The sequence below is a fragment of the Chionomys nivalis genome, chromosome 16 (assembly GCF_950005125.1).
Source record: "Chionomys nivalis chromosome 16, mChiNiv1.1, whole genome shotgun sequence".
NCBI classification, from domain to species: domain Eukaryota; kingdom Metazoa; phylum Chordata; class Mammalia; order Rodentia; family Cricetidae; genus Chionomys; species Chionomys nivalis.
Genome location: NC_080101.1, coordinates 14,290,617 through 14,434,795, shown reverse-complemented (window position 1 = coordinate 14,434,795; position 144,179 = coordinate 14,290,617). Strand labels below are relative to the sequence as shown.

The 144,179-nt window shown below is 41.7% G+C and overlaps 4 protein-coding genes and 1 pseudogene across 4 annotated transcripts in view; 2 read left to right on the top strand and 3 right to left on the bottom strand.

Moving 5' to 3' along the window:
- The window catches only part of Ptgr1 (prostaglandin reductase 1), an 18,445-nt gene extending 10,878 nt beyond the window's left edge, over window positions 1-7,567 (bottom strand). Inside the window, exons 1-4 of the mRNA XM_057790686.1 lie at window positions 7,479-7,567; window positions 5,397-5,512; window positions 3,400-3,445; window positions 2,432-2,488 (exon numbers count right to left, since the gene is read on the bottom strand). Coding sequence (XP_057646669.1) covers window positions 2,432-2,488; window positions 3,400-3,445; window positions 5,397-5,502 — 209 coding nt within the window. The 5' untranslated portion in view covers window positions 5,503-5,512; window positions 7,479-7,567. The remainder of the gene's footprint in view (window positions 1-2,431; window positions 2,489-3,399; window positions 3,446-5,396; window positions 5,513-7,478) is intronic.
- A 2,583-nt stretch (window positions 7,568-10,150) lies between these two features.
- Window positions 10,151-11,039, bottom strand: LOC130888254 (methionine adenosyltransferase 2 subunit beta-like; annotated as a pseudogene).
- A 17,439-nt stretch (window positions 11,040-28,478) lies between these two features.
- Dnajc25 (DnaJ heat shock protein family (Hsp40) member C25) lies at window positions 28,479-50,682 on the top strand. The gene is made up of 4 exons (XM_057790874.1): window positions 28,479-28,903; window positions 43,832-43,984; window positions 46,370-46,840; window positions 48,874-50,682. The coding sequence occupies exons 1-4, from the start codon at window positions 28,574-28,576 to the stop codon at window positions 48,994-48,996; spliced, it is 1,077 nt and encodes a 358-aa protein (XP_057646857.1). The 5' UTR covers window positions 28,479-28,573; the 3' UTR covers window positions 48,997-50,682.
- Window positions 50,683-57,924: 7,242 nt separating this feature from the next.
- Window positions 57,925-64,429, top strand: Gng10 (G protein subunit gamma 10). Its single transcript, XM_057790875.1, has 3 exons — window positions 57,925-58,069; window positions 62,009-62,140; window positions 64,117-64,429. Exons 1-2 carry the CDS (start codon window positions 57,989-57,991, stop codon window positions 62,132-62,134), a joined length of 207 nt encoding a protein of 68 aa, XP_057646858.1. The 5' UTR covers window positions 57,925-57,988; the 3' UTR covers window positions 62,135-62,140; window positions 64,117-64,429.
- Window positions 64,430-67,248: 2,819 nt separating this feature from the next.
- On the bottom strand, window positions 67,249-136,763 carry Shoc1 (shortage in chiasmata 1). The gene is made up of 27 exons (XM_057790995.1): window positions 136,704-136,763; window positions 134,555-134,666; window positions 131,950-132,031; window positions 122,576-122,754; window positions 118,607-118,760; window positions 118,246-118,330; window positions 117,141-117,294; window positions 112,940-113,041; window positions 110,663-110,771; window positions 104,098-104,192; window positions 101,936-102,178; window positions 99,635-100,036; window positions 96,774-96,899; window positions 96,183-96,359; window positions 95,428-95,532; window positions 91,600-91,778; window positions 90,172-90,244; window positions 88,758-88,827; window positions 87,089-87,267; window positions 86,725-86,842; window positions 85,173-85,284; window positions 82,705-82,826; window positions 77,654-77,747; window positions 72,301-72,432; window positions 71,927-72,076; window positions 70,433-71,330; window positions 67,249-67,349 (listed from the first exon to the last, which is right to left on the bottom strand). The coding sequence occupies exons 1-27, from the start codon at window positions 136,746-136,748 to the stop codon at window positions 67,249-67,251; spliced, it is 4,398 nt and encodes a 1,465-aa protein (XP_057646978.1). The 5' UTR covers window positions 136,749-136,763.
- Between the last annotated feature and the right edge of the window lie 7,416 nt (window positions 136,764-144,179).

Below are 144,179 nucleotides of genomic sequence, written 5' to 3'. Positions count from 1 at the left end.
GACCCTTTCTGTCATTGTTAGCATTTCCTTCTCTCTCGTCCTTTTTCTCAGCAGTAAGAAGGCACAACTCAGCCATTTTATAATCTCATCTTTTCCCTCCATCTTCTTTATTTTATAGCCAAATTTCCTCATTCTCCATCCACATGATAAACCGGAACAATATGCTTTCTACCTTCACCAGCCCACTGAGTTCACAACCTTCTGATTGTGAAACATAGTGGCTATTCTTTTTCAACCTTGCTGAACTTATTTGTTATTCATGTGTGGGGAGGAGGGGAAGACAGATACCACGGCATGTGTATCAAGGTCAGAGGTCAACTGTCCAGAGTCCGGTCTCATTCCATCATGGGTTCTAGGGATGGAACTCAGGCCAGCAGGCTTGTCTTCTTCAATACCTGACTCCACCTCTCTACTCCGCCCTTGCGGTTCCCAGGACACTGACCTCTGACCTCTGGTACATGCACACCTGTTGATGGAGGTGGGTCTTGTATTTATCTGTTGCTTTCATTGGTTAATTAATAAAGAAAACTGCTTGCCCCTGATAGGACAGAAAATTAGGTAGGCAGAGTAAACAGAACAGAATGCTGGGAGAAAGAAGCCGAGTCAGTGAGTCTCCATGATTCTCCCACTCCAGACCGATGCAGGTTAAGATCTTTCCTGGTAAGCCAGCTCGTGGTGCTACACAGAATATTAGAAATGGGTTAGATCAATATGTAAGAACTAGCCAATAAGAGGCTGGAACTAATGGGCCAGGCAGTGTTTAAAAGAATACAGTTTCCGTGTAATAATTTCGGGGCATAAGCTAGCCATGCGGGCGGCCGGGTGCCGGGGACTTAGCCCGACGTTCCTATTACAATAACCTGTACTCCACACCACACACTAATAGTAACAAATAAAATAGCTCAAAATCAAAGCATATGCACAAGCTTGTGCAGAATTTACACTCTGGTGACTATAGTGTATTTTTGTTTGTTTGTTTGTTTTGGTTGTTTTGTTTTTTTTGAGACAGGGTTTCTGCTGCCTCTGTCTCCTGAGTGCTGGGATAAAAGGTGTGTGCTATCACACCTGGAGGTGAATATAATGCAAAGTCTTCTTGTCTAAGTGGTCAGATACATGTGTGTGCTCATGTGTGTGCACACACACATGCAAACTTCATAAAGAACTACTGGTAGTAGAAAACTTTGAAAATAGCTGTTATCAGTAGTAGACTGAATTAAATGGAAGAATGTAATGGAATAATCTATAACTTTAAATAAACATAGATGATATATTTATGCACTGACAACAAACAGTGTATGATTTACTGAGAAAAGCCTATTTGCTGGCAAGCATATAATTTTATTCAGAGTAGAAGTTTGTACTTAGCAGGTTTTGAAATAATACAGTAACAACTGACTCAGAAGGGGAACTTTCCATTTCCAAATTTCAACTTATTTGAATTTTTACAATAATCATGAATCAGCCAGGCGGTGGGGGTGCACTCCTTTAATCCCAGCAGTCAGGAGGGAGGCAGAGGCAGGTAGATCTCTGTGAGTTCGAAGCCAGCCTGGTCTACAAGAGCTAGTTCCAGGACAGGCTCCAAAGCTACAGAGAAACCCTGTCTTGAAAAACCAATCATCATCATCATTAATTAAATATATAAAGCTTTATTTACATTGCTAAAATTAAGGATGGCAGAGAGGCTAAGATGATCCCCTACATCCATAAGAGTTAGTGTTGCCAACTTGACTGTTTGAGAACCACCCAGGAGATTAGCCAAGTGCATACCCCTGGCTGGTTATGTCCTATGAAGAAAATAAAAGATCAAAGAAAGCTGGGCTGTGGTGGCTCATATCTTTAATCCCAGCACTCAGGAGGCAGAGGTGGGCAGATCTCTGAGAGTTCTGAGTTCCAGGCCAGCCTGGTCTGCAGGGATACACAGAGAAACTCTGTCTTGAAGAACCAAAAAAAAAAAAAAAAAAAAAAAAGGATCCAAGAGAACCAGTTATCAGCTAGCTAGTGCAGTGCTCTCTCTCTCTCTCTCTCTCTCTCTCTCTCTCTCTCTCTCTCTCTCTCTCTCTCTCTCTCTCCCTCTCTCTCTCTCTCTCTCTCTCCCTATCTGCCAGGAAGCAGGAAGACTCTCTCCCACTCTCCTACAGGCTGCTCCTGCCATGATCCTTCTCACCTCAGGCCCAGGACCAACAGAGGCAAGGGCTACACACTGAATCCTATGAAACAAGCCATTCCTCCCTTTCAGTCATTTCCCTAAGGTATTTGGTCACAGCTACAGCATCCTTCCGACCCTCTCAGTCAAGAAGGAGGCCGGCCTTCCCAAGCTGTTTCCTAGAGAACCACAGAGGCTGGAGAAGGAGCTGTGGGAGCAGTGAACAGACAGACCCGGCAGGAGCTGGAGGACATTTATCTGAACAGCAAGGCAGACATAAATACTTACCTGGCCACTTGCTCACCCATCATCTTATCACCCTCCTTCAGTCTTTTCGATGCAATTCTAAAAAGAAAAAAAAGAATTCATTCTTAGTGTGCAAGACCTATCTGGAGGAAACATCTTGAGTATCAAGCCAGATGGCAAAATACTGGGTCAAAACAACATCCAATATGCCAGGGCAGTGCAATCAGGTGAAAAGCAGGATGAGGTGGCTCTGCCTTGGACCCCAAAATATGCAGTCTATGAAGGAATGTGAGAGTCTTACCACTCTGCTCAGTTGGAGGTGAGTTTCTGTCAATCATACTCAAAATACAGCACGGGCCCTGTTGGTATCTGCTACCCCAACACTAAGCACCCTTGAAAGGATGCTAATTGCCATTTCATTTTATTTTAACAGAGTCTCCCTATGACTGGTCTTAAAGTTGCAGTCTTCCTGCATCAGCTTCTCAAGGTATGAGCCACCATGCCCGGTTGCTCGTTAACATCTTTAAATGGTATCTTTCCACAGAGAGTTGAATCTTTGCCAATCAGCTGTATTACTTATTTAGGTTAAAAGAAATTGCTGAAGTGCCGTGGAAGGGCATTTGTTCCCTCGCTGCCCTCCAGTGCTTTTGAAGTTATAAGTCTGAGTCAACTATGAATCACAAATCACAAAACACTGGGGAAGAGAAGGCAGCAAGGCTTGGTTTTCGCCTTCTGCTCCATTGTTGCCAGAATGGAATGGAAACATAGGGGCCAGCTCCTGCCCCTCTCCCCATCTCTCCTGGAAGCAACTCCACTGAGCAATGGAAGGGAACACTGCAAAGAGCCGACCTTGAGCTACAGAAGATGAGACCCTGGAATCTCACCACTGTTACAGTACAGGGAGAACGAGGAAAGCCTGCTGTTTCGATCATAGGCTAGCCTAAAAGATGAGCTGCAGTTCTTCAAACTATGGGCCAACAAACATGAAAACCTGAGGAGGGGGACAGTACCTCATGTAAGGATCCACAGAGAGGAACAGGGCTTCCAGCAGGACCTCTACAAAAAAAAAAAAACCATTGAGATGCAGTTAGCGACGCAAGCCAGGATGGCTGGTATTCTGGCATTCTGAATAAACAAGCCTAGTCTTTCTGCTTAGGGGCCCCCCGCTCATCCGTGCTATTAGTGATTAATTTTACCATGCTGGGGATTGATTTTAAAACCTTGTGCACGTAAGGAAAACTCTCTTACGGTGAGTTTCACCTCCAGCTCCCCACATGTGCTTCCCACTGGCGAGAAGAAAGGCTTTCACGTTTGACCCAGCCCAACTGATGATGATGAAGATGACGATGATGATGATACTGCTACCTGTACTATTTTAGGGGGATCAATTCACGTGACATTTTCAACTATTGTCCCATCCTACTTAAGGACAAGTTAAGTAACTTAACATGGTCACTTTTGCAGCCACCATGGTACGGTGGTCATGTAACACCTTAGCTTCCTACTGCTGTGATAAAGACCATGACCAAAACTTATGTGGGCAGAACAGGGTTTATTTCAGCCTATCTGCCCCGATCATAGTCTAATACAAAGGGACAGAGGGGCAGGAGCTCCAGGGAGGCACCTGGAGGGAGGAATTGAAGCAGAGGCCATGAAGGAACTTTGCTTCCTGGCTTACTCTCATCTGCTTTTTTTTGTTTTGTTTTGTTTTTTTCGAGACAGGGTTTCTCTGTAGCTTTGGTGCCCGTCCCGGAACTAGCTCTTGTAGACTCTCATCTGCTTTCTTAATACAATCTAGGACCACCAAGGGTGGCAGAGCCCACAGTGGGCTGATCCCGCCTATGTGAATCATTGACCAGGAAAATGTCTATAGACTTGCCTGCCCACAATTCGATAGAGACATTTTCCTCACTTGAGGTTCTTCTTCTCAGATAACTTTAGCTTGTGCCAATTTGACAAAACTAACCAGAATGCATAGCATTTTACTAGCTTCTTTGATCGATACAAAAGAAGACATATTTTGCTAAAGTGACCTCCTCTGTATATTTTCTGGAACTTTGTATCCAAGTTTTGCCCACTGTAACTTAACCTCAGTGAGTGACCCTGTCATGGCAAGGGACTACACCCGGATCTCAGGAGCTAATTCACTGCAGCACCCTAGGGACACCGCTCACGGGCTGGGCTCTGGGTAGAACTGCTGAGACCTGCTCGCCTCTCTGTCATCATCAGGCTCACCAGGACAAAGGAGACAGCCTTCTTTGTCAACGCCATGAAGGGTAAGGCACCTGACATGAGCTTCATCAAAGATACTGGGGAGAGGGACCTGTGATGACATTCAAGCTGCATAGGAAAGAAACCCTAAAAAGGTAGTGGTGGGTTGCAAAACAGACATAAATGCCTCCCAATACTGTGTGCTTCTGATCAAGAAATCTGCTTCGGTGGATTGAGTGTGAAACCCAGTGGTTACCTAAAATCACGAAGAGGAGGAGGAGAAGAGGTGGCAGCAAAAGAAAGAAAGGAAGGAAGGAAGGAAGGAAGGAAGGAAGGAAGGAAGGAAGGAAGGAAGGAAGGAAGGAACCGAAAAAAGAGAAAGAAAGAAATTTGTCAGTCTTTGAATCTGGGCAACTTGTTTTGATCCATGGGACTTTAAGAAAAGCAATACAAGTAGAAACTTGAAAAATTCTTGAACACTGGAGCTCACCAACCCACAAGACCTCTACAAGGAAAGAACCCAATCCGGCTGTTCAGAAAAGGGGGGTGGTGCAGCCTGACCCCAGTAGAAAGCCTTCTATTATTAGGCAGATGAATGAGACTTATCCTAAAGTAACTAACCATTTAGCCCAGGTGAGACCTACAAAGAAGCACCCAGCTTAAACTAGCATAAACTGTGAACACTCAGAACTTTTTGTAAACTAGTGAGAAAAACTGTCTGAAGTCAAACTTGGGGATGGATTCTCCGTTAGACGGCAGAAGCTAACGGTTACAGCCTCTGCCAGCTCCGACTTGCCTCCATTATTTAAGGGTGGGAGCTCAGTTGTCTTCAGCTCGAAGTTACTGTCAGTGGGGAAGCCTTCAAAGTGCTTCTTCAGGGTCCAGCTCTTGGCCAGCACCATCGTGATGTACCTAGAACACAGTAAAAAACGTGGTCAATGATCATCTCATAGCCCTGAGGTCAGCAAGCACAACCCTATTACCATATAATCACAGCCGTTTACAGCTTTCTGGGATTATACTAAGCACTTGCTATGTTTGATCTCATTTTATTCCCATGGCTTTTCTGTAAGAGTCCTTGTTACCAATCACTTCAGGTGTGCAGATGCGGAAACAGGCTAAAACAAGCTCTCAAGACAAAAAGAAAAATGTAAACTGACAAATTCATGTTGGAGTTTCTCTAGGACATTAGACAACTAGGCGGACCTGCAAAGTCCAGCAGTTTCTCGCCTCTCCTGTTGTGACTCTTCAGGAAAAGCCTGAAATACAGGAACCAAAGTCACGTCTTTTTTTTTTCTACAGAAGCATGGACCTCATAGCCACTGGGGGGCGCCGCTGCTCCATCTCATTGTCTCTAATTTCGGCTCCAAAATGGAAACTGGTTTAAACTTGCTTCCAGGTAAAACCAACGGATAGATAATCTAAGCTGCCCTGTGCTTTAAAGGGTTCGGGGCATAGAACTACACATCATCACGTGGGACCTCAGTGGATTCTCCAGATAAGCACTCAGGACTGACCAGTTCACTACGTCCCTCTCACCCTAGGACGGTGAGGGGGGAAATACAAAGCCCAGCTCTTCCCATCTACTTGTCTCTGGGTTCGACAAGGGATTCTCGTAACCCAGTTGGCCTGAGCGAACTTGCAACCCGATCCTGCCGTGAGCCATCAGAAGGTGCTGATGACGAGCCTCTGTGAGAACAAGTGCTCCTAACTGCTGAGTCATCCTCTTTCCAACCACTCCCACCCCTCCCCCAACTGACAGCTCACAGCTTACATCCACAGGACACGGTGTAAGTGATGGAGAGTGTTTAACAAGCCCGTCATCTTCTTTACCTACCATTTTGTGATGAAACACTTGAAATCTGCTTGATTTTGAACTAATTGTTACCAAGAGTCACTCTATCTGACTCAGTGCCCTTTGACCAATACTTCAACCCTTCTCGGTCTCTGACAACTATCGTTCTGCTCCACATTTCCGAGTTCAATTTATTGTTTTTCTGAGACAGGGCTTGGCTGTGTAGCCCAGGCTGGCTTGAACTCCCTAGGTAACAGAGGCTGTTTTGGAACCCTTCATTCTCTTCTTCCACAAGCTGGGACAGCAGGCACGCTCAGTTTGAGTCTGGTTTATTGTTATCGTTATTTTGTGTGTGCATAACCCTGGGGGGGGGGGGCATGCGTGCCACCGAGGGCTTGTAGAGGTCGGAAGACCGCCTTCAGGAGTGGGTTCGAGTCTTCCATCCTTCGGTTCCAGGGACCGAACTCAGGTTGTAGGACTTGCGGGGCAAGCACCTTCACCCGCAGAGCCATCTTACTGGAGGATTTCCATTTTGTTTTGTTTTAAGACTCTTCATATTTCCGTCTCTCTTCAAAGCAGCAGCCCCTGTTCCTCCTGAACTTACCACAAGTCTAGAAGGACCCCTTTGAAAAGGGTCCTGGTACAGTCAGTGCCTTGGAGCGTGACCTGGCCTGCTCGGCTGGCTTCCTACCTCGCATGCGCGAATCCCCACCCCTATCTTTTTCATTTGCTTCAGTTTAGCAATCCTGCAAACTCCTAGCCCAGATCTTCCTGGGTGCAGGCGTTTCCGCCGCATGCACGAATGCATGTACAGTCGTACTGCAGGCCGACTTTGCCGTTTCCCTAACTCAGGTCTCAGTCTCTCCAAGAAGCGGCAGGGACCGCGAGGCGATTCTGGACTCCCCAACTTCCGGAGCGCAGAACCCAGGGTCACTAAGCGCCGGTACGTGGACGTCCGGGTGGGGGAGACCTCCCGCGCTCACTTGCTCAACGAGGATCTAGATGCCCAGCGGGAAGAAAGAATCGGTCGGGCGAGGGAAGAGGAAAAGAAGAGGGATCAAAAATATCAGTGTGTCTACTTACAGAAGCTCGCAGAAACTCCTTTCCTGGGAGGCCGCTCTGAATGCTCAGCTTAGCGCCCAACAGTTGACTTTAGCTGGACGGTCGGAGAGGGCGGGGCTTCTCCAGGGAGGAGCAGCTTCGCCCTAGAGCTAGGGTCACTGCACGACAGGGGAGGGACATACGGAGGGGTTTGTGTGAGTAGGTGTCTCCCTGTGTTCTAAATAATAAAAATATTTTTTCCTGAAGAACTCAATTTACGTTCACAAGATCAGAATCAAAGAAATCAATAAATTACCCAGTTACTTCAGGCAGTATCTTGCCACTTCGGGCCAACTAACTGTTGCTGCTGTCACTATTTCCCGTCTCTGGGAGAGGCAGGTGCTAGGTTCTTTGAAGCCTTAACAGAGAAGGTGAGCAGTCATGGCATCTAAAACTGTTTTGTAAAGAATGAGTTAAGATGGAGTTATGGCAGCGGGGAGATACAGCCGGCACTACTGGCTGCCAGCAGCCGGAGGAGTTCCCAGCTCAGGAACCTCAGTAAGGTAAAGTCACTTCCTTGACTAGAGGGCAGAAGGCTCAGAGGAATCAGTGGAGAAAGTCAGGTAGTTTACCTGCTTTTAGATTTAAGTGGGACATTTAGAAAACTATGCCCTTGGGTGATTTTACAATCCCTAAACCAAGTCGCTCAGAGAACGTAATTCACACCTAAACTTAAAAGATGGGGGAGGGGCGTGAGATTGCAAGCTGGTTTACTTCATCCTAAAGACAGTCCTTTGTAAATGAAATTTTAAGGAGGCTTCCTGAGAAACATTGTTCAGGTCTAGGGCAGAGGAGAGTGCTCAGACCATTCTTTTGTAAAACTCAGTCACAAACATTCTCTATACAATCTTGTTGGAGATGGTTTAGAACACCCATCATCTCCATAGGCAATCCTGATATTTTATGTTGAGGTTTCTGATCCCCAGATGTTGAGTGAGCAGCTTCTTTCCGTTCTCCTGTTCCTCTTAGTTCCCATCTTTGGGTCTCACGTTAGTACAGTGAGGGCTAGCTCTCAGTAAGTCCTTTGACCTCTTTCCTGGCAAGTCACACTGAATCACCAAACCTTAATCTAATCTCCATAAACCGTGTGATAGAGATAAAGGGGAGAGAGATGTTTTAACTTTGTAATCTCCTCTATTGCCCACCTCTTGGATTCACAAATGTTTGTTACTATTTACTTTTCTCTCCTTTTCTGCAATGATTCATAAATACACATAAATGATATTCCTCTCTCTTTCTCTCTCTTTGTTTTTTTGTTTTGTTTTGTTTTTCGAGACAGGGTTTCTCTGTAGCTTTGGAGCCTGTCCTGGAACTAGCTCTTGTAGACCAGGCTGGTCTCGAACTCACAGGGATCCGCCTGCCTCTGCCTCCCGAGTGCTGGGATTAAAGGCATGCGCCACCACTGCCCAGCTTTCTCTCTTTCTCTCTCACTCTCCCTCTCTCTCTCTCTCTTTTTTTGTTTTGTTTTGTTTTGTTTTGTTTTACGAGACAGGATTTCTCTGTGTAACAGCCCTATCTATCCTGGAACTAGCTCTTGCAAACCAGGCTGACCTCAAACTCACAGAGATTCGCCTGCCTCTGCCTCCTCCAGTGCTGGGATAAAAGGCGTGCCACCACTGCTCGGCTGGATTTTCCTCTTTTTAATTAAATTAGACTCACTCTGTTTCTTTGTTTACTTATTTGTTCATTCTGGCTGAACAAATGTTAAACTTGCACTTTGCCTCTGGGCTGTGTCCCCAGCCTCAGGGTCTTTATAAAGGTAATAATTTGTGCCTTTTTTCTGATGTAACGTCACAGTCATCTTCCAAATAGACAGATTCAGATATAGTTTAATAGTTTTTGGCAATAGTCCATAATTACTCAGTGTTGGGCTTGTTTCTCCTGGAGTTCTGCTTCATGCCTATCTACAGTGTTATACCTTACCCTTTTATCTGCAATACAGTAATATACCCTTTTATAAAGAACTACATTATATTCTTTTTTTCATACCAGTAGTGTTTATTGTTATTCATAAGTGATCAAAAGACAAACAAGGCTCATTATTATATCACTTGGTGACAAAGTGAAAGAGACAGATATGTATTTATATTAAAAATACACACACTCTCTCAAGCCACACGGTGCTATGCAGGTGAGATGTCAGGCTATACAGTTCTGATATACACAACACATTAAGAATCAAGCGTAAAAACCATACTTAAAGTTGCAAAAATAAAGTTTCCTTTTCTTCAAGCATTTTGATCTGGGCTCAAGCAAAGCAAACAATGAGCAACGATGATTTTAATAGGATTCTACACACGCTGAAACTATCAATATACAAAGGTCCACAAACAAAAATGGAGCTACAGGAATGGATAATGCTTTTCATCCAGAGTCTAAGAATCTGTTTCATCCCAGCTCTTGGACATTAAGAATCATAATTTACATTACTTGAAGAACAAGGTGAACCAGAACAAAACAACCAACTCAAAGTCATGACTGCAAACAAGGCATGGCTGCCCTCAGTCTCTCCAACGTTCCCCTAGCTCAACAGCATCATTTACCTGAAGGATCATGAGTCACAATTAAGGAGTACTCATACAAAACTATTTCCTTTATTCCTGAAAAGTGCCACATACTAGACTTTTCATTTAAAAAAATACACAGCACATAAACTAATGAAAGACAGTCTGTCTCCATCTCTTGTCGACCAGGAAAAGCCAGGGCAAGTCTTTGATTCCAATTCAAAATGGTGTCTGCTGGCCAATGCCCAAAGTCTCCAATTTGGAGCAGTGGAGCTGAGCATTTTTGGGATGTTGTGCTCATATGATGGGCCGTCAGTAATAGGTCTTAAGTGACTGCTCGGGAGGTTGAAGGCATCTGCAATTGCACATGCCATTTCGTACTTGGTCATCTGCTCATTGCCAGACCAGTGAAAGGTTCCCTTAATGAATGGAACCAGCATCCTCTTCTCTGCCAGCTGCCGGGACACACTGGCTACATCCTTCACGTGTGTGGGAAACCTCTGCTGCCAGTGGTCCAGGTTGGCTGCTTGTTGCTGTACTGTACCTTGTCGAACCTAACAGTCACAGCGCTTTCTTCCAGCTTCTCAACTTCCCCATACAGAACAGGAATTCTCAAAACAGCAGCCCCGAAATTGTTCTCCAGGACTGGCTTTTCTCCATCTAATTTTGTTGTGCCATAGAGATGATTCAAGGAATTTGGTATATCTTCTTCTGTGTAAGGGGGATTTGTGCCATCAAACACATAATCTGAGCTAATGTAGATGAGAAATGCTCCAATAGCAGCTGAAAATCACGAATGAGGTGATGAACTGCTTCAGAATCCAACAGGTTCACCTGTTCAAATTTTGGTCTTGCTCTTCGAGAGCCACAGTACCAGTTGCTGTGTTGAAATTCTTTGTCAACTGCTCTGCCAAGAAGCCCTGTGGCATCTGTAACTAGAACCTGCCCGGTAGGGATGTTTACTTCCTAAGCTCCAGGGAATGAAGTGGATAGAGAGCTCTTTCTCCGCCGCCCACCATGCCAGCTGCCTTTGCACCATCGCGACTGCAGTCACCTCCAGCACAGTACAACCGGGGGCCACAGAGCCCGCGTCCTTGGCTCTCCTCCCCCTTAGGAGCTACATTATATTCTAATGCCTTTATCTCTCCATAGGCTAATTTCAAAATGTGGCATTTATTTATTTCTGTCTCGGGTCAAAGAATCATGGCGTCTGCCTCATTGCCTTCTTCCCAGCATTCTGTTCTGTCTACTCCACCCACCTATGTTCTGACCTATCAGGCCAAGCAGTTTTCTTTATTAATTAACCAATGAAAGCAACAGATAGATAGAAGACACTCCTACACACACACACAGACATTCAGAGACACACAGAGACACAGACACACACACACACATATATATATGTATATGCTTTAACCTACCTGAAAGTATATATAACACATGTGTGCCTGGTACCCACAAGCGGTCAGAGGAGCATGTTGAATCTCCTGGAGCTGGAGTCAGGAATTGTAGTGAGCTACCATGTGGGTGCTGGGAACTAAACCCGGGTTCCCTGGAAGAGCGGCTAGTGGTCCTAACCACCGAACCATTCATCTCTCAAGCACCTTAAGAATAGACTTTTGGGGGCTGGAGAGATGGCTCAGTGGTTAAGAGCATTGCCTGCTCTTCCAAAGGTCCTGAGTTCAATTCCCAGCAACCACATGGTGGCTCACAACCATCTGTAATGGGATCTGGTCCCCTCTTCTGGCCTGCAGGCATACACACAGACAGAATATTGTATGCATAATAAATAAATATTTAAAAAAAAAAGAATAGACTTTTGATATAACGCTTGGGTAGAGTGACAATGTTGTAGTCAACCACTTCGACCTTAAGAAATAACACTTTCCTAAGGTTAACCCTTTGAGGTTGCTGCACTGCCTTCCAAAAAATGTCATGGCAATCTGTATCTCCCTGGCCCGTCTGGGAGTTCCTGTCAAAACTAAAGCACACACCAGGCTCAGTGGTGGTGTTTCACCTTCTGTCAGTCAGCAGGGAAACCAGCTTTCGCCTTGGATCATTCAACCAATCGTTATGTTTCCTCTCCTGCCTGCCAGGCTTTCAGCTACCAAAGCTCAAAGTGGAAGACTCGGAACCCGCAGGAAGGCTGCGTGAACTAGACCTCGGGTCAGCTGTGCAGGTTTATCAGATTCCTAGCAAGAGCACTCTGTTGACCTCCGAACCTTTCAAAAGTGAGAATGTGGGCGTGATGGAAAGAGTGTGTGGCAGTTGGCTAGGGCTGCCACAACAAAACCCATGGGTTAGAGGATTTCAGAAGCAAAAGTTTCATTTCACGAATGCGGGTGGACTGGCAAGATCCTGGGGAAATGGCTTAGTGGGAAAAGTGCTTGCGGTGGAGACTGGGGGACCTGAGTTTGATTTTGAAAATCTATATTAAAAACAATTTTAAAGGCCAGGCATAGTGGTAGTGGTACACACCTTTAATCCCAGCACTCAGGAGGTAGAGGCAGGTGGATCTCACTGCCGACAGTAGAGGAAAATACAAGGTATCTATCTGGATCACTGAGCCTTTGGTCAACTCTGGGATTCCTACTTTGGACTCCTTGTTCAGTGGGAAATGGGTGCATGTTTTTTAAGTCACTGTGGGTTTGGTTTCTGAACTCTAGAATGCAGACTTGACCTGGAAAAGAACCAGGCTAAGCCGTTGTCTTTGTTACTCTTCTATTGCTATGAGGAGACACCATGACCAAGGGAACTTAAAAAAAACAGCATTATATTGGGGATTTGCTCACTGTTTCAGAGAGTCAGTATATGACCACCGTACAAGGAGTGTGGCAGGCAGGCAGGCAGAGCGCTGGAGCCGTAGCTTAGAGCTTACATCCTGATCTTCAGGGAGCAAGCAGAGAGAGACTGGACATGGGCTTTTGAAACTTCAACGCTCACTTCCAGTAACAAAGCTCCTTCAGCAAGGCCATACCTCCTAATCCTTCACAGTGCCAACAACTGGGAACCAAGCATTCAAACTTAGGTGCCACAAAGGCCAGTCTCACCCAAACCATCACACCTGTACACTGTTTCCTGGTGAGCACCCATGCCCACCTTTCCTCCGTATGAGGGGAGGGCTTGACAACTCATCAAGAAGGCACCTTTGCCCTGGGGGCTGAGAGTGACTAAAGCTTCCCTGACACATGTGCAGAGACCACAAGGGAGACACCCACAGACCTGCAGTGCCTGCTCAGCTGTTGAAGATCAAGAACCAAGTGTATCATGGAATGTATAGTACTGGACAGCAGCAAGACCCTCAATTCTGTTTTCTTCTTTCTTCCGTGTGTGTGTGTGTGTGTGTGTGTGTTTGTGTGTGTGTGTGTGATGTTTTAAAAAAGCATACCTTGAAGCTAGTGAGCTAAATCAAATGAAATGTCTCAAGTGGCATTTGTCGCTAACCCTGATAGCCTGAGTTTGACCCCCACAACTTACAGGGTATGAAGAGAAAACTGATGCCTTCAACTTGTCCTCTGTCTATATATTGTGACATGCCTGTACCCACCCCACGCAATAAATAAGTCAATAAATGTAATTATAAAAGTTTTTAAGGGAAGCTATCAAGCTCAATGCATTTGAGTATTTGTCAGGGCTTCCGAAGATTAAGATGAGAAAAACACCGCATGGCTGGTGGTGTAATTTTAAAAAAGTAGCACGCGAGACAAAGACGCCGTGTAACAGAATTCACGTGGAGGGGTTTTTATTAGAGGAAAGGGAACGTAAAAAGAGAGACGGGGGAACCTAGCGAATGCGCACAGAGGGGCACTCTTAATGACTGCAGCTGACTGTCCTGTTAAGACCCCAAGGGTAGGCCAGTACAGATGCCTGAATACTAATAGTTGGGGTATTGAAAGAGCTAATAAAACAGCCCGTATGAAAAATCTTTGCCAAACAAAAATCTCAGGAGCAAAATGCCCATAACACAAGGTGTCTCAGATATTCACTAGACTGGAACTAATGGAACATAGGGATGAGATGTAGCCAGGGATGTACCCTCAGTGGTGGAGTACTGAACTCGGGCGCATGAGAACCTGGGTAATTTCCAAGCATAGAAAGAAAGGCGTGGCCATGGACTGTGCCAGGTCAAATAAGATATCTTTGGTAATAACTTTGACTTAGCAAGTCTGGATAACGGTAATCAGTAAAGTCATGGTGATTTTGCAAAATCGCAGTAAATAATCTAGAGTTAGAATATGGGGCAAAGGAGAAAGTTTCCTTTGCTTTGCTCTATGAAAAAGCCTTTTCACTTCAGTCATACATATGCACGTAGGTTTTTCACTGAGCTCTAATCTAGTGACCCAAGGGAGCAAGACACTTAAAACGATATAGTTATGTAATTAATAATAGAATGTTTCTCACCAAAAAAGACTAATAATACAATGTGTAGAGCCCACATGGTAAGAATTATTATTGATGTGGTAGGAAAATTCCTTGTGAATATTTTTCTGTGGCAACATATTTAGAAACTTGACAAGTGCATCCCCCTTGCTTCCTTACAACCTCCATATTTTGTTAGTCTGGTGAGAAGCTGTGAAACCATTGTGTAACCAATTCACGGGGCTAGAGAGATGACTCAGCAGTTCAGAGCTTGTGCTGCTCTTTCAGAGAACCAAAGTTTGGTTCCCAGTGTCCACCGTCAGATAGCTCACAGCCCACTGTAATCCAGCTCCAGGGGATCCCTGACCCTCTTCTGGCCTCCTTGGGCATGTGTACTCATGTGTGCACACACACACATGCGCGCACAATTGAACCTTTAAAAATCCAGTTTGTGAGATTGTTGTCATAACTGCAGGGAACTAGTGCATGAGGGGAAGCACATCTGGAGAGAGAATGCTCACTGCCCCTCGCTGCACGTAGAGAGTCAGATGGTGTCGCATCAGCTGTGAATCTTGCACAAGAGTAGCCCATGGGGCATAGCATTTCTAGTCCTCTTTACTGTTATCGTCCTCAGAGCCTGGGGGAAACCAAGAGGCAAATTAACATAGACCAGAGACAAGGTAGCTGGTCAGTGGCTCGGTTCCTTCTGGGGCTGACACCACCCCTGTGCATTCTCCTTCTCAACAAAGGGTGAAGCAGACTCCTCTCGTGGGAAGGAGTACCCTGAAGAGGGGGTCACACTTGTGGAATTTCTGGAAGTTACTGCGAGCAGTGTTTTTTCTAGAGCGAGAGTTTGCTGAGTGTTGGAAGGCTGTCTCTCCTGGTTTCCCCTCCTAGCTTCTTTTCCCACCACCCTACCCCCCCCCCCCCAGCACTTCTCTGATTCTGCAACAAAGATTCTTTCTGTCCCACTTGGGCTGAGGCCCAAAAAGGCCAAGGGAACCTGAAACACCTTTATCAATAAGGGAGAGTGTACCAAGTGAAGTGTGTGAAAAAATTGTGGTCCAGAGAAAAGAAAAGGAATGGGGTCCTGTCAGAAGGACCCAGCTACCTCCTAGGAGCTTCCGTTGACTGAATATAAATCAGTGTGAATATCAAGTCAAATAATTAACAGGCACATAACCCAACAATAAGAATGTTCATCCATAAATTACAATTTCATAAATCCAGAGGTAAGGAAACGATCTCCCCAAAACATCGAATGTCAGTCACTAACAGTAGCCAACTGGGTGGAATTGAAATGGCACAATTTTGCAACTCTTATACTAATAGTTGACTCAGGCAAGAGCCGTGCAGGCTGGAACATGTAGGTGAAAGTTTGGTGAGGCGCAGTGCGTTTGTACAGTACATATTGACTTATTGTCACAGAGTATTTATTAAGGGACAAAGGTAGCTTCACAATGCGGAAGTCTTGGCAGAGGAGAGAGGTTCAAGTTCAGCTGGTGATATGAAACAGCCATTACCTTGCATTTATCTGATAGACTATCTTAAGAGGGTACATGGTCCAACCATTCACCGTATCCTGACAGAAATCACAGCCTAGGTTGGAACTTGAGGAGAAAGCAGACAAAGTCATGTTGAGAAACCTAGAAAATAACCAATGTGTGTTTTCGTCTTTCAAAGAGTCATGGGAAACAGACTTAGGAACTCTTCTAAAACAAGAAGGCAAAAGACACCTGACGACAGTGGATCTGAATTACCGTGGGTGGCAGCATGGGACAGCTACAACAGACGTGACCAACCTAGCTGTGGGATCCGAATAAGGGCTGTAGATCAGGACAGCTGCTGAGAAATAGATGGCCTCGGAGCCAAACTAGGTGTTCTCAACAGAAAGAATGAGTGTGTGAGATGAAAGGAAGCAGAAATCCACCTCTGGCCTCTGAGGGTCAACAATTCAACTAACAGGGCTGGAGAGACAGCTTAGCAGTTAAGAGTAGGTGCTGCTCTCCCCAAGGGCCTGAGTGTAGGGTCTCAGCACCTACATGCTGGCTCACAACCACTTGTAACTCCAACTCCAGGGAATCAGATGCCCTCTTCTTGCTCTGCAGGCACCTGCACACATGTGGCACACACATGCAGGCAGGCACACACACATGCACGCGCACATACACACACACACCTAAGAAAAACAAAAACAGAAAATGGAAAGATGGTGCAGCAACTCAAAGTGCTTGCTGCTCTTCCAGAGGACTGAGACTTGGCTCCTAGCACCCAGAGGACCGAGGCTTGGCTCCTAGCACCCAGAGGACCGAGGCTTGGTTCCTGGCACCCCAGAGCCCAAGTCAGGCGCTCACAACTGCCTATAATTCCAGCTCCAGGTGACCCAACACTGTCTTCTGGCCTCCATGGGCACTCCTATACAGCACATTCACATACAAGCACACAAATACAATTAAACAAACAAAAGATGTACTTATTAATGCTTAATTTTCATTTCTCCAAACTTTGTGTGCAAGATCTGTTGACACATACTATAAAGCCATACAAATACAGAATATATGAGTTTACCTATATACATAAATCACTGGCTTTCTAATATGATCATTATGTTTAATTTTTTTGAGACAAGCTCTCTCTATACAGCCCAGGCTGTCCTGGAACATACTATGTAGACTAGGCTGGCCTCAGACTCATAGAGATCAGCCTGCCTCTGCCACCTGCATACTGGGATTAAAGGGATGTACCACCATGCCTGTCATTATATGTAATTTTAAAGTAGAATAATTTGTATGTTACATAATATTTACTTTATGCTTATTTGTACATATAATTTATATAACATGTGGTTTTAAACACTTTAATAAATACATGCAAAATAATGGGTTTCATTGTAATATTTTAAGGTATGCATATAACATAATTTGATCAATATATATGTGCTTTGGCCATTTTTCATCCTCTGTTCTTCCTTAGATGCCCATCAGTGACTGAATAAAGACAATATTATGTAACACTTTATATATTAAAAGAAACTATACTATAGCTGATACATTACACGTAAAATAAATATGTATTAGAACAATTGTAATACTATTCTGTCAAAAAAAAGAATGAAATTGTTCTTTTACAGCAAGTTGGCTTAGAGCTAAAGGCCATCGTGTTAACTGAAATATGATAGATTCAGAAAGACCATGTGCTTTCTCTCACAGATGGGATTTAGCAAACAAAGTATGGAAGAACTTGGGCTATATGTACGTGATAGACATTGTCATTCCCAGGCTCTCGCCATATCTAACTTCCCTTTCAGCTTTCATTGCCACTCCATGCTTGCTGAGGCTGATTCTGTGGTCAAGAACTTAGAACGGTTAACAATGAAGTCTCAGAGAAACGCGACTTCTGGCAATGCCCTGGTAAGCCCTGAAACGGAACGGAAAGAAAAGAGGACCGGTTGGAGAGACGATCCACTTTTCTAGGGGCGGAGAGCAGTACTACATCTGAACCCACATCAGGGGATGCCGCTTGCCCTCCGGCGTCATCTTCTGGGCCGTCACTGATGGCAAACCTCACCATGCGCTAGAGCCTCTGCATCCTCCCACCTGTACTAGCCACAGGACAATCTCATCAGTCCCGTGCCACACACGCCCTTTCGTGTTGGCCCCCACCCAGGTTCTGCTTGTAAAGGGTACAAGTGGGATTTCCTGATAGTGAACTACACACTCCTCTAAAAGCTTTGGCTAGGAAGGTGAATCAGTGTTAGACAACATTCTTGGATCTGTCTGGAAGACTATAAAGAAGAAACGATGTTGAGTGAGTCTCCCTAGCAGAGACTGGGCCTTGCGGCAGGCTTACTCCAGCAAGTCTGAACTGCAAGGTTGGTACATGCTAACTCCCCTCACCTACCAGGCTTTGGAGAAAGCTTCTTGCCAGAAAAGCAGCAGCTGTGGGTGGATCGGCCTCGCTGGCATCATAAAGCTACTTTGTTACAGTTTATGAGGTGTTTTCCTTTCTGTCTATATCAGTATTATAAGAGTGGGTAAAGTGCATAGTTTGCTTTAGTTTAGATGTAATTAGTCCCAGGCGGATGACTTCAGCTTCTATGGTTTCCTTTCCCCTGTCAGTCATCCTCTGACATAGCCCTAAACATGAACGGAGCTGCTTCCACCTTCTCCACAGCTTCCCATGGGCAGCTGAGGACTTTTTGGAGCAAATCGCCCAGCTAGGCTGACGGGTGTTTCTCTCATCGTAACAACACAGCGGCACACCCAGTAACGTGGAGAATTCCTCAGCGTGCTTTTTCACGCCAGGCTGCCCTGACTTTATCCTTTTCCTTGTGCTGTCAGGCCTGTCAGGCCTCCCGACCCGTGGTTGATCTGGTCTTGTGCCTCATGAGTGCACCAGAGCCCTTGGTCTGAGGTCTCATCTTTTAATGACTGGGGTCACAAGCTTCTCTGCATCTGTGGGTTCATCTTTCTGCCAGAGATAAGAGTGGACTCAGCTCTCCGGGAAGGACTGTGTCTTAACCTTCACGTTTCCTCCAACTCACCCGCCTACTCTAGTTATTCCTCCTCTCTCGCTTAAACAAATCCTGTTGGCATTAACCAGAAGTTTTCATCGTTTGGAAAGTAAAACACAAAAACTGCCTATATACAGAAGCTCCCCAAGTTTAAATTGTCCTACACTCTCTTCCAAGCTCCATGAGTTCATGCACTCAAGGGTCTTCCTGACCTTTTTGCCTTGACATCCTCTTAACTGAGTTTCTGATTTCAGCCTCAGGCAGATGCATTCTCTCTTGCTTTCTTGCTGGAAAGAATCCCAGTACAGTCTGCAATTAGCAATGGGCCTGACCAAGCTCCCTTACTGTTCAAAGCTACCTCATCGCAATTCTGCTCAGAGATAGAAGTTATTAGATAGGGATTGTAGGGAAATTTTATTAAAGTGAGCTTTTTTTTTCCTTCTTGGGGCCTACAGAGAGGTACAGCAGCCAGTTGTGATTATGAAGCCCACAGGCTACAAGAAAGCAGAAGAAGAAGGACCCTAGGATGTTGTTTTTTAACGAAATCTCAATTCAATTCTTGGAGGTAGATGCTGGGGTGAAAACCTGCTAGCTCAGGGAGGCAGAGAAAGCACCCAGATGACCTTCCTCCTCTGCTGACATCCCAGAGAAAAAGAGCTTTCTCCTCCATTTCAAACAAAACTTCACTCAAATTCCTTCCCTTCTTCCTATGTGTCTCCCTATCGGTCCTCCTGAACCCCTCTTATTCTCTATGGTTACTTCCTGCCAACCGGTTGCTTGCTCTGCCTCTTGACCTATGGAATGTTGTTTTCATTTAGTCCTGTTTATAATAAGCAAAAAGTTCTTGGATTAAAGGTGAGTGCTAGACCTGAGTCACACAACTAGAAACAGGTTTATCCAGTAAATAATGCTATCTCAGGGGTCACAAACAAACTGCAACACGGGGACACAGGTAGCATCATGAGACCTTGATGTCAGTTCTGAAAGGTTGCATCAGATCGATGTACCTCTTGCTTGTTTGAGCCACTGTGAATATTCGATGTTTTGCTACATACCTTAAATTTATCTCTCTCTTGTCTTTCTGAGTCTTGGAAACTGAGGGCTGATCTTCCTCAAATGCAGTTTGTGATTTTTCCCTCTCAACAACCCTCTTGTAGCCAGCCCATCACCAGTCTCCTCCGACTACTCCTTAAGGCAGTATTTGTATTCCTTGGTGCCACTGTGCGGTCCCAGGCACCATCATTTTCTCAAAGAACTTGCCCTGGTCCTTTTGCATCCACCTCTGCCAATCATCTTTTCTCCATCCCAAAAGGGACTTGTAAAATGAAAACTAAGTCTAGCAACGCCTTTCCTTGATGTACTTAGTGCCACCCACATTCCCTCCCCCATCCTGCTTCTTTGTCTAGCACTTAGGATACATCATCATTGTGAAGGGTTTTCAAGGCACCCAGCTGATTTCAGTTATGACGTCACTCCTCCACTCAGCCTTCACTCATGCTGTGATGGTTTTCTAACCATCATTAGACAATGAAGTCTTCGAAGCCCCAGAGTCTTGAGCACATTCTTTGTCCTGCCTAGAATAGTCTTTCTCTTTGTCTGTTCGGTTCAACTTTATCTTTTGGGTTTTATCTTAAATGTCCATTTGGAGTCCTTCCCACGCTTCCTTACTTGTCTCCAAACCTTTCTACACTTTGCAATTGTTGATCTATTTCCTTACTTGTTAGCTCTCTATGTACCCATCATCTATGAATGCCCGTCTTGTTCACCGCTGTCTACGCAGGGCCTGACACACGGAAGATCTATGTTTAGAGTTCATTGGACATATTTAGCTCTTACAGTTCATGAGCAGACTTGCTGAAGTTTAACTGAATTTAGATCCTCTTGACAAGGACACAGGAAGAATTAGTTTGGATTCTGCATGTAGCTAAGGGGCTCTATACAAGAATTTGTAAGAGTTGTACCTTAAAATGGAGCCCTTCCCACCTCTAAAAGGTTGGGTCACACTTTCTGTAAGAAAAGAAAGAGTCGTTTTGTCAAGGAGAGGCCCCCCTAAGACCTACCATGTGGAGTCAGAGACTGGGTTTCTTTAGGAAATGTGTATTTGCAGATCCAAGGCATCAAAGAAGGAAGTGAACTACTCCAAGAGGAAAAGAGAATCTGGAGTTCCCTGTTTTACATTCAAATGGGGGCACTGAGGTGACTCTGTTTGTAAAGGTGCTAGCTGCCAAGCCTGGCTACCTGAGATGGACTTTTGGGACCCACATGCTGGAGGGAGAGAACTGACTCCTGCAGGTTGTCCTCTGACCACCACACACATAAAATAAATAATTGTAATTTTTTTTGTATCTTTGTTGTTGTTTTGATTTTTTGAGACAAGGATTCTCTGTGTAGAGCCCTGGCTGTCCTGGAACTCATTCTGTAGACCAGGCTGGCCTGGAACTCATTGAGATCTTCCTGCCTCTGCCTCCCAAGTGCTGGAATTAAAGGCATGTGTTGCCACTGTCCAGTCAAGTGTAGTGAGCTTTAAAGAGAGGAGAATATATTCTTATGTTACATAATAGAACCCCTCACATGAGTCCTCAACAATCAGCGAGATCGTTTAAAAACTTTCTAAATGTTGGGATGATTCAGTTGTCTGTGGAAACTGGGGAAGGGGTTAAATAAGTCATCAAAGTTATCTTGGGACAGATCAGAGCCCCACAGATTAAAAACAGCTAGTGGAATATATTGCCTGGTATAGTGTCACACACATTAATCCCAGCACTTGGGAGACAGAGGCAGGGGGATCTCTGAGTTTGAGGCCATCCTGGTTTACAGAGTTCCAGGACAATCAGGACAGCACATAGAAACCCTGTCTTCCAAAGAGAAAGGGGTAGTATTTAAGTCAGGGCCATGAAAAAGACTACAGTCCATTACAAACAAGAAGGTAATTAGTCCTTCCGCCATTCGTGCCTACTCTTAACTGTGGAAGACCAGCCCTTCCTATCACGTTGCTCAGCTCAAAGGACAGCTGGGACCCAGGTGGACTGCACACAGTGTGGCTTTGAGGTGTGTAGACAGACAAGATGACGGGAACTGAAGGTGGGTGTTGAATCTCACTCAGCATCTCCAGGAATGCCCACCATGGTCTCTAAACCCGCAGCAGAATAAATCTAAATGCAGGAAGTAACTCTGGCGAGCCACTCGCCCAAAGTGGAGGGACGTAGCAGAAACAGACAGGGTGTAAGACTCTAGAATAACTCCGAGGCCATTTCTGAGCCCTCTCAGCCTTAGTGCTTTCCCCCCCTTCCCTGGGAACCAGGAACCTGATAATCACCCACGCATGCACTGGGCTTTGAGTACCTTCCCAGGAACTCTCTAACCCCTTTGTAGTTTTTCTTCAATAGACCCAGGAACTGGAGCAAAACAACTTGCAGATGACCAGCAGATGTTTCTCCTTGCTCAACCAACCCAGCAACCACCATGGCAACAGACAATCATAGTTAGCTGATCATTAAACGAGCTAGTCACGATAGTTGACAAACGGCTTCCGTACTCCCCCTTTGATTCTGCGGTCTTTCTCTTTAAAACTAGCCTGTAACAGCCGTTCAGGGTCCTTAGCTTCTGGAATGCTGAGTGACCCTGTCGCGACAGAATTAAAATCCTCTTGCTTTTACATCAACTGCGGTGTCAGAGTGGTCTCTTGGGGAGACTCCTCCTTTGTAATTGGACTTTAGGGTCCAACAAGGGTTGTGGAACTAGAACTGTGGACCAGTGGAAGGCTTGAGTCAGAGATTTCAGGCAGGAGGTAGGGATCTGGGAGGTCCTTCTTCTAGAAACATTGCTGAATATATATGTGTATATATATATATATATATATATATATTTCAAAGCAGGGAAACACAAGGAAGGTATCTCATAACTGAGTTTTTAACTTCATTTTGTTTGATTGTTTTAAGGTTTGTTTCCAGAAAAAGCAGCAGCAGCAGCAGATGAGAGGAAGAGGACACGGGCCTCATACACAGAACAAGACATCTTGGGCTCCAGATCACCAGGTATCAAACTAGCAATCTACAGGAGAGCCTTGGAAAGAATGAACCTGAGCTACAGTACATGCTCCACCTGTTGGTAGCCTGGAATGAGAACAAGGATTGTATGGGCAGGGCCGTGTGGAGTGGAAGCCAGAGCACTGACTCCTGTACCAAGTTTTGGCAGGGTGTTCAAGAACTATAGAAAAGCCTTGATCTGAACTTGGATCCCCCTTCCCCCAGAAATGACTGAACCCCATGAAGTCATCATCTTCTGTCCCCAGCTCCATCGTTGTGATCCCAGAATATTCAGAAAGCTGGAAGACTATACAACCGGAGTCTCAATTACCTCACACTCCTTTTTTGATATTTCCCAGCTTTAGTTTTCTCTTGCAGTTCGGAGAGAACGTGGCATCTGTCTGCTCAGCTTCGAGCCAGATGGCTTCCCTATTTTGAGAACAAAAAGAGACAAAAGAGAAAGCCATAGCTTCTGCGCTAACTGGAGAGCAATAGAGAGCTGAGCATTGGACAGAATTGCTGCCACCAGGCCTCCTCTCTGTTACCCCATCCCTGGAATACTTGGAGTTCACTTTGTAAATGCAACAGTAGATTTTAGAAGTTTCTTTTCATAGCTTTTAAGAAAGACAAATTTAGCTGGGTGTGGTGATACATGCCTTTAATCTCAGCACTGGGGAGGCAGAGGCAGGAGGATTTCTGTGAGTTCAAGGCCAGCCTGGTCTACATAGCAAGTTCCCAACCAATCAGGGCTACATAGCCTTTGTCTCAAAAGAGCAACAAAAACAACAGACTAATCTCTTATGTGGAAAACAAACAAGAATTTTTGTACTATTATCAAAATGTTTAATCCACGAACACAATTTTATCTGTGTACCCTCCAAGTAGGAAGGCCTGTATGCGAGGTGGCCATTACTTGTGGGGTTAGTAACTCAAGGGGAAGTTATGTTACCATGATTTTTTTTCATGCTATTTATGTTTTTGCTTTGGGGCTTGCACTCCAGGAGTCAGATCATTGATTGAATTTATTGTTTTGTAAATTAATTGTTCATCAGTTAAGAACACTGTCTGCTCTTACAGAGGAACTGAATTCAGTGCCCAGCCCCAGGTGGGATGGCTCATAACCACCTGTCACTTCAGCTTCAGGGGGTCTGATACACTCTTTTGGGCCTCCTTGGGCACATGTGCACATACACACATACACACAATGTGATGTCTTTCTTTACTAGACTAGGTGTCCAGGTACCCAACTCTATCCTAACTCTTCCCAGTTACCTGCTTGGCCTTCAACTGCTTCTAACCTGAGTCTTTTTATCCATATTCAGTGTTTTCAAGTATACAAGTCTTTTAAATATCTTCACCTCAGAAGATATGTTTTATTATGTGCTGATATTTCTGGTGGTTTCACTTTCCCCTTTATTTTGCTTTATTTAGTGACAGTATGCACAGGATGGTTCCTGCTCCTTTCCAGCTTGAGCTGCACAGCACCCGGCCTTGACTGCACAGCTTCCCCTCACATTCTCATCCTTGGGACTACCTTTCACTTGTCCCCCGGATGCTTTCATTTCGACAGTGGTGGCAGTTCATTCTCTACTTCTGTGGACCAGGTCATTTACATTCAATTAGACATGGGGTCAGAGCCAAAGACTTTGAGGGCACAGGGTCTTACAGGAAAAGTTTTTCATGTTTCGTGTGTGTGTGTGTGTGTGCGCGCTTAGGTATACATGCATGCACATATGTATTCCACAATATGCCTGTGGAGGGCTTTCTGCCTACCATGTGTGAGTTCCAGGGATTAGAGAGGTTGTTAGGCTAGGCAGCAAGTGTCTTTACACACTGAGCCCTCACACGAGCTCAGTAATATTTTCTTGTTAAGAATAAGCCAGGGAAGCCGGGCGGTGGTGGCGCACGCTTTAATCCCAGCACTTGGGAGGCAGAGGCAGGCGGATCTCTGTGAGTTCGAGACCAGCCTGGTCTACAAGAGCTAGTTCCAGGACAGGCTCCAAAACCACAGAGAAACCCTGTCTCGAAAACCCCAAAAAAAAAAAAAAAAAAAAAGAATAAGCCAGGGACCTGGCAATGATGAAGCAGAAAGAATGGCCAGAGAGCAGAATCATTTGTTCTTTAGGCCTGTGAATTTTAAATTTCATGTAATAATTTAAAAAAATCATTTAATCTGTCATCTGAAAAGCCCTCTTGGTGCTGGGCGGTAGTGGCCCACGCCTTGAATCAGAGACAGGTGGATTCCTGTGAGTTCTAGCCCAGCCTGGTCTACAAAGCAAGTTCCAGGACAGGTGCCAAAGTCACACAGAGAAACTCTGTCTCGAAACCACCCCCCACCCCAAAAATCCCCCTTGGTATCCTTTGCACATCTTTTTAGCTAAGGACTCACGTCTCTTTTCATGTTTTGGGTTTGTTTTGTTTCAGAAGTGTACTGTGGTTCCCAGTCAGGGCAGAGTTTAAGAAGCAGTCACCAAAGATGACTTGAGACTAGGAGATCTTTCTTTGCAAATATCCTTTCTCTTTGTACCTGAAGTCAACTGCCGGAGTTTAAATGGTATAGTTATAATAATCAATCAATCATTACCTCAACCTGATAGAAAATTTTCCAGGAGTGGGCATTGGATTCAGCTTTAAATTTCTCGTTTGATCCATTAAACTCTTTTAGTATTAGAAAAGAACTACAATCATGAATTCTGAGGAAGGGTAGGGCAACTATAAACCATTAAAACTATCGATTTTAGGCAAAAGACAAGTGCAGGATTTGCAGGAGTGTGTAGCGCCCTCTGGTGGACAGTTTCGGGACCAGCATGCTCTCTGGGAGCATTGGCACAAACTGCAGAGACAGAATCCTCTTCCAAAATCCTTGGCCAGCAGTATTTCTCTGCGGCTTTCTGGTGGCAGCGAGCAAGAAGTCACATCCTAGCGGGTACAGGATATAGACGCAATCGTGGTGGGTTGTGTGAACTATTATTTTTCTGCTTAGGAATGACAGAAGAGTGGGGGCATTAGAAAAAATCCCTTTCTTACAGCGGTGACATGTGAGTTAAGCGGCACCAAAAGGCGGGCATGAGGAAAACTGCAGCTAACACTGGGGAAAGTTTCTCCTTAAGCTCAGGAGCAATAAGGGAAAATACATATTAACTGTTTTTTTTTTTTTTTTTTTTTTTTTAAGTCAAGATTGTACCATGTAGTCCAGGCTAGCTCCTGGATCCTGGACTATCTGGATCCTCTATTTCTATATCTTGAATGCTAGGATTACAGGCACGCACACCACACACAATTCTTACAGTTTACCTCTACTAAAAAGTAGGCATATATTGAGAAGGCCAAAGGGAGATTGTGTTCATACAAGTCTGGGGAGTTTACATTCACACAAGTCTGGCTCAGTTAGAAGACGGGGCTAACTATGAAACTGATGTCCCATCCCTCCGGTGGGATTCAGTCACTGCGTTATCACCAGTCTACCTGCAGTGACGTACACATTATAAAATGACCAAAAGGAGGTTCAAGAGCAATGCTCAAGGTAGATTTTTTAAACATAGTTTTTTTAAAAAGTCAGGCATGGTGGCTCATGCCTGAACCCTAACACTAAGGATGCAGAGGCAGTAAGACTGTCAAAAGTTTAAGGTCAGCTTGGTCTACACAGTAACTCTAGGTCACCTAGGGCTACAGAGTGAGAACTGTCTCAAAAACAAACAAACAAAAAAAACCAGAATCCTAAACCAAAACAAGAAGCACACCCAAACAATGAAAATATATGGAAAATATATGTACATCAAAACTTTTTTCTTCACTTTGAGTTTTTTTGTTTTGTTTTGTTTTTTGAGAAAGAGTTTCTCTGTGTAGTCCTGACTGTCCTGGAAATCACAGAGGTCCGCTTGCCTCTGTTTCCTGAGTGTTAGGATTAAAGGTGTGCAACACCACCACCTGGCTGCACTTCGAAATTTTGTTTAATCCTGAGTCTCCCTGCAGTGTGTGTGTGTGTGTGTGTGTGTGTGTGTGTGTGTGTGAATTAGCTGTGTGTCTTTGTTCTGATGCTGTGAAGAGACACCATGACCAAGGCAACTCATTTTTAAAAAGGCATTTAATTGGGGCCTGGCTTACAGTTTCAGAGGCAGCAGGCATGGTGCTGGAGAATTTGAGTGCTACATCCTGATCCACAGGCTGAAAGGAAGAGAAAGGGGGAAATACCAGGCCGAGCATGGGCTTTTGAAAACTTCAAAGTTCACTTCCAGTGACAGACTTCTTCCAACAAGGCCACCTCCTAATCCTTCTAATCTTACCAAAGAATTGCATTCCTCCAGCAACTAAGCGTTCAAAGATATGAACCTATGGGAACCATTCTTATTCCAACCACCACAGTGTGAGGGTACTTTAAATCTGAAAATGCGACCATTAATAGAAACTTCCCACCTTGGGAAAAATACTCGTATTTGGCTCATTTGGAATTGATTTGAAATGAAATAATTGAAGTTTATAGAGAGCTAAAATCCACATTGATACTAAAAATTTTAATTGTGTTCCCTCTGAGTATTTAACACTGTCTATCAAACCTTAACAAAGTACAGACCAATCCCTAATTGCTAGATTCCAAATATAGTTGCTAACAAGTTGCCAATCATAACTGTTGCTATAGAGTCAGTCACATGGGATATACTTGTCACGGTTAATCTTCACCATCAACTTGACTGAATTTAGACTCACCATGGAAACACACCTCTGACTGAGTGCCTGAGGCTGTTTTCCAGAAGAGTTTAACTGAGGTGAGAATATGGACAGCTCCATCGTATGCAGTGGGCCATTGGCTCAAATAAAGAGAAAACAAATTTGGCAACACATTCATTTCTCCATGCTGATTGTGGATACAGAGTGGCTAGCGCTTTTTCACCAAGCCTCCCCAACCGTGCAGGCTGAATGCCCTAGAACTGTAAGCCCAGATAAACCCTTGCTCTCACGTTGCTGCCTGCAGGGATTTGGCCACAGCAACAAAGAAATTAATACATCTAGAAATCGTTATCTGAATTTCAAATTTTAATGAAGCATCTCCCCTCCCTCTGGAGGTATTTGCAAGATCTCATGCTGTTTTTTGATTGCTACAGACAGCTATTGTGGACAGTACAGGGATACTGCTAAATATTTTACATCCTTCAGGCAAATGATAATTTTTTCCAAGATATAAATAAGCTGAGAAACAGGAAACTAAAAGACCATCGACTTTCAGAGTTCCTGGGAGACAAGGCAGCACACGGAATTGTCAAACTTCATCTTCAGTTTGGGGAAGGGAGGGCGGCGTCCAGGCCTGGAGACGGGGTGCCAGAGCCCGGAATTCCTACGGCAGCGAATGAAGTCCCGAGGCCAAGAAGGTGGACTGCGTGTGGGCTGTACCGCACGGGGCGGCAAGGCGCGCCTCTGACAGACTTCTGCTGCCACCTCAAAACAGACCCAGCATCTGGCTGCCAAGGCTCCGCAGCCCACCGGAAGCGGCCCGAAGCGGCTAAGGCGTCCTTCTCACCTAGCAACGCCCGGGGAAAGGAAGTGGCTGCGGCGCCACGCCCCCTGCGCCTGCGCACAAGCACGGCCTGCTGACGTGGACCGGGCCGCTGGGCCGAGCCCAGCGCTGAGGAGAGCAGCGGCCGCTGCGGTGGAAGACCGGCGAGCGAGGCGGGCGGAGGGGGGATGGCGGCGCGGCTCGCTGCGCGCGGGGGACCGGGGACTGCCGGGCGGTGCCCATGGCTGCTGCTGCTGGCGCCGCTGCTGCTGGCGCCGCTGCTGGCGCGGCCCGCCGAGGCCCTGGTGGAGGGGCTGTACTGCGGCACCCGCGACTGCTACGAGGTGCTGGGCGTGAGCCGCTCGGCCAGCAAGGCGGAGATCGCGCGGGCCTACCGCCAGCTGGCCCGGCGCTACCACCCCGACCGCTACCGGCCCGAGCCGGGCGATGGCCCCGGGGGCGCGCCGCCGAGCGCCGAGGCTTTCCTGCTGGTGGCCACCGCCTACGAGACGCTCAAGGTGAGGCTCGCGGGCGCGGATGGGGGACCGGGGATTTGGGTCTCCCACCTGGGTGGCCAGGTCCTCCACGACCCCGGCACGGGGCGGCCGCCTCCTGGATCTCTCGGAGGTCCGCGTTTCCCCCACGTGGCCGCGAGAAAGAGCCACATCGGCCCATGGCCACCTCCTCGAGTCTTGGAGGACAGCCAGTTCTCTTTTTGGACGGTTGTTATGCAAAGCTTTGCACTTACTTTATTTTTGGTGTAGAAGCATTCTGATAGTTCGGTGCATGCTCGGAAAGCGGGGATTGTTAGTGCTAGGGTCTGGGATAGGACAGAGGAAAGAAAGATACGGCATACTGAGCTGATCCGTGCCAATTTGATAGGACAGAAGTTTGGCTTCTAGGATGATGTCAATGATGACATTTAGCTTAGGTCCAAAGAACTAGGAAAAAACCCACAAAAAACAGTGAACTCTCAGTCCAAAGACTGGACGTTTGACTCTTGGCTCTGACATCCCCGAGTGACCTTGGATAACTGTTTCTTTATGTCCGTTTAATAGACTTGGGGCAGAAGATTGAAAACTATTAGTAGGGATTGTTTTTGATGTGTTTAGTGATTTAGCAAGGTTTTATTGTGTTCTGCGGGTGTAGGGAGAGTTAGCCTGACACCTTTTCCTTCAGTTACCGTAATATATGTAAGAAATTACCTGTTCAAAGTCATGCTTCATGGAGGGAGGTATTACTGCTTCAAGAGCCCCGTCAGGAGAATGCAACAGCAATTGTAGCTGTGTTTCTTAGGGTTTTTTTTTGGGGGGGGGCAGTCTTTTCTGTCTGCTTTTAATGACTGCTTTGAGTAGCTGTGCTATCATTTAAGGGTGGATTCGCCCTCCAGATTAGCCTTTCAGAGCAGAAAATACGATCAGGTTCCTTTTCCTTCAGGCCTAGGGCATTTTGAAATTTGGAGCTATGAAGAACGTGTGCCTCACTTCCGAAGTTTTCACTAGCCGGTGAGATTACAGTTTTTATTGGCACCTGGCTGATTATGGTTGAGAAGCTGGCAAAGTGCTGACATACAGGGTTTAGTCCCGTTATGGGAGCAAAGAGTGAGAGCAGACTCCACAGAAACCAGAAAGAACGTGCCCCACGCACAGCAGCCCAGCACCTGAAGACCCACACTGTTTGCTGAGGAAAAGTGGGTATTCGACACTCAGCCTGTGCCTGTGTGGGTGATGTTTCGAAGGCTGCTGGGGCACAAGGGACCCTGCTGAGAGAGTGTCCAGGAGAGAGAAGTAGCTGGCAGCTGTTGCATTCTCCTGGGTTTTGTGGGGCCAGAGGTGGGTGGGTAGGCTTGGTGTGAGAATGGTGAGCATGTTCTTAAGGACTTTAAAAACAGTGCCAGGACTAACGTGTAGAAGTAGTGACAGCAGATAGCATTCTTACTGGGAGGACCCCAGAACTCAAAATTGTGTGTGTTGCCTTTTTCTTGGAGAGACTGTTTCAGAGGTCTTATCTGCTTGTTCCATGTGATTTTTTCTAAACCTTTAGACTCCTAAAGTTTAGAATTGATTTATCAGTAAATAAAAAGCTAGGTAAATAATGTGTCCACTCAATAACAAGGGACTTTTAGGCAGTTAAAAACTAGTGTGTTAAGCTGGGTGTAGTGGCATGAGCCTTTAACCCCAGCACTCAGGAGGCAAAGGCAGAGTTTGAGGCAGCTGGTCGATAAAGCAAGTTCCAGGACAGCTGGAGCTATGTGGGGAAACCCTGTGTCAAAAGCACAAACACGGGGAAACTTTGTCTCAAAAACACAAATAGATAGATAGATAGATAGATAGATAGATAGATAGATAGATAGATAGATAGATAGATAGATAGATAGATGTAGAGAGATAGAGAAATGTAGAGAGATAGATGGATGATAGTAAAATTAAAAGCCAAACAACAACATACTGTGTCTAGAGTAACATTTTACTTGATTCTGACGTATGTTTATAGTAGCTCCAAACACCTCGCAACAGGGACTGGAAATAGAGTGGCACTTGTGGGGAAGGGACCAGGGGAGTTCTGCACCACTCCCAAGCCGCACTGCTGATGAGACCAAGCAGGACTCTGAAATGTCCTATTTGGAATTTAGGGGTGAATATAGGTTTAGCTTCTCAATAGAGCGTGGTAGGATCTGCTCTGCTCATTGTATTGCCTTCACCTGGAAAAGGACTTTTAATCGCTGTGCTATTGAAAACAACTAAGTGGCCTGATTTGTTTTTCTCTCATAACGGAGATCTGAGAAAGTTGCCCGAGAATTACCATTTCTGGGTAATGCAGTGATTTAATGAAGAATGCCATCCAATTTTGGAGGGCCAGCTGGCTTCATATTATCCCACTGAAGCAATGGCAATGTAATCAGTGTTCTGTTTGTATTATAGTCTTAGTCTGGAACAAGGATTTGGGAGGGAGAAGAGATCTATGAATTTTGCAGAGAACTGGTCAGGTAGGGTGACAGGAGAGCATGAGTTGCAGGGCCTCTGGAATAGAAATGACGCAGGAGCCGATCCCTGAATATTGATAATAGGTGCATCTTCAGTATGGGGTCTTCTGGATTTGTATAAGGCATCAGTGGATTGTCATTCTGGGGTTGTTTTGCTCATATAAATGTCCTTTTGAGAGTAAGGTGGGGTGTTTTGGGGGGGTATTTTGTTTATTTTAAGATGGTGGTAGTTAAAAAATAAGTACAGTAACAAGATTTAAATACAGTTAATGAGACAAGAAGGTAAGATACTTGGTCATTACTAATTTAGCAACAAAAGATTATGCCTGTGCATATAGACAGTGAGAAAACCCAAGAAAAGGATGGGTAGTGGAGGACAAAGGCTGTGCCTAGGTGCTTATGCAAAGTTATACTTAGTTCTTGCTAGCAAGTAATTTACGATTTGGGTCACACCATGACTTCAGACTGGTATGATTTCACACGGTGCTATATGGTTAAGCTAATGCAAAGGTGTTTTGATTATTTGACTATTGGGCCTTGAGGGAAATCATAGGCTTTGGAAGGAAGCAGACTCACTGGCTGAGTCTGCCTTGAATCTCCTGAGATGGAACACTCTAGTCTGACCATGTGGCCTTATGTGGCTATAGCACTTATCACACTGCACTGTAAATTTAAGTAGTTCTTCTCTTTGCCACTAAGCCATGCCCCTTCTTTATTATCTGTGTATCCGTAGGACCTAGCACAATGTCTGGCACATCAGATACTGAATATTAATTAAGCTCACGTTTGGAGACGATTGAGGTAGAATGGGAATTGGAAGTGAGTTTCTGGCATTTGCCATGGTTCTGTGCAGCCTGCTCTGCTGTCTTACTCCAGTGGTGATTTTAGAGTGCTGTGTGTGGGTCATGGCAGTGGGATGGCTATGAATGAAACACTCCTGCAGGGGAGAAATTGTCCTGTCTACTTTAGTGTTTTGATGGTTTTCAAATGAGAGCAAAAATAACTTATGAATGTAGGTAAAAATTAGATGAAATACAGAAAGTAGCACAGAATAAGCAGATGCAGACATAGAAAATTATGATTGGTAAGAAATGAAAAGGTAGCTTTTGACATTTCACAAGATCACAAGAACATAGAAAAGGTTATAGGAATATTGCTGGCACAAAGGTTATCTGATAAGTTAAAGAGTGTGTAAGGAGATTAGATCTGTCTTGGAAGCAAAGCTTCCCAGAGAAGAACAATGCTTGTTTTTCTTTTTATCAGTTACTGAGATGGCAGGATCCCTAGTACTTAAAGAGAATTTGGCAAAAGGAGAGTTTGCATTCTCTGGCCTGTGACACAACTTGCTGCTGTTTCTTAGCTGTGTTCTCACCCTTCCTGTGCTCTGACATCAGGTGCTGGGGGTTAGGAGAGGAAGATAATGGAAAGTAAGTACAACTCTCTCTCCCGAGTTTTTGTTTTGTTTGTTTGTTTTGTTTTTAAACCAAAAATTGAATTTTGTATATGCTAGGCAGGCATTGACCTATATCCCCAACCTACCTTCTTCTTCTTTTTTTTTTTTTTTTTTTTTTTTGAGACAGGTCTTACAATGTAGCTCTGACTATCCTGGAATTCACTGCGTAGACCAGACTGGCCTTGAACAGTGTCTCCTGAGCACTGGGATTAAAGGGCTACACCACCGTGCTGGTCTTTTATTTGTTTATTTTGGTGTGGTTGGTTTTGAGTAGGGTCTTAGATAGCCCTGGCTGGCTGGCTTCAAACCCTCTTGGCTGAGGATGATCTTGAACTCTATTCTTTTACTCTGCCTCCAAGAGTTGGGTACAGGCTTGTTCGCCACACATACCCATCTCTGTTTTTCAATTTTAATTTTACTGCAATTCTTATCTAAGTTACTCAGGTTGACCTTGAACTCACTGTATAGCAGCCAGATCTTGAACTTTGTGGTCAATCCTCCTTAGTCTTCCACGTAGCTGGGATTACAGGTTTGAGCTCACAGGGTCAGGTTGACTTTAAGCTTTTATTAAAACCAGAGAGACAGATACTTATTGTTTGGTCATAATTTACTTAAGTTATATACTACAGTTCATATTTCATTGTGAAAATGAAGCAACTATTCTTGGGATTAGTGACAAATAAATGTACCTTTTAGCTAGATCTGGAAGAAAGCCGCATGGTTGACGGTGCAGAGGCATTTCTAATAGAACAGAAGTACTGTCGGTAGTGGTCAGGGTTGTTCTAGCAGTCAGGTACTGTACTCTTTCCAGATACTCTTTGTTTTAAGGAGAAGTTGACTGCACTTCTTAACATTCCAGATCTTTTCAGCCGTGAAGATTTTAATCAGCTGTTCATGGTAACTGTCGGTGCCCATGGGTTCTGCATTCAGGGATTCAGCCAAATTTAGATGGGAAATATCTGAAGGGGAAAATGTCTGGAGTTGTAGCTCAGTTGGTAGAGAGCCTTCTTAGCATGCATGAGGCCCTGGGTTTGATCTCTAGTCCAGCATGTACTTCGTGTGGTAACACGTACCTGTAATCCTAGCACTTGGGATCAGCAGTTCAAGGTCTTCCTTGACTACACAAGAACTTTCAAGCTAGCCTGTGCTACCCAGGACCCTGCCTCAAAAAAAAAAGTGCTTGTATTGCACGTGCTTTTTCTTTGTTTTCTAGATAGTATAGTGTGACGATTACTGCTTAGCATTTCCATTGTATTAGGTATTACTAAAGGAGGATATAGGTAAAATATAAATGTTGTGTTATTTTATATAAGGGGTTGAGCATCCCAGGATTTAAGTATCTACTTTGGTCCTGGAATCATCCCTCCCCCAGTAATACTGAAGGATGACTATCCTGAAAATAGGTAAATGATCTATCACAGTTATGATGGTAATAAACAGCCACATTACATAATCCTAGAGATCAGTGGTCCTAACCCTCCTAACGCTTGATCCTTTAATATTGTTCACATATTGTAGTGGCCACCAACCATAAAATGGTTTCATTGTTATTTCGTAACTGTAATTTTGGTACTGTTTGCAGTGTAAGTATCTGCTAAGTAGGATATCTTACATGCAACCCCAGTGGGGTCTTGACCCCCAGGTTGAAAACTGCTGCTGTAGATCATAGACTGAAGTTGGTTTTAATTTCATGTCTACTCTGATTGAGTATGACTACCTGCAGTACTTGTAAGGGTTCTGAGGCCTTTTCTGTGATTAGCTGTGATGTGTGATGTGGTTGATTTTCCTATGTGTTCAGAGTGGCATGGTAGCACTTCTACCTCATTTACTTTGACTTAAGAGACCACAATAAAACTTTTTTTCCTGATCCCTGAATTTGGGTTGTTATTGCTGATCTAAGGCTGATTTATATAACATATGCTTAATTCTGATGCTGTGATTACCTAGTATATGATATGTCAGCAGCTAATCAGAGCATTTGATCAACCCCAAACTCCTAATGTGATATAATTTAGTAAAAAACCGACTAGTTGACACACTGACCCCCATTGCTTGGGCTTGAATCCAGGATCTCATACACACTAGGTGAGTACTCCACCACTGATCTCCATTTCTAGCCCTGGCAGTTGACACTTTAACTTAGCTCCTGCAGATAAGGATAAGGAAGTTCTGAAAAATGAGAGTGCAGACATCTTTCCTGAGTCACTTTGTAAACTTCTTTTCGTAGATCTGTTTCTAGTTTGGAAGCCTGTAAAATACACAGGAAGGAAACTACTTCAGAAGACTAAGTTTGGGATTAGATGGTTATGAATGACCTGTTCCCCTCTCCCCTTTTGAGATAGTCCTGGGCTACTCTCAAACTCACGTAGCTGGAGAGGATGGCCTTGAACTCATCTGCTCCCACCTCAGAAGTCACTACGCCTGTCTTCTTCAGTGTGATGATGTGTGCACAGAGTTTGTGTGTTGCACCCATTGAGTCACCTCCACAGGCCCTATTCCTAGTTTGTGTGCACTGCTATGGATCAAACCCTGTGTTTTGAGCATTCTAGGCAAGCACTCTACCAATTGAACCATGCCCTCAACTCAACTCTTAAGTTTTTTTTTAAATGTTTGAACTTTATATTTTGAATAGTTAAACAGGTTTTGAGATGGAAAAATAACACAATCTTGTTTGTTTCAGAGAGCAGCTCAAGGAAAAGATGAGTTAGGGAGGGCAGAAGGGTGTGAAGGAATAGGAGCCTGCAGGCATAGGACTTATGTGACCAGGACATTTATTACAGAAGCAGCTCCTCTGATCTGTGACCCACTTATCAGCCTGGAGCCGGCAGCACAGCATACTGTGGGATCAAAGGACTGGGACTAACTGTCCAGCTTCGCTGTTCCTACTGCACAAGGCTCGGATCTTCTGACCCTTGGCTTGTGACTTTTACTGTTAGGGAAAATATCCTCCAGGAATTGGGCATTATTTCGGTGTCTCTGTGTATGTCTTTGAAATTAGAAAGTATATCTACAGCAGAGACTGGCTCGGTCTTACGCCCCTAATTTCTTGTGATGCTCATTTACTCTCTTCTGCCTCATACCCCTTTTAAAGGGAGAGTCTTGCAAAATTTTCTATGGCTGGCTTCAAATCTGTGATTCTCCAGTCTCAGTCTCCAGAGTAGCTGGGATTATGGATGCTGCTGCTGCTTTGCTCTTTCTAGCTAGTATTTTTTTCCTGTTGCTACTTAGTTTTTTTCAATTTGTTTTTATTATTATTATTAATTATTTTGTGGTGCTGGAGACTAAAGGACTCTACCTGGAAACTACAGACCTAACCTTCCTTCCTTGTAAGCTTTGAAGTCTTTTCTTCAAGCTTATGCTGTAAACTACTTTTCCTTAGGCTGCTGTCTTTATGCAGTCTTTTCTATTTTTTTTTTTTTTTTTTTTTTTTTTTGTTTGTTTGTTTTTCGAGACAGGGTTTCTCTGTGGCTTTGGAGCCTGTCCTGGAACTAGCTCTTGTAGACCAGGCTGGTCTCGAACTCACAGAGATCCACCTGCCTCTGCCTCCCAAGTGCTGGGATTAAAGGCGTGCGCCACCAACGCCCGGCTGTCTTTTCTATTTTCTAAGGTCTTTGGTGTGTGTGTGTGTGTGTGTGAGAGAGAGAGAGAGAGAAGCCAAGGATTGATATTGATATTAGATTAGGTGCACCACGGCCTGATACACTCTTTGCCTTAATTTACTGCGTCTGTTTCTTACCTAGCCAGAAGCAAAATTGATTCAGCCAGTTGGTTTAGCAAGCTTGCTTGGAGCTTCCCTTGTCTCCACCTCCTGAGCATCATATTCTAGAGGTTCACCATGCACCCACCTCTTACGTAGATCCTAGAGATCTTGATTTTGGTTTTATTCATAAGCCATCTCCCCAGGCCTCCAAACTCTTTTTGATAAAACTCAGCTACATCTTTGACTTCAGCCTCTGTTTTTAAGCTGATGGCTCCCAAACCTGCCTGTTTTGTAGGCTTGGTTTTTCAACACCCTCTTACACATAGCACAGGTACAGTCTTGCTATCTTTGTTAAAGACTAAACTTTAAAAGAGAATATAATGATGCTTTTCACACAAGAACAAAAAGAATGTATGTCAGAAACTTTGGCCTAACTGACTAATTAAGAAAACCAATGTGATAATGACAGTTCATTCAAAGGAGAAAAGTTGTTGCCTGTTCCAAGTCTGATGGGGATTGCTGAAGTGCTGATAAGGTAGTAATAGTTACATTCCACTGGATGCAGTCTGCCTTACTGTGAGCACAAATCGTTGGCTTTACTACTGGGTTTTCTCAAGTTATAAAGCATCTCGAATAGTAGTGGATAATCCTTGGAGGCTCCAGAGCATGCAAACATAGCCAGTAATTTTTGTCCTTCCATTTCCCTCTGCTCACCAGACTTGCTTCCTCATCCTTCATGCTTACATAAGTCACATATTATATATAATTAGAAACTTCAGTATCATGTTCAGTGTCTTCTTTGATTCTTTTTGTTTGTTTGGTTGGTTTTTTGAGACAGGGTCTCTATTCAAAGCCCTGGCTGTTCTGAAATTCACCATGTAGTCCAGGCTGGCCTCAAACTCACAGAGATCCACCTGCCTCTGTTTCCTGAGTGCTGGGATTACAGATGTATGCCATCACGCCTGAGCGCCTTTGATTGTTGTGTATCCTTTTAATTACCAGGTCCTCCATTGTAATAGTACTTTCTCACCAGGACCGCTAGCCCACAAATAACGACACAGAAACTTATTATTAATTACGAATGCTCAGCCTTAGCTTAGGCTTGTTCCTAACCATGTTTTTTCCTGACCATGACCAGTAACAACTTGCAACCAACCCCCAAAACATAATGACAAATATTTATAACTTACTGAATGACCCAAAACCACCCACCCCAACTCTTGGAAATGTGGACATCATGTTCTATAGATTGCTGCCTGTTGTCTGGGGGCAGTGGCATATTCAGGGGATCCTGAGAAAATTGTGATAATGATCAAGTCCTAGGAGAGCTAGCTGTATTATTTTTGTTTAGTCACTGTGTGATGGGGAAGTGTAGAACTTATCTGAAGTTCTGACTGGAGTAGTCTGTGAGACTGAGCATCTCAGCTAGTAACTTTAAAGTTGTTCTGGATGTAGTTGTTCTGGATAAAGTTGTTGAGGAACCTGTAACAGAGGCACTCTGAGAGGATAGATTGTCCTCATTAGTGTCTGGTCCTTTTTCCTCTGAAGACACCCAAACATTTAAAGGTAATATACTTATCTGTAAATACACAAGTATGGAATGTGCGGTGTGCAGAAATCAGCTAAAGATACTTTTTTTTGTTGTTCTATATGTGAGGAGGTAAGAGGCATCTGTCAACTTTATAAGTCCATTTGTCTGAATATCCAACCTGTAATATAATAAATGATGAGGACTCTGTAATTAACATGATTTATCATGTCTCATCTAGTCTCAGCTGTTTCCATGCAGAGGGATCAGCAGACACTCACTTGCCCTGTAGTCTTTCCTGGCTTCCTTCCCCCGTCTGTAGCCAAGATCCTCAGGGGGTCTCCCCAGGTCAAATCTGATCTCTATTAGTTTTGAAGGAATCCATAGCTTTTCATTCCCTGTGGAAACAAAAGCACAATCTCTCTCCTAACTCAACATATTTCCCAACTTCCGTTCTGAAGCCAAGATATCCCTGAAATATATAGACTGATTTAATTCAGCACTCCCTTCCATAATCCAGTGTCTCTCAACAGCTTTCATTCTCTGTTCATTAGCATTTTAAAAATTCAAAATTAACCAAGCACTATATAAGGTCCAGACTCCCTGTGTTGTAATATTTTCTGTCCTTATGTGGCTTATTATTTTTATTACTTTACTCTTTCTTTAAAAACTGTACTGTTATTTTTAAACTACTTACTTTTTTCTGTGACTGTTTATACCAACTTCCTTTTATTTCTTTAGCCACTAAGCACAGTTTTAAACACATTGTAACCTGTTCAGAGGTTCTTTCTCCCTCCTCCCCCTTTCCTTCCTTTCTGTTTCTTTTGTATTTTTTGCCCATTTGTAGCATTCTCTGACGACATGAGCCAAGCTACCTATCCTACTCTACCCTGGCTCCTCCACAGTTGGCTTCATCCCCCTTGGTTCCATGAAAGCCTAGCTTCATGCTGGCTGGTACCAGCTCTGGAGCTGCAGGTATTTCTACCTAGAGCCTAACCAAGACACCGTGAGCTCTGGGAAGCAGCTTGTTTGGGCTTTTTTTTTTTTCTCCCTCTCTCCCTTCCTCCCTCTTTCTTCTTTCTTTCTTTCTTTCTTTCTTTCTTTCTTTCTTGCTTTCTTGCTTTCTTGCTTTCTTGCTTTCTTGCTTTCTTGCTTTCTTGCTTTCTTGCTTTCTTTCTTTCTTCTTTTGCTTTCTCAGGCCTTATGTGGATACATTTAACCAGACATTAGGCCCCAAAAATATCAGTGCTTTCTCACTGGGACCACCAGCTCACAAATAATGACATGGAGACTTATTAATTATGAATGCTTGGCCTTCACTTAGGCTTGTTCCTAACTAGTTCTTATAACTTAAATTAACCCATATGTTTAAATCTGTGTTTTGGCATGTGGCTCCTTACCCCATCTCCATACTGCCCATCCTGCTTCCTCTGTGTCTGACTGGCGACTCTGCCTTTCTTCCCAGAACAAAGAACTGATAGCAGTTAATTTTCCTTAATGTAATGACCTGGAGAAAAATGTGAAGGGACAGGTTTTATTTTTGAAACATCATCATTTATGTGTGTGTATGTGTGTGTGTGTGTGTTAATAAGATTAATACGTCTTTTTAAGAATGAGCAAAATATGATTACATTTTCACATAGTCTTGATTTCTGGCCTTTACCATCAAAAAATGGTTTCCTTATTCTGCATAATAGAACATTTTGATGTAAAATTGGCTGCAATATCTTATATTGCAATTCATGTTTGTTGAAAGTAAACAATGCATAGCTAATTTTAAGCCAAGAACATAATGTTTTTGTTCGGGGAGGGGGTGGTCATTTTCACAAGAGAAGCAAGGGCTGCTTTGCTTGTGGGTTTCCTTTGTTCACTTTTGATCTAGATATTGGTGGTTGTGTTCCAGTCCTTCTGCATATGCCCAAGAGGATTGGGAATGGATGGACACCAGCAGAAGCACCATTTACTCCTGTAGAAATTAGAAACAAGGAGTATATTGCCCTGCTTGTCAAGGCTCAGGACAGAGAGGAAGAAACAAGTATAAAGGTTTTGATTTTGGAAAGAAGTTGGAATCTCCTGACCCTGGGACCTTAAGATGCACAGTATTGCTGAAAGAAAAAGTACTACCTTATTGAAGGTAAGATATTAAACTATTCAAGCTGGCTTAGCCACATGAGCGTATTTTCATAAGCTGTAAATTCAAGCAGCCATTTCTGTCGCGCTGAGGTTTTTGTGACATAATCACTCATCCAGCCTTGCTGGTGAGCTGCAGACCTGTGTGGCTGGAGAGAGATGCATAAGGAGAAGAAACTCTTAAGACATTTCACATCATTTTGAAGTGACATACTGACTGCCAGGCACTGAGCTAGGCCCTGGGAACATAGAGGTTAATGAAAACCTACTACCCACCGTCTGAGAAATCCTCGTTCAAGTGATGATTACGATGTGATAAGTGCTATAATAAACAGGCACTAAGTGTGATATGAGTGTTCCAAGGTAAGGGATCATAGTTCAGTGGTGGTAGAGTCTCGCTAGCATGCCCAAGGGCCTGGGTTCAGTCCCCATCACCACAGAAAGCTGTTTGAAGCAGTAGGAGCTCGTAAGGTTAGAAGAAGGGAACATGCTTCAGATTAGAGAGGGTTATGTGTTGTCGAGAACATACATGGCATTGTCTGTGAGAGGAATGACGAGTATTGGTAGGCAGGGGGGTCTGGGCCAGTGTGGGGTCTTGTTGCATGCCAAGGAAATGTAAACTCTGGCTGTGGGGAAGCACCCCAGATCAAATGAAAAACCTGTGAGCCTCTGTTCTAAGATGTTTTAGAGGGAAAACACTATTACAGTAATAATACACCTTAGTTCTCTCATATGGCCCCTAAAAGGAAGATAGCCGTTCTTATTCTGTCTTTGGCTACATATTCTTGGTGTCTGTATGTCTTAAACTTTGTAGCTTACTAAAGTATAGGATCTCAGCCGGGCGGTGGTGGCTCACACCTTTAATCCCAGCACTCAGGAGGCACACAGGTGGATCTCTGTGAGTTTAAGGCCAGTCTGGTCTATAAGAGCTAGTTCTAGGACAGGCTCCAAAGCTACAGTGAAACCCTGTCCCAACAAACCAAAATAACAAAAAATAGGATCTTGACCTTAGTCTGTTGAGAGAATTCCTTTTTCACTTTGTACCAACTTTGAATATCTTTTAAATTTCATGAATGCTTCAGCTCAAAGATTGTTTTCATTTTATAGAGGAAAAAAAGGTTTTACAGTAAAAATTCAGTAAATGAATAAATACTATAACAAGGAGGTGGCCAACTTTTTTTGCCCTCTAAATAGGCACATACATTTGTGGTGTCTCTTAGAAAAAGAAACCATCCTAAGAGGAGTCAGATTTGACCCTGTGACCTCTTAGAGTGTTGTGTAGCATTGGGACTTAGAAAGCTCTGAATAGCTCTAGGATTCTCTGAGGAGAGGCAGATAAGAGGGTGGAGCTCTAGCCACCACCCTCTTAGTGCAGTCTATTACTTGACGTCATAGGTCCTGAAACTCTGAGAAGATGGTGACCTTGGGGGAAGGTCTGGACATGATGCTTGAGCAGAAATAGCATCTGTGTTCATAGAATGCGACCTCACTAAGAGAAGGGGAGAAAGAAGACTGAACAGGCACATAAGGTGTCAGTGCCCTCAACTAGGGAGCAGCAGACAAGCTGGACAAAGGGCTCTGTGGGGGGCTGGTGGTAGAGGGTGGTAGGAGTCTGACTTGAGTGTGGCATTTAGTTCAAAATTATATGCAGTCTGGTTGGAGCAAAAAGAATCTGTTTGAATACATTTCAAAAGGTTGGAGGCTTGGGCTAAAGCTAAGTTTCAGGCCTTATGAGAACGTTTCTGTAAAACTAGCCACCAAAGCCAAAATCGTGGTGGAGGAGGGGAATTCTAAAAGGGTGTCTTAAAGTACTGAGTGAGACACCCCTGGAGATGTGGGCTGGAGATGTGGGTGTTAGTGTCCAGAACTGCCTGTGTCTGCTGTAAAGATGACTTCCTAGGCTAGAAGCTCTGGGGTGTGGCGGTGGCTTGATAAGGAGTATCATGAGAAAACCCTTTATGACAAAAGAGAACATAGGAGTGGATTTGAAGACGGCATCAGCCTGAACCCACGCCTGCTTATATAACAGTCAGTTCTTCAGCCCTCCACACAGTCTGTCATACAGTGTTTAAAGAGACTTACAGCTAACTAAACGCTAACTTTCATATGCTAGTGAGAACTTTCACTGAGCATTCTTTCTAAAGTTCAGTTTTTAATGGAAAATACATGATGATTTTAATAAACATAGGAAAGATTTTATCATTAGCCAACTTTTTATTTTAACTGTAAGAAAGTACATGTTGAAGGACTCAAAAGGCAGCAAGCTCTAAACAGACCTTGTAGCATCCACCCACAGTGACAGGCACTGGGTTGGATTTTGAAATGTCTGGTGCAGCTTGATAAATGTTGATTGGTTTAAACTAGAAGGACATCCTCTTAGGTTGTTATTATTTCTGCAGTGCTTTCTATTGCACATCATATAAAGATTAAAGAATTTGTCTTGGTCTTAGTGTACCATTTTCATAAGATGGAACAAGTTGAAAAATAGATTTCCTTCATCTTTTGAGATAAAAACTGTATCATATATACTTCAGTAGTTCCTAGGTAGCCCAATAAAATGTTGGCATTTATCTGTTAGAAGCTGATTACATAAAAAAATGAAAGAGACTTTGGAGAAATGCTGATTATGATGGAGAAATGCTGGGGGAGGGGAGAAAAGTGCTTGCTGGTGTCAGCATGGTGACCTGAGTTAAGATCCCGAGCCCTCGTGCAGATGGGTGTGGTGCAGTCCCTCCCTGGAAGCTTGTAAGTCACCGAGCTGGATGTACACAGCAGTGCACAAGGAGAGTCCCCGACAGTGAGGGCTGACATCTGATGTTGTCCTCTGCCCTCTACACTTGTACTGTGGCACTCACATGCCCGTACTCACACACACACAGATGTGTGTGCATGCACACCCACACATCTAAACAACTGAAATATAAAACATGCCCTAAAACTTTCAGAAGTCTTTGGACAGAATTTATATTAATAAGAAAGGTAGGTTTAATCATTCATGAAGTGGGCTCTGTCAGTGTGTACAGCAGTAAAGTACTGCTCTTCTGTAGCCTGTGACCGCACAGTGTATGTCTTTTGATATTCAGAGCAACCATGGAAAAGACTAGGACAGGTAGTATTTTTTTTACAAAGAAAGAGAATGAAGCTCAGAGGAGCTTAGTATTTTGCACAGGTCACAAAGCTAGACTTTGATATTTGTCTTGTGCTTAGTGATGTCTCAGTGTCCTTCGGCATGATTAGGCTTAGACTGGCTTCATTTGCCTTTTGCTGTCTTAATCATTGCTTTCAACAGAACCTTCCTAGACAAAGCTGGGACCTGATTGTGACTACAAAGGAGATAAACCCCATTTCCTCTCAGTGATCTTGAATAGGTATCAGAATGAACAGGAACTTCATCAGGAGCAGCATTAGCTAAAGGTTAGCTATTTTCCAAGTACTGGGTTTTCCAAGAATACTGGAAATACTAAGGAGTTTAGGGAGTGTTTTTACTCTGCCTTTATACCTGATGTAAAAGTCCATGCCTTTAAGGTCTTGGGAAGTTTTTTGATTTGATATTTTATTTGCATCTTTCATAATTGTGAAATTCTCAGTTAACAGATCATAAACTGAAGCTCTTAATGAAATGTGTATGAAGTAGAGTACCCTCACTTTACAGGATGAAGAAACACGGAGAGATTATGACTACATGCTGGACCACCCAGAAGAGTACTATAGCCATTACTACCACTACTACAGCAGACGCCTAGCCCCGAAAGTGGATGTTAGGGTGGTGATTTTGGTCACTGTGTGTGCCATTTCAGTGTTTCAGGTGTGTATTGATGAATATATAAATGTATATGTATTTCTGCGTACTTATGTTGCTGAGTGCTAGCCATTAAATCCGTATTATAAATATATTTTATAAATTTTTCTTCCAGTTGTATAATATATCTACAAATACATATTATAGGTAGAGCATACATACCCTCCTCCCCAGACTCCTAGCGTTGGAATCTTTGTCGTCAAGGTGTCTAATAAGAAACTAGTGCTTTTCTACCAGTTACCTTTCTACTGCTCTGATAAAGTACCATGACAGAAACAACTCAGAGGAGGAAGAATTAAGCCGGGCGGTGGTGGCACACATCTTTAATCTCACCACTGTGGAGGCACAGGCAGGTGGATCTCTGTGAGTTTGAGGCCAGCCCGATCTAAGAGTGAGTTCCAGGACATCCAGGGCTACGCAGAGAAACTGTATCCCCCCCCCCCCCCCAAAAAAAAATTACAGTTCCAGAGAGAGTCCATAATGGCGAGGAAGGGCACAGTGGCAGGTAGCCTGAGGAGGGAGCTGATCACATTTCGTCATGCTGCTGTCGGCAATTCTGCAGCCAGTGGGTGGGAGGTTACCTGCCCACTGGGGCGTGGCCTCTTATATTATTTATGCTGCTGTAGAGCATGCGTTCGGCCTCTTTTCTGGCTGAGGGATTTGGTTTCTGTTCTTTGTTCCAGCAGAGGATTCTGATTTGTGAGTCTACCCCTAAATAAATAACCGTCTATTTCTCAATTCTGAGCTAGCGTGGGATTTCCTTTAATTGTCCATCTTCATCGTGCAGAAAGTAGAGGGAGCAAAGTGGAAGTAGAGCCAGGCTGTAAACTCTCAGCCCACCCCAGGGCTGCATTTCCTCTAGCAAGGCTCCACCACATCCCAGACACCTGAGTTACAGGGGACAGTTCTCATTTAAACCACAAAAATGTCATTGCATAGCTACAAACCCTTTCAACCCTATTTCTTCTCATCTCCCTCTGAACAGTACTTGTTTCCACTCAGCCGGATGATATGTACTTTCATAGGACTTTTCAGTGATTTCCCATAAACTTGGAAAAATTAAGAACACCCTTCCTGTGACCTAATAAGGCTGGCATTCCATTGGCTGATGCCAGCAGTGCTTGCCTTCTTTAGCAATCCCAAATACCCTCACAGAGTTCTGCATGCCCAGAAGGGGCTGCTGCTCAGCTGGAAAACCAATGGTTCAGATTCAAAGTGATGCACAAACTCCATGTGTGGTTTTAAAACACCACAGGGGTCTAAGTTCAGCCTGGAGTGACATCTTCCCTGTTATTCTTAAACTGTGCTTCTCATGTGTTCATTTAGTAATGATTAGGAAGAAACCGGCAAGACTGTGAATGACTTCTCTCTTCTTAAAGTGTTTTATTTTGTGTATATTGATGTTTGCCTGCATGTATGTATGTATAACCACCATGTGCCTCGTGTCTGGAGGCCAGAAGAGAATGTCAGATTTCCTGAAGCTGAGTTCAAGATGGTTCTGCATGCTTTGAACCAACCCCAGGTGCTCTCCAAGATCAACATGTGTCCCTAACCCTTGAGCCATCTCTCAAGTCCTGAAAATTGCTTCTCTAGCAACAATATTCAGTTTAAATAACAAAACATTCTTATTAAATGCTGAGATAGTATATTTCAGCTTCTTAGCATTTGTAGAAGTATTGCCCTCCTCCTTTCTACTAGTATAGTACCTGAAGCATGGATATGCTGTATGAGCAGCAAAGCCTTTTCTGAGAGTCAAACCCTCTGAGGTTGAGTGTATTTATGAACTATGGGAATTTTCTATTACCAAATGAGTAGAATTAAAATATACTTGAGTCTTTATGTTCCGAATATGGTAAGCATTCCTGTCGGACATGTGGATATTCAGGAAAGAGATCAAAAGTTATCAGGCCTGAGGTTACAGCCTGTGAGGGTTGAACACGAATTGTCTTTTTTTTTTTTTTCCGAGACAGGGTTTCTCCATAGCTTTTGGTTCCTGTCCTGGAACTAGCTCTTGTAGACCAGGCTGGCCTCGAACTCACAGAGATCCACCTGCCTCTGCCTCGAACACGAATGTCTTATTAGCTGTTCCTCTGGTGAACCAAGGGTAGGGGAGATGTGTTGCTAATAAAGGAAGATCTTTGAGCTCACTGTTGTTAACTGGTTTTTTGAGATAGATTCTTTCTACATGGCCCTGGGTGACCCCAATTCAAATCCTTCAGCCTCCCCAGCCAGGTGCTGGGGCTGCGGGCCTGAGTTGCCACAGCTGGCTAAGGCCTTTAGTTTTAGTTAGCTGGGATTTTGTGAGGGATGACATTCACAAGGATTACTGCTGTTGCTTTCTTTTTGGTAGATTTTGCTAGTAAAATGACTTATTTTTATTTTATGTTTTAGTATTTCAGCTGGTGGAATAGCTACAATAAAGCAATCAGCTACCTAGCCACAGTACCCAAATACCGCATCCAGGCAACAGAGATTGCCAAGGAGCAGGGACTGCTCAAAAAAGCCAAAGAGAAAGGGAAAAACAAGAAGTCCAAAGAAGAAATCCGTGACGAGGAGGAGAGCATCATAAAGAACATTATAAAAAGTAAGATAGACATAAAGGGGGGCTACCAGAAACCCCAAGTACGTGACCTCCTCCTGTTCCAAGTCATCCTCGCTCCTTTCCACCTGTGCTCGTACATAGCTTGGTACTGCCGCTGGGTCTATAACTTCAGCATCAGAGGCAGAGAGTATGGGGAGGAGGAGAGGCTCTACCTCATACGCAGGTCTATGAAGATGTCCCAGTCTCAGTTCGACAGCCTGGAGGACCACCAGAAAGAGACGTTTCTTAAGCGGGAGCTGTGGATAAAGGAGAACTACGAGGTGAGTGATGGCTGCTGCCAGTGGGGAGTGGTGTCTCCCATGCTGCAGGTCCACGGCAGTGAGTCCAGTTAGGAATGGAGGCCTACTTTACTAGAAAGTATGACTGTGTTACAGTGGGATGATGGGCTTTTCCTTTAGAGTATCTAATCTAATCAGCGAATCTTAGCAAAAGAGTTGTCTAGCTTGTCAGACTACAGTGGGCTGGTGTACATAGGCTGTCTAGATGGCTTTCTGTTGTTTGCACTAATTAAATTTGTTCCTTTCCAAAACAGCAAGACAGAAAAAATGAAAAAAACTGTTGAAATAATTGTTTATTTTAAGCTTATTGAGCATAGACTCTTCTGAACAGTACTACTAAATTTTGGACTGTTATTTGCTTTTTATTTAAATCAGCTCACTGTATCGCCTTTAAAGCTGGGGCATTTTACCAAACGTTAATTTCCACTGTTGTCGGCTCCAGAAATACTCAGATGTGCTCAGCAGTCTAGTCACAGTGCTGAAGGCTCCAGCAGTCGCACTGTCCCAGGTTCTGATACAATAATTGGCTAATATATATAATGAAAATAATTATACACTGAGCACAGTGAAACATTCTTCAGAGATTTAAGATATGTTTGATGTTGCATTGTTTTGTAGTCAACTCCATTTTGTATGTAATATTCTAAATAGATCTTTATTGAAAGTAAAATTACTAGGAGTTGTCAGATGTTTGACAAGTAATTATATTCCTGTGTGTAAACGTGTGTATCCCCTAAAAATAGGAGATAATATACTATTTTTTAGCTTTTAAAACTTTTTGAGGGAATGGAGAGGCTCCGTGGGTAAAGCCCTGGCCACACAGGCATGACTTCTTTCTAGGGTTCCCAGAAACCACATGAAAAACTGAGCTTGTGGAGACAGGTGGATCCCTCGTGCTCATTGGCCAGCGAGCCAACCAGATCTGTGAGCTCTGGTTCAGGGAGAGACCCTGTTTTAAACATAAAGGCTGGGAATGCTGAAGAAAAGACAGTCTCCTTCAGCCCTGAGCCTCTGCATTTTATATACATGTGCACACCCATATTTACAAACACACACACAGGCATGTGCACACACACACACCAACACTGCCATCCACACACACATGCACAGATTTTTGAAAGGGTTTTGCTTTAAATCCTGTCTTTTTATATTCTTGTATTGGGCTGAATTATATTGCGTGAGGTTTTCTTAGTCATTACTTTTATTATTTGGAAACAATACTTTTTAAAAATTAATGTGGCTGTAAAACTGACTGTAAGAAATTGCTCATTAGCCGGGCAGTGGTGGCGCACGCCTTTAATCCCAGCACTTGGGAGGCAGAGGCAGGCGGATCTCTGTGAGTTTGAGACCAGCCTAGTCTACAAGAGCTAGTTCCAGGACAGGCACAGGCTCCAAAACCACAGAGAAACCCTGTCTCGAAAAACCAAAAAAAAAAAAAAAAAAGAAATTGCTCATTTAGTTTTGGTTGACTAAAGCTTAAAGAAATACTAGAAATTCTTGTTCATAACCTGTGTGATTTATGCAACTTTTTTTGTGACTTTAAATAAAATACTAATTATCTTTGAAAAGTAGATGTAAATTCAGTTTCAAGGCAAATGTATACATAAAGCCACTTTGTTCCTTGGTTAAGTAAAAAATTTGAAGGGAAAAAAGTACTAATTCAAGCCAGGTCAAGCATGGTGTTGTATACCTCTCTTAATCCTGTACATTAGAAAGACTGAGGCAGGAGGATTGTGAATGCAAAATTAGTCTGAATTACTTAGCACATCACAGGCCACCTGAGCTACATTGCAAGAGTCCAACACAGACACCAGACAGAGAAGCTGTAGTTCTTGTACAGTTGGTTGTTCTGACATTGGATGTTAAAGTACTTTAGTATTTGAGTCAGTCTCCAGAAGGCAAATTGGCACATTCACCTAAAGTTATATTGGGAAATTAGACACTCCATAAATACAGCAACATGGGTTTCTCTCTGACTTTATGAGTAAAGTCATTTGTATTGTTTATGTTCATAGGTCTACAAGCAGGAACAAGATGAAGAATTAAAGAAAAAATTGGCGAACGACCCTCGATGGAAGCGGTACCGGAGATGGATGAAGAACGAAGGGCCTGGACGGCTGACGTTTGTAGATGACTGAGGATTAATGGAATGCTGCTGTCCCAGACCTAACTGCGACACTGTTCTCATGGCAGTTGTTCGAGAGGTGCCTGCTGCCCTCAGCAGTAACTGCGGTTCACGAGGACATGATCAAACAGAATGATGTAGAAATCTCAACTTTCCCATAAAACTTTATACAGAAGACATTTATGATGGTTCAATTTTTATAATCTATTTGTGGATTTTGTTAAAAAATATTTGACATGGGGATTTATTAGTTGCCATTTAAAATTTTTATATGTTTAGTTAAATTTGACATGAAATTTATTAGATACCATTTAAAACTTCTGTGTGAAGTGTTTCTTCTTCAAGGGTATTTCCTTATGTTTTCATAATGCTACATTTTTCTGCTTTCCTGGTCTATACTTTTACAAAACAACAACAAAGAAATGACAACAGCACTTGGTCATATTATTGTGTCTTTGTGGACACACGTTTCTTCAGGAGAGCCATTCAGTGTCATCCTGTCCTTACTGTAGTCCTTACAGGTTGAGTATGCTCACAGTAATCTCTAGGAGAGTCTCTAGAATCTCTGCAGTCCCCACTAACTACTCTTGATAAGATCAGAAACTCTCCAGGAGAGTGACCACCGTCACGTCCTTGTGGGATGTGCTCGATTACAGTCTCATTATAGGACTGTTTTCTCAAACATTTCTGCAGAAGGGACCTTGTGAAAAGGTCTTTTGTACTACCACCTTGCTGCTTGCTTGCTTGCTTAATTATGAATTACTTGTGTGGTGAAAATGTGATGCACATGAGGTCATTTACATGAAACTAGAAAGAAGATAAACATGGCTGTGTGCCATTCTCTCTGCCGTTAGAGTTTAAGTGTTTTTTATACATGTGGAAGTAAAAGTAAATGACAGAATTGACTGAATCAAACCTGATACTATATCAAAGTATTGCATTTATTTATATGCAGTACTCCTGTTAAAGGTTTACCTTACTGCTTCATATTAATAAAATGGATGTGATATATCATGCTGCCTGGTAGGCTATTTAAAGATTAACATTGCCTTTCTAACATATAATTTTAAAAGATTAATGTAATATAGTAGATGTGCAGGATTTATTTCTAAGTCAGGTAAATTAGGGTAGCTCAGTTGGTAAAGTACAGACAGTGGGGAGTGACTTTAGTGTCCCCCAACACCTGCCGATCTTATGTAAACAGGCACGGTGGCATCCTCAAACAAGAAAACCTGTCTCACCTGAAAATGAAAGTCCAGCTTCTCGTCCACACACTTGTGCATCTGCACACACATGCACGCTGGCACACAAGCTCAGTCCAAATAAATGGCAAATACAGAGTGCCATCCTTGCCAGCAGGGAAAAGACTTGAGGCCACAGTTGCTAATTACAAAAAGAAAATTTGGTCAGGCTGTCAGTAGGGGTCTTTGCAGCTCTGGAATTCTGAAATGATACTGTTATTTAGAGTTCTATGAACTTCAGTTGGAAATGTTTTATGCATCATTCTTCTTTAGGGCTGCGGAGAATCATATAATAGCATACATTGCTGGTTATTATCTGTGGACAAATTTGTATCGTATAAGGACCAGAAAGACATACCAGTACTCGTGTACTTCAACATTGTCCAAGGTCTCTGATCGCCTGTGTTTCTTCAGTTTCATTTCTATTACTGTGACAAGCACCCTAACAAAAAGCAACAGAAGGAGAAAAGGGTTTATTTAGCTTGCAATTCCAGGTCAGTCATTCTGGGGAAAGGCTGATACACAAACAGCTACTTATTTCATACCCACCTTGTCAAGAAAGGATATATCTTTGCCTCTAAATTGTTCAGCATTTCCTGCTAGGGAATGGTGCTGCCTAAGCTGGCTGGGTCTTCTCCATCACTAACCAATCAAGACAATCCTCCAGACATGGAGGCCGAACCTCATTACAACTCTGTTTCCAGTTAACTTTAGGTTGTATTACATTGATAATAAAAACTAACCAGCACACCTATTTATAAGGAAAATGGGAAGAAAGATGTTCAGCAAATGAAAACTGTACCCTTGGATGTTCTTTCGTCTGTTCTTTATTTCTGTCTTTGTAGAATTGTCTACTGAAGGCTGCTCACATGGGAGTCGGGGCATGAATCAAGGTGGACTCGTCAGAAAGATGTTGGGTTTCCCCCTACCCTCAGTTACTGGGCTTTAACGTCTCAGGATGAAGGAAAGCCCATTGCTTGATACAGTAACTATACTTCACTGTACTCTGCCGGTCTTCCACCAAAACCAAATCTCTTCATTTTAGAAACATCTAGAGAAGACTAGAGGTCTTTACAGCTACATTAGTGTAGGGGTATGGGTTGCCTGTTAGAGCATAGCTATTTATTGCTGCCTGTTCATCAGTTCATGTAACTGAAGTCTGCAAAATTGCCCTTTGGGTTTTATTCATATAAATATCTTCATAGCAGATCTGTTAGCCCTTTCTTCATTGGTGTATTTCTTATGAATTCTTCAAGTTTTATAAATTAAGTAGACAAATCCTACCTTCATGGATCTGTAGGATCAGCATAGTAAAAATGGCCGTCCTATCAGCTACAGATTATAAGCAGTCCCCATCGATCCCCATCAAAATTCTAATGTAATTCTTCACAGACCTTGAAAGAATAATACTCAACTTCATATGGAAAAAAAACAAACTCAGGATAGCTAAAACAATCCTGACAATAAAAACTTCAGAGGTATCACCATCCTTGATTTCAAGCTGTACTACAAAACTACAGTCATAGAACCTGAGTAGGATCAGCATAAAAACGGACATGTCAATCAACGGAATGGATTGAACACGCAGATATAACTCCACACATCTATGGATACCCAATCTTTGATAAAGAAACCAAAAAGGCACAATGGAAAAAAAGAAAGCATCTTCAACAAATGGTGCTGGCCTAACATGTCTGCATGGAGAAGATTGCAAATAGACCCATGTCTGTGACCTTGTACAAAACTCAAGTTCAAGTGGACCAAGACCTCAACATAAATCCAGATACATTGAATCTGATAGGAGAGTGGGGAATAGCCTTGAACACATTGGCATAGGACACAATTCTCTGAACACTGATAGATAGTGCAGGCACTAAGATCAATAAACAGGACCACTCAATAGGACAAAATGGCAGCCTGTAGAATGGGAAAAGATTTTCACCAACTCACAATAGAGGGCTAATATCCAAACGGTATAAAGAACTCAAGAAACTAGACATAATCCAATTAAAAAATGGATAGTTGGGTGCCGTGGTACATGTATTTAATCCCAGTACTGTGGTGGCAGAGACAGGCGGATCTCTTAATTTGAGGCCAACCTGGTCTACAGTACAGCAAGTTCCAGGACAGTTGGGCTGTTACACAGAGAAACCCTGTCTTAAAAAAGGGAGGGGGCTACAAAAATTTAAACAGAATTCTCAATAGGAGAATCTCAAATGGCTGAGAAACACTGTATCATAGCAAATCAAAACTACTTAGAGATTCCATCTTATACCTGTCAGAACGGCTAAGATCAAAACCACAGGTGACTGCTCATACTGATGAGATGTGGATGATTCCTCGGAAAACAGACTTGATCTCTATTAAGACCCAGCTCTACCACTCTTGGGCACATAGCCAAAAGATGGTCCATCATGCCACAAGGACCCTCACTCAACTATGTTCATAGCAGCTTTATACATAATAGCAAGAAGCTGGAAACAACCTAGATATCCCTCAACCAACAAACAGATAAAGAAAATGTAGTACGTTCACACAATGAAGTATTACTCATCTGTTAAAAAATATAACATCATGGAATTTATAGGCAAATGGATGGAATCAGAAAAAGTCTTAAGTGAAGTAACCCAACCCAGAAAGACAAGCAGTATGTGCTTCCTTATCAGGTACTCATTAGTGGATGTTAGCTGTTAAGTAACTGATAACCTTACTTGAATCGACAGACATGGAGAGGCTAGGTAGCAAGCAGGACTCTGCAGGGGACACTTGGGTCTCCCAGGGAAGGGGAAATAAAATAGATAATAAAATAGGGTTTGCAGGTGGAATAGGAATAGGAGGGATCCCATTGGAGGCGAGGGAGTGGAGCGAGAGTACAGGAAGAAATGGCTGGAATTGGAGGGCTTTGGGGGTGGGCGGTGTGGAAACTGCAGTGGGAACTCCCAGGATTCTGTTAGGGTGACCCTAGCAGGGGCTCCTAGTAATGTGGTGAACTGGCTACAACTTCCGACGGTGGGAGTAGGATACCAACCCAGTCACAAAGTCTTCAACCTACACCTATCCAGCCTGCAAGACCTAGGGAGTTGGGGAGATAGAGGCGCAGAACTTGTGGGAGTTGTCAGCCAATGACTGGTCCAATCTGATGCTCACTGCCAGAAAGGGAGCCCATGCCTGACACTGCCTGGATGACCAGAAACCCGAGGATGGATAGCCCAGAGACCTAGAATAGAAAAAAAGCCAATAAAATGATTCCTAATGATATTCTGCTGTACTCATAGATTAGTGCCTAACCCATTGTCAGCAGACAGGTGTCCTCCCACAGTTGACAGGAGCAGATGCAGAGACCCACAACCAAACCTTAGGCAGAGCTATGGAAATCCCATGAAAGAGGAGAAAGGATTGTAGGAGCCAAAGGAGTAATAGAATCAACTAAGCGGGGCTCAGAGCAACAGAAGCGACAAACACAGCCTGCATGGGTCTGCACTGGGTCCTCTGCATGTGCGTTATGAAGCTCGGCATTCTTGTGGAACGCCTAACAGCGGGAGCTTAGGGCGTCTCTGAGTCTTCTGTCTGCTCTTGAGTCCCTTTTCCTCCTCGTGGGTTTCTTCATCCAGTCTTGATGTGAGGTTTGTGCGTAGTCTTATTGCATCTTGTTAGGCCATGCTCAGTTGATATCCCTGGGAGGCCTGCTCTCTTCCGAAGGAAAACAGAGGAGCAGTGGATCTGGGGGAAAGGAGGGGTGTGGGATAGGCAGGGCTGGGGGGAGTGGGGGGAGGGAGGGCTGCAGTTGGGATGTAATGTGTGAGAAGAGTAAATAAATTGCAGCCTTTTAACACCCGTCAGATCTCCTGCCTGGATTCTAACACTGAGGTTGGCACACAGGATATTTTAAACATTGCACGACAAAGAGCAAGCTTAGAGAATGAACTAGTTTAGTTTAGTTCTATTGCATTACTGTTTAGAACATCAGTTTGTTTCCTTTGGGTTTATTTGGGGCAGGGGTGAGAAGAACAACACACATTTAACACCTAAACCTTGGAAACTGATGGAATGGAAGCCCCAGGTGCTGTTTGTTACAAGTGCCATTAATCCCAGCATTCGGGAGGCAGAGGCAGGCAGATCTCTTAGGAGTTTGAGCAAGTTCCAGAGACAACCAGAGCTACGTAATAGACCCTGTCTCAAAAACAAGCAAACAGCTGGGTGCTGAAACAGGACAAAGTGGACACATTGAAAGTTCTGTGGAAATTCAAAGTGAAACTCATATCTAGCTACATGGAACATTGACTCTGTATCTGACACACTGAGACAAGCCATGTGTGGATGAGTTACAATTAATGATTGGCAAAATGTGATGACTTCAAGTCTGGGACAAAGTCCCACCTAGATCCTAGTTGTTAGTAACCTAATTATTTAACTTCCCTGATTTCCTCCCCTGTAAGATGACAGGACCTTTTTAAATACTCGGGATTTAAAGTTGTATGACATAAGTCTGCTGTACTCGTCCAGCCCTAATGGGTGAGCATGCATAATTTAAGGGGTCTGAAGCAGAGAGGACTTGCGCACGAGAAGTGCTGTGGCTATTTTTAAAGCATCCATAGTTAATCAACTTCAACCAGCACCTGAGTTTGCAAAGGTTTTGGATATCTTCTCCAGTTGTATGGTCTCCGGTCAGTATAATGTGATGTTTCTGTAGATTCCTCCTTGTTTGGTCAGGGAATGGAGAAATGTTATTTGGCACTTATTTTTTTTTATTGGTAGAACGGTAAAGAACGGCAAAGATGGACGGTCAAAGGACTGAAGGTATTAAGTATTGTTGAATCCCCGGTAGTGGGTTTCTCTGCCAATGAAATAAGTCAGATCAGACTGAGTTAAAAGTCCAGGGTTAATGAGCAAAGCATTCCCCAGTGACCTCGGGAAATGGGGAGAAATTGTTAAGTATTTTTTTAAACGAACCTCTCCACCAAACGCAAATAATCCCAATCAGACCAAATCAGACTGAATTAAAAGATACCCAGGCTTAATGAATGGCAATACTCCTCGGTGGCCCCAGGAAAACATGGAGAGTGGAAGAGGGCAAAGGGGAGACCATGTGTTCATTCTCTGGGGTGCAGTTTAAATAGTCTGTGGGAGTGATCTTGACCTTCCCTGGGGAGGAGTTACCGTTTGGCAGGCTTTTTTGACCCTCCCTGGGAAGAGGTCACTTTTTGGCGGGCTTTCTTGGAAGTGGAGTTTGGACTGACGCAACTCCCAGGGGATGAAGCTTATGCCAGGAGCTGGGGTGAAGTCCCCAGCTAAATAAACAAGAATGCAACTTGTATAATAATTGTGGCATAAAAACAGGCATGCATCTTTCACTGAGAAAATCCTTAGTTCACGTCATAAGATAGACTAAGAAAAGTTTTAAATGTTCACTTTTTTTTTAAATGAAAGATGAATGCTGGGCGTTGTGGTGCATGCTTTTAATCCCAGCACTTGGAAGGCAGAGGCAGGTGCATCTCTGAGTTAAGGGCCAGCCTCATCTACAGAGTGAGTTCCAGGACAGCCAGGGCTACACAGAGAAACTATCTTGGAAAAAAGAAGAAAGATAGTTCTCTAACCTATATTGTTTTTGAACTCAGTTTTTATCATCACAAAAAAAATAAAAGCCCAGGAAGGCCATGACTGCTCCTGGGTATGGTGGGGGAGATGGTTTATGGTACAGATGTGGAAGAGCATAGCCAGAGGCAGGGATGTGCGGGGAGTCCAGAGTGGACATGACCAGACTGAGCAGGGCCATGCGGGAGAGGGGAAGAGGAAAGATGGGACCCAATCCAGCAGCCAGGGGGTACAAAAGGGGTGGGTAACCAAAATGTCTGGATTATATAGGGAAGAGCCTCTGGGGGAAGGGCAGCCCAGCCCCTGCTGGAGAGTCAGGGTAGAGGACAGGGTAGGGTATGCCAGTCATATCCAGTAACAGACTGAGGGGATGTTGGGAGGACCTGGCAGACAGGTCAGCCATTTGCCCCAGGTTTATAACTAACACTCAATCACTCAGGAAGCAGTTACTCCTGCCTCAGCCAATGAAGTCATGGGATCACATGCACGTGCCCCCAGGTTCAGCATAAATATTGATACTCTTTGACCCATCAGTTCTTCTTTTAGCATGCTGTGCAGGGAGTAGGGCAGAAAGCACGAGTTGTATACTTAGCGTGGCATGGAACATCAACTCTCTTTAGGATATTTGATAAATTATGATCCGGTTGTGCAATGCTAAGAACAATTGCCTTAAGGACTTTAAATTAAAAAATGCCTAGACTATCTTTTGTCACTTTTAACAATAACTCAATTTTTCTTCGGAAAAATCACTTTCCACTCTGTGTTATCTGGCTGCGTATCTTAGTTTCGGATGCTTCTGGAAAACAGAGCCTGAGATGGCGGTTTGCATGCTGGAGTTTACTGGAACCAAACCTTCCAATTATTCCTCACTGAATGGAGACTGGCTACTGGGTGAGATTTTTGTGTGACCTTCTCCTAGATGGCTCTTAGGTCCAGTGAGGGAGGACTCAGCAGTCAGGAAATTAGATACTTCAGCAACAAATCCTTTTTAAATAGCAAATGATTTAAGGAAGTGGTTCTCAACCCGTGGGTCGCGACCCCTTGGCAAAAATTTATCTCCAAAAATATTTACATTACGTTCATAACAGCAGCAAAATGGCAGTTATGAAGTAGCAACAAAAACAATTTCATGATTGGTGGAATCACCATATGAAGAACTGTATGAAAGGGTTGCAGCATTAGAAAGGCCGAGAACCAAAAAAAAAAAAAAAAAAAAAAAAAAAAAAAAAAGCCGGGCGATGGTGGCGCATGCCTTTAATCCCAGCACTTGGGAGGCAGAGGCAGGCGGATCTCTGTGAGTTCGAGACCAGCCTGGTCTACAAGAGCTAGTTCCAGGACAGGCTCCAAAGCCACAGAGAAACCCTGTCTCGAAAAACCAAAAAAAGAAGAAAGGCCGAGAACCACCAGTTCAAAGGAAGGCTGATGCTCAATACGAGTCAGGAAGACCCATTTGGGGGAATTCTACCCACCTCCCCCGTTATCCATAAGAAAAGAGGGGTTTTGGTTCTGAGTGTCTAGGCAGGGTTAAAAGACAACATGGACGTTCTTCACTGCACAGCTGAGTCTAGTCACAGTGAAGCTCATGAGCCCAACACGCAGGAATTGAGCCTTGAAGGTATTTTTTAGGTAATTAGACCCACTGCTTAAAAGTCTCTGGGCTTTTAAGGCTAGCAAGACCACGGATAATTGCCCCCCCACCCCCCGCCGTTAGTTTAGTGTGTACTGACAAATACCATGGTGTACAAGAATGGCGGTATAGACAGAAAGTAAGTGTAAAAAGACAAAACGAAACCAAAACCTCAGGTTAACCCCAGTTTTGTAAAACAAATGTGCACACTAAAAAAAGAAACTCAGGACAAGACTGGAAGCAACGTCACCGTTGGGGGTGAGAGGGCTGGTGTAATTTTATTCGGTCTGTTTCAAAGATGCCAGGCTGGATTTTCTGCCCCAACTAGCAGGACTTCCTTGAACTTGCGTTTTCAGGGAAACCCTACCGTGCCCGTCCCTGCGCCACTTGGATTTGCTCTGAGGCTGCGGCGACCGCGGCGACTCAGCTCGCGACCTTAGCGCGAGGACAGCGGGGCGGGCGCGCCGGTTTCCCCGCCCCGGGGCGACACCCAGCTCGGCTGCGGTTCCGCCCAGCCCGGCCCGCCGCGCGCAGCCTTCGCCGCCATGTCCGCCGGGGCCAGCGTGAGCGCCCTGCAGCGCCTGGTGGAGCAGCTCAAGCTGGAGGCCGGCGTGGAGAGGATCAAGGTGAGCGTGGCAGCCGGAGCCCGGTGCCAGCTCCGCCGCCCGGGGAGCCGCTCGCAGGACGCCGCGGCCCGGCCCAAGTGGCGACTGCCGGGCCGGGCGCGCGCCGGGGCCTCGAGGGCTCGCGAGCCGCGCGTGGACGCGGGGTGGCTCCGGGTGCGACCCCCGGGCCAGCGCCGGAGACCCACGGGTGCGCCCCGCCACGCAGCCAGTCCGAGGGCCCCGTGGGCGTGTCCACACCGGGCCGGTGACACGCTGGCGGCTTGGCTCTGCCTGATCCGCGGCAGCCGGAGGATGCTGTTTAGGGATGGGGAGGGAGGTCCCTGGATGGGCGAATGAGAGTGAGAGGGAAGAAAGATGCACAAACTGGGGGGATCGGGAGGGAGAGTTTGCGGAAATGAGTTCCATTTTGGATCTGTGGATTTTTATGGAGATATCCAGGAGAGATTTAGCCGCGTGGACAGAAGCCCACAGCACAAGGCCCAAAGAAGTCATTAAGATTTGAGCATGAAATAGACAAAGAGCAGAATTTGTAGCAGAATTCAAAAGAGATTGCCCAGAGAAGGCGAGGGAAGGAAAAAAAAAAAAAAAAAAGCCAGAGGCCTGGCTGTTGTTCTGGAGGACCCAGGCTCAGTTCCCAGCACGCACACAGCAGCTCATAACCATCTGTAAATACAGTTTCAGGGGGCCTGATGCTCTCTTCCGGCCTCCTCAGGCCAGGCACGTGCGTGATGCACAGATAGACAGACAGACAAGCAGTCAAAACATCTGTAAGACTAGGGGTTGGGGGTAGATGGAGGGGTTGGGAGGAGGGGAGGGAATGGGAACTGGGATTGGTATGTAAAATGAAAAAAAAAATAGGTTAATTTCTTTTTTAAAAAAAGGAATTTAAAAAATCCATAAAATAGAAGTGGAGGCTCCTGAACCAGCAGTGTGTCCTCAGTTGGCCGGGAGTGTGATTGGCAGCTGATGTGATGTGTAGTGTGGATAGAACGGAAGAACCGTCTTGGTAGTCAGTTTCTGCGGTAGTGTAGTAACTCTGCTTGGTGCTACTCCAGGGAATAGGGGATTCGGTGGATATGGTAAACAAACAAACTAGCCAAAACGATTTCAGATAACCAGGTTTACAAGGTAAAGGGACAGGCTTAGCCGACTCTGGACTTTACAAGAGGTCAAGCAAGTTTTAAAAAAAAATCTAGTTTTAAAGAGGAAATATATATATGTGTGTGTGTGTATTATGTATATATATGTATATACATATATATATATTTATATACATTATTTCAAAAATAGAAGGGGCTTAGTTGATAGGAAAGATTTATTTATTTTGTCACTGTTTTGTTTTGTCAAGGGAAGAAACCAAGGGAGGTAAGGTGACTGTAGAGGGTTTGGGGTGGCGTCTCCCAGGACAGGACAGGAGGGAAGGGAAGTTGTGTGTAGAGTGTCTCTGATTATGGGTTACTGCATGCAAGACTGATGGCAGTCTTGTGAAACAGGAAGCTGAGCTTACTTCTAGGCCAGTGGAACGGGAACTGGCCAGCGGTGGTGGAAGTGCTGGCCACAGTGGCTCACTGACCTGAGCAGTCGCAACCTGGAATAGCAGGCCTGTTAATTTGTGGTTCCATTTCCATCACTGGCATCCGACGACCAAGGATTCTGAGAGCAGAAAGCAAATGGAGGTTGATTCAGAAGGTGGGTTTAGTAAGGGGTATGCCGGAAAGTAGGGGTGGGGTCAGAAGCCAAGGAACTTGAGGGTCTGGCTGGAAAAGGCTGAACCCAGACTGCAGAGAGGGCGAGCAGAGTCCGCCTTCTAGTGATGGTGACGACACAAGGAGCAGCGACACCTAGTGGTCATTGTGCAGTCAATGCAAGAAGAAGCAAAGGCACCCGAGATAGTTGAAATGCAAGAAGAAGCAAAGGCACCCGAGATAGTTGAAGTTGTGGTCCCTCCCCTCCCAAAGCCGAGCAGTTACTGGTGTTGGGTGGGGCTGCTATTGGCAGAGAAGGTTGTTTGGAGAGACAACATAAGGGGCTAAAACTAGAGTTGTTCAGAGTGTTCGGTATCATCGGGCCTTGGACCTGGAAGGAAAACTGAACCAAATGCCCACTCTGCTTACGAACATTCTCGGGGGAGAGACTCTGATCTACACTTGAGAAAGGACTGGATGATGACACTCACGGGCATTCAGGGGAACCTGGGCATCCCTGTAAGGGAGTTACATTACAGAATCTAGACAGCGTCGTTGCAGGGCTCAGCCTTGGGTGTTCTTCGCATGTAAACACACCATAAGGCACACAACCCAACCTCCATGGCAGGGGACAGCTTGCAGGGCTTGGGGTCCCCTTGGCCCTACTGAGAGGTGCTCCCCTCTCTTAGCTTGTTTTCTTTGAGCACCCCTTTTATGTGGGGGTCCGGTTAGTTCCTTTCCTCCAGGGGTCCTGGGAGAGTCTCCTACCTACCACATACACAGTTCGGCTGTTTCCCTGAAACACAGTAAGCAGGACATGATTTGTTCTGCATTTCTTTGAAAATCAGTAACTTACACAAAGCCATTAGTTCCAGTTAGAATTAATGTGAAAACATCGGGGCTTCTGTTGATGAAAAAATTAGCTTAAACGTTAGTCTGGTTATATTGTATTTTATTTACTAACAATTAAAATTTTTAGCACTAAGAGCAAATCCCTAAGGCACGTCAGAAGTGACGTAGCAACTGTAAGCCCAGGCAAACAGCTGTAACAGAACTGTATTAGTCTCTTCCTGTGGCCAGACACCAGGTACCACATACAGAGAAACATAACGAAACGCTTTTATTACAGCTTACAGTTCTAGAAGGTCCAAGGTCTACAGGGGTTGCCCCAGCTGGTGGCTTTTAGCTGGTCACTTCCCAAGGCAGCACAGGGTTTTTCATGATGGGAGGCAGGGGACATGCATGCCTATGTCTGTCCCTCGGCCTCCTTCAGATAGAACCTCCAGTTATTAGTCACGGGGGTTCCACCCTGATGACTTTATCTAATCCCAGTCTCCTCCCAAAGGTGAGCCTTGAGGCGAATGCAATACATAATGGTTTAAGTTTCTATCCTCTTGTAGCTGGAGAGATGGCTCAGTGGTTAAGAACACTGGCCGTTCTTCCTGAGGTCCTGAGTTCAATTCCCAGCACCCACAGGATGACTCACAACCATGTGTAACTGTAGTCTCCTGGGATCTGATGTCCTCTCCTGTGTGCAGATGTACTTGTGGACAAAACACCCATGTACATGAAATACATAAACAAGCCTCTACCATTCATAGTGAAAACTACATTTCAACATATACACCTTTGGAGGATATACTCAAACATGGCTAAAATGTAATAGCTGTGCTTTATTTATTTATGTATTTATTTATTATGATTATTATAATTATCATCAGTAGTACTATTGTTAATCTTGTGCATTGTGCTAGGGGCCGACTCCAGAGCCTTGCTTGTGCTAGGCGAGTACTTGTGCTAGGTGAGCCCATCACTGAGATGAGATCCCACCCTCAGCCCCAGAGACCTCATTCTTAACCAGGAGGCTGTATTTTCTGAAAAGCACAGTAGAATAATTCTCTCACTTGCTTGTTACAGACTGGACAGAGCTCCAGCCTTGCTCACACGGCCAGCTCAGATTATCAGCACAGGTTTTAAGTCATAGACCTCTGTACAGGGAGCTTGGGAATGAGCCATTTCCTTACCAGTTCAGACTTGAAACTGAATTCTAACTGGATCAGAGTTGCAGCTTTTCCTTTGTTAAAGCAAAACACATGTACCTAGAACTCTAACGTAGACTGCAGTCTTTCCTGGGAATGAGTGACTGAAACCAGCAGAGCCGTGGATGATGATGACGCTGTCCCGCCGCCGCAGGCTGCTTTGTGCCCGCCGCTGGGCCTGGTGTGAGCAGGGTGTTCCCTGTGCTTTGTCGCAGGTCTCGCAGGCAGCCGCGGAGCTCCAGCAGTACTGCATGCAGAATGCCTGCAAGGATGCCCTGCTGCTCGGCGTGCCAGCCGGGAGCAATCCTTTCCGGGAGCCCAGGTCCTGTGCTTTACTCTGAAGACTGGTGAGTAGCGGTGCCCAGTGCCAAATCGGGGCCATAACGTTGTCAGGGAGCTTCCCAAAGTATTTGGGCAACAGAGGTTCAACCAACCAACCAAGCCGTTAAAATGCTAGCCGTCGTCTGATGGCTGATCTGGTCTGTGGCCTCCCTGCACGTGGAGGAGGTCCAGCTAAGAGAAGCCCTCTTTGACACCACTGTCACATGCTGTCACCTGCAGACACGAGCTCTTTAACTGAGCTGATGTGGTGTTTCTTGACCTTCATTCCCTCTGCCCTTATAGCATCCCAGAGTTGTGATTTGCCATCTGGTGTTTCCGCTGACTTGCATCCCTTGGGACTAAGGATTAAACAGAGGGGCTGACTTTGTCTGCCTTGGCTGTGGTTTCCTCCCTTGATTTTCATAGCTGTGCGTGCGTGCGTGTCATTATGTGTATGGGGCTAAAGGCGTTTTTACAGGTTTATTCATTAGAATGGCATATTATAACTTTGAATGTTTTGCATTGAGGTCTTATATTTCCACATTTTTTTAAAAAAATTATTGATTTGTGGTAAATAAGAACGAAGTTTAAATCCATTAAGGAAAAATGAAAATTATAAGCATTTCTAGAGAAGGAAGTGCAATCTCAAGTGTTAAAAGCTTACCAAGAACCACCTGCATAAGAAATCAACATTTGGAGCTAGAACTGGTGATAATAGTGGGGGAAAGGGGAAAAAGTGAGAGAGGGGCTGAGTCCAGAGACTGAAACAGGAGCAGGAGCTCTCAAAGCATTTTTAGAAACAGGAATTCACAGTAAGAAACAGACACAAACCCGACCAAGAATGAGACCCGGGGTGCAACAGGAAACAACTCAGAATTGGAATTAAAAACCAAAACTATCTACAACCCAAACCTCCAGATTTTAATCCCGATATTGCCCCTGATGCATCCCCAGCGGATTCAGAATAAAATGTGGGTCAGTTTCATAACTGCTCACCCTGGAGGCCAGCGGTGGGGAAATACTACTTTGTTTAGATCCTGTCGACATGGATACGGGGCATGTCAAAGGAAGGCTTATGCAAGGTCCGTTTTCAAATGATTGCAGAATCCCGGGCTTTCTCAGTGAGTGGATCTTGAAATGACCGACCTCACAGCCTCTGGTGCTCCGAGGAAGGGCAGTTCTACCCACGGGGGTCAAGTGCCCTGTTCGGCTCCTGACGACAAGCCCAGTGGTTCCTTCATCACCTCCTGCAGACCATAGTGCTGCTTCAATATAAGAATTGAATTTAAAACCGTTTTAGAGTATAGATCCTGTCCGTTCTCGATGAGAACATGCAGGACAGACGGGGCACTGCTAATGTGCGCATGGTCAGGTAGTGTCCTCCGTACTTCTTCACCTTAGCTGCTTCCTATCAAGAGGAAGCTCTGGCCAAAGCGCGTGCCTCCATATTTCCTGGTATGGCTTGCAGTCTCTGACTTTTACCTGCCTACCAACCTAAAAACCTTTCTAAAGAAATGAAAGCCGGGCAAGTTTAAGGCCAACCTGGCTAACTCAGCAAGACTGTCCCAAAATAAATAAATAGTTGGGAGAGCAGCTTAGCTGCTTGGAGTGCGCAAGGCCCGCCATTTCCCTATATTTCCTTTATTAAGATGACAAGAACATAGATTATTAGTCTTGAGACAAACATATTTTAGATTTTGTATTTACACAACAAATGATCATCTTTTTCACATACTTGTAAAAGGAAATTGTTTATATTGAATCAGGAGCTGATTGTGCTGTCAGGCACAATTTATGTAGTAAAGGGAACGTGCATCGGACTGCTGAGTTAACTCTTGCACCGACACTGTGGGTCTCCTTTCACAAAGCACCACCGTGCATGCTGTTTGTCCAAGGATGTGGTTTGTATGTTTTACTGTATTCATGTATTATTTTCTGCCTGTGAATATTGGGTGTCCTGTAACATGATTAACGTGAAAACTGACCACACTCTCTCCGACAGGGAAGGAGTTCTGGGAAGCACACGGGCAAGGATGACCGCCCACGTCCCAAGAAGACAGTTTCCACAGCCAAATCCCATTCTCTGTTGCCTGGTCCTAGAGCCAAACTCTACAGAAATCCATTTTTGTAACCCTCACCCCAAAATTTACTGAGCTGCATCTCTCACCTCACAGAACCTGCGTTGCTCCGCCGGGGATATGGGCATGTTTTACTTACTTGGGGTTTACATTTTAGGAGGGACGTTTTGTTTTCAAAAACTGAGATTTGTAATTTTCCTAACATTTTTATACTCTAATAAAATTTGTTCATAAGAATTTACTATTACTAAATGAAGACAAAGTATAAAATTGGGAGAATAATTGATATCTTGTTTTCTTTTTAAAAAAAAGGAAAACATTTTCATTTCTCAATGAAATATGGTCTTACTTTGACAGTAAACTTGGGAGATGCTCTTAGCCAACTGAAAGAATTGATGTAGCGTCAGGTTGCCCATCCTGGGTGAGGCTGGTTAGGTCTTTCCTTACTTCCTTTAGTTTACAACTTACAATTGTTTTTGTAGCTCTTAAAAATGTGCTTGTACCTTTAAAAGCATTTAAATGTGGCCTACTGCATTCAGAACACTGCAACTGGTTAAAAACGAAATGTGGAAATATTAGAACCTATAAGAACTAATGTCACAAGCACCTTATTTGGGTGATGTGCCTTTGGTTTAATTGGGGACACTTTAGAAGGAAAGTCTGTGTTTATAATAATCTTTGAAGAACTTGGAAATAAAGTTTTTGCCTAATTCATCGTTTTCCATGAGAACGGTATTCTGTGTTTGCTTTCGTCTTTCGAAATGCCGTGGATTTCTGTCCGCTGCTGAGGGAGTGCTGCATGCAGAGGGTGGAATGTGGCTTTCAAATCCTGTAGAATGTCTCCAGAAGTAGATAACATGGAAGACAAGCCTCAGTTACGAGCCACAGCTGCTCCCTGGACTAGCTCTGCCTGGCACTCACCCATGAGTAAGTAAGTGGAAAAACAAGAACCCTGGTCGGACTGCAGTGGAGAGGACGGAAGCCGTTAGCTGAGCCCCCTTAATTCTCAGCATCATGCAGATAGCAGCGATTGGATTCTGGACAAATCATAACTTGGGTGTCCTTTTTATGCTTCTATTATCTGTTTAGTCTTGTCTGAAATTTTATACTATCTATTTCTTCAATCTCCTCTTTCCTAATAGCATTATATATGTTCCACTCTCCATCTCGATTAATGAGAATTTTAATAAGCACTCCAAATTTCCATTGAAAACAAAATTCTCTTTGGATCCATTTTTTCCTTCATCAACACGCCATGAGACAGTTGAGAGAAACTACAGACATCGTACAGCTACAAATGTCCCGAAGGTAGGCAGATCAGATCCAGCAGTATATTAAGAGAAGATGCCCCGCAGAAGGAGATGGTTCAGCACAAGGGAATCTGCAGTGTGATTCATTACGAGAGTGTAGAGAAGGGACCCTGGGCCAGAGAGTTAAGCCGAGGAAATCCAGTCCTTGTTCTCACTTTCTCTCAGACATGGAGGATGACGACTGTCTTAATAGGTTGGTGAAACTGCCTTGGAAGCTGCTGAATTAAACAATGTGATTTTTAAAAATTGAAAATGAAATATGAAAATGGCATACTGAAACCTATTTGTATGTAAACTAAACAAACGAATGCTGAACTTTGCTAAATATCTTAGGAGGAATTAGATATACTCATATTAATTTTTCCTTAAATATCAGTTATATTAATGAGGAATTATATTAATACACACCCTGTCGTGGAACTATCTTTGCACTCTAGGAACTGAACTCAGATGGATTTTGATTTCATTGGTAATCTTCCATTAGAATTTTGCACGAATAAAAGTACGGTTCTGTAATTTTCTTTTTTGCAGTGTTAATTTTGGTATTTATTATATTTATTACAAAACATAATGTGGACATGTTTTTCTAATGTTATAGAAAAGTTTACGTAGCATTAAATTATTTACTCATTAAAAATAGGCTCTAGAGCCGGGCGGTGGTGGCACACGCACGCCTTGAATCCCAGCACTCAGGCAGGCGGATCTTTGAGTTTGAGGCCAGTCTGCTCTACAGAACGAGTTCAGGACAGCCAGGGCCACACAGAGAAACCCTGTCTTGAAAAACAAACAAAAAGCTACAGAAAAAATGGGTTAGGAGTTTAACACTAAAAAATTTAGTCAGTGACCAAAATATAGGAACCTAGATCTAAGCCCAGTGAAAACGCGTTTTTATATCCTAAGCTGGGTGAGGAAAGTACAGTACTACATAGGGAGAGTACAGTGCCACATAGGGAGAGTACAGTACTACATAGGGAGAGTACAGTACCACATAGGGAGAGTACAGTACCACATAGGGAGAGTACAGTACCACATAGGGAGAGTACAGTACCACATAGGGAGAGTACAGTACCACATAGGGAGAGTACAGTACCACATAGGGAGAGTACAGTACCACATAGGGAGAGTACAGTGCCACATAGGGAGAGTACAGTACCACATAAGGCTTCATCTGGAAAAAAAGACTGACATCTGCTCTGGCCTTTCAGGCCACACAATTTAAATAATAAGAAAAATTAAATCTGCCGGGCGATGGTGGTGCACGCCTTTAATCCCAGCACTCGAGAGGCAGAGGCAGGTGGATCTCTGTGAGTTCGAGACCAGCCTGGTCTACAAGAGCTAGTTCCAGGACAGGCTCCAAAACCACAGAGAAACCCTGTCTCGAAAAACCAAAAAAAAAAAAAGAAAAATTAAATCTTAACAATGACTGTGTTAGGAACTTAGGGTAGCTCTGGCCTCCACATATGTGCATATAAGTGAAAAGCCAAACCTGAAAAGACAAAATGCTTGTAAAGTGCATATACATCTGAATAGTTTTTGGGTCTTATGTTTATTAAGCTAATTGATAAATCAGACAATCACATTTAGATGCAAGTTACAGGACAAATTATATATTATGAAAACTGATATATGATAGAACACTGAGGACATATAAAATGATGGTTTTTTATGCATAATCAAACCTAAATAATTCTGTTACTGGATTACCATAAAGTAGACTCTGGTATGTGGCGCTGTCCTTTCTGTTCTTCATAAAAACTTCAGCCGAGTTTGCCCGTCCATTCTTCCAGGGACTTTTTCATACATTAGACGCCGTTTTTTGGGTTGTGGTACTTGTGAGTACACTAAGCCTGTCAAAAGGAGGAAAAGGGAAACCACTTTATTGGGATAGGTAACTATGAAAAATGGTTGTTCTTTTAATAATAAACCATGAATGCACCTGTCGTTAATGGCTCAGTGTTTAAAATCAGTACACACATAGATCATGTGAGTCATTCATTATCCCCAGATTCCATTATCCTCTTCTGTGAAGCTATACAATCTCTAAAGTCTTTCCTCACTCTGATATTTTTAAATAAAACCATTGGAAATAGCTCAGGAAGCAACTCAGCAGGCTCTCTAATTCCAGAAAGTTTCCAACACATCTTCATAGATTAGAATAAGTTCGAGGCTTACTCGGATCACTTTGAACTCACACAATGCTCTGTTCTTCGGCTCTGTACACCACGGAGACTATTCATATCGCAATATGCTCATATTAGCTGTTCAGCTTTCATTCCAACATCTTTATTTAAAAATTTAATTTCGGCATGTGAACTCTGTGTGTGTGTGTATGCACACATAGAGGTCAGAGGACGACTTACTGGCGTCAGCACCCTATCACCATTTAGGTCCCAGGGCTGAACTGAGACCAGCAGCCGTGGTGGCAAGTGCTTCCATTTGCTGAGCCTTCTCTCCAGCGCCACAGTATTGTTAACACGCCATGTTTAAAACACTCTTGTCAGTTACAAGTCTATTCCTGCTCCTATATTTACACTGTAAAAATTATCCTCAGTCCTAATACATGACAGGAGGTGACCAGGAATGACTCACTCCAGACAGCAGCTTCCACACACATGTGCATGCATCAGTATAGTGCACCCACATGTGAACATTCATACATGCACACATGCTGCATACATACACATGCAAAATAAAATTAGTCATTCAAAACTAAATTAATTAAAATTTACATAGATATCTGAGTATTCCATCAATATGCCTAAAAGTTTAAATGTCAGAATTTAGAAACACTTTTTCTCATGGAGAGAATGGGAAAATTATATAGGAAAGTGCTCCATGTCCAAGAATCTATAGAAGTCACACGTATAATTTGTTCCAGAGTAGGATGGGGTTTGAGCTGGTTCACTTTTAAAGCTGCTGTAACAAAGCGTGCGCACACGCACAAGCACACATACACAACCACCATCAGCTAAATGCATGACTCTTGATATGAAGATCGGAACTAAACAGAGGACCCATACTACCAGTGTCCCTATGCATATACACAACAGGATTTTATTCAGCTTTAAAGAAAAATGAAATCATAACATTTGTAGAATGATGGATAGAACTGTAAAGTGAACAGTCAGGAATTGAAAGACAGCCATGCATATTATTCTCTCCTGTGGCGCTTGGATAGTAATTTGTATATTTATGTTCAGGGTTAGGATAGGTCATCAGACTAGGAAAGGAACCATGAGGGTCAAGAGAGACCGTTACAGGGGTGGGGCTAAAAGGAAGTAATATATGTGATAGGAAGCAGAAGGAAGGCTGCTGGGTGGGGGAGGACAAGGGGCCATCAGGAGGTGAGGGGCAGGGCAGGGGAGTAGGGGAGGATGATCAAGAGTGAGGTTTCGGAGGCTCTCTTTTAATAAAATATAGAATGCGAGGGTTCCCCCCCCCCCCGGGCCTGCTCTGATCTTTTGAAGGAGCCTATGAAAAGAGAAATTTTGAAGTTTCACTTTTTCTTCTTCTCACTCCTGGCTACCTGACGGCAAAGCCACATTCATATGCCTTATGATATCTGAACATTTTATTCTAGAAGTTCAGGTCAATGCCATAAGAAATTATACAGAAATAAAGGCACAATCACTGAGAAAATAAAGTATCCTTTCTAAAAGTGAACGATAAAATGTTCAGACAAGTCGAAAACATCCATCAGAGTGAAGCTGATGGGGTTCCTACCTAGTAAAGTTAAACAATTCATAGAATAGGGATCTAGCACCGTGTGTGTGTGTGCATGTGTTGTACATGTGTGCATGTGAAGGCTAGAGGGCGAACTCGGGTTTTCCTCCTCAGGTACCATCCACCCTTATAATTTTTTTTTTTTTTTGGTTTTTCGAGACAGGGTTTCTCTGTGGTTTTGGAGCCTGTCCTGGAACTAGCTCTTGTAGACCAGGCTGGCCTCAAACTCACAGAGATCTGCCTGCCTCTGCCTTCGGAGTGCTGGGATTAAAGGCGTGCGCCACCACCGCCTGGCTCATCCTTATATTTTTGAGACAGAATCTCTTTCTGGTTTACAGCTTGCCAAATAGGCTGGCTAGCAGCAAGCCCATGGGTCCACCTGTCTCTGCCTCCCACGCCATGGCCACAATGCCAGGTTTTTGTGTGTGGGTCCTGGGTGCTGAACGTAGGTCCTCATGCTTGCATGGTAGGCACCCGAGTGACTGAGCTGTCACCACCCCTAATAGAAGCCAAGTCAATATTTGTACCTGACAGGCTGATTCCTGTTTAATCCTGATCATCTGCTTTACTTAGATTTGCTATTTTTATTTTAAATTTCCTTTTTTCACCTAATTTTGTTTGTTTATTTGTTTTGCAACAGGGTCTCTCTATGTAGCCCTGGTTGTTCCGGAACTCACTATGTAGATCAGGCTGACCTCAAACTCAGAGATCTTCCTGAGTGAGTGCTGTTTTAAACTTAAGTTGAAGGTATGGTTAATTTGATACTACGAGAATTTGAAATATTTTGTTAGACCAACTACCTTTGATTTTCTCTTAAGCCCAAAGTTAATGGAGAACTTTAAGTGTGGTAACTAAAACAAAACATTGGAATTTGATTCTAGCACTATTGTTTTAAATGTTATTTTTAGTTTCTCTCTCTCTCTCTCTCTCTCTCTCTCTCTCTCTCTCTCTCTCTCTCTCTCTCTGTGTGTGTGTGTGTGTGTGTATCTGCATGTGGGCATGTGCATGTGCATGCAGGTGTCCAGGAGGCCAGAGGTGTCAGACCCCTGGGAACTGGGGTTTCATGTGGTATCAACTACCCAAGGTGGGTGCTGGGGCCTGAATGTGGGTCCGCTGCAACAGCTGTAAGCATTCTTAGCCACGGAGCCATCGCTCAGACCCCGGCTTTAGCTTACAAACCAGGAGTTGTATCAACTATTAGTGTTACCTGTTGGTGTTTCATAATCTTCCCAGTTAGATGAGGACACAGGCAGCCTTCTCTGTCCTGAGTAGTTCCCAGATCTGTGGTAGAAATCAAGGCCATGGAATCCTCTTTGGTTTACATTAGAATCAGAAGCATAGAATGAATCCCAGCTGGGAGCAGATGGCCGTTCTTTCCAGAAAGTCTGGTCAGTCCCAGCATTTGAATGTCTGTATGTGAAATCTTCCAATTCAGCTGACAGACACTCTGGCTGATCACTGGTTAAGTCGTCTTCTTGAGGGCACCATTTGTTGTAGGTGGTCTGCTCTGCTCCACAGCTTGACCTGAATGAATACATCTGGTTTTGATCAGTATTTTTCTTAAAGTCCCGGCAAAGGTGGGCTGGAGAGCCCTCTGGTAAAAACATGGGGCTGGACGCTTGCTTACTTCTGCTTCCTTTGGCTCTAGGGTAATTCACAAAATTATGAGTAACTCTCCTCTGAGATTCAGTTGGTAACATTTCGGGTTCACAATTTATGTGTGTTAGGCCCAAAGAAAAGACACCTGATTCCGAATCACCCTGGCTTGGAAAGGAGTGCCAAGATGCTTTCTTTGGGTCCTTACGACTTAGAAAAGGGTTATTCCATGTTGTGTCCCAGGAGCCGGCCTGCCTGTGAGATGCTGCAGATGACGGCCTGCAGATGCTCTCTCTTAGCTCCATAAAAGCAGCGCTTGTGCCTTCCTGCACCATCTCTTCCGGGTCTTCGTAGGAATAATATTCATCGTGTTCTTGAATGATAGGAGTTGAGCTCTGAGAAATAAAGGGACAAGTTTGATTCATATCTTCCTGAAGTGATGAAATTCGAGGTGACTTTGTCATGGAGGAAGAACTAATCTTGAACAAAGAAGTGATGCTACAAAAATGCTGAAAATTAAAAATAATAGTTTAATATAACAGTTTGGAAAATAAAATGATGCCTAGCTAAATTCATAGATATTACACTGACACATATTAACATAAAAATAACTAAACACCATTAAAAGAGATCATTGTAATTTGCATCTATTTTCTAGTAGCTTGCAATGGAATTTTAATGAACTGTTTTGAGAGATGTTTTAGGTTTGCAACAAATACGGTGGATTTTTAGTTATACAAATTATATGCAAATTCCTTGATAAGAATTTTAAAATATCAATAAAGCTAAAACTCCCTTCCCTGCTGTGGTAAAAGACATCAAGAATTTTGGAAGGGATAATGTAAATACATATTAATTGAATATTTATGAATATAATGATTTTTAAAATGCTTTAAAACGTGCTAACCTGTACTGATTTATCTTTGATAGCTTTAAAATGTATAGCTAATGGCAATTCCATATGTAAGTTAGTTCAAGGAAATGATTTCTTTCCTATGTGATGCCCCAAACAAAGCTGGACACCATCCCTGGAAATGCCTGTGGTACAAACTAACTGAGATGGGAAGGGGAATTACAGACTACAGCCTGTGCTCTCCTAACCCACCTTCAGGACTTTGACTGGAACCTGGGGCAGGAGTTCCTGAAGCTCAGCGGGCGATGCTCTCAACAGCCAGTGCAGCGAAGGCGCTTGGTGCAGCATGAGCTGAGCCACCAGGGGGTTGATGCACGGAAAATCAAGCAGGTGCATTTCTTCCTGGAAGACAGTGTGGTGTTTCCTCGGGCAGGGGGCTTGTGAGAGGGACCTACTTTAGTCTACAGATGAAAATTTTGTCATTGAATTTATAACAATTTGGGAGGCATGAGAAATATGCTATCAGGAAGGGAATTCAGGTACTCATGTCTGCCTCGCACACGTCTAATTACATTTAGAAAGAATAACCTTGGACACAGATGTCTAATGCATTTAGAAAGAGTAACCTTAGATGGTGAAACTTCAACCCAGGATTTATCCAACCACTCATGAGGATCTCTCTTCGACGTCATTAAATTGTGGTCTGCGATCTGTCGAATTATTAAGGCAGTCTCTTCTACTCCTGGGGCAATTATAAGCTAAAAAATATTTCATATGTTAGATTGTAGGAAAATACTAGGAAGATGTAGCATTCAGAAACAGTTTGAGATAAAGGAAAAAAATCTGAGTAACGAATTTTTAATCATCATTTTGTATATAATTTATTAGTGTGTGTATTTGAAACCCAAGAGCTTTCATTTGTGGGGATAACCAAATCAATTCTCTCTCTCTCTCCCTTTTTTTTTTTCTGAGACAGGTCTCTTATGTAGCTCTGGCTAGCCTGAAACTTACTATGTAGACCAGGTTGGCTTTAAACCTATGGAGATCTCCCTGTCTCTGCCTCCTGAATTTTAAGATTAAAGGCATGCACCACCACACCTAGCTCCTTTCTTTCAATATTGTGCCCTATTTTCTAATTTTTGGAATAAATTTTTCTTCATTTTAATTTGGCATTTACTTATAAAGTTTTAAATTTTATTTACTGTTATATTTCACTTATAGAAGAGCAACTTGAAAAATCACTGGTAATATTTAATATTTTGCTTTTTCTAGTAGTTGTCAACTGAAAATAAGAAATATAGTGCAATAGTTTTCAAAAACAAACTTAGACTGAAGGATACTTATAAATTAATTTGATATTGTGCTAAAAAATAAGACATAAGCCCTGCTTACAGGAGCATACCTGGCACTGTAAACCTGGACAAGGGTTCATGGCTGGGGAAATCATAGGCTCCAGGGAACCTACTACTGGTATTTTGCTAATGGATGTAGTATCAAACTGCCCTCTGTAATCACGTCTGTCTACCCATAGATTAGTGCAGCTCTCACAGCTCTTCAGACAAGTTTCTTTGTATTAGTAGACAGTGGTTAATGAAGAAACTCACAACTGGTCAGAGTGAAGAAACTCATTGTCTGTGGAGTGGTCCATCACAAACGGGACATCTCTACCATACCCCTGCCCCAAGGCTCGGGTTTCATAGCAGAAGAGAGGGCAAAAGGACCATAAGGCCAGAGGCCAGGAATAGGCACCACAGCATCTCCTGGTCACGACAGGCCTGCTGCACTCCAACACAGCAGCTGATGCTGCCTGAGCAATCCAGTCAGTCCACATTCCAGCCTGGGCAGAGAGGGCTCACAAGCCCACCCTAGCTGAGCTGCTACTGATAATCCATGCTTCATGGGAGGGAGAATTTTTTTTTTTAAAGAACGTAGTCCCCACTAGGTCAACCACACTGCCAGTGGACGGCCACACACGAATATGTGTGCAACACAAATTAGACTTGGTGGGCTGTTAAAAAAAGACATGACATTTGGAGGGATGAGGAAGTGGATGTGGGAGTTAGGGGGAAGAATGGAGATGAGTACAATCGAAATATGCTCTGTGCATACATACAATTCTCAAAAAGGAATCACTAAATGCATTTTAAATGTTTTGATTTTAAGCAGTCACTCTAGTTGGTAATTGTTCATTTAATTTTAGTTTATTTGATTCTAAGATACTCTTGCCAAAATTGTGTGTCTGTGTGTGTGTGCACACGCGCATGTTTACATGTGCGTGTAACTTCTGAGCAGGAGGGAGGGCTAAGTGGTTTAGAACATCTGTTCTTGCAGAGGACAGGTATAGTTCCCAGCACCCACATGACAGCTTATAGCCAACTGTAATTTCATTTCCTGCATTTGTAATCCTGGGAGTAACCTAGCAACAGCGCCAGAGTGTTGTGGGTACTTGTACGCTGTGAAGATGCATTGCTGTGATTGTGTAATAAAAAGCTGAATGGCTAGAAAGAGGTTAGGCAGGATTTCTGGGGACAGAGAGGACTCTGGGAAGAATAAGAGGAAACAGGAGTAAGAAGATGGAGAGAGGTAATACCACATGATAGAACATAAATAAAATAAATAGGTTACTTTAAGTTGTAAGAGCTAGTTAGGAACAAGTCTAAGCTAAGGCTGAACTTTCATAATTAGTAAGTCTCTGAGTCATTATCTGGGAGCTGGATGGAGAAACAGAAAAAGACTCATCACAGTTAGAGCCCACACATAGAAATAAAATAAGAATCTGTATATAATGGGGATTCAAGAGGCAGCACAAGGAGGGGAGGAGGTGGAATTTTTTAATAATAATAATAGACAGCACAATGGCTGGAGATACAGCTTAGGTGAAGAGCCTGTACCTGGGATACCTAATTCCTTAGGGTTGAATCTTATACCCAATAAAAGGATACAAATTTCACAAAATAGCTATGAGCTAGTTTCAGGATAGCAAGTATAAAACGTCAGCACATACTTTTTTTTGGAGTGCATATATTGTAAAAGAGAACTTTTTAAAGTTTACACAAATATATACACAATGTATAGAGATATCCTGTTTAATCACAACTTTATTTCATTGTTAGTTTTAGATGATTTGGGGAAGATAAGACACCTTCATTTAAACAAAAATTTATTCTAAAGACAAAATTTTATGATGACGGTAATGAGTATTGCAGTAATTGATCAGAATGAGAATTCTGGGGTTCATACCCAGACTAAGAATTCAAGAGGATTCAAAAAGCTTTATTTCTTAATTTGTATATGTGTATATATCATCTGCAAGGAGAGTTCATAAAAAACTCATAGAAATCTTTTAAAATTAGAAGGTTAGGGATATAACTAAGTGCTATATGCATGTTTGCCTACTACACACCAGCCTTTGAATTGGATCACCAGTACCACAAGAAAAAAAAGATAAACAAATGAAATATATCTAAAAGTTAGATAGCACTACCAATACCTTCTTTTAAGTGAAGAGAATGGCCTTAGACTTCCAGGTAATTCTATTATGGCTAAGATGGCTGGAAACAAAAGAGAGCTAATAATATACTGATGTTCTCTAAGAGACAAAAGTCATGATAACTAAATAAAGTAGCAATACATTCTAATGCACACATAATACATATGGGTTCAGGAGCCCCTGGCTAGTTCTAGTTTTGAGTCAGGGTCTCATGTAGTCCAAGTTATCCTTGAATTCCTTATGTAGCCAAAGGCAACTCTAAACTTCTGATCATCCTGCCTCAACCTCCCAAGTGCCATGGCGTTGCAGGCATGTGGTACAGGAAACTGAACCCACGGTTTTGTCAATGCTCTGCAGACTCTACCCGCCAAGCTACACCCTTTCCTCAGACCTGGTATAATAATGACATCAAGTCAGATCAGTGGCAAACCTATGCGTATTAACGATGCCAACATTGTAAGAACAACAAAAACCTGGACGACGTTTTAGGATGGACTTGAAAAGCACCTGGAGGGTTTTCATCAGAAGCAGACTTTGTTCAGAGTGGATCGCCTGCACACACTCCTATTTTATCCTCACAGGCCGTCTTCAGGGCACACCGTCTCTGGACCGACCGTGTCCCTGTATCTGAACAGGGCGCTTTACTGATAGCATATTTACATATAATTCTTTACTACATGCTCGGAAAAGGCTAACCAAGCAGGGAATCCTCATTTGAATAAACAAGACACATTTGCACCTGTCATTCGCTTATTTAAAGGTAACTTTTCTAAGAATTTTACTTTTGTGGGTAGTATGTATCATGAGATTTAAATTTTCAAAAGGATCATTTCTTCTTAACAGGTTGTGATTTGACTTAACTCTGTTTAGCAGGTGTTTGATAAATACACTTGCTCGGTGTGAAGCACTGTGCTAGCTACCCCAGGTTTACAGAGGACTTAGTTCTTACCTTTCAGAGTGGAGAGTACATAAATAAACCTGTGTCAGGGGTGGTGCGCACCTTAATCCCAGTACTTGGATCTCTGTGAGTTCAAGGCCAGCCAGGGCAACACTGCACAGTGACACTCTGTCTCCAGAACAAAACCAAACCACCACCAATGAACACCTTTCCCCATAGTAGAGGTAAAAGGTGTAATGGGAGGGCCATGTTCACTCTGAGAGGGCATGCCTGGGCAGGGTCCCTTACAGAAGCAGTGTTTGAAACCTGGATCCAGGAGATGGAGAGCAGCATCCTGGGGGAAGAAAGACTGGATAGTATCCGTTCATTGGTGGGGTATGACTGTAGGGCTTTATGGAGGACATGATTACCCAAGGACTAAATTCTGAATCCACTGGAATTTGACTCTACTTTGAATGAAGCAGGTACATATGGAAGGTCTCTAAGCAAGAAAACCAGACAGTATTTATCAATAACCGTCTATTTGGCATCATGCTGGGTGCCCAGAGTACAGACGTGATCAGACAAGCCCCTCACCTCCAGAAGCACACTTCGTGAGCGGATTTTCACAGCGGCATCCTAGCAATGGCATGGGTGCCAGCAAATGATGGGGGAGGGAACAGGTAGGGAAGAGCTGGTTAGTTAGGAAGGCATCTTAAAAATCTTCAGAAGTGATGCATGCCTGAACTCAGAGAAGCAGAGGTGGGCGCAGAAGACCGAGTCCAGAGATACTGCCGCTGTACAGAGAGGCCCACACCAGTGAACAGAAATGTCCAAATTAAGCTTGGTGGAGGACGGGAAGTTTCATAGGGACACACAGAGTCTGAGGTATCTGCAGGATATTCAGGTGGAGATTGTCAACTGGTTGCTAGAATATAGGTGCAGATCTTACACGTCAGAAGGATTTTAAGAACTACTCAGAAACTACAGCAAGGAAGTGGGAACGTCTGAGTTCTTAAAGAGCATGAAATAATAACAGAAAAATTCAGACAAATGGTTTATTTTTACAGTGGGACCCTAAAAAGGGGCCAAATAAGGAGATTATAGATCATCAGTACACATTACCCTATCAAAATGTCTTGACAGAAAATCTCAGTACATCTTGCATAAAGAAAATGTTTTGATCAAGGGACATTTATTTTTCTTCATATCCTGACATGTTTTTTAAAAGTTCTAAAAAAAACCTTTTAAAAACCAAAACTAAGTTCTAACTATGATTGATTTTAAATTAACTAGAAACATTCATTACTGTTTCCCTAACTGGCTTTGAACTCTTGAGTGCCAAGATAACAGGTGTGTGCACCATACCAGGCTTAAAGTTCTTGCCACGTATTTATTTTATGTGAATTTATATGAGTGTGTATGTTCATGTAAAACACATAAAAGCTTTTAAAACAGAAGTGTAGTGATAAATATATTTAATAATTTGACCTTGCTTTTTATCGGCTCTTAAGGAATTGTGTCTGTTTAATGTTTCTTCTCACTGGGCACTTGAGTTCAAGTCTAATTTTAGTTTATGAACAGTATTTATGAATACATAGGAAAACAATACCTTTACATCCAGTTCTTCAGATTTAAGACCAGAGGAAACCAAGGCTGCATAAATCTGCGCAAGGTGATGGAGTGTCTTTGGTGTGAGATGGTACCTAAGAACGAGATCATTATATGTTTCCGCATCAGACATTTTGCTGCAGGCACGTCCCTCCTCCTTGCACGTCCTTTCCCCTGTCTGGAAAGGGCATTTCCACCTGCTGTCTTGAGCACACTATTAAATCTAGGGATGCTGAGGGTGTGTGCGGAGGGAGGTGATGGCTGAGGAGAGGAGCTGACCCACTCCATTCTTATCTCCGGGGATGACTGTATGACCTAAAGTTAGACAGAGAATGCTCCATCTCAGGGTCAAAGTGGTAGGTTCAGATAAAGCATGGCCAGAGCCAGGTGCCGGCATCTTTCCTGAGCTGCTCCCTTAGAAGAAGCACTCTGCCCCTTTCTATGGTTATTGACAGGTCAGATGTGAACTCTGACCCGGGAGAGGGTGTTTCCACAGTTCCTACTCATTTTACATATTCTCAGCAGCAATGAGGAGAGTACCAGTCTATTACTAAGAACTTCAAGCTAGTAGTCTTCTATCTAGACATTTCTTGGCTCTTTTTGTCCTGTGTGTTAGCGTCTTCCTCCGTGGTGTTTAACACTGTTCCTGGGGGATGTGAATAGGCGTTTGTTCGTCTCGATAGGGAACCAAGGACAGACCAAAGTAAGGAAACTACTGAAGTCCAACATGGTGAACCATGTGTTTTATTGTGATTACTTCCAGGAATATGCGTGAGGAGTTACTTACAGGAGCAGAAATAACTCAAAGACAGCTGTACCACCAAAGCCCACCCAGCATAGGCGACAGCTCACAGAACTTGGAAACCCGGAGCTCCTTGCACAATTGGCAGACAGCTCATATGGCTGGAGCACTTTTTTTCCAGACAGTTTAGCTGGTCTGAGCCTCTCCAAACAGCTCCCCTGGTCTCTGCTCTTTTCAGACAGCTTGGCTGATTTTCCTCCTCGAGGCAGCTTGGGTGGTCTGAGCCTCTTCAGCCTGCCAAGCTGCCTGTAGTTGCAGTGAGTTACAGGCTTGTAGCTTTGGTGACTCGTTACCCATACTGGGGTGGGCTTTGGGTCATGCTCTTTCTCAGAGTCATTTCTCCTAGTTAACCCTTCACCCACACCCCTGAAAGTAACCCCAATAACCTCATTAGCTCACGGGAATGGGCTGCTGTGGTGTCCTCGCCGTGACATAGGCCTGTTTATGATGAGTAGTCTCTGTCTGCATCTCCCCGTGAACGGTGTCACACATGCCCTTGCTGTGACATAGGCCCCTGTTTATGATGAGTAGTCTCTGTCTGCATCTCCCCATGAATGGTGTCACACACGCCCTCGCTGTGACATAGGCCCCTGTTTATGATGAGTAGTCTCTGTCTGCATCTCCCCGTGAATGGTGTCACACATGCCCTTGCTGTGACATAGGCCCCTGTTTATGATGAGTAGTCTTTGTCTGCATCTCCCCGTGAATGGTGTCACACACGCCCAGACAGACTTTCTCCACAGAGTGAAAGGTCGGTAGAGCAACTTACTGTGCCTGAGCTGTTTCTCCAAACACCATGAATTCTGATGAGCACTTCCCTACCTTCTGAGTCCCAGAAGCTCTGACTTGTGCTAACCCTGGTCACTGTGTCTCTAATAAGCTTCCCGGACGGCTGAAGTTTGTAGTGTTGTCATAACTTGTTGTTGAGAAAATCAAGCACCTCTGTGTGTGAACCAGAAGACTCTTGGAAGTTTCCTCAGGGCTTTGTCCCATGAGCGCCTCCTCTTGTTAACTTTGTGCTACAGACTGTTAAGTCATAGCATGAGCGCAACTATACGATGGCTCTTTCTGGCAAGCACCAAATATGGGATAGTCTCAAAGGTTGCTGCTGCTCATCCTTGAAATTATCTGCCTGAAATAACTAAGATAATTCAAACCATTTCTTCTTCATTTTCTATTTCTCTCATTTGGTCATCTTATTGAGATACTACTTAAAGGCTACAATTAGATGGGTGTGGTGGTACACATGTTTAATCCCTGCACTTGGGAGGCAGAGACAGGCGGATCTCTGCGAGTTCAAGGTCAGCCTGGTCTACAAAGAGTTCCAGGGCTATACATAGAAACCCTGTCTCAAAAAACCAAACCAAAAAAAAAAAAAAAAGAGAGACAGAGAGAAAGAAAAAGGTTACAATTATCTAATAAAATAGAACTATGAAACTTGTAATTCTGGAAATAATTATATTTATGATAATATCACAAATAAATTATCACACTGTATATTGTGATAAAAATAAAGCTATCTCAGAATATTACACAATAGGCAAAAATAGGTCGGGATCTTTTGCTGTTCTCCCCCTGCATTTCAACTGAACCACAATACTATAGATGAACAGCAATCTGTAAACAGCCTTAGAAAACTTCCAAGTAAATAATTTATCTAAAAAATTTGGATAAAGCTTAAAATGATTTTTAAACAGGCACCAGACTTGAACTGTTTTATAGGTCTTATTAATCTTCAAAGTGAGGTTTTATTTTATAGCCAGGTGGAAGGGGCTCACTAAGTTAAATGACTGCTGGAGCTGCTTGCTAATAGAAGAGGAATTAAGAGCCAAGGTGCTCAGACTCTTAGACTCCAGTTCATTTCTGTCCTCACAAGATAATAACTACACGGGAAGAGTTCAGTAAACTAGTAAGCAAGAATGGTGTCAAGAAAGTGGACAAAAATCACAGGCAATGCCAAGTGTATCGATTCCTTCTTCAACAACCAATTTAAAGAATATATAGCTGCTGTGAGTTAGGTGGGATGTGGTACTAGAGGAATAAAAATGAGTCACACCGGTTAGCAATTTGGTAGGAAAGGCTGACTCATTCAGTGAACAACTACTGAGCACCTATCACCCGAAAGCAGTGTGCTCCAAAGACTCAAAACACAGAGGAAGAAACAGAGCTAAGCGGTTCTCAGGATGGAAAGTGTAAAGAGGGAGCTCTGAGAAAGACGGAGCAGAAAACAGTACCTGGGACAGGTCCGGAAAATAAGACAAACCTGAGTGCAGTTTCACCAGAGGAAAGAGTTGAAGAAGCAGAAAGGAAGTGGTGACAGCAGAAAGCACCTGGCTGAACTGGAGGGCAGGGAAGAAGCAGCCTGGAAATGCAGGTGTGTCATATCCCGACACCTCACACATATGGGTCATAGTTTGTATTGTGTTGAGTAGGTAGCTAGGGAGTCAGTAAAAACTGTGTGTGTGTGCAAGCACATGTGATGTTTGTGTGTATACACATGCATACAGAGTCAGAAGTTAACTGTGTGTGTGCACGCACATGTAATGTTTGTGTGTATACACATGCATACAGAGTCAGAAGTTAACTGTGTGTGTGTGCACGCACATGTGATGTTTGTGTGTACACACATGCATACAGAGTCAGAAGTTAACTGTGTGTGTGTGCACACACATGTGATGTTTGTGTGTATAGACATGCATACAGAGTCAGAAGTTAACGACCTTTCCTCCTCCTCCTCCTCCTCCTCCTCCTCCTCCTCCTCCTCCTCCTCCTCCTCCTCCTCCTCCTCCTCCTCTGTCTTCATCTTCTGAAGTCAGGGCTTGCTATGGAGCAGGCTGGGATTAAAGGTCTTCAGTACCGTGCCCTGCTTACATCTCAAGCGTCATTTCTCAGGTGCTATCGCACTGCTGTTATAGAACCAGCCAAGCAGGCTAGGCTGAATGGTCAGGGAGCACCAGGGACCCACTTGCTTTTCCTCCCCAGCACTGGGATTAAAATGCACACCGCCATGCCTGTTTGTTATTGTTATTTTCTTTAACATGGGTTCTGGATTCTGAACTCAGATCCTTGGATTCAAACTCAGTTCCCTGTGCCTAGCACTTTACTGACAGAGTTATTTTTCTAGCCTCTCAGTAAAGGCTTTTCATAAGAATGGAATAATCAGAGTTTGGTTTTAGGGTCATCAACCAAGTATCTGACACGCCACTTAAAGGAACAGGGAGAGACAGGTAGAGCTACAAAAACAACAGGTAGTGTAACAATCCGCATGAACAGTGAGAATCTGAGCTAACATAAATGCAAGGCAGACAGAGAGAACGTAAAACTGCTAAAGGGCAGGGAAGAAGAAATACAAGCTTGGAGGGGACAGAGACTATACAGTCAGTTCATATCTGGACATGTTAATTTGAGAGTTGTGGGATAAAAGGGTGAACATGTTTAGTAAAGATTTAGAAATTTGTTCCAGGAATTCCCCAGAAAGGCTGCAGAAAGTGACGTAGTAATTCTATACCGACAGACCCCGACAAAAGTTGTAGATATGACGGACAATGAATAAATATGTTCAGAGACTGACACAAAGAAGCTGTACAGGCAGGGAAAGGACTTAGAAAGGTGGATGATCAAAGGCGCTGGAGTTCTGTCACAGAACTGGGGAGTTTGGAGCAACAGACCACTGCAACAGTCCTAAATGCCTCAGAGCAGCGAAAGATAAACGCACTGCTGACGGTCCTGAGACAGGGACCTCCAGAGACAAAGACTGGTACAGAGAAAAGCCAGCTGGCAGAGAATAAAGAAGAAATGATTATTATGCTTATCAGTAAAGGAAAGGATAAATACAATGATGACTCAAGCCACTGTCTGGCCACGGCATTTTCTAACGTTTTGGTTAAGCCCACCAATGACATAAGTACAGGAAGGAGTTATGTAGTCAGTGTATTAACAGGATTTTAGAAGTGGTTTAAAATGATTTGTCTTTTAGCAAACAAGCTCAGGATTGCAAAGAAATAAAACACTTAAAATAATAATTCTCAGTGAGACAGGGTCTGAGGGGATGATCTGAACAGAATGTCCAGGACTGTATGTGCCATCTGCAGAGTTCTTGGCTCTCCAATACCCTGTCTCCATCCCCAGAACCCCCCCACACACACTTAAAGCACACTAGATGACTAAGTGGACTTGGCATGAACATTTGTGTGCAAAGAGGACTGAAGAAGACTATGAACATGACTTTGGAGAAAGAAGTGTTTACTTACTCTGAATTTAATGTTTCCTTGGGATACAGTATTATCCAACAACAGCTATACTGGAATGACAACGCCATTAATCTCATAATGATATTGTCTGATGCCTTCTCATAATATAATTCTTCTAGGTCCTATAAAAATAAATAAAATGAAAAGATACATTAGGTTGACTACTGTTTAAAACTGCAACAGTCTGTGGTATAGAAATGGAAACTTAAGACACACGGGTATAGTTTAATGTAAAAATTAAAGCTGCAGCAGACATAAAAATGGTAACTAGTGACAGCATCAACCAGGAACTCTTATGAGTCTTCCACAGTCCAAGATAGGAATAAAATGACCAATTCAATGTTCCTGTGCTGAAAAGGTGCTTTGTGGACTGGGATCTGGCTACCCCAGGACAACAGAAAGTACATTCGAAAGCCCATGGAATAACCTGTTGATGGTGCAACTGGTAAAAGCACTTGCCCTGCGAGCACTGCGGCCAGAGCTCGAGTCTGGGAGCCCTGCACAGCAAACCTGAAAGGGCGGCTTGGTAGACGTCCTGGGTCCCTCGACAGTCTGGATCTTCTTTTCATTTAATTATTAAAGTTTAGTAAGATATTTGATAAAATGTGTCATTCAAGACATGTCCTTCTTCTAACAGAAATTCTATAACTGTGGATTAAGAGTTTTTCCAGGTCAACAAATAATTAAAAACTTTAAATATTCAAGAAACACTGTCTCTTTAAAGCTCCAGGACTTGACTTTTCCATTATATCATTCTTATAGTATAATTTTTCTCATTAAATCAGACCTTACCACATTTATCAATAATTTATACTCGAACCTGATTTCCAATCTCCATTTCTTTTTTTTTTAGATTTTATTATGTATACAGTATTCTATGTGCCTACAGGCTGGAAGAGGGCACCAGATCTCATTTTGGATGGTTGTAAGCCACCATGTGGTTGCTGGGAATTGAACTCAAGACCTTTGGAAGAGCAGCCAGTGCTCTTAACCTCTGAGCCATCTCTCCAGCCCCCAATCTCCATTTATTTACAACTGGTATATCAAACAAGCAAACATAGAAGACTCTTCCAAGAATGTATACATCTTAGGTTCCAAATTGTATTTTAACAAAATTGTGACTCTCTGTCATAAAGTTAATGTGTCAGCAGCCAGGGTTTGAGTATCCAGCTGGGTGGCAGCATTGCAGGTGAGGAGACAGGTCTAAATTCCATGTAGTTTTGGGGACACTCTCTCTCTTTGAGAAACAACAATTTGAAGTAATCCCTATTTGCCTTAGAGGAAATTGTACACTTCTAACCATCAATTAATATACTTTTTTGGGGCTAGAAAGATGGCTCAGCAGTTAAGACACTTACTACTCTAACACAGAGTCCAGACATATTCAATTCCCAGTGCCCAGATCAGAGTTTACAATCACCTATAATTCCAATTCCAGGGGATCCAATGCCCTCTGGATCCTTGAGCACCTGAATACACGTGGTGCACATAAACTCACACAGTCACACACAAAATAAAAAAAGAAGTAAAGAATGGACTACCTAACCATGTAAGGTTATACTGTACTTTCTTACATGAAAGAGGTTCCTGGTTTTCGTTATCTTGCTCTGTCTGCACAGCTGGTGCTCACACTCAGGGCTGTGTGCATGCTAGCCAGCACTCTGTTATCCCCAGCCTTTGGAATTTATTGCTTTTGAAACTTCCTACACTATTTTTCTACAAATAACTTTATAATACACAAATATACACTGCTAAAAATGCTTTTATTAAAGATTTATTTATTATGTATACAGTGTTCTGCCAGCACAATAGAAGAGGGCACCAGATCTTGGTATAGGTGGCTGTGAGCCACCATGTGGTGGCTGGGAATTGAACTCAGAACCTCTGGAAGAGCAGCCAGTGCCATTAACCCCTGTGCCATCTCTCCAGCCCCAGATTCTTTACTCATTTTGTTTGTTTTTAGTTAGGGTTTTGCTGTACATAACTCAGGTTGGTCTCAAACTTGCAATCCCGTCTCAATATCCTACATGCCAAGATTGCAGATATTACTATGTTTGTCTTTATCTTCCTTAATTTTGTTAAAATTTATATGACATCAGGAAGACTGGTAGTCATTTTCCGTGGTGGTAATTTATCACTATGCCCATCTGCAAAATTTAGAAGAGATCACAGATTACAAATAAGCTCCATATGGAAAAAATAACATAGATGTATTATTTTAACATGCTTGACTTTATATTTTAATATTTTATTAATAAGTGATAATTTCATACATTTAAGCTCCATATGGAAAAAATAACATAGATGTATTATTTTAACATGCTTGACTTTATATTTTAATATTTTATTAATAAGTGATAATTTCATACATTTGAACGTATTTTGTCCATATCTGTTCCCTACTCCTCATGCTAATTCCCCAGATTTACTTCCCACTGGAGTTTCTACCCTGTGTGACATAGTTTTACCTGCACAACTATAGCAGTGTGCTCGTCAACTGTGACCACCACGTAGCGCTCTGTGCTTCCGAAGAGTTTCAGAGACTCGCAGCAGCTTCTCTCCACTAGTGTGATATTATAGCTGCGGGAGACAACAGTCTTCAGTGGAGATAATGCACGGCTGAGAACACACCTCAGAGGACTGTGCTGTCCTTTGGAATAGTCAGTTGTGGGGATTACTGTTTTTCTCATAAATCAGCTTTTTAAATTTGGGGAATAAAATTGTGATCTACTTACAAAAGAAACCAGACACTTCTCCTCTAATCTGTACCTGCTCAGCTTGGAAGGCCTCTGGTGCGTTTTCTATTGGCTTCACCTTGAATTGTGTTACTCTCTTTTCAAATTTTTATTTATTTATTTAAAGACTTAGTTTTAATTTTTGTGCATGTGTGGGTGGGTACATGTGCATTCTGGTGCCCGTGGAGACAAGAACAGGCATCATATCCTCTGGGTCACCACTAGAGGTACAGGTGGTTAGGAGCTGCCCAGCCTGGGCGCCAGGAACCAAGCTGGTCCTCTGCAGGTACTGTTAATGGTTGAGCCCTCTGTCCAGTCCATGCTAATTTCTTTTTATCTCTCTCTCTTTTTTTTTTTACAATGACAATCTTTTAAAAAAGTATATGCTGTCTCAGTAATCGTGCTGAATATTAGTATATATACTGCCATACAAATGTTTTGTATCTATCCTAGTTCTTTGGCAGGAACTCATAAATTAAACTATCATGTCAAAAGACTGTAAGATTCCCCATTTATCAGAATTTTCTCCTTTTTTTATACTGACTCACTTTTCGGGGTCAAGCTGTTCCTGGGCCTCACGAATACTCAGTGACCTCACAACACATACTAAGTACACGTGACTGAGCTATAACCCAAGTCTCTGCCTACACTTTACTTTCATGAGCTAACAGTTTTTATGAGTACCCTATAGCCTTTCAACACGAAAACAAAAGCATAGAATGTTGATTTGGATTTTATCTGAAGCAATAATTCAATTTTTCTTCATTGATGTGCACTTCAACATTCCTGTGTACTATGACACAGTATTTTTTTTAATTTAAAACATTCAATGATGGCATAACCTTAAAACTACTAACCTGAAAGCCCAACCATTCATTTAGAACTTCATAGTCCTGTTTTCCATGTTCCTTTTTTATTTTTAGAAAAAGTTCTCTTTTTGAATATTGCAAATGACTCAAATGTTTGAATATGTAATTCACAGAAAAAGAACATACAAGATGAATGTATGTGCTGGTAACAAGAGAAATTTAAATAAAATGCAAATTAATGAAAAATTAAATTTCATTTTGTACATAAAATTGTACTTATAATAAAAATATTATTCAATAGTTATAGTTTAGGAATTAGAAATATAAACTGACATGCTCTTTGGAAAGATGATCTTGTAATATTCTAGTCTTGGATCAGGAAGATAAGGTATGGCATGTACAGCTCAATTAACTAATCAGAACACACGTACACATGCTGAAGTTGCTGAGACCAACAACTAAAAAGCATGGCTTACCCAGATTCCAGCAGCCGGAGTATTTCTGGGATATTAAGCAGACCTTCAGATGCAAAAAATACATATGGGACCTGAATTTCCAAGAGAAACCCACCAAATCTATCCAGCAAGGTGACTCCTAAATAAAAGAATTATAAATGTTTACATTTTTTTCTACCTCAGCTTCCTCCTTTTATTAAACAGTAGTAATGCAGGTGTATATTAAGGAAAATATATAAACTATATTATATAGTTTACAAACTATATATAAGCTGCATATTATAAACTATATAAGTACAAAACTTATTTTATAAATAGCAAAGTATTTCTTCAAACAGAGCAACTCTACTCTAACAGAGACCAGGATCCCGGTTTATCTCCTTACTCTTCAGTGCTGTGTCTGGAAGGACGACTTTAAAGGCCAGGAACGGTATATTCAACTGCTGGCAGTGCATGGCCCAGCAAGAGTGGCCCACGTGATTGTACTCCAGCACAAGGGAGAAGCTGCTCCAGGGGAAATCTGCTCCGATATGGTGGTTATGCACCACCACACAGGAACTCGTGCTGAAGACAAAAGCAGGTGAGGACAATGGAATCACACGTGTTATTCTTTAGCTGGAGCTGGACGGACGGGTACAGATGTTTACGGTTTGCTTTTTTTTTTCTGTGTGTGTGTGTGAGCGTAGTCTAATGGCTAAGCCATCCTTCTAGCTCTGTTTATGCTTTTTGAGTCTCTCTATGTAGCCATGACTGTCTGGAACCAGGCTGGCCTCAAATTCATAGAGATCCAACCTCCTCTGCCTCCTGTGCAGGGACTAAAGGAGTGTACCACCATGCCATGCCTGGCTTTCATTTTATTTTTCTCTCAGATAATCATACTTAGAAAAATACCAGAACGTAAATTTTGTATGGTCATATCCCAAATGTAACTCTGATCCTATTACCTGAGTATCATCAATAATGGATATCAACATGAAAACCTGCCTCACCTCACCAATGCCAAGTCTTTATTCTAAGACTCTATGTAGTAGGATGGAGCTGTCTCTTCTCCATGGGCTTCCCAAGTGTTAATGAACACAATAAATGACAGGCACAGCAATGCCAGTGTGATCTTCTCCCGTCCTATGTGCTCCAGCCTACCATAACCAATCCTCTGCTGCTCCTTTCCATCCAGATCAGTCCGGAAGGTTAAAGTGTTCATACCTAGTGCTTATGGGCTTCTATTGTATTTATATTTCTTTTCATTATTTGGATTCCAATATTAGAAATAATTTCTATGGGTGGCTGGAGAGATGGCTCAGAGGAATAGAGCACTGGCTGCTCTTCCAGAGGTCCTGAGTTCAATTCCCAGCAACCACATGGTGGCTCACAACCATCTGTAATAAGATCTGGTGTCCTCTTCTGTACTGCAGGATACATGAAGGAAGAAACCTATATACATAATAAATAAAAATCTAAAAAAAAAAGAAATAATTTCTATGTAAAATGAGACAAAATAAAGGCACTCAAGAACCCAGTGCTTGGTCTATTATAAGCAGGCCTTCCCCAGGAAGAAAGAAAATGGAGAAACTGAAGAAAACAAGGTTGTTTTAAAGGGTATTTCTTTTTTCTTTCTTCCTTTTTTATTTATATTTTTGAGACAGGATTTCTCTGGGTAGCCCTGGCTGTCCTGGAACACACTCTGTAGACCAGGTGGCCTCCAACTCAGAGATCTGCCTGCCACTGCCTTCTGAGTGTTGGGATTAAAGGTGTGTGCCACCAAAGCCTATTTCTAGTCCAACGACAATGATGATGATAATTTTACAATATTAAAATAAGACGTGAACTAAATTCTTGGATGCTAATTTTATTAAATAGACATGACTATGCTGTGAGTTAGTGTTCTATGGCCTTTTCCATGAGGAGAGTAAAGCCGTGGACTTCAGCTTTTCTTACCAGAACTCTGGGAGGATCATCTTCCAAAGGCCACTCCTGGGCCGAGGTCTACAGCACAACCCAAACTAGCTCTCCCTTTCCTGTGGGACTATGTTGTAGATTGAAACACATAATCTTACCCTTTGACAACACCGGTAGTTTCCAGAATTTTTTTTCTCTCATTTGAACGTAAAACAGTCACTGTTAAACCTGTTAGGAAAAAAGGGAATTATCTTTCAAAAATTTTTTTTTTTAGTTTTGTTTAAATACTTTTTCCAGTGTCACAACTTTCACTCCCATAAAAACGAACTGAAATTCTGTAGGCATGAACAGTACTTGAAATACGATTTTGCAGATTACATTTCTAAGTCTAGTTTATTAGAAAGCTTGTAACATAAGCAATATTTCTGATGTGTATACATAAAGATCATGGCAATTTAATTTTTTATGCCAACAGAAACAGTCAAACATTTAATTTTAAAACAGCCATATTAAACACTCATTAGTTGTATATTTAATCTTATTTTGCCCCAAATCATATTATTCTTTCTCTAGCCAAAAATGTAAATACATAACAAAATCAGCAAGGGAATCTATTTCATTGTGAAATATATTCAGCTAGCTCCTGGCTGAGGATAGCTGTCTCTGAAAGATTCAAACATTTCTAGTTGTGTAGTAAGATTTTTGTGTCAGCAGACAACGCTGAAATAAGACGGCAAGTGTCAAAGGCAGCCGGGTCAGCCTGAAGCTGCTCACCTCCACATCACATGCTAATACTGTGTAGCCCTGTCCTGATTTATTTATAGTGTGTGTGTTTGTGTGTGTAGGTCAGGGAAAGTAACATGAAGGTGTTAGTTCTCTCCTTCCATCATGTAGGAAGGAGTTCACATTCGTATACACAAATAAAAAAGTGTTAAAGGAAAACAATCAGCTTCCATAAGAGAGGGCTACAGAGGAGGCAATGGCTTATGGGAGAAAGCCATGTTTCAGCGATAGTGTGACAGAATCTGCATGTAAGCAGTGGGCTCCAAAGCTCAGAGTAGAAAGGACCGACAGAGCGGGTATCAGAGAGCAGAGATGAAGTCCACACTGGAATGAAAAAACTGGGTGGTTACTACCTCCTTAACTATTACCTATAACAGCTAGTATGCTACATAATCTTTATGAACTTTTTCTTTGTTTATAAAACAAGAGCTAGTTCCAGGACAGGCTCCAAAACCACAGAGAAACCCTGTCTCGAAAAAACAAAACAAAACAAACAAAAAAACAAAACCGAGTATCAATGTAGCGACTAGGACGTAATCTACAAAACAGGTCAATTCTTAATAAAATTGTAAGTACACTATAGCTATATTGCAGACTTACTACATTTATTTAAAAATTGTTAGTTCAAGAACTGATGAAAGTTTGAGCAACTGGAGAATTGAACTATTGGTAAAACTCCACTGAGTCCTAGACTTTGAGAACATAAATTTATGGTATTTCATATTCATATATATATATTTATCTGTATAACTTAAAACACTAAATGAAGCATAAGTGAAATGTGCCTACCTTCTATTTTCTTAAGGGTTTTAATAAGCAAATGCTTTTCTCCATTTGAGTCCATTCTTATTATAATCAGTACCTAGACAAAAACAAGAATTCCACGTGTACTGCTGAATTCTTTTTCTTCTTCTTCTTCTTTTGGGAGGGGGGTACTGGAGGTCAAACCTCGGGCCTCACTCGTGCTAGCAAGTGCTCTACTCTGAGGCTTCCCTGCTGTTTTGCTACAGTGATAAACTAGCAAATTTAACTGATCAGATAAAAGTCATGACCTTGAGAGCAGAGTTACCACCTGCGGTGCAGTAGCCTGTGAACCCAGCATTAAGGAGGCCTGGGCAGGAGGGCCTGGAGGTCAAGGCCAGCCAGGCTGAGGCACAGAAAACCCTGTCTTACAAACAAAAAGGGAACATACAGGTTACAAAGAAAACACTCTTATTCTAAATTCTGGTAGCAATGAGGGAAGTGTTTGGGGCAGTGCCTTCACATTCCTGTCTATAATATCGATGTATAATTGTCTCAGCCTGCTGTTTTACTGTTAATTTCAACCCCCACAAGTCTGAAATTATTGGAGAAAAGGAGGAGCTGCTGCACTCTCCTCCTCAGCATGCGGTTTCTCTTCTGGAAGGGAGCAGTGCCTCAGATTCAAATGTAAATTTCTCATTTATTGATTTAACTGAACGACTTATGAAAGTCATTCAAGAGTCTATAAAGTCAAGGGTAAAGGAGCAACTGAGCGGAAAGGGAAACCAAATGAATTTGTATTCAGACTCACTGTGACCACTTGGGATGTTTTTTTGCTAGATTAAGTTTAGAGAGGTATTTTGCCTTAAACCTTCATTAATTCAGTTCTCATATAAATGATTTAGGAGGAGGTGAGAAAATAAATATATAAGTTTTTTTTTGTTTGTTTGTTTTTTAGGTTTGTTAAGACAGGGTTTCTCTGTAGCTTTGGAGTATGTCCTGGAACTAGCTCTTGTAGACCAGACTGGCCTCAAACTCAGAGATCCACCTGCCTCTGCCTCCCGAATGCTGGGATTAAAGGCGTGTGCCACCACTGCCCGGGCATAAGGTATTTTTTTATAATGTCATGTCAGGTGAAATTCTAGATCACTACCCCAAAATAAATTATTGTCATTATGTTATGTTGTGGATTTCCATGATCTTATACAAATACCAGGCAGGGAGAACCAATCCCTTGAGAACCAATCCATGACAACACTTTATATCAGAAATTAAAGCATTTTAAATTGGAAGGCAATGAATAATAACATGAATCCCCCTTTCTCCGCATCTGAGACTACCGTTATCTTACTTAAGGAGGGAACTGTCAAGGGCCAGACATAGCCTATTTATAACTTCAAAGTTATATGCATAAAATCATGTTACATCCCCCTTATTTATACTAATTACTTTATCTGCTTTAGCTCAATACCCAACCTTAATCTGTTGTTGACTTTGCAACCTGCTTATTATCTGACATTGCAATTCTTGGATCTTATAGTTGGTTTTAGGCCTTTTTTCCTTAATAAACTGTAAAATTTTCAGCTGTCTCCAAATGTTATCCAAGCAGGAGTCCAACATGCTTTTGTAGATATCCTTTGCATCTGACAAATATCCTGTTAAAGAAAAATTGGGGGAAAATATTAAGTTCTTTAATGTTTTGAGTATAATTCCATGACAAAAAACACTAAAAGAAAATAAATATTTTTGTTTTTTTAAAGACAAGATCTCTCTATGTAGCCATGGCCGTCCTGGAACTCATCATGTAAAACAAGTTGTCCTGTAACTCACTATGTAGACCAGGCTGTCCTAGAATGCACAACGATCCTCCTGCCTCTGCCTCTGCCTACTGAGTGCTGGGATTAAAGGTGTGCACCACTAATGCCTGGCTAAGCAATATACTTAAGCAAGCAGTTAAGAGATCTGGAGAAAAGTCTCAATGGTTAAGAGCACAGGCTGTTTTTCCAGACAAAGGAGGCTCAGTTCTCAGCACCTGCATGACAGACAACAATTGTCTGTAACTTTAGCTTAGTTTAGAGGATCTGATGTCTCTTCTGGTCTCCACAAGCAATGCAAAACATCCAAACACAGAAAACAAAAACAAAATAAACAAAACGAAAACAAAAATGTGACAGATAATATTTTTCATTTAGTCCTATTCTTATTTTAATAAAATACGTTGGTGTTTTAATTTAAATTTATACTCCATACATAAATTCTATTAAAATTGTACATGCTTATGGAATACTATGTTATATTTTGATATATACACATGCTGGGTAATACTGTTTTCTTTTTCTTTTCTGACATGGATTCCCCTCTGTATGCTGTGAATACCATTGGTTAATAAAGAAACTACTTTGGGCTTATTGCAGTGCAGAATAGAGCAAGGTGGGAATTCCAAGCAGATAGAGGAGGAGAGAGTAGGTCAAGTCAATGAGACACCATGAGGCCACCAGAGGAGAAAGATGCCTGCATGCCAGTTCTGGTAAACCACAAGCCTCATGGTAATATATAAAATAATAGGAATGGGTTGATTTAAGATGTAAGAGCTAGCCAAGAAGAAGCATGAGCTAATAGTCCAAGCAGCATTGTAATAGTACAGTTTTTGTGTGGTTATTTTGGGTCTGGGCAGCTAGGAAACAAACAAGCAGCCTCCACCTACAAATGATGCACCAATGTATGTGTTGAGTTCAGCACAATTTCTTGGTAGCCACACTTTTTCAGATAGGCTCTGTTTGCTGGTGGTGAGCAGGGGTGCTGCATCTCCTTTAAGAGAGATTTTCCTGATTCAGCATTAGCAGAAAAAAAATATTCATGTGGCTTCTTTAAGAAATGGTGGCTTCCTGGTTTGTGCTAGTTGCACGAACAGCTCTGGCTCTTTCAGGAGGCCAAGCACTTAAATGGGGTTTGTGAGTAGAGTGCTACAACTTGCTTAATGGCAACACAGACCTGCTGTGTGCCTGGAAATGGCCCTGGCTTGCAGAGCTGGCACTGAATGGACCTCCGCCATGTTGGATTGGGCGGAGCCAAAAAGCATAGCAGCCTTAGTCCTAGCCATGCTGTTTAGTATTTTAAGAAGCACTCCTGGACAGAAAAGGAGTACAGATACACAATAAAGACAAATTCATATGGAAAAGACCTCTATGTAGGTCACAATGTTGGATAAACGTATGTAGGCTTGAGAGAGAGAAAAAGGAATATAGACAGTTATAAAAATGTAAATGGTTTTTTTTTCAATAAAAAAAATGTAAATGGTTTTAAAAAATAAAACAAAGTCTTTAAAGAGACAGAGTACAGACAGTCATAAATTAAAGGAGCAAAGAAAAATAAGCCATGTAAAGATGGAAAACACACACAGAGTCTGGATTATGTACACTATTGTGTTTTCTTTGAATTTTTTTGACTGTAAATGAGCTAAGTCCAGAGAGACAGTTCATTGTACAGGCTGCTAAGCTAAACCAGCATTTATGTTTTAGAGGTGTCTTGACTTCAGATTTGCTGTTTTGGAAAAGAGGTTCTGCTTTTGTTTCCACAGAGGATGAGAACCTGTGGATTCCTTCCAGACTAATGTAGTTGGATGGACCAAGACCCCCTGAAAGGTCGCTTTGAACACCCCTCAAAAAATTACTTCACCCAATAAACATCAGGAAGCAGTTTGGAGAAAACTATACCCAAATTCCCTAAATTATTGTTTAGAAACATTTGTTTACATTTAAAGGGGAATATGCTATCAAGATGAATTCTTTGCTTTGGTATGGATCTTGGTTTATTGATACAAATTTAAGGTCAATTATGCGATATATATTTTTTTTTCTGCTCTTGATTAAGGTATTGTGTTTATGTGGCTCACTTAAAAATGTAATGTATAATTAATACAGATTAATAGATATACATCTATAATAGTCAAACTTGTAGTCATGTTAGTTAGGTTTTCTAGATGTACAGAGATATATTTCAGATGGATAGTTATTCTTCACACCTTTCAAAGACAAATAGGATGTGGCATTTAAAATGTTTTAAGAACTAAGGGCCGGGCGGTGGTGGCGCACGCCTTTAATCCCAGCACTTGGGAGGCAGAGGCAGGCGGATCTCTGTGAATTCGAGGCCAGCCTGGTCTACAAGAGCTAGTTCCAGGACAGGCTCCAAAACCACAGAGAAACCCTCTCTCGAAAAACCAAAAAAAAAAAAAAAAAAAAAAAAAAAAAGAACTAAGGATTTTTCATGACAATGAGACTCACCTGCTCCTAGCAGCAACAATCTACTTCAAGAGGATGATGGGCACTGAAGAGGCTCCTTATGGAGCTTGCTAGCCGTCTGGGTAAGAAACTGTTCTTGCTTGGACTGCTTGATGTTATGCTGTATGAACTGGATATGCAGGACCCACAGAAAAATTACTGCTGAACTTGCCTAACAGTATGACAGTCCCTTGGGATTACTGCTTCATGAAAGAGTCTGCTAGACATTCTACAGAGCAAGTTTCAGGACAGCCAGGGTTACATAGAGAAACTTTTAGTTATCTGTGTTGTATGTTTGGAGTAAGTGCACACAAGTGCGGGTGCTGTGGAGGGAAGAGGCAAGGAGCCACTGGAGCTGCTCAACACAGCTGCTGGACACTGAACCGGGCTCTACTGCAGAGCGCATGTACTCTCAACCACTGAGCCATCTCCAGGCCCAGAATTATCCTTAAAATAAAATCTAATCCAGTGGAATCTCTTTTCAATGGCTCGGGCTAAATCGTTTGTATAGCAATAGCTAGTTCTTATTTTTTAAGGCAAAATTCCAAACATGCACAAAGGACCTAAAATGTATATGGCAAAATGTCAAATTATTACACTAAAAACCAGTGCATAATAGTGATTATACACTGAGATCTGTGTAAGGCCATCAGATCTCCGCAATTCAGCCCTAGACTAACAGTATAAACAGACTATATATATAGATATACCTATATATCTATATCTGTATCTATATCTATATATTTTTTTCCAGTTTGGGTTGAGAGTCTTGCTAGTGGTAGACTTATTTAGTATTAAAGTATTAAGGGGCCCTGAGTTTGATCCTTAGCACTGAAATGTATAAATATACACCATATATGTGTATATATCCCATTAATAATTATGACAAAATGTTGATCAGTGTGATAGGTAAGAAGGTGAGAAGGTGACATAATTTTTCAAGAAGTATATCTTTTTCAGAAAAGTAAATTATTTCAGATGGATTATCCAACAAGAAGAAAGTAAAAATAAAAAATTCTCTACCAACCTAATGCTGTATCCAAGCTGCATGTTAAAAGGACATCTCTCATTGTCACCAGGAGATGTAAGAGAGCAGCATGCCTGAATGTTATTTCTCTGTCAGCATTTTCACCTATATAAGCAAAATCATAGTTAACACATTAGAGTTTTAGAATATGTATCAATCTGCTTAATAATAACAGCTGTTATCTATCAGCAAGCACTCACTGCTGTGAGGCTGCGCATAAGCAGGTTAGTTCACTGACTCTCTAGTCATCCTATCAGGTTAGTTCACTGACTCTCTAGTCATCCTATCAGGACTACTGTGAGCCTCATTTCGAATGAGGGCACAGATTTAGTGAGGATAAGTGATGCTCAAGATAGCACTGAGCCCAGACAGATAACCACCCAGCTCATCCCCTACTGGCAAACAATTTTCACTATATAAAAATGTATTTATATATTTCATATATAAATCTTGTGTTTCATTATGGGACGCAGTTAAAATCACTGGAAATAATTTTATCCTTTGGATTTTGTTTTTGCAATTTTCTTTGGGCATGGTCTGAGCAGGTCCACGTACTAGTTCCAATGTGAATGTTTACGGTGTTAACTTCCCTTTTTGCAATGGAGATCTATTAAGTAATACATATCAACTAGGAGATTCACTGAGAATCTTGTACTACATGCTAAATTACAGTCATGGTCTCGTTCAGGTCTGAAGTCTGCAGCTACAGTTGTCTATAAATTCATCCAGGTGGTCTGAATCTGATTTGTGCTCACCTTGGTGAACAGCATCATTTACTAGTTTTTCTTGTTCCTTTAAGAAGAATCTTGTTTGGTCAAAAATGACAGTGGCAAATTCCCAATTAGCAGCAGGGTAAGTGCAGAGGCAAACAAGCTTCTTTAAGACAGGAGTCGCTGCTGCTTCTAGGAGGCAGTATGCTTGGCACTGGGTGTCTGAAAAATAACACCACCGAAATTAGTGTCTGTGAAAAGGACACAGTGCTGTTTTTGATAACCACCTACATCCCTGACAATGGGTGAGAAAATAGATCATTAATAACTCATTTCCCGAACATGGAAGAAGAGAGTGAGAACTCCTGCGGTTTGGTCTTCTTACATGAATGCAGGAAGTGGTCCAGTTTCAATGAAGGAAGAAACAACAGTTAGTGGGCTGGAGTACGACGATGGGAGAAAAACGGGCAGTGGACAGGCATCCATGTCTGGAAGTAACTTGGAAGTAGAAACAGAATTAAGTTTCTGAAACAAATAAAGACAATTACATGGAGAATAAGGTATATTCTACAAATCTTGTTTTGGAGGGCTTCCAAAACAAGCGAACTAGAACAATCTTGAAAGCAGGCTGCATACCTGATGCTTCAATCTCAATGACATCATCTGCTCTCTCTTGACTTCTTTCCTCTGCAGTTCTGTTATTAGAAACAATGGGACTTTCTTCTTGAAGAGTTAAAGAACACTTTTCTTTATCTTGAAATTCTAGCAAAAACATTAAATTGTTCAGGATAAATTATGTTGCCTTACTTTTTAACACAGTGTTCAGTATCATAGTTGCTAAATTTCTTCATGGAGTCTAAGTTAAACAAATTACCCAGATAGTGACCCTGCCACCGTGCTGAGTAGTGAGGTGGATGACGGAAATGGGAAAGATCTGGCATCTGGCCAGAGCTCAAACCCAGTCCTGACAGCAGTGTCCTCATATGTAAATACAGGCTAGAATGCCTACCTTTGGTGCAGGGGCCAAACACCGTCCAGGTCCTGACAGACAGGACGGCAGCACTCCAGCTCACTCTGTCTTCCCAGAGTTGTCTCTCTACTTTAGCAGTGTCTGTTTCAAGCCCTCTAACGTCTTTCTCCTCTCTCATGCACACCGGTTTTCCACTGCTGACCTTTCAGCTCTGCAATCGTCCACACCAAGTCTTCCAGAGCTGCCTACCTTACTTCCAGGCCAGAAACCACCTCTCCTTTAATACGCAGCTCAGTACCTGATACAGTGTTTAATAAATGCTCGGCTCTTTTTTTTTTTTTTTTTTTAGGTATTATAGAGGATTCATATATGCACATACAGCTATTTTAACTAAATACTAATGTCACCCACAGATAATATAATTATAGGATATTTTAAAAACTGTATTACCAACCCAATATACTTGAATATGTGAGGTTAAAAGTATGATAATTAAATTGGACATGGTGACTATGCCTATAATTCCTGCACTTGGAATTTGTGGCCAGACATCACAGAAAGATCCTGCCTTAAATAAAAATAAAGAACCCCAAGTGTAATTTGGAGAATATTCAAACTAGATTATGTCATCTTGAAGTAATACTGCCAGTTAATTTTAAGTGATCTAAATAGATACAGTCAAGCAATATTAATTATTGAAACTTTTGAGAAAGCTAATAACATTTCTTGTCCCTGGTCAACTGTAAAATAAAGCAAGAATATTATATTACCTTTATTGCTAACAAAAGCTAAGTTGGAGAACAGGGCTTTATTTGAGAGACAAGTGGGCTTGGTAGGTAAATAACTGAATGAGGCAACTACCCACCCAGTCCTCACCTAAGCTGGGCAGGAGAAACTCATCAGGAGAAAGAGTCATGACATACGATAAGCTGAGAATACTTCCTTCTTTGGGGAAGTTCATTCCCTTCCTGTACACCCAGGAATGAGCTTTAGTGCACCTGTCCTTGGCTGTCACACTTTTGGGAAACTACACATAACTGCCATGACACCGAGAACCAAACCTTGTCCCCACAGACAGAACATAGGACTGCAAGACCCAATCATGCTCTGAGCAACATAAACACTGTTTTAAAATCAATTTCATCAAGGTAAAGCCTATCAAAATTATTCTACAAAGCACAAGGTGTAGTGATGCACACCTTTAATCAAAGCACTTGGGAGGCAGAGGTTGGAGGATCTTCATGTGTTTGAGGTCAGTCTGGCCTACATAGTGAGTTTCGAGATATCCAGAGCTACATAGTAAGACCCTGTCTATAATAAGAAAAATTATTCTAGAGTTCCATTTTTTTTTCAAAACTGGAAGTGAAATGATATGATATACTATACACTTTTGATGTGGTTAGAAGCAGGACATAAGCTGGGCGGTGGTGGCGCACACCTTTAATCCCAGCACACGGGAGGTAGAGGCAGGCGGATCTCTGTGAGTTCGAGGCCAACCTGATCTACAAGAGCTAGTTCCAGGACAGGAACCAAAAGCTACGGAGAAACCCTGTCTCGAAAAATCCAGAAAAAAAAAAAAAAGAAGAAGCAGGGCATAAATGACAATAAACTCAAAATAAACTCAAAGAGAAACTCTGATAATATTAGAAAGATTAATGAGCAATTAAAAGAAAAAACGTGTAAGTACGTATTAAAATGTGTTAAAATACATAGCTAACCCCTAGCTGATAGCTGCTGGGAGAGCGCAGCCCGTGGCAGGTCTAACATGCTCCAGAGGATGGCCACTACTTGACAGTACACAGGGAGCACCAATGGGACTCGATGGGTCTGCAGAGGTGGACCAGAGATTAAGAGCACTTACTGCTCTTGCAGAGCTGACCCAGGTTTAGTTGCCAGCATGCAATGGCAGCTCAAAACTGTTTCTAACTCCAGTTCCAGGGGATCCAACATCCTCTTCTAGCTCCCATGGGCACCACACACACATGCAGTGCAATGCATACTTGCAAGCAAAACACCCACATACATAAAAGAAAAGAAAATAAAGAAACCTTTTCAAAATGAGGACAGAAAGTTGGATGGGTATGAAACAGAGGGTGGATATGGCTAGAAACGGGGATGGAAGAAATGATAATGTTAAAAAGAAAACGTTTGAAATTCTTGAAGAATTAATAAAATTATCTTTAAAAATACTCACAAAGGATTGTAAGTTAATAGAAAAAAAGCATGAGAGCATGATCAAGTTAGGAATACTAAGCTTATATACTCAAGTTATAAAGCAAGTTTTAATTCATAGCTTTGTGGCAAATTAAAACATGCCTTTTAATCTTTGAAAGCATATTTATAGCCATATCTAAGTCTATATTTACGTATCAATCTCTATTTATAAGGAGTGTCAATGGCATTTCCCTTGTCTATGAAAAACTACACAATTTCTCTAAAAGAGTTTTTATTTTCTTGCACTGCATAACAGACAATGCCCAGTCCTAGAGGCTACGTGTCTATGCCAGACTTGTACTGAGTTACCCACCATTGTTTTCGTCATGGTCTGTGACTTCAGCATCTGAACTGAAAGGCTTGTATTTACTTCTCAGAGTAATGAACTCGCTCAAAAGATCCAAGTCGTGCTGCTTTTTATAGTAAGATGCCTTGATCTGTGAAGAGGAAGCTGACTCAACAGAGGGCCCAGAGTCAGCAAGTCCAACACGACTGTTGTCTGTCTTCTGCACTGTTCCAGCCACTAGCTCTTGGTCACTGTTGGGATTTTCTTCCTTTTTGGTTTTTTTAGCAGAGACGCATTCCTCAGACTGTATCTGATGCAGCACTTCATTCTCAGGAGATGGTCTCTTCTGAGGATGTAATCTGCGGACACTAGCAGACTTCTCACTCACAGGCATGACAGGCAAAGGGCAACTCTGCTGTTCCAGCCAGGCTGGAAACGAGAAGATGAAAGACACTAAAATGATTTCTATGCTTAAATAAATAACTTTTAGTTAGAGTTTCCTATTAACATAATTTGACCTTTAGGGATTATTTATTGTTTGGAAAATCCATCTTTGCTTCTAAATAAAAAGCATAAAAAGCTTATCATCTTTTTCTTTCTTTTTTGAGACAGGGTTTCTTTGTGTTGCCCTGTCTGACTGTCCTGGAACTCATTGTATAGAACAGACTGGCCTCAAACTCACAGAGATCCACCTGTCTCTGCCTCCTGAGTCTGGAATAAAAAGCGTGCCCCACCACTGCCTGGCAGCCATCTCTTCATATTAGGAGTTTAATTGTTAGGCAAAGAAGGAACTCCAGTAAAGCTGTTGCTAATAGGTTATAATGAGTCACAGCCTTGGACAAAGGCTGAATCCAAAATACATTTTTTAATTCTTTGAATGAACATTTTAAAAGAAACCTAAATAAAAAGTTGGCAAAAAATTTGAGCATTACACAATCCTACAATATAGATGAATCACGATGTTAAATAAACTATGCCAGCCACAACAGACTTGTGTAGTTGACAGTTTTATTTATACGGACTGTCTCAGGCACCTCTCTACAGACAGAGCTCAGCAGTCATGCCACAGCTGGGTGAAATAGAGAGGAAGTGCGAATGGCTGTGGACTGGGGGAGGGGTTGACGCGTGACCTGAAAACAGTCTGCGGCGGTGACTGTACACATCTGACTTTATGAAGACCCACTTGTACTTTAAACCATATGGTAAATTCTGTTACAGTAAATCTGGTCACTGACCGTGTGAAGATACTCACCACTATTAGGCATCAGGGAAACACAGAATAAAGCCACAATGGCACATTACACATGTCCATTAGAAAAGCTGCTTCCATATAACTGAAATTCACACATTATCGGTAGGCATGTACAGTGGTGAAATCACTTTAAAAAACAATTTAATACTTCTCGTAAAATTAAACAAATACCTCTAACACCTACAGTAACAATAAGCAATTTTTTTTTTTTTTTTTTTTTTTTTGGTTTTTCAAGACAGGGTTTTTCTGTGGCTTTGGAGCCTGTCCTGGAACTAGCTCTTGTAGACCAGGCTGGTCTCGAACTCACAGAGATTCACCTGCCTCTGCCTCCCAAGTGCTGGGATTAAAGGCATGTGCCACCACCGCCCGGCTCACAATAAGCAATTTTATTTCTGTATATTCTCTCAAGAAAAACCACACCATGCTCATAAGAAGTGCTGCACAAAACACTCATAGGCATTTTATTCTCAACACTAAAATATTGGGGAATAAATACTGGTGAAATGATTGCACTCTGGTTAAGTACATATAATAAGAAACTTGCGTATCAATAAAATAAATGAATTATTGCTACACATAGCATCGGCAAATCTCACAGTGCTATGTTGAGTTGAAGAATCTAGGCACAAAGCCAGGAGTGTTGGCACACACCTTTAGTCCTAGCACCCAGGAGGCAGGGGCAGGCGGATCTCTGAGTTCAAGGCCAGCCTGGTCTACAGAGTGAATTCCAGGACAGGCTCCAAAGCCACAGAGAAACCCTGTCTTGAAAAACCAAATAAATAAATAAATAAATAAATAAATAAATAAATAAATAAATAAAATTGCTTATTGTTACTGTAGGTGTTAGAGGTATTTGTCAAAGAGAGAGAGAGAGAGGGAGAAAGAGAGAAATGTCTAGACAGAAGCATTTTAGGCAGAATAGGATTTTGGGATTAGCTAGTTAAACTGCCATATTTTTCTGAGCAGACATCAGGGCCCAGGAAAGCCAAAACTCATCAGCTGGCAGAACTGAAGCATATCGTAACCACTGTCTTATTATGAAATGGTCACAAGTGTATGTGCTATTCTGTGCTTACACTCCAGCTGAAGCACTTTTGTAGGCAGAAAGATCTCCAGCTTAGCCTCCTTAGAAGACAGACCACTGTGACACAAATATGCCTTCAGATGCTCCAAAGTTTCGGCCATTATTGGATTTTGTCTTGCTCGTCTCCAACCCTTTGCTTTTGCAGAGTTAATCACAAGGCTGTCTCCTTTGATAGAAAAGATATTCCTCATATCTGCAAGAGAATATTGACTGCTGGGCTCTTCAAATCTTGGAACTTGAAAACAAACACAGGGAAAAATAAATGAAAAACAATAAACAGATTCATACTGGGCATTCCCAATGAAATACATTTTCACACATTGGGAAACGGTGAAATTTGAGGCTGCATCTGTACTTTGTACAAATGATAATATTTGTATAAGTCCAAGTTAGATTAACAATAGAAATCATACAGTTTCTTCTTCCTCCTCCTCCTTAAACTTACTACTAGACCAGGCTGGCCTTGAACTCAGAGAGATCTGCCTGTCTCGGCTTTAAAGTTGCTGGAATTAAAGGCAAGTGCCACCATGCCTGGCTAGTTTAACTTCTTGCTATTCGCAAAGATTGAATAAAATGTCTTAGGGCTAGGGACGTGCCTCAGTGGTTAGAGTGTTTGCCCCGCACGTGTGAATCCCTGAATTCAGCCCTCCAACATTTTCTGTGCCTTTTCATAAGGTCACCTTTGAAGACCTCTCCACTCCAGCCCACTGCTCTGCTCTGCATTTCCCGGAAGTTTATGTAAATGAACTGATACTGGATGAATTTTTTTGGTCTGGTTTCTTTAATTCAGCATAATTACTTTGAGAATCGTGTATACTGTGTGAACAGTTTATCCTTTTTAAAAGATAAAAATAATTATAGATCCAATGGAACTGTAAGAAATAATGCAGAGATGTTTACTCTCCTATTTCCTACAATTACACACTACACTTGCATACAATTGCACAACTAGGAGAATGGCACTTTAGCAACCCATCAATTTTGTACATATTATTTTAGTTTTTTCTATTACCCCCCCATGTGCGTATGTGTGTGTGTGTCTGCATGCGCATGCGTGTGTCTCTGTGCAACCAGTTCTATGCAGTTTTACCACCTATGTGGATTTGTGCATCTCTCATCACACTCAATACACTTAACAGTTCAACAGCACAGCCTTCATGTACCCACATCCTCCTCTCTCCTGCATTACCCTCCTGTCATTGCTAGTCCCTGGTACTCACTGGTCATTTCTTTTGATTAGCTGGTAATATTTCATTTTATATGTATGCCACAATTTGCCAATCCATTCATTTATTCAATGGACATGTGAAATGTTTCCTGGTGGGGAATTTTTCAGTTCTGAGGATTAAACCTAGAGCCTTGGGTATTACTACCCGTGCATGGATCACTGAGCTATAGCCAGCCCCGTTTCCAAGTTTCTACTTTTACTAAGGCTGCAGTGAACACTTGCATTCATCTTTATATGAAACCATAGTTTTAGAAAACAGACACCACCATCATTGTTATTCTCATTGTATAAAGAGATAGCCTTGGAGGGGGTTATTCAACTCAAAATTATTTTATTACATTACAAACTTTTGTTAAAGGTTTTAAACCATCCTTCTTGGAATGCTTGAAAAATGGAAAACTTTAACATTACTTTTAACATTAGCTATGTAGAATATCTTTTGCAACCAATTTACAGACTCAAAAATACAAATTCTTTACACATACACATAAATATGTGTTAGATTATCTGGTTTCTTTTATTTCATAAATAAGGACCATGAGGCCGGGTGATGGTGGCGCACGCCTTTAATCCCAGCACTCGGGAGGCAGAGACAGGCGGATCTCTGTGAGTTCGAGACCACCCTGGTCTACAGAGCTAGTTACAGGACAGGCTCCAAAACCACTGAGAAACCCTGTCTCGAAAAACCAAATAAATAAATAAATAAATAAATAAATAAATAAATAAATAAATAAATAAATAAATAAGGACCATGAGAAAGCCAGCCAGATTGAGGCCTTGTTTTTCTAGTGAGCATCTAAAAGATACTGTTACGGAAGTCAAACTGTTCGTGTTACGGAAGTCAAAGAAAACTATGTCACACTTGTACTATTTGCATGCCTCTGCCTATGCATCGTAGCTGCCATTCAGTAGCAAGCACTCTGTACCTGTAAGCATGAATGAGACCCAAGAGTTTCTGCAGCTTCCTAAGGGCCACAGCATACAGTATTTATTAGCCAATTCTCCAGCACTAAGCAAATCACTGTAAAAGAAGAGTCAAAGTTTAATTCATTAATAGTATTAGCTGTTTTATATAACAATTTTAAAAGGAGTATTTTTCTAAGTTTTTTTACATGTAAACACAAGTAAAAAGGAACTCTATTTTGTAAATGTATAAAACTTTAGTACAGTCTATAAACCAAATTTCTAATACTTTCTTTCCCTGAAAGATTTGGTATTAGTAAATTCCTTAATTAGCCCTGTTTGCCTAAAAATTGTTGTGATGCTCGGTCTTCATCGGTAATGTGACTGGATTCAGAGGCACCTCAGAGACTGAGGGGTGAGGCACCGCAAGGGTGTATCTGTGAAGGCATTCCGTGAACCGAGGGCTGGCTGGGAGGTACCGTCCCATGGCTGGGAATCCATGACAGGATAAAAGGAGGGAAGGAGAAAGCAAATGAGCACTACATTTCCTGTTTCTGTTCCTCTGTCAGCCACAAGGTGAACAGTTATTACCTGTCATATGCCCCTACCTCTATAACGATGTGTTGTCCAAGAACATGGGGCCAAGCAACTATGGATTAAACCCTCTGAAACCATGAACCAAGGTAAGTCCTTCCTCATTTAAACCGTTTCTGACAGATGTTTGGACGTAACGAGGACAAACATAAGTAATGCAGAAACTGATTACTGATAACTACTAGTTGGGTTAAAAATGCAGAGCGAGAAGATGCAAAAACCATGCAATATGGCTAGAAAAGGGTTGGTATAAATTTCTGGATAATGAAGTTGGGGCTGTTAGAGAGATCAGTGCCACTATAGAGAAGCTAGGCATTTCATAGGAGCTATCAGCACGATCCTCTCAGCATCTCAGGTGTTGGACGAACGTCAGACATCACAGGCTCTAAGGTGTAAAACTCATTTGAGAAGAGAGTGATGAGGCACCATGCTCCAATAGGGCCATCAGGGAAATGGCTCCCTAAGTGTAAGTGCCTCGTTACTCAGGCATTACTATAGCCATGGTCTGAGGAGGCCTGACTACTGCTTTAACTGGCAGCAGACCCTGGCATCAGCTGTATGATGCTGGATTTTCAGGCATTCAGAATAGAAACGCTATGGGGTCATGTAAGCTTCAGGCACATTCTAAAAAGAAGACCTGGAAGCCAGGTAATGTAACAAACGGGTTGGATTTCTTGCAGTCAGCCTCCAAGTAGCTCTAGGAAGCTGCAGTGAAGACCTCAGGGCATATGGAGCATCTGCTGGGGATAACTGGAGGCAATGAGCAGAGTAAGCCCAAGAGGAGTGTCCTGACCAATCTTCTGACAGCCTAACACAAGCTAAGTCCTCAGAGAGGAGTAACCTCAGTTAAGAAAATACCTCATAAGATCAGTGTGAAGACGGGCATTTTCTTAATTTGTGATTGATGGGGGAGAAGCCAACTCACAGTGGGCGGTGCCATCTCTGGACTGGTTATCCAGGGTTCTATAAGAAAGCAGCCTGAGAAAACCATGAGGAGGCCAGTGGGCAGCACCCTCATGACCTCTGCTCCTGCTCCCACGTTCCTGCCATGCCCTGTTTGGGTTCCTGTCCCGACTGCTTTCTATGACAAATGGTAAAGTGAAATGTAAGCCTACCGAGATGCTTTTGGTCATGATGTCTCATATCAGTAATAGAAATCCTAGTTAATAAAGATAGGGTCGTGTGAGCTGCAAACGGCAATGTTACACAGGTCAGGCTGTCCAAGCCCCTTGGAGCACACATCAGAGCACTCCATGCTTCAGAGGCTGGGCATAAAATTACAGGACTTCGTGTTTCCTTCTGGGTTTCATCCTTCCTTTCTATACTCTTCTCCCTCCATTTCAGAGTGGGGATATTCTCTCGGTCCTGCTGTATTCACTCTGCCCAATTGTACAAAGTGGCAATGTCATTTTCTTTTTGGTTTTACAGAAGTTCAAGTAAGAGATTTCTTTGAGATTCTGAATTTGGCCTTTTGGACCACGTAAAACTTTTAAGACTCTGGGACTCAAAGGACAGATTGAATGTATTTGGACAAGAGCCTTTGGGGGACAAGGAATGGAATGTGTGGTTTAAAGTGGTATGTCTAGGTGTGAAGTTGACACTGGGTATTTTCTCTATCACTGTAACCAAATGCTGAATAGAAATAGAGTAAGGGTGAATAATATAACCTGGCTCATGGCTTCAGCCTAAGCTTAGTCCCATGAGCTTGGGTAAACATCATGGTGGCAGGAGCACTGAGCAGAAGACAGCTACTCACTTCATGGCTGACCAGAAAGCAGAGGCACTTTCTGGCACTTTTTTACTCTCTTCTTTCCCCTTCTTGCTATGTCAGGAGCCCAAACCCTTAGTGGCACCATCTATATTCAAAGTGGGCCTTCCTCCCACTCAGTTACTGCCCTCCGGCCACGTCCTCAGTCACCCATGTGTGTGTTTCATCCGTCTCCGAGGTGATTCTACATCTAGTTAGCAGGAAGAGTAACCATTATAAGATCACTTTTATCTCTTTCAGTGTTGATTGTAAGATGACTGTGTTTAATATTCACAGAGCAATTATAGCAAATATGTATGTATATATATTTGGATTTTTGAGGCAGGTTTTCTCTATGTAGCCTGGCTGTCTTCTTACTCACTCTGTAGACCAGTGTGGCCTCAAACTCACAGAGATCTGCTTCCCTCTGCCTCTTGAATGCCGGGACTAAAGATGTGTACAACCACCACCTGGTTAATATTATTTTTATGTAAATTTCTATTCTAGGCTCTCTGTTGCTAAGAATCAGAACTACACAAAAATCCTACTGACCGTACTTTCTCCAGATCTGACAAGGCCCTAAATTTAGATCAAGCTCCTAAATTTTGGTAGGTATTGGGGGAGATGTGTAAAACCTGTGTGACAGTTTTGGAGTGCAGAGGGGAAAGGAGAAAATGTGTATGAGAGTTAATGTCAACTACGACTCATTAGTAGTTATGAAGCCCGGGCCCTGGTAGGGGAGGACTACTGAGCTACAAGCCCTCATGTCCCAAACCTCTCATCTCCAGTGAAATGGAGAATTGATTAGGTTCTGTTTCTCAGTTCATATGGAACATAAATGAGGATGGCAATGGCTAGTATTTCTAGATACTGAATTGACAATATGGGATAACTGAAAGTAATATTTTTAGATCTAAACCACACGATTCACCCACACAAGCCAAAAATATATGTGTTACTTGATACAAAATGAGAATTGGGACAATTCTTGAAATTTACCAAGGCTTTTTTTTTGATAATACATTTCAGATTATAGGTACTTATCCTGAAGTGGAAATAAGAAGAAATGCTTCAGACAGTCATGCCCAAGAAAAGCAAGTATTTTTGCCTTTAATAAAACATTTTGAAGATGTGTTTCCCACGTCAGTTAGTAAGGAAATGCAACCTTCTTTCATCCCGACTTTGCTTTTTATCTCTCTAAAATCTAACGTGGGTCTTACATGTAGTTGGTACTACAAGTAAGCCAAAAGTACAACAGTATTACTCAGTATTTCACTTAAAATTATTTTAGCTGGGTAGTGGTGTCGCACGCCTTTAATCGCAGCACTCGGGAGGCGGGGTAGGCAGATCTCTGTGAGTTTGAGACCAGCCTGGTCTACAAGAGCTAGGTCCAGGACTGGCTCTAAAGCTACAGAGAAACCCTGTCTCAAAAACAAACAAACAAACAAACAAACAAAAAACCAAAAAAAAATGCCAAAAGAAAAAAAAGTAATTTCAACTCTATCCACAGTCAATGCCCACTCAAAGGTTGAGCTGGAAAGATGGCTCAGAGGGCTAAGAACATTGACTGTTCTTCCAGAGGCCCTGAGTTCAATTCCCAGCAACCACATGGTGGCTCACAACAGTCTATAATGAGGTCTGGTGCCCTCTTCTGGATTGCAGGCAAAAAATGCAGACAGAACACTGTATACATAATAAATACATAATAAAAAATAAAGGTTAATAGTGGCAGCCAGCTTTAAACATTTTTAAACTTTTTTTTTAAAGCTTTATAATTGAGGTACTTTTTTAAATACAGACAATCAGCACATAGTCTAGACAGGTCTGAAATCCATGACCTTACTGCTCAGGCCCCTAAACACTGTGATTATAAGCATAATCCCTATAACTGGATTTATGTCATTTTAAATGGAAATTTAAAGGTTTAAGCCAGAAGGAAGTGGCTTTTCTCTTGCTGTGATGAGTAACTGTCAATTGTTTCAAATAACTCTAGAATCATTAACTGTTTTAAAAGCCATTTTTGTTCTAACTTTGCCAAATCATAATTCATCAGGCAAGACTTGTCTCATACATCTCCCTAGGTATTAGAGTTCTAACAATACATAGAAAATAGCCTGTGTAATTAAAGATTTATTATAGCTATTATATAATATTAGAACGCTAACTGAAATTTAAGATTATACTAATATCTACTGGTTTCTGTTTCTGACTGCCAACCTGCCTCAGACAGATTGGAATATACAGAATAAATAAGACAAAGAACTTAATAAAGATTAACTTGTCCTGCATATAAACACCTTTCACCTTGGCAGAGGGACTAAAGTATTAAACAAACACTTTTATATTTGTTTATATATGTGATTGCACGATGACGCCATGCTGTTCACTCAGGCTACAGACAAGCCAAGCTCATGGCAGAGGTCTATACAGCACAGTTGCACCACAAGGGCAAATAATCCCTAGACAGAATGTGAAGACATACATAGGGCACTCAAGGCTCAAGGCTGGCTCCTCCATTTCTCAGTCAGGCACCATACAGACCAGTAAAGAAGCGTACAGAACTCGTGATGAATGCTAGGACCTTTGCTGCAACTGCTTCCAGCCATCCTAGGAATCATTCACAAGGAACTTGCAGGTGTTCCTGTAATTCTCTTGGAGGTGTTGGATTTATGATACGTTAAGTTCCAGTTTACAACGGGAATGAGGATGACTGTCCTGTTTATATTCCTAGTTTTGTGACTTGAATAAGAAGTTGAGTGGCTTTATTCCAAAATATAAATTAATTTACCCTGGAGAACACTAAATTTATGTATGGCACAAAACAAAAGATAGCATCCAAAGCTACCTCAGACTCTGTCCGAGTCATGTTTGCTGGGATACTGAGATATACAATTTGGGGTCCAAGTAGAATATGATGATTTAGCTTTGCAGTATCGATTCTTTAAGACCACAGACCATGATGTGCAATTACAATGGGGTGCTGAACAGGTTTATCGATCAACCCGGGGTTCTACGTATCTGGTATTCTCAATACTGATGTCTTAACAGCAGAGGTAAGCAGGGCAAAGGACAGATGCTGATGGAAATGGAATAGGATTCCCTGGTACTCCTCTGGGAAATCAGTGGACAGACACCATTCTATAACCTTATGTACTCCTGCCACAGATCAGATGTATCATCTTTTAGAAGACTATAACAAGCCTACAGAGAAAGAGACGGAAGCAAAGAGCTATTAAGAGCAAGTGATGAGTCAGGCAATTTAACTATAATACAGAGCTTTAAACCACTTATTCTACAGTTCACTGTGATTCTCCAAAGTCATACGGTGAAACCTTAATCCTCAGAATATCAGACTATGACTGTGTTTGGAGATGAGGTCTTTTAATAAAGAGGTAACTAGGTAAATGAAGACATTACCACATGACCAAAACCAACCCAGAAAATAGTAGCCTCCAGGACTATGAGGGAATAAGACATGTGGTATTTGTTAAGAAATACCTTTCATGCCGGGCGGTGGTGGCGCACGCCTTTAATCCCAGCACTTGGGAGGCAGAGGCAGGCGGATCTCTCTGAGTTCGAGGCCAGCCTGGTCTAGAAGAGCTAGTTCCAGGACAGGAACCAAAAGCCACAGAGAAACCCTGTCTTACCTTTCATGGCAGTGTGTGTCACTGGCAAGTGTTCAGAGGCAATTTCCTAGTTGTTCTACTTCCATGGCAGGATTTAAACTTTCAGGTTATTTACTTTTAATAGTAATACATTAACATTCAAAATTCTAAAAAATATTATAAAAGATTATATTGTGAAAAATCTCCTATCATATTGCCTAGTTTCCTCCTAGGCAAAGTCAGTCTCATGTGTTTCTTAGGTCATCATCTAACAATATTCTGTGGGAAAAAACAGATGTGTGCATATATATTCAGATCGTTGCCCCAGCTGCTTATAATACACATACACTGTCATATCTTTTCATAACAGCATCTTGGAAGTGGCTTTAAATGGAGAGATTTCATTAAAAACTGCTTATCTTGAGCTGGGCAGTGGTGGTCACACCTTTAATTCCAGAACTTGGGAGGCAGAGACAGGCAGATCTCTGTAAGCTGAGACCAGTCTGGTCTACAGATTGAGTTCCAAGACAGCCAGGACTACACAGAGAAACTCTGTCTGGAGAAACAAAAAACAAAATAAAATAAAAAAGCAATTGCTTGTCTTGAACTGCGGCTTGGGCTCTGGATAAAATCTTTACTTACATTTTGCACACAGCAGAAAATGGAAATGTCTGAAATCCTGCACATAGTGAACTAATTGGAGAATGTTGCCTTGGTAAGCTTAGATTGGTTAGTGGCATTTCCAATTCTCCTGAAATATATGAAAATTAAAGTTATATAATACTGTATAAAATAAAATTTAAAACTCTTATAAATAATTATTTGATTTGATCAATTTGTTGTAATGAAATACTTGTATTATTTCTTTGGGAACTGAGAACAGTGTATATTCTACTAGAATATATTACTATATTCATCTCTCTTCCTCAGACCCTCCTAGAGCTACACCTCCAATCCAACTTTGTGTCCTATTACTGTTTTTAACCATCAAATTCAGTTTGTGCTGCTCATACAGTTTTTGCTGCGACAACAAAGTATGTCAGCAAGAGAAATCTGGGGGTAGGGCTAGCGAGATAGCTAAGCTGGTAAAGCGTCAGAGCCTTAGTTCAATCCCAGCACCCATGCCTGCCAACAGCTGGGCATGATGGCATGCACTAGAAATCTCAGCCTATCCCTAAAGTTCCAGTGACAGATCCTATCCCAAAAGACAAAGTGGATGGTTCCTGAGGACTGATGCCCAAGGCTGACCTCTGGCTTACACACACACACACACACGCACGCACGCACGCACGCACGCAATACAAGAAACTTAGATTCCTAGAGATACAAAATAACACACACACACACACACACATATACGCACACACGCACGCATGCACGCAATACAAGAAACTTAGATTCCTAGAGATACAAAATAACAGCCCTAAACTTATTGTCTATATAAAGAACTGCAGATTTATCACCTGGTATCTCAATTATAACTACATGACTTTAGAAAGCCACAATGACAGTTGAGCTTTACTGAGTTTTCCGCGTAAGTTAAATCTAGGAGCTTGTGTATGAGAAGAGATTTCATTCTGACAGCTTATGTTGTCAGCACATAGGCGATAGTATTATTTTATTTCCACAGTAAATTTTGGTGATGTTACAGAAATATAGGAGTAATTCTTCACCTTAATGAGTCAGGACTCTAGGTGTCCATGTCAGAGTTATAAATTAATAGAACCTGCCTTTATTGAAAAGTAGTATAGTATAAAGCAGTAAATGCCCAAACAGATACTCATGTGCTCCAAGTGTAGACGTAACTAACAGTCTCATCAAAATAGCTTCAAAAGAACACAATTTGGCTTTATCTGGAACAAAACATGATGCAGAGTTTCCAAATTTGATAAAATAGTGACAGAGCAGAGAATGATGTAACTGCTCTAAGGGATTAAAAAGTCCACCTTTTACGTGTCACAGGTGAGCAAGATGGCTTAGCCAGTACAGGTGCTTGCCACCAAGCCTGAGGACCAGTTCAAGCCCAGGAATGCAATGGTGGAAGGAGAGAACTGACTCTCACAAACTGCCTGCTGACCACTACACACACCATGCATCACCTCACTCCACTAGATAGTATGTAACTTAAAGGGTTTGTTTTTAAGTATAACAAAAATCAACAAGATTTCTAATACTGAAGCAAAATATAAAGTTTTGGGGCTGAAGTGATGGCTCAGTAGTTAAGAGCATTTGCCACCCTTCCCTAGAGCCCAGGTTTGAGGCTCAGCATCTACACTGGGTGACTTACAATCAATCACCTGTGATTACAGTTTCAGGGCATCTGATGCCCTCTTTTGGCCTCAGATGGCGCCTGCATGCGTACGGCACACATATATACACTTAGGTACATACATAAAATAAAACGCTAAAACAGTAAAGTAATATTTAGTCGAATGTAATTTACAGTTATGTGTGGTGGGAGTACACGTGAATGCACTGTGTGGAGGCCGGAAGTCAGTGCTGGATGTCTCGCTCAGTCACTCTCTGCCATACTGTTTTGGTATGGGGTCTCTCACTGAAGCGGTGGTGTGCCAACTCAGCTAGCCTGGCTGCTGGGGACTCCACTCGGGTACTCACGCTTGTGTGGCAGACTCTTTACTGACTAAGCCACCTTCTAAGCCCCAAGATTTGCATTTTAATTTTAGTCGTATTTCCTCTATTCATTTTCCCCAATATTTGTGACTCTGCTGTGTATGTGACTCACTTTTGCTGGTGACGAGATCCTGAAAGGACAAATAAGGAGCAGGAAAAGGGAAAGAAAACAGGTAGGAGCATAATGACCAAGCTCCTGAACAGGAAAACCAATCCACAGCAGACTACAAGTGCGAATTTAGTGTTCTTCTCCATCACATAGCAAAATGACTTAGGTAAAATCTCTACCTGCTTCGCTGCCCTCTAGTTCAGATGGGCTTTCAGTGGGTAAGATCTCTGTGGAGTTGTATTCCATATCCTCAGCATCAGACTCATGCTTGGTAGAAAGATCTGAAATAGAAGAAACTTATCAACAAAACTACCTACCATTAAAGTCATGTCTTGTAACACTATTCTCTGGCTTCTTCCTTATCCTTATCGCTTTACTGTAGACTTTTTTTCTTTCAGAGAGAACTGGATACTCTGAAGGAAATGCTGACATAACAGATAAATTCCCATTCTTAAATACATGCTCCTTCTCACTCCTCATATATCAACTAAAATCACCAAAGGAATATAAAAACACAAAAATCAGCACAATGATTGGAAGCTAAAATAGGACAGGTAATCCTGTATGTCATGAACATCAAAGAAAACAAACACTTTGAAAAACCTAATCTTCACCCATAAATGGCGACTTTCTAAGCTCTATTCTACTTGTGGTTCTGGAGGTTAAAACCAAGCCTCGGGTATGCTGGGCATTCTGCCACTGAACCACACCTACCGGCACTGGTCTGTGTTACTGACTAGTTTGTCCCAGCTGCCTGGCATACTGTGCTTAGTACTTTGTTATTGTTATTATGTTACGTGTGTGTGTATGCACATGCATGCGCACCTGCACTACGTGCATGTGGAAGCTAGAGGTTGATGTTGGGTATCTTCCTCAGTCACTTTCCACATTTTTTTTTTCAGACACAGTCTCTCACTGAACCCGGAGCTCACTGGTTTGATTTGCTAGACTGGCCAGCAAGTCCCAGGGCTCCTCCTGTTTCAGTCTTCTTGGTGCTGGAGTCACAGGCATGTATGATCATGTTTGGCTTTGAGTGGGTGCTGAGGATCAAACTCAGGTCTTCGTGTTTGTGTGTCAAGCACCTTACTGACGTAGCCCTCTCCCAGCTACGTCATCCTTTCTTTGTAGCACACAACTCTCGTAAACACTATACACATTAATTCCTTGAGTGCAACACAGATTTTCCTGTTTTGTTTATGAAATTATTAGTCATCTTATATTGGTATGTACATTTAGGCTTTTCCCACCTGCATATTTTATGATCTTAGAGTTAGAAAATATATAAAAAAATGACTGTCAGGAGAAGGCCCTAGGAGAACTGGTGGTAAACTGGCCCCAAGGTACTTTTCCAAATTACAGCTTTTTTCTGGGTGCTGACTGGGACAACCAGAACTTGGATAAAAATATGTAGTCTCATTGTCTTGAAAAATATGAAGACAGATCTATCTACACTAGAGTTCCGGGTTAACAAAGAAGCTAGGAAGTGAAGTCAGGAAAAGAAAGAGCAACAGAGAAGTCCCCAACTCGACATAAATATTCTCTGCCTAAATCTTAAGCTGACTCCTGAACTGCAGGCTTGAAGTGGTGTCCAGGAAGATCAGTTAAGGCCCAAAGAATACTTAAAGACTTCAACTTATCATTGCTATAGGGGTAAAAAAGTCTGCAGTTTTTGAGCCAAGCTGACAAGTTAGTGTGAAATAAACAACACTCTCATTAGCAGGACATAGCAGAACTTAAATAAAAATCGCAGAAGGAAAATACAGCTAACTTTATTTTGTTTTACATTTCAAATATCACTTTTCACTACTTTATCATGTATTTTGAAATTTACAAATTTAACCCAAAACAAATTATTTAAATCAAGCCTTAAAGCAAACATCAAAGTTTGACAATATAAGATGATAGGACTTTACCCCTTTGGTTCTCCACTTTACAGTTTATCTGTTTGCTTTATTGTGTCTTTCAATTTTATTAATGCTCATTTTGAAAAATGGCAATGAACAATTCTTCTCTTTATTTTATAATATGAGTTCTGAAGATGCTCTCAGGTCTCTTTTGCAATGCCTCATGAATAAGCAGCCATATGATGTTGCCATGTTCATCTTAACTTATACTGCCAATAAGAATATAGGGATAGAATATAGTTTGACCATAACACATTTTTTCTCTTTTCCCCTACCTCCATCCCTTTAACTTTGAGGCAGGGTTTAATTACTTAGCCCAGGCTGGGCTAAACCTCATAATCCTCCTGCCTCAGCCATATGTAACACCATGCACAGGAATTTTCTTCTCTATCCTGGCTTCTAAAAAGCTTGTATTCTGCCAGAATAGAAATTGTAATTGCATTATCGTGGCATTGCTTCCTCCTAAATCATAGAGGTTTCTTTATAATGTTCCTCCACTCCTCCCAGGCCCATCCCAGACCTTCCCTTTCCCCCAGATACACTCCTCTTCTGGAAAAAAGAAGAAGAAAGGAAGTGCACGTGTATAACCTGTCAGCTGGTGGAAGAGACAGGGACTTAGGGGATGGGCATGGTTAGAAGTAAACCCACGCAACTACAGCCATCTCATTATTTGACAAAAGCATTAAAACACATTAAAAACAACAACGAAAACCCAGCCTCTTTAACAATGGTGCTAGGGAAACTGGATATCCGCAAGCAAAAGAATGAAGCCAGGCCTCTCTCTCACCTATCATAAAAGGCAACTCAAAATGGACCAAACACCTTAATATAAAACTGGAGACAATTTTCTTTCCTCTCCTCCAGCCAAAACAAAGTGCCCTATGGAAAGAAAGTCAAAGATATAGGTGGCCCTGGTCCCCACCGTCGTGAAGAAGCTGAAAATGTGGTGACCCTGTTTTGGACAGGACCTGCAGTGCCAAAGAAAGCTCACCCACTTCATCAAATGACCCCACTACATCAGGCTGCTGCCTCTGTGACTAAGGAAAGCTGTTGAGGTCAGGAATATGTCAGGAGTGTCCCTGAATGAAGAACTAGAGAGGCTACTGCATGAAGTTGTGAAGGTGAAGCCTGGATTGTCTTGGAGACACCAAGATGATGGAGATGCTAGAGCCTTGGGATACCTGCCAAGGAGAGCTACTAACAGGGAGTGGAACCAACCCAAAAGAAAGAAATGTGTTACAGTCAACTAAGCTGAAAGGAATTGGAGATCTGAAGACTGCTCTGACATCAGACATAGAGTCTGGAGTTTGCCCATATGGTTTTTAGTCTTGCTTTGGTACTGTATTTTCTCACTATGCTCCCTTCCCTACATTTTAGAATGGTAGTGTATACCTTGTGCCATTTTTGGTTGGATGTATGTGATCTACTTTTTAATTTTATTTTAGAGATTAGAGTTAAGAGATTGTGTGACTCTCAGTAGAAGCTTTAAACAGTTGAACTTTAAACATCATTAAGTTTTAGGATGTTATAGACTATGGGGACTTCTGAAGTTGGACTGAATACATTGTTGCATTATGATATGGATACAAGTCTTTGGGGGCCAGGAATGGAATGTGGTGGTTTGAAAAAAATTAAAAAGTAGTGGCACTAGTGGAAGGTGTGGTCTTGTATTAGTAGGTGTGGCCTTATTGGAAGAAGTGTGTCATTGTGGAGGTGGGCTTTAAGGTCTCCCATGCTCAAGCTACTTTCAATGAGATAGACTACTTCCTGTTGCCTGTAAGTCAAGATGTAGGACTCTCAGGTGCCATCATGTTGCACCATGAATAATGGACTGACCCTCTGAAAATATAAGTAATCTCAATTAAATGTTTTCCCCTTGTAAAAGTTGCCATGGTCATGGTGTCTCTTCATAGCAATAGAAACCCTAACTAAGACAATATATGTATACAGAAAAAACATGTACATAAAAGTATTCATAGTAAGTTTATTTATAATAGCTAAAGAATATAAACAATTCGAATGTCTATCAAAAGATGTGGAGGAAAATAAATTGTGAGAAAACATCTCTACAATGGGATATTATTTGGCTATAAAAACCAATGAAGCACTGATACATTCCATAATATAAGTTTGAAAAATTATGGTTTGTGAAAGAGGCCAGACACAGGAAGACCACACATTGCATGGCTGTATTTTCACTGAATGTCTAGAATAAACAAATCTAAATTGGGTGCTCAGGTTTGGGAATGTAATTCAATGGCAGAATTCTTGTCTAGCACATGAAGGCCCTGATCCAAACTCCAACACCAGAAATACAGCATTAATGTGATCAATATGTAAAGAGCCTAACAGTAATGATCCTGATACTTTAACATGTAACTTACAGAACATCTCTATAAAATATTTTAATAAATAAAAACTCAATAACAAGTAGTTTTTTTTTTTACATGAAACACTTTTCTAAATAAATTCTCACCTCTTTTGAAAGGTTTTTCATTTTCATCTTCATGATCCATTATTTCAGGTATTGAGTTTAATGATTCCTTCAGTTCTGATAGTAACAGGGTGGGAATTTCTTGTTTGGGGATTGTAGATATTAAGAATTCAAACTCATAAGGAAAAACTGATGGCTGAAATAATATAACATTTAAAAAAACTTAAGGGATAGTTTCACATAAATATATTAGATGGGTGTGTTTGTTTAAACAGGGTCACACAAAATTTAAACTTAAATTTAAACTATTTTAAGTGTCATACAGATGTTTAGCAGTCAAAAATAAGTACATGCAATTCTTTCTTTGAGCAATGTTTTCTATAATCCCAACACCTTATGAATACGCAATATCTCTAATTATGTGTGTATTATATTTTTGGTTAATAAAAATATTTAGAAATTCTAAATTAAAAAGAATTACTACAGAATAATAGAAAATGGCATAAGCTGAATAGCTGATAGAATGGAGTTCATTTCTACTGCACCCAAAAGACAATATTCTCCAGCAAGCGAGACTGCACCACTAGAATCCACAAGTGAGGGGGCTGGAGGCAGTAAGGCAATGAACAAGTTAATGTCCTCACTAACCTGTCACATTTTATCTGTAATGAAGCCCTTGAAGTGCCCTTACTGCACTGTGTGTGTGTGTATCCTGTGAATGGATTAAAAAAGGTCCAATGTATAAAATTATTCTGTTTTCCACAAAACATTATATGTGTGTTTAAATTAGAATGCCCATATAGTTAAGTTTATAATTTTTAAATTTAACCACTTAAATTTCTATGCCAAGTAGAGTAACTAAAATTACTAACAGAGTTTTGAAAATTCTCTGTACTTGCACTGCCCCCCAGACCAATTAAATCAATATAACTGGGTAGATCCAACTTCAACCTCAAGCTAAGGCTGAGAATCATTATTTGGAAGTTAATTTGGCTCCATAATGGATACATATTCAACCTAGTATCAAAAATTTTAGTATAACAGTTGTAAACATGCAAAATTAATTCCTAAAATTTATAAAGGTGTATTCCCTTCCTTCTACAAATACATTACAGAAAACAGATGTTAAAATTCTATTGAAACATACTAGTTTCTTCTTACAAAAGGTCTCCTCAGCCATATGGAAATCTCTCACAGAAGGTTCCAACCGTTCTTGAACAGAGAAACACTCCCTTAAATAAAAAATAAAACAAGATTAATTAAAGCTTACTAAAATTATTTAACAAATATTGCCAATCAAAACACACTAAGATTAACATGTGAGCTGAGACGAAGTGATGGAACCCTTACCAACAGCATCTAAACCTATGGCTGTACAAAGAATGACCTCGTGTATAAAAGCAGTTACAATATCAGGCAGTTACGTACGTGAACTGATCCTTTCCATGGAGCTGTACAAAGAATGACCTCGTGTATAAAAACAGCTACAATATCAGGCAGTTACATACGTGAACTGATCCTTTCCACGGAGCTGTTCTTTGAAATCTAAAAGCGGATCCTTAACCCGATAGAGCTTCAGTCTGCTCAAGATAGTATCCACAGTTGGTAGATAATCGTCCACTGCCTTACTTATAAAAATCAATTCCTCATCAATAAGTAATCCTGAGAAGAAATAAGGAATTAAAAATCTAATAGTTTACAAGATATCTAGACATTAAATATTAATGGATTTTTCAAACACATTGAAATCATTTAGTTCTCCTATATACTATGAATATAAAACACAGAATATAATACCCAGACAAAAGGAAAAGCTCAATAAAATATCGTATTTAGTTCATGAAGATGGAGACAAATGTTCTGAAGGAGTAGAAGTATAATGGAATATACTTTATCAACAAAGACTGGCTTAATTAATGGAGGGAAATATTTTCTACCTCAAACTAGTACCAAAAGTGTAAAGAAATAAAAGTATTGGCCTCTGGCTGAGTCTGGTTTTCTGTTTTCTAGATCATCTAATCTGTGAGGACATACAATGAATGAATATGGTCTAGAGAGCCTACACATGAATATAAAGTAATGAAAACTATATCCTGAAGCATCTACTTGGAAATGATGACATACTTTACATATTTAAAACACCACTGATAATAGTTAACTGAGATGAGCTGAAATTCCTTTTCTATCCCAACCTGCTATGCTTATGCTACTTTACAATCTTGATTGGTTGTGTGAGCGTTTCTGAGCTATGCAAGGGAACAGTAAACTGGCCCCCTTCTCCAATAAGTTTCTCAGCAGAAAGGGAAAGGAAAATGTATGTGCAGAGAAGGAAGCACTCAGAAAGTTAAAGTCTCCACCACGAAAGATGCCTTGAGTGTGGAGAATGGATTATCTTTTGTTCTGGACAGTAGTCTTTCCATTAAGTGGTGGCAGCAGGCCTCAGGATGTCTCATGACCAACTACATAAGTGACATGTATGTACCTAGTTGATACGTGACAGGAGACAAGCAGCCAGGGAACATCCCTTGCCCATGCTGAATGTAAGAATCAAAGAACTTGTGATAAACTAGTCTCCTAAGAGACCACCCAAATCATTTAAGTTCCTGCCAATCTCATAATGTGATACTGCTGAAAGATCCTCAACCAAGTCCACATCAAAGCAGAGCTTATCTGAGAAAATTAGGGGCTGATTGTTCATATAATCCACCCATTCTGCAAAGTACTGATAAAGTCATGTTGAGGGTGAAAACAGCATTTTATATGCCCCATATCCTCTTTATTCTCTACTCATAAGCTCTGGGGCTGTCACACCAGATAAAGCCACATCCTGATATTTTACTGCATGGGGCCATCTCATGTCACTGATGAGTCTTGTTTTCCAAGCATCCATCCTTCCTTGACCCTTTCAGTCCCCGAGATTCAACTACCATTTTTGTTGTAGCCACTAGATGTCAGCATCTCACCACAGCCAATGCTGTTAGACAAAGGCTGTTTTCACCAAGGCATGGTAGCTTCCTTATACAACTAAGGCTGTACTGTATTCCCAGAGTTCTTACTTCACAGCAACTATGTGTGCTCCACACTGTTTTACTATGCTGTAGAAAATGACGTGCAGGAAATACAAATCTGGTCAATTATGAAAGAAGCAGAAGAAGAGGCTCAGTGACAAGAAGGAAGATAGGACGATTTTTTGCAAAAATTACTTCTGTCTGTTTAGAAAAGTCAAGTTAGCTAGATTAAAACAGTAAGAATTCCATGTTTATGTAGAAATTACTAAAATAATGATTTCCTAATGGGTAACCATCGAGAATCTTTTTTAAAAATTGAATAAAAGGCAAGACAAACAATCCCCCATTCCCAACCCACCCCCCAGTCAGGAAAGCTAACAAAAATATCCTAAATGACGTGATATTAATTTTCCAGAGGCGTGACTGGGAGCATTTGGGGAAAGTGACTCCAAAGTAAATCCAGACAAATAAACCATGAAGTTGGAAAAAAACAAGAGAGAGACTACTAACACACATCACAGGTCTGTCTATAAGAGACTGCTAACACACATCACGGGTCTGTCTATAAGAGCTCAAACTATGTGACACCAACACACCAGACAGAACAATACAAAACCCAGAATAAAGTTGGAAATGGGTAAGAACTTAACACTTAATATCAGCAGAATTTCTGATGGTGGGAAAGACTCTTAGCTAAATGATATTGAGACAAATGCCAAAATATTTTTTAAAATATCCCTATTTTAAACATAAAATTATTTGAAATAAAATTATACAAAACATTTAAAAATTAGTGGATGCTGTGGTACACACCTAAAATCCCAGTACTCAGGAGGCAGAGGCAGGTAGATTTTTGTGAGTTTAAAGCAGCCTGGTCTACACAGTGAGTTTTAGACCAGCCAGGACTATATGCAAGACACTGCCTCAAAGCAAACACCTTAAACAAAAGAAAAGTTATATAATAGATAAAAATAAAGTAAAAATCTTCCAAGACAAATGCAATACAAAAATCTATAAAACAAAACACCATGATAACCCATCATATTAAAGTTAAATGCATTAGGAAACATTGGTATCTTTACATATAAAAACACATGCAAGAAAAAAAGGAGAAATCATTTCACAAAAGAAAAAGACACAAATAGCCAATACATACTAATAACTTTTAAAGATGCAAATAGAATATACATTTTCCCATCACACTGGTTTATATGCATTACCATGGTAACAGTGGTAACACATCCAGTGATGATAAGGGTGGCGTGAATAAGGTTTGTATTCTCATATTATAGTAGTGGTGCTAAAGCTAGGGACAAAATCATGGGAAACACTTCCACCGCCAAGATTAACCTCAGTGAAATGATGGGTATCTATGCACGTGTTTGAAGTGAGCAACATATGTAACTACAGAGAAAATATATTAGATTATGAAGATAATAATGTTATGACAAGGACACCAAAGGAAAACAAGTTCAATATTATTTCCCCTTAGCTAATTGATTTTATCCAACAATAGCTTATAGTTTGCCACAAGAATAATAACAGCTCTGTGTTTAGCCTGCTAGTTTTTATAAATCATCTCTCTCTACATATATAATTTAATATAAATATATTTTCATCTCCACAAAATTTTACAAGAACTATTTTAATAAATCAAGAGAAATTATAGGAAAAATAAACCATAATTCACCCCTAAGCCTCAATAATGGCTTTCCCCAAACTGCATCACATCAGAACAACAGCAAAACATCAGAGCTATTTTTTTCATGCTCAAAATACCCCCCCCCCCCCATTTTTCAAAACAGGGTTTCTCTATGTAGCCCTGGCTGCCCTGGAGCTCACTCTGTAGTGTGTGCCACTACTCCTAGGTGTAGCATTTCTTAAATAGCAGGAGTGATTATATAAAAGACCTTCAAGTTTTGTCATTAAACACAGAATAGGCCATTATAATACAAGAAAGCCAGTTCTTGTCAAGCTCTGAAGAACTCAGCTTGCTAGAGAGTAGATTGGAAAATAGTTTGGATAAAACATAATTTTAGTTGTTACCGACAACAACCTTTTAAAAACTGGTGTATTTCTTAGCCTAGTCTGACCACAACTCCATCTATGATTTGAACTTGGCTTTCACATATATTAGATGTTTTGAGAAATAACAAACAGGCATAACTTCAGAATCCAAAACTTAGTGTCCCACTGCACTTCCATATCACGAGATCTGGACTCAAAGCCAATGACATTCCAGAACATGCCGGAACACACCATGTTCAAATCTGTACATTTTGAGTTTCAGCAAACTTAAACTACAAGAAATCCTCTTGAGAAAAGTATATTAATATGAAAGAGAAAATACTGTTAGCATGGCAAAACTCAGACTTGTAACCATGTAGGTAGATTTTAAAATACAACTGAGCAACGGCACATAGAAATGAAGCTATGTCCATTAGTAGGAAACGTCTTACCACTTCCTACCTTGGTGCTCGACTTTCACTCCCGGGTAGTGTGGGGAGCACTTGATAGGTGTAAAGTCTTCTCTGTGGTCCTTACTGAGGGATGAGCTGACATCCTCTATTCCGGTTGGAGAGTTTGGATTGGAACTGGGAACAATTTCCTCAAACGTACCATTAATTATCATTCCTGTAACTGTCTTTCTGTGACATAAAATTATTGATTGTATATGTATATATCTGAAGACATTTTTATTAGTAAATAGTACATGTTCACCATGTAAAATTTGCCAAATTCCAATGGATACTAAGAAAAATTTTCTGTAGCTCCACTTGAAAGGAATGCAAAATTATACAAACTTCTAATTACACAGTATTTACATATATAGTAATCCATAACCTGTTTATTCCTACCCAGCTGTGAATAATGAGCCTATTCACATGTTAACCACTGTCCTTCTATTTGACTGACTCTCTAATTGAGTGAAGAGCAGAAATCCATTGTTATATTTTGGATCTTGTATAACTTCCTGAAGGCCCATGTGTTAAAGGCCTGGTGTGCTGAGTGGCATTACTGGGAGGCAGGAGAGCTTGTAAAGATAGAACCAGCTGGGAAGTTTGGAGCCCTAGAGGTATGTCCTTAAACGAGATAGTGGGACTCTGACCCTTTCTTTTTCTCTTCCACTTCTGATCCATGAGCTGTGAGAGCACTCTTGCTCTGCCATGGTCTCCTGCCACTGTACTGGCTCACCACAGGCCCAGATCAATGGAGCATGCTCAGAAACTCTAAAACTGCAAACCAAAATAAATCCTCTCTAAGTTTATTGTTTCAAGTACTCTGTTAAAGTGATGAAAGCTACCACACTTAATAGTAATTGTCATTTACTTAATCAGCTCTCCCTTACTGGAAGTTGAAGGTTCTTGTCACTGTTATTAGGAGCAATAATACAAAGATCATTTTTGTATGCTTAGCCAATCATTTCCCCAAAATGCACTTCCTAAAAACAAAAGAAGTTTTGGAGAAGTTACATAGATTCATTTTTATTTATTTATTTGCATCTTCTGCCACTCATTGCCACACTTCCATTTTATTTTATATTCACTATCACTCAGATCTTCCCCTCCTAACCCCCACCTCATTGTTTTATCCCAGCCACCAACCCCAAGCAGGCCTTCCCTGGGAACCCTCAGGCCACTCCAGCCCAGGAAACATGTAGGCTAACTGAAGATCTTCACCCCTCCCTCAGTTCCTTCAAGTCCAAATCCCCCCATCCCGTCTTATCCCTGGCTCTATAGCAGAGCACCTGCCCTTTCCACCTCCAACTCCAGCAGATACTCCCGGAGCCCTTAGGTCGCTCAGGCCAAAGAAGAAAGTAGGTTAACTACATATCCTCACCCCTCCCCCAGCTCCAACAGGTCCAGTCCCCTAAACTCACCCCATCCCAGTTTCATCTCTAGCTCATCTGCTGACTTCCTGCTGTAGCCTCTCCTCACTCTTTGCCTTTATTCCCAGGGGCTAAGCAGGTTCTGGTGGAACACTCTGCTTTCCTCCCTCCTGTAGACTCCCTCCTAGCCCATCCACATTCCTAAATGTCAGCTCCCAATACCTAGAAACACATTTTACCTGGAACCCCCAGTGACCTCACCTATCAGGAACCCAGAAGAATTTCCTATCGGGCAACACATAGCCACCATACTCTCCTAAGAACAAGAGAGGGCATCAGAAACCCAGGAACAAAACAAAACATCTACCCAACATAGACAAGACCAGATATCAGCACCAAGAATTAATATCTTCCCAAATCCAGATGTCTAGGCACCAGAATAAAAAACACAATCAATAACAGCCAGGACAGTATGTTTCCATTAGAGTACAGAACAACTGCCACAGCAGGCCCGAGTATGGCAATGTAGCTGAAGCACAAGAGGGATCACAAAACAGCCTTTATGACTATGACAGAGCTCCTTAAAGAGGAAATGAGTGAATCCTTAATGAAATCATCTACAAATCCAGCCATGCAGAAGGAGCTACAAAGAAAAAACTCCAACCTAAAGAGGTTAACCACACCTAAAAAAACATAAGAAATAAATAACCCCAGACAAGAAAATCAAAAGACAGAAAACACACACATACACACGCCACTGTCTAAACACAGTCACAAGGATGAACCATGGTGAACAATGCCTTGGGGAACTGTGAGAGAGGCTCCAGGGAAAAGGCAGAGGGTCTTTTACCTCAGGGGCATTTTGTTCCCTGGATTGTTCTTGGATATGAGTTCGTGCCTTCTGTGACAAACATTTACATTTAATTCATAAGATATGTTTCTTCTTGTTGGATGTCAGAACACAGCTATAGAACCAATCTGGTCAATGTGCCCTGAATCTGGATACGGCCTTCTGCCTTATGTTCATGCTTTCCCAGATATAATCTATAGTCTGTGCCAGGCAATTGTGTTTAAATTGGTCTGTCCTGAGAAAATTCCATGAAAGGGTTGCTCGGTCAATGTTTAGTATGTGCTTACTGGCGTTTATTTATGTGTTTTTGTGAACTCAAACAACCTTCCTCAGAACATTGCTTCCTTTGCTTCATCTGTGTATAAAGCAGACTGCAAATGAAGTAAGGCTGTCTGCACAGCATGAGACTGCAGTCTGCCCCATTCTTTCGGGTCCTCAGATCTCAGGTTCTGAAGACAAGATCTGCAGAGGTTGGCTGGAAAGTCCACACACCACAGCAGCAAAGTCACAGGAGTCAACAGACACTGCTCATCGATAGCTCTCGACATCATAGGCCCTAATTCTTCAATAAAAAGACAGACTAGCGGTACAAATGCAAAAATCAGAATCCATCATTCTGCTGCACCAAGAAACAAACCTTAATATAAAAAGTAGACATCACCCTAGGATAAAAGGATGGAAAAGGATATTCCAAGCAAATGGACCTAAAAAGCAAGATGGTGTAGCTGTGTTAGTATCTGACAAAACAGACTTCAAATCAAAGTTAATCAGAAGAGATAGGGAAGGACACTACATATTCATTATAGGACATTAAAGTTTTTAACATCTAAGCTCCAAACCCAAGGGCCCCAAAGTTCATAAAAGAAACACTACTATAATTGAAATCACATATTGACCCTCACACGCTGATAGTGGGAGACTTCAATAACCCTGTCTCACCAATAGACAGGTCATCCAGATAGACACTAAACAGAGAAATGTTGGAGCAGGCAATGTCATAAACCAAATGGACCTAGCCAATATTTACAGAACATTTCACCCAAACACAAAAGAATATACCTTCTCAGTACCTCATGGAACTTTCTCCAAAATTGACTGCACATACTGGATATCAACAACGGAAAGAGAATGCTTACAAACTTATGGAAAATGAACAACTTACTACTGAATGAAAAATGGGTCAAGACAGAAATTATAAAATTAAAGGCTTTCTAGAATCGAATGAAAATGAATACACAACATATCAAAACTTAAAGGACACAATGAAGGCAGGTTCAAGAGGCAAGAACTAAGCCCCTAATTATAAAAAATGGAGAGATTTCATACTAGTAACTTAACAACACGTCTGGAAGCTCTAGAACAAAAAGAAATCACACCCCAAAGGAGTAGACAGCAAGAAATAGTCAAACTCTGGGTTTAAAACAAGAAAATAGAAACAAGCAAGAGGAAGAAAATACAAAGAATCAATGAAACAAAGAGTTGGTGCTTTGAGAAATTCATTAATATTGACAAACCCTTATCCAAATTAATTAAAAGGCAAAGAGAGAATATCCAAATTAACAAAATTAGAAATGAAAAGGGGGACATAACAACAGACACCAAGGAGATTTAAAGAACCACAATGTAAATCAAAACTGTTTGGAGATTTCATCTTATACTTATCAGAATGGCTAAGGTCAATAAAACAAGTGACAGCTCATGTTGGTGAGGATGTGGAGCAAGGGGAATGCTCATCCATTGCTGGCAAGAGGGCAAATTTGTACAGTCACTTTGGAAATCAGTGTAGCAGTTTCTTCAGGAAAATTGAATTGATCTACCTCAAGATCCAGCTATGCCACTCTTGGGCATATACCCAAAGGACACTTCATCCTCCCACAAAAACACTTGCTCAATCATGTTCATTGCCGCTCTATTCATAATAGCCAGAAACTGGAAACCACCTAGATTTCCCTCAACAGATGAATGGATAAATAAAATGCAGTCCATTTACACAATGGAGTATTATTACTCAGCTGTTTATAAAAAATGAAATTCACAGATAAATGGGTAGAAAAAGTCATTCTGTGTGAGGTAACCCAGACCTAGAAAGACAAATATGTTGGAGGTATTTGCATATATATGAATATTAGATATTAAGTCAATGACAACTAAGCTACAATCTGTAGAACCACAAAGGTTAGGTTTAGAGTAAAGGATTGGGGAGACAGATCTCCCCAGGAAACAGAAAAGAACAGACAGTTGTGGTTGGGTGGGAAAGGGAAAGAGAGATGAGGGAGGGAATACAAGGAGAGACAGCTAAAATTAAGGGCCATTTGAGGGGTGGTTTGGAAACAATATAGTAGAAGTTTCCTAAAATATATACATATATTAAGGTGATATAAATGAAATCGCCAACTAATGGAGGAGACAGAGCCCCAGGTGGCTGTCTCTTGTCACCAAATGAAGCTTCCAGTTCCAGGATTGGGGTTACTTATAATTGAGTTGTTAGCCAAAGGGGTCCCATGTGAATCCCCAAATAACCCAGGCTGTTTTTAAGACTACAGGTTGCTCTCCACAAACAGATAGCAAGGCCCCATTTTTGAAGACAACACCTACACAACCCATTGAAGATGGAGAAGTTGGGCTGGCTCCTACATACAACCTCAAAGTCTTTAGTACAGGAAGGTAGTCTGCACACTACCAAAGGAGAAATGTAAACACCAACTCAGCCACAACTCTTTGATCTACAATGGTGCCCTGCCTGCAACATAATGCCAGTGCAATGGTGGTACACGCTTGATGGGTTAACCAACCAATATCTGATTTAACTCAGGTCCCACTTCACAAGATGGAACCCATAGCTGATACTGCTTGGAGGATCAAGAGCCTGAACCTAGAGAGCCCAGGGACCCAAGACAAAACCAAATACTATTTCTAAAAACAAAACCAAAAACATAGCTATAAAGTACCTCCTAATGGCATCTGTTATACTCATAGAACAGTGCTTTGCTCAGCCATCACTAGAGAAACTTTCTCCTGCAGCAGATGGGAACAAATACAGAGTCCCACAGATAGACATTAGGCAGAGAGGGAGAGATATTGAAATTAAGCAGGATGTCTGCATCAAATCCCTCCCCTCGAAGCTCAGGGAACCTGGTGGAAGAGAAGGCAGAAAGAATATTAGAGGAGCCAGAGAGGATGGTGGACACCAAGAAAACAAGGTCCTAAATCAACATGCATGGATGCAGAGACTGAGGCAGCATTCCCACGGTCTGCATCATTCTGGAATAGATGGGGTCCTAGAGCTGAGAGAAGTAGGCACCGTGCCCTCATCCCTAACCCAGAAGTAATCTCCAGTTGATAACCACTTCCAAATGAAAATTTGGTTTCTTTGGAGGTTCACTGTCTTACAGTGTCATGTCAGAGCTTCTCCTTTAAAAAAGGATTTTTTAATCTTATTTTCATTACATATATATATATTCCATCTTTCCTTTTATACTACATATATATTTACCCATATATATAACATGCGCACACACACACACATATAATGGCTCCCCATTTGGTGCTTTTTTTTTTTTATTAAGATTTATTTATTTGGGGCTGGAGAGATGGCTCAGAGGTTAAGAGCACTGACTGTTCTTCCAGAGGTCCCAGTCCAGTGCCCCCTTTAGTGTTTTAATGGGGTTCTTAAGTGTGTGAAGAAGTGAGTCTTTGTTTCTTGTGCTTTCTCTTAAACTTGTATCCTTCTGTTTCTTTTGTCCAATTCCAACATGTTCGTTTATGTTTGCCTTATCTTATTATCATCCTTAGAAGCCTGCTTGTTTTCTACTGAGAGACAGAAGCAGGTGGATACGGATGGGAAGGGAGAGTGAGTGGAATGCGGAAGGGTAGAGGGAAGGAAAACTATAATCAGAATATATTATGTGAAAAAAATTCATTTTCAATAAAAGGGAAAATCATAGAAAAACCTCTCTAAAATTTCTCCCTTATTCTTGAAGAAAATACAAGAAGAATTAGTTTAACACTCCCAGATCTGTAGGTATTACTCATTGAGAGTATTTGCTTATATGTGGATCTTCATAGATTTCTGAAGCTAGGCCTTTAGCTAGTATGTTTAAAGAAAAAAGTATCATTGACACAATTGGTGCTTGGTAAAATACCCAGTCAACTCTCTTGACACAAATGACATAAAGATCAATTTTTCCTGGTCCTCCTTGTTTCTCCTTTTCCAGCATTATCGTTTTCTTTCTGCTGGAACCTCCTCCTTTGCCTAACCCTTGAATAGTGGAGTTTTTGAGATGTCCCATCAGCACTGTTTCTGCTTTCTTTCATTATCATTCATGGGGGGTGTATCACTTTACCCATTGTGATGCATTAATTCCTTAAAAATGCTGGATGATTCTCTACGATGTGCGGACTCTACCCTTGGAACTAGCACTGCACTAGGAAACAGAGTCTTGTTCTCACAAGTTCATCTCAAGGACAGATGAACAGCTAAGTAAACATCAGCGGTGAAAAGTGAAGTATACTTAATATCACAAGCCATGCAGGCATCGAGTAACAGCCATGACGCTGGTGCACTTAGAGAATGCAGCTAGAGTAAGGCCCACTGAGGAGCTATTTTGGGAGCTACCTGCATAATGATGGGAAGTGAGCCATAAAAGCCTAAAGCAGGAAACAAGCTTGGTGGATTCTAGGAAAAAGAGGAAGGTCTGAGTAACTGGAATAGAGGCGGCAGACAGGCAGAGAACAAACCATTAAAGACTTTGTAAGACATGGCAAGTACTCAAGATTGTATTCTGTTTGTTGGGACACCATTTGTGGGTTATAGTTAGGTTTATGTCTTTTAAAAAATATTTTTAATTGAAATAGAAGTATATCACTTCCCCTCCTTTTCCTTCCACCAGTTCCTCTCATGTTCCCAACTCTTAGGTTAATAGCTCCCTTTCCTTTCTTTCCCTTTTCTTTTCCTTTTCTTTTTTCTTTTGTTTTCCAAGACAAGATTTCTCTATATAACAGTCCACTTCTTTCTCTTTGAATATATTTGTTAGACACACACGTAACATGCTGTGTCCATTTTTGTTGTTTCTGTGTCTCTGCACTGGAAAGTCAGTAAGAGGGACTAAGAGTAGGGCAAATTCATAGAAGAAAATAAAGGAGTAAATTCTTATGACATTACAGTATATAAACTTTCCTTACATATAATATTAAGTGCACTCATGACAACAAAAACTACCCAAGTTGAATAATATCAAAGTTTGAAAGTGTGCTCCAAAGGATAGCATCAGGAAAGTGAAAAGTCAAGCTGGAGGAAAGAGTATTTGTAAACCACACACCTGAAGGAGGGTTTGTATCTGGAATATACACCAAACACTCAAGAGCAAGCAGGCTTTTGTCCCTCTGGTTTCTAGTGGGAAGTCAAAGGTAGGAGAGTAATAGCTTGGAACCCTTCCCTGCTGGACCAGTTTGGAAGTGGCAGGACACATCCACCAAAGGTTTTGTTTCTTTAAGCTGGAGAGGCAATGACTTCCTGTGATCGCAACCCTATAGTTATTTTTGTGTTGTCCTCTAACTCGCTAGTACAGCTATAATACAAAGGACAGATGATAAAGTACTTTGTAGGAGTATAAATAGTACAGCTGACTGGATCACACCTGGCAGTTCCTCAGTTAAACATGAGTTACTGTGTGACCAGTAATTCTAATCCTAGATAACTGTTTACACAAAAACAAGTATATGAATGTTAACAGTAGAATTACTCATAATTGCAAAAAGCAAAAACAACCTTCATGTCCTTTCTAATGAATGGGGTAAGTGAAATGTGATCTATCCATACAGCAGACTATTAGTTAGAATAAAAATAAATAAAATATGGATACAAACCACACACTGCCAAACTGCCCTTGTACTTTATATTCAATGTCTGCTTCTCAATGTCATTATCCAAACTATATTCTGTTCTGCAACCAAGACCCAGTTTTTTAAAAATAAGCTAAAAACTCAACTAGACATTTCTAAAAGGTAGACTAATGGCAAACTACATGAAAATATGTTTAAGATAATTAGCCACCAGGAGAATGTAAATCAAAGTAGGGCATCTAGGAACAGGATTTTAAAATGGAGACTCTCAGGCCCAACTCATACTGGCTGAATCAGAAGTTACATTTTACTGAGATTCTCAGGAGATTCACATATGTAGGGAACATGAGTCCCTTGTCATCATACCAATGACGGCAGTGAGTGAGGATAAAATGAAGTCAAGTTGCTAGCACTTGAGTCTTCCATCTCCGAATTCACAGTGCAGGGAACTGGATACATGCACCTTTCAGCTTCCTCGCTGCTCAGGGGCTACTCAAGTGGTAAACATGGCCTATATCATATTCATCATATTCTTAACTTGACTGGTAAAGTCGTAGGTGATACAAATAGAATATTTGGGCTCACTTAATCAAGAGTCTAGATACAATTAAATGTGGTGGGGTTTTTGTTTCTTCGTTTAATTGCAATTAAGAAATATTTACATTATAAAATTTGAAAATATGAGTAATAACAAAAGTCTGATGCACATTCTGCATGAACTAAGCCATTAATGATTTGGATTAGAACTGAGTAGTGTAGTTTCTGTGCTGACACTGTACAGGCATCTTCCCTTTGTGATTGCTCCACGTCCTACTTCTGCTGTGTGCTTTGCACAGGGCTTGTGATGATTCACTTCTAAGTCTCTGCTCTGTTTTGTTTCTTGAAGGAATAACTACACCTTTTTTGTTTTGTATCCTGTATATGCACATGAATATGCAAATATATGAAAGATGACTGAACCAATAAGCAATATTGATAAATATATTAGAAAATAGTCTTAAGTCTGCATTTTAATAAAGGAAGTTTAATAATAAAATAAAGAGTTTTGCTCAAAAGACTGACATATTGACTAAAAGTATAATACCACTGGTCAATTTCTGTGTATCTTTTGAAACATCAATGAAGAGACTAATAACGTATGGTAAATGAGGGAAGGACACAAAGAGGCTATAAATAATTTCCAACCGGCCTCTTCTTTGTGTTTGCAATGAGGGCTTTTTTTCAGACTAAAGTAAAAATGTATGAGAAGGTAAACGGGCTTTTCCCAGTGTCTGGAGAACTTACTGTTTATCTTCTACAGATAAAGGAATTAGGGACACGTACGTCTCAGGAAAATCCTCCACACAGAACCTTGCTGTCCACTGTTCCAAGACTGAATTATCTGTCACCTCCGGATATGGAGCAGCTGAGGCCAAAATGAACAGGCATCCTTTTACTCTTAACATAAGAAAGCCAAACATCCATCATTTTCATTATGGAGTTACCTTTACTTGTTTAACATACACTTACTTTTCCTAAGTGGTACCTGATTCTCATCATTATAATCTGCTTCCCCCAAAAAGTATTGTCTGAGTATACTAATAACTCCCTCCTTTTCATAGCTTCTCTTTGCTTAGACACCACTATGCCCAGATCACCCTGTTCAACAGTTCATGCTTTGCCTTATAAGGCCTTCATTAAGCATTCCAGTTCATTTTGATGTTCTCTCCTTGAAGGTCCATGATATGGCAAATATAGCTTTGGTATTTAATCACAGACAGCATGATTTTATGCATCTATAGATTACTTCTTATGTTAGATCCTTGATTCCTTAAGAAGAGGGACCACATCATATTCTTGCTCCAGAATGTGCAACTATGCACTAGCATATTCTACCATGAGTAGTATCCCAGTCTGAGTGTCTTCTTCCCAGTATTGTTACTTTGAAGATGTTACATCTTCATCCATGCCTCATAGAAAAACAGTGACCTTAGGTGGGAGCACAGGCCACAGACACCAACATGGCCTCTGGGGGGAGCACAGGCCACAGACACCAACATGGCCTCTGGGTGGAGCACAGGCCACAGACATCCACATTGCCTCTGGGGGGAGCACAGGCCACAGACATCCACATGGTCTCTGGGGGGAGCACAGGCCACAGTAGCAAAAAACAGGGATAGTAGCAAGGTCTCCTGCAACACTGACCACAGACACCAGCTTGCCTTCCCGTGTCAGCATGGATGATGGAGGTCTTTTGAGGAGGCTTAATCCAAAACCCGAACTGTTCTTCCTCTCTGATATTTTGCTGTTGTTCAGAGCCAGCTTTTCTTGCAGCTGGGCAGCACATTGTGGGGCAGAGCCTGCATGAGCTCCAAGCCGCTGCATACCACCCTCTGGGCCCCACTTCCCATACCTGTTACTGCTGCATCTCTAGTTCTGCCTCTCATCGGCATGCCACTCATTCTACCCTTTCCCGCCTCTCCATTGCACATTCATCCATCAGTGGCATTGCAAACTGTTGTGTGTCACACAGTAAAATTTTTTTGCCCAAACAGTTTTACATGCAAATACTTATGACAAGGGGTCATTGGTCTGGTTCAAGGTTTGGGGTAAACACAGCTATCACTGAGACCTGTCTCTGACTTCTTGCTGTTACCCAGAGGCAGGGTGACCTTGAAGTTGAGCAGCACTGCTGGAGGCACCCACTCTAGCCCCAGGCCATTGCACACCTCTCTGTTCGTGCCCAGCTTCCTGCTCCCCTCCAGGGCAAACAGGTGAGTGGCAGCAGTGGTGGCTCCCTGGGTCTGAGCCTCCCTGTGGGCCTAGGATTGACCCCACTGAGCAAGATGTGCTCCCCGATCCTCCCCTGCTGCTGCCTCTAGTTCGGCTTCTCTCCACCACACATGTGGCCCCATGCCACCATTTTTTTTTCCAATTTCATGAGACCACTTTTTGAAAGCATCTTCCCATGAGACCTGATCTGCTTTAGTTGTCCTGGAGACACTGCACGCTCTACAGCCTCATCTTCCTCTGCCTCTGTGGGTCTGTGGTCCAGTGCTGGTGGCCACCACCATCTTAAATTGAGGACTGCTTCCTTGTTAAATTTTACTTCAAAGAGGCAGCACTTTTATTACTGGAAATCCTATTGCTCTTTTCATGGTACTCAATAGACTTCTTTCCAAAGGAAAAAAAAGGTTTTACATCATACAAGCATTTCTTAATGTTGCCCAAATCCATTCTCTTCTTACTACACTCCAAGGATACAATGTGTGTGTGGAGGTCAGTCAGTTCTCACATCCCATCACATGGGTTCCGAGGTTCAAATTCAGGCTGTGAGGTTTGACAGCAAGCATCCTTACCCACTGAGCAGTCTTGCTAGGCCCCAAGTCTCTACTTTTGACTCCCAGCCCCCAACCCTTCCCATTTTTTTTAGAAAACCAGAACTGTCTTTCTGAAATATAATTTGGCTTTTCTTATTCCTTTTCTTAAAACTGTCCAAGGGTTTCTCATATTTGCAATTTTTTAGCCAGTCTGAGCTGCTACTGCACACATCCTAGAGACTAGGTGACACACACTGAGACCATTTACTCTTCACAGCATGGTAGGGTAGGAAGTGCGGGAACAAGACCCAGCAGATTCAGTATCTGAAGGAGAGTCTCTTCTACTTCCTCTTGCTATGTCCTCAAGACAAAAAGGAAAAGTGGATCCTTTGGGATATTTTATACAGGAGCACTAATCTCAAGCTTCATGACCCTTCCTCTGATACAAATGGGGCTTAAATTGAGTCATGTGGTCTCGAGGGCACACAAACGTTCAGGCTATTGTTCTACAGAGTCTTAGACCACATAAAATTTGCTCACATCGATCTCCTCCTTTTCCTTCTTCAGTCATACGGCCTAATTTTCTTAATTTACTACAATGAAGTAACTTGTATGATATAAAAACATACCTCTTGTCCATGGACTTCTATATTTATCATCAATAAGGTTTTTATCTTGATTTAAACACGGAGGGATCGGAAGCAATAAAGCATCTCTGCAAATCCTTTCTTTAACTGTGTTCTGCATGAAAATGTAAAATCATTTTAACATACACTATTTACTAATAATCAGAATATTATTGTTATAAGCTGATATAATTTTCTTTAAAACTGACACATTGTCATAAAATGTCCAATTAAAGAACCATGTAACTGAGGATAATATAAGCAAGTTGTCTCACAAATATTTTTCTATGATACACTAAAATATACGTGTTCTGGACCAAAAAAAGTATTACATCACTTAGCAATAGATAGATTTTCACTATCTCAGAATAAGTGGAATAAAAGATCATTTAAACTGATCTATATAAAATGAGGATCAAAGATACACGGAAACAGGAAAAAAAACTTGATTAGTACTTCATTTAAAAAAGAAAGTAATAAGAAATAACTTACATCTAATAAATTGTGTTTACGATTACTTCTGAGGTAAGTTTTTCATAAACTATATTTGATAACACAGAAGGCATTACTTTTCTTCTTTGGTCAGAAAGGAGCTAATTTGTAAAAATGTGAATTAGTAAGACATCTCTTACTCCTTGGATATTCAGATCATTTTTTTCTATTGTTTGCTAAGCAATTTTACTTTGCCAGATCTTCATATTGTTATTTGAGTGGCTCTTAATACACCTTAATCAGCTTTATAAAGTCTCACACCTTCTGCAAGAGCTGACATTTCTCAGCCTCACACCATGGAGTGCAATACACCAGCATTAATAAGTAACCAGGAGTTAAGAAAATATCTTTGACGACTCTTGAGTATCTGCATTTTTGCAAGTAATCCAAGCTGATGTTATAACTGCATATTTGTGTCTCTCAGTTATGGGAGAATAAATAAAACCTGAAGATGACTAAATATATATTTTTTTAATCTCATAAAATGTAACCGAGTTTTAGTTTACTGCAATATTTTTGTACTGGTCAATGGGGAAGGTTAATGTAATAACGGAAATGAAATTTTAACTTGTCATTTAAGGTCATAAGAACAATAAACTATTATGTGATCTCCTTCAATACATTTCTTAACAATATACCAGGACTTGAAATCCCTCTCTGACATCTTTTCAAGATACTTAGCTTCACTTGACATTATTTTGCTAATGGTGAGGCTGTAAAAACCTGTATTTGATGTGTGGGTACTTACACTGATCAAATGACATAATCCACTAGATGGACAAAGTATCTGATTCATCAAGACACACTGTTATTGTCACAACAACAATGACTTGGATTACTTTTGTATCCGTTCTTTCTTTTTATGTGTGTATTCTTTTCTTTTTTTGAGATGGGGTACCACTGTACAGCCCCGGGTGGCTTGAAACTTATCTTGCTGTTTAGTTTTCCAAGTACTGGGATTATAGGCATGTGCCACCATTTCCCATGTCTCTTAAAGGAAGACCACTTCAGAATGTTAGTAAACACCCTCAAAACTTGTAAAAGTCTCGTTATTTTCTTCAGGTAGTTTCACACTTACTTTGCTATTCAATTATTTAATTCAAAAGTCCCTTACAAAAGTGGACTTTTAAAGATACATTAAAAGTTGAAACTAAGGCCTGGCGTGATGGTGTACACCTTTAATTCCAGTACTAGGGAGGCAGAGGTGGGTGGATCTCTGTGAGTTTGAGTTTAGCCTGGTCTACAAAGTGAGTTCCAGGGCAACCAGGACTTCAGAAAGAGACCCTGACTTGAAAAACAAAAACAAAACAACATAAAAATGTTGAACTAGGGCTGGTGAGATGGCTCAGAGATTGAAGGCACTTATCACCAATGCTGATGACCTGAGTTTGATCCCCAGGACCCACACAGCAGAAAAACAGAATCAACTCTTGCCAGTTGTCCTCTTAACCTGTTCATGCACACTATGGCAAGAATATGTATATACACACACACACACAATGAGTATTTAATTGCTATAAAAACCTAAAGTAATTTTAATGACCCTGAAAGCAACTAAAGATTAACCTGTGGATTACTAAAAATTATCATATACTAGATACACATAACATGTTTTCAAGAATATTTCTTAGTAAATGGATAGAAGGCAGTAACATCATACCTCATGTAAATAGTCTACCGCATAATATTTGAATGCTGAAAACATAGCTCTTCCCTTCAAAGACACACAGAATTCACTATCTAGAAATAAAAAAATAAAATAAATGTTGGCAAAATAGCAAAGCTGAAAATAAAAGAAATCTTTCTTAACCACAAATCTTTGGTTCACTTATTTTTCAAAAAGCCCTAAATTACAAAAGTAAAGTATAAAGTAACATTTATTTTTGTGGTTGAAAATCTAATATGAAAATAATGTGTTATAGCCGGGCGGTGGTGGCGCAAGCCTTTAATCCAGCACTTGGGAGGCAGAGGCAGGCGGATCTCTGTGAGTTCGAGACCAGCCTGGTCTACAAGAGCTAGTTCCAGGACAGGCTCCAAAACCACAGAGAAACCCTGTCTCGAAAAACCAAAAAAAAAAAAAAAAAAAAGAAAAAAAAAGAAAATAATGTGTTATTATACATTTTTCTATATTTTCTCTTGTAATTTAATTTATACAAGCTAGTTCAAGTATGTTTAATATGATAATTTAGTTGAAAGGAAGCTGGAGTCAGTGACAAAGACTGACACGGTATTTTATCTAGGGCTATTATGCTTTGCAAATGATTTTGAAATTAAATAACCAAGGCCAAAACTCCGTAATGAAGAAGTAGAGGGCTGGAAAGATGGCTCAGTAGTTAAGGGCACTGACTGCTCTTGCCAAGGACCCAGGTTTGAGTACCAGCACCCACCTGTCAATACTGTCTGTTACTCCAATTCCAAAGGACCTGAAGCCCTCTTTTGACCTCCAAAGGTGCTGGTGCACAGACAGGCACTTGGGCAAAACACCTATATGCATAAAAAGAAAATAAATAAATCTTTAAAAAGTAGTAATAGAGTGGGAGGCACTAAAAGTTTTCTTAAAATCTATTTAAAAAAGAAATAGAGTAAGACTTGGGAAATTATATCTGTTCTCTTACTTAGAAAATAAAAGGCCTGAAGCTAGAATTCTCTAATTGCTAGTTCATCTGGAATAAAGCAACCATGGCATGATAAAGCTATCAGGGCCACAGACTATTGGAAATTCAACAAATCTACTGAATAAGACAATAAGCAATTAGAACAATTAATTAGGCCAAGATGGTTCCCACATTGAGACTTCAAGGAATTATGCCTCAGAAGTTACTTGGTGTATCAAATAGTTAATATTTTTGCCATCTAAAACATCTGGAAGGAGTGGGATGTTGTGATGCACGCCTCTAATCTAAGCACCAAGGAGGAAGAAGGTGGATTTAGAGTTGAAGCTAGTTTGGGCTACACAGTGAGGCCCTCTCTGAATAAAGTATGTGGAATGCTGAGATAGCTCAGTGGTCAAGGACTTGACCAGCATGCTCAAGGCTCTGGGCTCAAGCCCTACCCTTGCAAAAAGCAACAAAATAGTCCCAAGAAATCCAGATGTCAATCAGATGTTTCACATAATAGTTTATTAATAACATTTTATTGAATTAAGTACATATTATAATACAAATGCTCTTGGCCTAGTGTATAGCCTGAGTGTTTGGGGCCCCCATAAACTCATAGGGAGTTGCACTATTAGGACGTGTGGACTTGTTGGAGGAGGCTGGGTGACACACACCTTTAATCCAGACCTCGAGGCTGGAGGGCACACTTTAATCCAGGTCCCACCTTCTGCTGGACGTGTGTCATTATGGGGGCGGGCCTTGAGGTCTTTTCCTCAAGCTTCACTCAGTGTGACAGTCAGTCAACTTCCTGCTGCCTGCAAGATGTAGGATGCCTGGCTATTCCTCCAGCACCATGCTTCCTGCCACGATGGACTGAACCTCTGAACTGTAAGTGCGCCACCACAATTAAATGTTTCCTTTATAAGAGCTGCTGTGGCCATGGTGTCTCTTCACAGCAATAAAAATCTAACTAAGACACCTAGTGTAATTATTATTTCATTTTTTGTGGTTTACCTGTTGTCTTATGTAACGTGACGTCCTAAAGTCTGAAGAGCTGAAGATATAGCCTGGGCGGTGGTGGCACACACCTTTAATCCCAGCACTCGGGAGGCAGAGGCAGAAAGACCTCTGAGTTTTAAGCCTGGTCTATAGAGTGAGTTCTGGAACAGCCAGAACTACAGAGAGAAACCCTGCCTCAAAAAAACAAAACAAAAAACCAAAAACAAAAAGAAAACCCCTGAAGATTCCATCTATAGGAGAGGGCTATAATATACCCCTGTTTTCAGTTATCATCAGGTGAATATTCTTCTTGTAAACTTTTTGTTACATTTTTATTTATTGTGTGTGTGCGCGCGCATGCACAATTGTGTCACTGTCTGTGTGGAAATCAAGGGACATCTTGTGGGATTCTATTTTCTCCTTCTACCATGATGGTCCTAGGCATCAAACTCAGATTCTCTCACTGCCCCAAAGAGAATATCCTTAACTATTCAACTTGCTTAAAAACTTAAAAACAAACTTCTAACATAACCCACAACACAATTATTTTAATTAGTAACAGAGAAGTTTTTAGATATTACAGTCTTTCAATTAAACTGAGCAGATGCACAGTCCAGATTAGTTTTAATATTGACAGAATCTTAAATATCAGTAAGTTTGATGCCAGTTAGGTGCTACATGCACTCTTAATGCCAACATGACATTTTTTAAACTGCTGATTATCTCTGAGAATATTTATAATCATTACAACTCTATGCCTTTCCACACATTATAGTCTTTGAAGCAAACATTGATTCTAGAATTTTCATTTCTTTTTTAAAATCTGATTTATGTGTACTAGTGTTTTGTCTGCATGTGTGTCTGTATACCACAATGTGTGTGCCTGGTGCCCTTGCATGTCCTGGAACAGGGGCTATCGATGCTGGGAGCTGCCATTTAAGGACTGGGAGTCAAACCCAGTTCCTCTGAAAGAGCAGCCAGTGCTCTTAGCCACTGAATCACAGCTTTACTCCCAAATTTTCATGTCTTAAAGTTATGTTTTCTCAGAAAAACATGACTACGTATCATTATATAAGTGAACTGAAAGACTTAAAAGAAAAAAGAAAAAAAGAAAAAAAAACCCACAACTCTTAGTCTGCCCACTCAATTTGTGGTTTGCATTTATTTTCAATTTTCTGTCCTTACTTGTAACACCTAGCATCTCTCTTGGCTTTAGATTCATCATTCTCATCAACTATTTGGGAGGAAGTGGTTTTTGTATTGATATCAATCATTGACACTCACACTACTTACTATACGGCCCATGACCTTCACTACCAGAATTGCATATGCCAAGTCTACTGCGCTGAATAACAGCTCTCTGAACCCACCTTAGTTTGTTGGTTGGATGGGAAGAAAAGATAAGTTGGCTTGATATTTAAAGGCCAATCAAACACATACACAAGCATAATCACAGTCAAGATTAAAGCTGTGTGTCATCACACTGGCCAGAAGTAATTTTTTTTTTTAAAGATTCACTTGTAAATTGTAGTAATTTCCCAGGTTTATTTTTAAATCTACTTCTAAAGATTTCACTTCCTCTCTGAATGGTTCAAAATGGACATAAACACAATAATTAGGTCAGGATTTTGAACACAAAGCTGGGGCAAGGTAAGAAGAGTGTGAATCTTTGGGACACATCTTCTCCCAGTACATGAAGGCATTCTCGAATTTTCTCCCCTTCCATACTCCTTTCCATTCTTTTCCATATATAAACCTCGTAAGAACCTCCCCCGACCCTGGGGGGGTGCTGTAAAATTTGTAAAAGAGGCGCATTTTGTTTACTTTCTCATAGCCTATGCAACTAGCTGAGTGGAAACCCACCGGCCTGTCAGGCCCTGGAATCCCTGCGACCCCGAATGAGGCGGGGCAGAAGCTGGGCTGGAGACCTCGTCCCTGCTCGGCTACGTTAACCACAACGCAGAAATCGGCTTTCTGGGAAACTTTGAGCTGCCATACTTCAGCCTCGTGGAAGCTTTCCTTACCCTCAGCTGGAGCAGGCTCTTCCTTCTCTCGCACGAGGTAACATCTCCCGCTTTGGAGTCCACCGGAGACAATGTCCCCGCCCATAGGCCACGTGTCCGCGAATGGCGGAGGAATGCCACACTCCCATTGGTCAGGCCAGACTCCGCCCTCTGGCTCGGTTCATCAGTTGCCCGGATGTGAGAGCCTAGGGCATTCTGCACGTCGGTCCCGGAGCCGAAGCCCGTTCCCACCTTGGTGGCCTGGGTGAGGTGTGACGTTTGTGAGGTGTGACAGACGCCATGGCGGCCGGAAGTCAGGAAGAGCGGAGTCTGGACTTATTCTTAGCCGGGCTACCATGTTGTTAGCTAAAGTCTCCAGAAGCAACGCATAGCCTGTAGCTTTTTCACAGGTAACTTTTAAGAGCATTTAGCGATCAAATGGCTACAGAGAAAGAGAGAAGGTAAACGGGAGGAGGCAACCATAGGTGTGAGGCCAGGTGGTTGTGCAGAACCGGAGGAAGAGCATCTGAGGTGGGGCGGAAAATAGGCTTTGACTGGGAATGTGTGGATTTTGTATCTTGATGGATGATGGCCACTCCCTCGCACATTCTAACGTAGAATGACTAGGACAGCCCATTCCTTTGTGTTTCTTAACTTCTGCCTTCTTTTTTGTGACACAGCTTGGCACTGAGCTTCTTCCCAGGAGATTTCACGAAGTAATGTATACTTAGTTATTTTACTAATTCATCTCTTTCATTCTAGTTAATATTTGAAATAAGTGAAATATCAGTGAGATAAGCCATTTCCTTAAGTCACTTACATCATTCTATTTTGTACAGGTTTGTGCAGCATGTTTCAATAGTATGGGTTATCATTTAGCAACAGTTTTATAGGTGTTCACCTACCAAGGGGATACATTATTTTGCATTCTTCTACACATTTCATTAAAACCAAAATTATGCAATTTTTCTAATTATAAAAGTATACAGACTCGACTAAAACCAGTAAAATCTTCCAAAGACATGTATGTGCAGAAGAAGTCACCATCATTTCTGTCCTGACTCCCAGGTTAAGGTAATAATTATTAAAATCTGGTCCAGTGAAATGGCTTAGCAAGTTAAGGTGATTGCCACCAAGGCTGACGACCCGAGTTTAATCCCTGAAACCCAGAGACCGGACTCCCACAAGCTGTCCTCTGACCTCTACACACTGGCTGGGGCAGGCATGCCGCTCCCCATAGGCACAAAATAACTTTAAGAAAATCTAGATTCTGTCTTTTGATTCTCTGCACATCATTACAGATCTAAGCTGGTGGGCACATACAAAGTTCGTTGGTCAGAAATAGAAAAAGTGGACAGTTCATGTTTGCCATTAAATAATTCATGAAGAGCCTTCCAGATCATCTAACTCATCTTTAAAACAAAAACAGTTAAATAACGAGATATCTCACGATAGCTTTGTGTCATCATTTATTCAGATATTCCGAAACTAATGATTGCTTCCAGGATTTCACCTGAACAAATAATGTCACAGTGAAATTTTTAGATATCTGCTCTTGAGTAATTTCTATGGAGTTTTTTTATTTGCTGTCTTCGTCATGAGAATGTTTCAACTGTGATAGATACTTCTTGTTTATCTTCCAAAAATGTATAGCAATTTATATGAGCAATGCCAAGAAGGATCCTTTTCCTGAATACGCAGCAGTACTGAATATATTGCTCTTCAGAAAAATTTGACACTATAACATACCACGTACTTTGTATCTATTTGATAATTGACCACTGTTTAGGTGTTTATGAGTCCTTTGGTGTTCTTCTTATACAAACTGTCTATTATATGTGTGTACGTATGTATGTATTATGTGATTTTTCTGTTGGGTAGGTTGTCTTTTTAAAAATCTGGGGCCTGCAGTGAGTCAGACTACCACAGCAGGAGTGTCTGGCTACAGCAAAGTTTTTCATTTCGCTGAAGCTGGGAGAGGAAGGACTAGACTGGAGAGCCAACATCCCTACTAAGGTTATATCTAGATAAGTATATCGGTTAAAATAAGATATTGTGGTATAAATAACAGGGCATTTAAAATAATACTAAAAGTCCAGAGATAGGAGTTCTGTATTGATAGGACAGTTCCTGGCGACACCGTTCTGTCCTCGTTACTCTGATAGATCTTTTGTGCTCTCTATCCTCATGGTCCCAGCCAGTATTTAGGAGTTAGCACGATAGAGGAAAGGATGAAGTAGAGGCTAAAGGATCCCTGTTTCTTTGTGTGTCTGCAGTTTAGGTTGTGAAATACGATATTCATATACAAAAGTACATAAGACAATGTGTAGTTTAAAAAATATGTTAAGAAACATCCATGAAACCAATGCACCAGTCACGGCACAGAACACGGTAAGACGTTCACAAGCCCTGTGTTTCCCTTTTAATCACAGCTTTTTCCCTAGAGGATGCCTCTCTCTACCTAGGAATTACTGTAATCCTGACTTGATACTAATCATTGCTTTGCTTTTTCTTCAGAATGTTCTGCCCGAGTCTAAATGACAGCTTGCCTGTTTTTAAACCTTGCTTTGTGTTATTTTGGTTCTTCATTCTCCTATGCAGTGGGTATTGTTGAATGTACCCATGTTGATTTACTTTTACTGCTGAATAATGTTCTACAAATATACCTCATTTTCTTTACCCATCCACTGCCGATGGATACTGTAGTTGGGATCCAAAACGTCCTTCAGAAGCCCATCTATTGGTCCCTAGCACTTCACACTACTGGAAGGTGATAGGCATAATCTTTTAGAAATGGGGCCTAATGGATGAAAATTATACTCATAATTATAGTCATAATTATAGTCATAATTATAGTCATAGCCTTAGTAGCAATGTTGGGACTCTCATCAATCTCTCCCTTTTCCAGCAATGACATGAAAACTTTTTTTAATTAATTAATTTATTTATTTATTTATTCATTAAAGATTTCCCTCCCCCTCCCCCAATCAAGTCCCCTCCCTCGTCATCCCTAAGAGCAATCAGGGTTCCCTGCCCTGTGGGAAGTCCAAGGACCACCCACCTCCATCCCGGTCTAGTAAGGTGAGTATCCAAACTGCCTAGGCTCCCACAAAGCCAGTACGTGCAGTAGGATCAAAAACCCATTGCCATTGTTCTTGAGTTCTCAGTAGTCCTCATTGTCCGCTATGTTCAGCGAGTCCGGTTTTATCCCATGCTTTTTCAGACCCAGGCCAGCTGGCCTTGGTGAGTTCCCGATAGAACATCCCATTGTCTCAGTGTGTGGGTGCCCCCCTCGCGGTCCTGAGTTCCTTGCTCATGCTTTCTCTCCTTCTGCTCCTGATTTGGACCTTGAGATTTCAGTCTGGCGCTCCAATGTGGGTCTCTGTCTCTGTTTCCTTTCATCGCCTGACGAAGGTTAATATTCAGGAGGATGCCTATATGTTTTTCTTTGGGTTCACCTTCTTATTTAGCTTCTCTAGGATCACAAATTATAGGCTCAATGTCCTTTATTTATGGCTAGAAACATGACATGAAAAC

Bases quoted from the DNA above. Each gene is read 5' to 3' on its own strand.
- Dnajc25 (XM_057790874.1), top strand. From the start codon at position 28,574: ATGGCGGCGCGGCTCGCTGCGCGCGGGGGACCGGGGACTGCCGGGCGG. The intron at 28,904-43,831 runs GTGAGGCTCGCG...CTCACTTTACAG, and splicing joins CCGCCTACGAGACGCTCAAG to GATGAAGAAACACGGAGAGA. The intron at 43,985-46,369 runs GTGTGTATTGAT...TTTATGTTTTAG, and splicing joins GTGCCATTTCAGTGTTTCAG to TATTTCAGCTGGTGGAATAG.
- Gng10 (XM_057790875.1), top strand. From the start codon at position 57,989: ATGTCCGCCGGGGCCAGCGTGAGCGCCCTGCAGCGCCTGGTGGAGCAG. The intron at 58,070-62,008 runs GTGAGCGTGGCA...GCTTTGTCGCAG, and splicing joins CCGGCGTGGAGAGGATCAAG to GTCTCGCAGGCAGCCGCGGA.
- Shoc1 (XM_057790995.1), bottom strand. From the start codon at position 136,748: ATGTTTTCAGCATTCAAATATTATGCGGTAGACTATTTACATGAG. The intron at 118,761-122,575 runs GTAGGAAGTGGT...ATTTCTTCTCAG, and splicing joins AGTGAAAGTCGAGCACCAAG to GATTACTTATTGATGAGGAA. The intron at 85,285-86,724 runs GTAAGCCATGCT...TGTCTCCCGCAG, and splicing joins CTCCGGCTGCTGGAATCTGG to CTATAATATCACACTAGTGG.